The sequence below is a fragment of the Eretmochelys imbricata genome, chromosome 3 (assembly GCF_965152235.1).
Source record: "Eretmochelys imbricata isolate rEreImb1 chromosome 3, rEreImb1.hap1, whole genome shotgun sequence".
Classification (NCBI taxonomy): Eukaryota; Metazoa; Chordata; order Testudines; family Cheloniidae; genus Eretmochelys; species Eretmochelys imbricata.
Window position 1 is genome coordinate 204021775 of NC_135574.1, and position 121896 is coordinate 204143670.

Below are 121896 nucleotides of genomic sequence, written 5' to 3' on the forward strand. Positions count from 1 at the left end.
CACTAAGGGAATGTCCCCAGCGTCCTTGTTCTGTGCTCTGAGGCCAAACCATAAGTCCATCAGCTTTTAAGTCTTATGCTAGCTACTTTCTTTATGAACTTCTGTGCTAGTATTCCACATGTTGCTAATCCTAACCGCTTGAGATCACACATATTTAGGTTAAGATCCAGGCAAGCTCGTTGGAAGTTTGTGATCACAACAAAGATTACACTGTGGTTCTATTTTATGAGACACATAAATGGCACAATATGGAAATTCACATACAAAATCAAATTCCTCCCAGGGAAACTCTTACGCATCTACTGCTGTATATTAAGAGGATTGTTCTCTATTCCATGTGCACGCAACTCCTATTACCTCCTTCCCTCTTGCCAAAGATACCAGGTAGATGCAACACATCACCAATTCAGCTGCATACATCTGATGTGTGCTGACATTCTGCTCTTACCTGCAGAACATGCATTGAAATGGCTGGACTGGAGCATATTGTGAGATCTAGCAATCTGTGTGTGTTCTGATGTGGGGCATTAGACTATTTGGAGACTGTGAGGATGTGTGTAATGTGCCTTTAAAATTAGTTCTGGAAGTGCACATCAGCACAGCTCCACTGAATTCAGTCAAGCCACTCTGATTTATATCAGGACCTGGCCCTTAATGAAATTTCAGTACATTTCTTGTGATGTTTCGCTCTGAGATTCTACTGGGGGGAGGGAGAGCTCAATGGTTTGAGCATTGGCCTGCTAAACCCGGGGTTGTGAGTTCAATCCTTGAGGGGACCATTGAGAGATCTGGGGCAAAAATTGGGGATTGGCCCTGCTTTGAGCAGGGGTTGGACTAGATGACCTCCTGAGGTCCCTTCCAACCCTATGATTCTATGATATCATTTTTGTAGGTGGAGCTAAAGTCTGAGCTTGTTAAGTAATATCAGTGTCACTTTTCTTTTCATAGAAACTCATAAACACGTACCTCCTCTTCCGTCAGAGGCCTCTGGCTGAGATTTCCCTTGTCGCTCCTGATCATGTGACGCTTTTTTAGGTCTTCCCCAGAATTGTACAGTTCTGGAAATTCAGCTGATTTCTTCCTGTAATTCAGAAGCTGGGCGAGTTGATCCATCCTGTCATACTGTCTTTTTATATCAGGTTTGCGGAGCCTTCCGAGATTTCTCTTCTCGCCGTGCCCGTGATTCAGACCATCCAGAAGTTGCTTTTTCTCCCACCAGTCATAGTCATATTCAGGGAAGAAATTCTTCTCATTCAGGCTGGGTCTACTTTCCTGTTCACTCCCCAGAATCTGGTCCCCCATATTATCCTTTTTGTCCAAGTGCCTGCTTTTCCACTGTAGGCGGTCGTAGAAGGGACTGTACCGAATTGCGGCTCTTTTCTCATTCTCTGCAGGGAAGTGACTCTTATACTCCTTCTCCCCATACCTCACTTTCTCCACACTATCCTCATTGTCTTGTTTCTGATCCTCACTGTCATGTCTCTTTTCTATTTCAGCATCCACCTCGTCGTAGCCAGGATAGTGCCTTTTCTCCTTGCTGTCCCTCTCCTCAGTGCTGTAGTGCCCTGTCGACTGTCCTTTGCTCTCTCCGCTGTGCAGCTTGTGTGTCTCCTCATCTTCCCCATCGTGGAGGTGGTGTCTGCCCTCATCATGATGTCTCTTCTCATCCCTGCTGCTGTGACCATGGTACTTATCCAGCTCTTCCTCACTCTCTTCACTGTGGTGTTTCCTCCCCTCATAGTGATGTCTCACTGCCTCATGTGGTTCATCGTGGTGTCTCTTTTTCTCATGTCGTTCTTCCTCGCTTTCCCCACTAAGGTGGTGCCTCTTGTCTTCCTCTTCACTGTTCTCCTTGTTCTGTACTCTCTGCTCTCTGTACTCCTCGCTCTCGCGGCCGGCGTGCCTCTTCTCCTCCACATCTTCAGAGCTGCGTTTCCCATAATAATTCCTCTTCTCCTCACGATGATGTTCTGGCTCTTCATAATGGTGTTTCTGGTAGTGGCTCTTTTTATCCCAGAATCGGTTCTCTTCCTCATTTGATTCCTCAAGCGAGTTCCTTTTCTCACCCTCGTGATCTTGCCTCTCTTTGGAGGAGTCGCCCACTCTGTGCTTTCTGTGATTATGTCTTGCTTGGTAGTGCCGTTTTTCTTCCTCAGCTTCTTCACTCTCCTCAGATTCTTCACGCCCTCTGTACTGGTAGGAACCGTGTTCCTTAGACTCATGCTGATTCCTTTCGCTGCTTTCCTCCTCCTCTTCCTCCTCCTCCTCCTCCTCCCCCCTTTCATGGCTTCTCTTTTCATTGCTGTGCATCTTTTCCTCAGAGTGCCTGTGACTCACAGAGTGTCTATCATCCCCAGGAGAGAATTCCTCCATGCTTTTAGCTACAGAGTGAGACCTTTTGTCTGGAAGCTCTCCTGACTCTTCAGCATGATGCCTCTTTTCTTTGCTTCCTTCTTCACTGTGGTTATTTCTCTTATAGCTATTCTCATCATCCTCTTCTTCCTCACCTCTTATGTCCAGATGGTGCTTTTTTTCTCCGTTATGGATTCTACTCTCATGAGAATGACTATCCCCATTGTGTTTTTCCTCCTCTCCCCTGCTCTCATCTTCCTCATGATGGTGTTTCTCTTCATTTGCTTCCTTCTGACCTCTCTCTTCCTCTACACTTGCATGCTGATGCTTTTCATCCTCCGACCATTCTTTCAAATGCCTCACTTCAAGCTGCTCCTCCTCGTTTTCATTTTTCTTCTCTGCTTTATGCCTGCCACCTACAAAAACAAAAATTATGTTCAAAAATGTTAACCCAACTCTTCTTCATTAACATTCTTCATTCAGAATAAGAGGACTAGTTTTTGATGCCGCTAAATTGGTCGGATTGAATTTTTTATGCAAAAAAATAAATAAATAAAATGTATTTTTAAAGCTGGTCAAACCTTTCTAAAAACTATTAAAAATTGCCATTCATTTTTCTTTTAATTTGCTGGTGTTTTTCAACCAGTTCTAATACTAAGCACTTTTAGCTCACTTTACAGTCAATGGGAGATATAGACCATCTTTCAAAGTCAGTCCTTAATTGTTCCAATTCATGCACCCTAAGACCATTCCAAATTGCCCAGATAAAGTGACTGGTATATAGAATGAACATCATACTCAAAGCAAATAGAAAAATCTTTCAAGGTTTTTGAATGCATAGTACCAAAGTGATACCAAGTTATGATACTGTAGTTATTAGACTTAAATCTCGCACTCTGTGGTGTTTCCAAAATATTAAATAAGAGCCTGATTCTGATATCAGTTGTAATAGTATTATATGTACACATGGTATGGTGTAACTCCATTGAATTCAGTGGAGATATTCCCGATTTACACCTGTGTGAGTGAGATCAGAATCAAAAACTTGAAGATATGCAGATTGTAACATCACAGTTTAATATGTCTTACTTTGTATAGACCGCATCTGTGTTTCTTGGTGCTCTAGAAAGAGGTCTGTCTACATTTATAGCATCCTCTAACATCACAAAAATTGTTCTTCTTTAGCGGAAGACAGCTAATACATATGCCAACAAGAAATTATATAACAGGATGTCAAGAATGGAATGCAAGGTGTCCAAGCTGCTATCAGTTTGGGTCTTAGATACAGTAGTAAGGATAAGCACATTCAGCTTAAAGAGCTATAATCAAGGCCAAGATTTTCAAAAAGGACTAATGATTTTGAATGCCTCAATTTTTGGATTTCCAACTTGAGACCCCTTAAACGGGCTTGAAATTCAGCCCTTTATGAAAATCAGGCAGCGTTAGGGGGCTTCAAATTGGCCACCCAAAAATTGAGACATTCAAAATCACTCCTGATTTTTTAAAATCTCAGCCAAATTTGCGCCAGCTGTGTTTGAAAAGCAATGACAATCACCATGTTCTAATCATTGTGCTAGGCTGCAGATTATCATTCTACTGAGAGAAGTATCAAATGTGGACTTTTATTGCTTTTCTTGATAGGTAAGCTCCAGTCTTTTTATTTTTCTGTAAATTAAACATCAGTTGGAAAGACGAAAAAAGCAAGTCCTGTAGTTTGCCACACTGTTAAGTTTTTAGCCACCGTTCACTATAGCTATTAATAAACTATGCAAGTAGGTTTATGCCTGTCTCTTTGTGCTAAATTCCATGACTGACCCTGAGGAGATTTGCTACTAGCACGAGACCTGAGAGGATAATTTTCAGTTCCTTGGAGCATTCCTCCAGGGCTCTGAATTCTGGACACAGCATTGGCTGCCTAGTAGTTTCGGGATGGATATGAACCCCTGAATAGGCTGGTACCTGCCTACTTGAAACACTGCTTCTTTCCAATGTAACACTGACACAGTTGTCATCAGCAAAAGCACTCAAGCTGGAGGCTTGCTGGTTTAAAGAGCAGCTGCTGGCAAACTCCTTCCATTTTGCAATGCATTCTCTGTTTTGTCAGAAATAGCCCAAATTTGTTCCTCTTCAGGGCTTGCTGAAAAACTCGTCTATTTTCTCATGCTTCACAAGAGATGTTAAGCATAGGAAATCAGTTATTTGTTTCATTGTCTTTTGTCTGGCCAGATGATTGGTTTAGCCTGGGATTCTTAATCCATTGTTAGCCACCAGCTCAAGGCCAGCCTAAATTAACCCAGGCCTCTGTCTATTGAAGGCAATGGTAGTTTTGACATTGAAATCAATAGGAAGAGGAGCGTGCCCTATAATATTCAGGTGTTTGTAATGCTGGGTAGAATGCACTCTGAACATTATTTTGCTAGAGTTATCGACAACAGACTTAATCCTCCACCCTTTACTCTTCTGAGTATTCCTTACTTGCATGTGTAGTCCCACTTCAACGGGATTGCTCACACAAAAAAAGATTACTCAACTTTAAAGATGACTTATCAGTAAGATCAGGGTCTTAACTTATTTTTTCATGGTCAGTAATTCTACTGTTCATGTTGCAAAATTACTTCCTTTCATATCTGCATTTTGGAAAAACAAACAATGGCTTTTCATAACACTTGAAAAATATGGTTTGGATTCAGAGCTCAGAAAAAACAAAAATGATGATATTTTAAGAAGTACTATTAACCTTGAAGACATTTTTCTTAGACATGAAATTAAAATGGCAAATGCATCTGCCCTATAAAATGAGAACACATCGTAAAGTCATTGTGTTTATAAAATTGTCACATCTACCAAATTCTCTTCCTCAGCAATGACACTGATTCAATGAGCATCTCAAATTCATTTAGTATTGCACTTACTCTTCTTAAGGATATCTTTGCACAGAGGATTTATTGGTGGAGCGTTTGGTTTAGACAGAGCGGTAGAGAGAATTTCCACTATACATCGTGTTACCTAGAAGAAGCAGTAGTTGGAGAAAAGCACAGTTCAAGTGTAAAACTTTTTAAAATTCTGCATATGTCCAATCATGCATTATCAGAGAGATGTTTAGCTGTGACTCAAGAAGATCTGGGTTCCCATCTCTACCAGAGACTTCCTGTGTAACCTTGTGCAGGTCACTTCATCTCTCTGCACCTCAGTTCCATGTCGATAGAATGGGGATGATAATGGTTCATTTCTCCCACCTTTTGTTTACTTAGATAACAGACTCTTCAGGGGTGGGCCTTTTGTTATGGATCTGTGCAGTGCCTAGCAAAATGGGGCTCTGATCTCCTCTTCTATGCACTATTAGCGTACAAATAATAAGTAATATCTGCAACGTTTAGGATTTGTACTGGTAAAATGATTTTAAAAAGAGAAGGAATGTGTCCAGTGGCTTGAATAGAGGGCTGGTTTTAATACTTGGCTCTACTTCACAAATCACCTGTGTCTCAGGTGACTCATAATTAATTAATTTTGTAAATCACATTGAGGTCATAACAGGGTAGCTGGCCCATTCAATGAAACTGAGCTCAGCTCTCCTATTCTGGTCCACAGGCTCCCAGCTGGACCAATTAAGAGGGCAAGGCAGCAAGTGGAGGCTATGAAAGGTGAGTCAGGAAGGGTAGGAGAGGAGAGCTGCCAGAGAGAGAAGGTGGTTCTTGGGATAAGGCTGAAAAGTAGCAAGAGGGGTTTGCTGCCTGGCATTGCCCAGCCACAGAGTCGCAGCTGGAGAGCTGAAGGCAGGAGGATTAGCAGAGGGAGATGCCTGCTGGCTCTGAGATAGAGTTAAAGGCCAGAGAAGGCAGAAGGAAGGGGAAGCAGCTTCCTTGCTGATGTCTCCTTGCTGGAGAGCTGGATCCTGAGGAACAATGAGAGGGCTGAGGGGAGTGCAGAATGCTTCCCTGCCAACGATACTCCCAGCAGAGAGTCTGGGGGTTCCCCTTAGGAAGAGTGGGGTTGCACCCTAGCGGGAAGAGCTGGGACCGCTGTCCTGGCAGAGGGACAAAGGAGGACTGACAGAGTCCAGGTGTGACGTAAGGTGCCAGAATGTGGTATGTGTTATGTCAATGATGCAGAGGACATGTGAGTTTGAGAGACTACTTGCACTGATTTCAGAGTAGCAGCCGTGTTAATCTGTATCCGCAAAAAGAAAAGGAGTACTTGTGGCACCTTAGAAACTAACAAATTTATTTGAGCATAAGCTTTTGTGAGCTACAGCTCACTTCATCGGATGCATTCAGTGGAAAATACAGTGGGGAGATTTATATACACAGAGAACATGAAACAATGAGTGTTATCATACACACGTAATGAGAGTGATCAGGTAAGGTGAGCTATTACCAGCAGGAGAGCGGGGGGTGGGGTGGGGGAGACCTTTTGTAGTGATGATCAAGGTGGGTCATTTCCAGCAGTTGACAAGAACGTCTGAGGAACAGTGCGGGGGTGGGGGGGAATAAACATGGGGAAATAGTTTTACTTTGTGTAATGACCCATCCACTCCCAGTCTTTATTCAAGCCTAAGTTAATTGTATCCAGTTTGCAAATTAATTCCAATTCAGCAGTCTCTCAGTGGGGTCTGTTTCTGAAGGTTTTTTTTTGTTGAAGAATTGCCACTTTTAGGTCTGTAATCGAGTGACCAAAGAGATTGAAGTGTTCTCCGACTGGTTTTTGAATGTTATAATTCTTGACGTCTGATTTGTGTCCATTTATTCTTTTACATAGAGGCTGTCCAGTTTGACCAATGTACATGGCAGAGGGGCATTGCTGGCACATGATGGCATATATCACATTGGTAGATGTGCAGGTGAACGAGCCTCTGATAGTGTGGCTGATGTGATTAGGCCCTATGATGGTGTCCCCTGAATAGATATGTGGACACAGTTAGCAACGGGCTTTGTTGCAAGGATAGGTTCCTGGGTTAGTGGTTCTGTTGTGTGGTGTGTGGTTGCTGGTGAGTATTTGCTTCAGGTTGCGGGGCTGTCACTACAAAAGGTGTCCCCTTCCCCCTCCCCCTCCCCCCGCTCTCCTGCTGGTAATAGCTCACCTTACCTGATCACTCTCGTTACAGTGTGTATGGTAACACCCATTGGTTCATGTTCTCTGTGTATATAAAGCTCCCCACTGTATCTTCCACTGAATGCATCTGACGAAGTGAGCTGTAGCTCACGAAAGCTTATGCTCAAATAAATTTGTTAGTCTCTAAGGTGCCACAAGTCCTCCTTTTCTTTTTACTTGCACTGAGGTGATCTGAATTATGCTTTGGGGGGGGTTTCAACTGTTTTATTAATAAACTCTGTATGGACTGGAAGCTAAGCGTCCATAGAGTAACTGGGGACTTAAAAGGGAAACTGAGATGAGGGGCCACTTGCAGGGCTGCACTGGGGCCACGAGGGAATGCCTGGGAGGCGTCCACTCATTTATAGAGTTCCTTACAGTAAATATTCCATAGAAGTGCAAAGTACTGTCATAAACAACACATGGTGTTAAACAGGAGCCTTTAGAAAAATAACTTTAAAAAACCAGAACATAGAAACATCTTTTTCCTGGCTATCACGTTGTAGAGTATGTACAAGGATGTGGTGTGCTGTAAAGGGTTTATTGGCTGAGTTTGGGGTGACCACATGGCTCGGGAGTGCCAGTCAAACCAGATCACACCATTATATATTCTGTATATGCCACATGTTTTATAGCCAGTTATTTCAGAAATGCGATATTGAGTCTCAATAAGTACTTTTTTTCCCAAGTCTGTGCTATATAATGCCTGATTCTTAGTAGCAAGAGTTCAACTGTATAGTCCTCTGAAGGAAAAGAAAATTAACTAATAAAATGTAAAAATAAAAGAAATCTAAATGTTCTAAAATAGCTTTTTCCCTACATAACAATGTAATGTAATTTTAAGGGCTTTCTGGAGCTAATAACAAAACACACAGGGCTTCTGTTTTTTAATAGTTAAAGCTTCTAATTATCTGAAGGGATTTCAACACTGTTGTAGGATCCTCAGTCAGTTAGGCATTGAAAACAAAATTTTCTGAAGGGATTTCAGCTCTTAGGAGCCAAAATCCTATTGACAATGGGATTTAGGCTTCTAAGCACCTAAATCCATTTTGCAAAGGCGATTTAGGCTCCTCAGTCAGTTAGGCATTGCAACACTGAGTGCAGCAGTGCCTAAATATCTTTTTAACACTCTGGGTTTAAGGAGCCTGTTGAAAGCTGATGGGATTTAGGTGCCTATGTAACTTAAGTGCTTTTGAAAATGTTACCCCAAGTGTTAAAAATTGGTGGAGAGTATTTTTGATTGAAACTTTCTACATACAACACTTTATGGGATATGGCTACTCACCATTTCTTCAACATGGTCTTTTTCCATTGACATGGAACTGACACCTAGAAGGGGGAAAATTTACAATATCATGGATTCATACAACACAAAAGCCAACATTAATCTTACTGACCAGAGTCATTGGGCAAATTGACCTCGAATCGGCTGTTTGCAGGTGCAGCCAAGAGTTATTTTATATTATACCTATCTAAAGTACCTGCTGGCCTGGGTTGTGGGCTGGCATTAGAGAACAGGAAACTGGAATCTAGACTCTTGGGTTCTATTCCCTTGTCTGTTCCTGAGTGATTATGTGACTCTGGATAAGCGATTTAGTTTCTGAGAGATGCCCATTTGTAACAGCATAGAATAGCTTTCTCCCCGGGGCATTGTATGGCTTTAATTAATGTTTGAAGCTCAGATTTATATTCTCATAGTTCGGCAACACATTTCAACCCACATGTTATTTCTGTGGCGGCTGTTGACATTTCTAGCATAAGAAGGAAACACAGAAAAGCCATTGCCCTTCTGATCATGTGAGGGCCAATTAAAGAGCTGTATAGTGAGTTATCTCATGTAGATGTGACCACTTTAAGGGCCCATATTCATTCTCAGCTTCTACTCCAACTTCTCGGTAGGGTGCAGAAGGTCTCCTGTGGAGACACTCAGAGCTCTGAGTAGGATTGGAAGCCCAAACTTGGGAATGGAAAGCAGCCATCATGCCCCCTCCAACTGGGACCTCCAGAGGTTGAGTGAAGCTTGAACACTGAGGCATTTGTTGGGGAAAAAGTATAGCCAAGATGTCATGGAGATGGGTTGATCCAGCAAAGTTTCTTCTTTACTCCCCTCCAGGCCATTGCATAGGAGGCTGCTAACTCCCAAGGGAGGGAAGTTGCAGAATTCCCTCCCCTCTCCCGCCAAGGGTATCAAGACTAGGCTAGCACCAGGAAGATATAATTAACACTGCCATGCACAAGTGTTAGTGACTCTGTCCCAAGCTGTTGACATTTGTGAAGGAGCTGCTGAGTGTGAATAGATCATTTTTACTCTGTTTATTTCATTCATTAGTGCTACAATAGGCTCTTTTACTGCTTAACAAGCATTGTTACTGTCCAGTAATAAACCTTGTAGAATCACATGAATGGGACTCTATGGGTTTTTTCAGAGATGGAATTAGATAAGGTGGCCAGCCAGACATAACTATGCAGAAGCAAGGGGCTTTGGAGTGAAGCCTGTCTCTGTTCCTTTGCTTCACCATATTGTGTATAGTAATGCAAATAAAGATCACATTCAACTCAACTGTTGCCTTCTTTTTGACCCTATGACTGGTGGGATTTGGAAGATGGGCACAATAAAGCAGCCTAAGAGAAAATTGAGCCAGTCTGCCCCCTCTCAAAAAGAACCAGCAAATTCTGTGAGGCTGACTTCATCCACTCAACAGAGAGGAGTCTGTGGTTTTGCATTGTCAGTTGGGAGCAAGACCTTCCAACCCCATGGTATATGGGTTTGTAGAGTCAGGAGCCTGTTTCACGCATGACTGAATCTCTGTAGCTCCAATGGCCTACCTTCTACATCCAGCAGTATGGATATAGCAGATGTGCTACCATTGGCTGGTTTTCCCCTATGACTCCAGAGTTGAAGCCCTAGAGGGGACCCAGAAGTAGTTAATGCAGCTCCAAACTGTAATAAGTCCCTACCTAATCATTTCTAACAGAACTCCAGTTGGTGTGCAGGCGAGGGTGCTGTTTAAAGCTAATCACACTCCTTCACCATTAGTATTTGGGGCTGACTGAAGCAGGTTATTTATTTAAGTAACAGGAAGAAATAACATACCAAATAACCACAGTACTGATGGTGTTGGAATCTAACCTACCTTCATCCTCAGGCATACACGCAGTGACCTGTTCCAGAAACTATCTCTGAGAGAGAGAACAGGAAATGTGGCACCGTACAATGTCCTGCAGGGTATGTGGCAGCTTTCCAGTTCCTATTAAAACTTATCCCTGGAGAGCACATCACTTGCCCCCTTCCACACACACTAAGTACAGTAGAGGCTCCTGTGCTTGGGGTCCCCCTGTAGGGTCACCCCCTGGATCCCAGTGTGGGGAGAACAGCGTAATGGAGGTGGTGCTTCCCCTCTCATCATGTGTAAGCTGAGGGGATGATCCAGCTCATAGCCTCTTCTCACCTTTGTGAGTTGGTGTGACTCATTCCATCAGAAAACATAGGAGCACTTGCAAAGTTTGCTGCACAAATGTGAATAAACTGTTGCCTGCGGCTGTTTTGTGTCCTTTCTAATGATCCAGCCACAGAGCACCCCATCTGATTGACACTTGTTTAATTTGGTAAGACACAGAATATAAAATGTCTTCATCCCTTGATCACTTTAAAATATTAACAATCCTAACTCTATGCAGTCTCTTGAGTAGTAAGTGCATGTTAATATAGGAATCAAGACAGCGCTGTGCCATTCAGTCATTCCAAAACTCCAGTTTCTCCAAGAGTCACGGGCAGATAAATGTTCTGCAAGCAGCATTTGTCTGATGATGAAAGATGACATTCCAAGGCCAATAAAAGGTGTGAGGCCATCATAACGATGTTGGGAGAAATAGAGAATATTGGACAACTGTCATATTAGCCCTCCATGGGGGAATAAAATGAATATCAAATTCACATGAGAGCTGAAAAAAAAATATACGAGGCAGATTCTCTGCTGTGGCGCAGATCCACTCAAAGCAGCAGAGGGGAAGCCATCAGGCAGCCAATCTGCTCTGTTCTTCCCTGCTGTAGGTTGCTCTAACCTGTGCCAGCTGGCAAGAGTCCCAATGGACTGGCTGCCAGCTGGGGACAGCTGGAGTACAGCACTCTCTGGCTATATAGTCATCCTGCACTGGGTTGCAGTGGGTGCATGTAGGAGCTTTCTACACAGGTTCTGTAGCTGTTTGGGAGATGGAGATGTTTTCACTGCCTCAGCAGCACAAAGGATTGGAGCAGGGCAGTGAATCTGCCCTATATGTCTTTTCTCTCACATATACAGCTCTAGCTTGATAAAGTGGGAACAAAATCAGGAAGAGTACAGAAAAGCAAACCCTATATTTTAAACACTGTCTCAACTTTATTTTTAGTACCTACCTGGTAGACATCATATGCACATTTCCCCCTCCTGTATCAAATATGTTTAGGCCATGAAAACCAGATGGCCTGATTTTCAAAGGTGTTGAGTGATCACAAATACCACTAAAAGCATGAGAACTGCAGGTGCTCACCACTTTCAAAAAAGTAAGCCATAAATCAGCATTAGTTTTACTCGCATCAATTTATGCTTGTTTTGTTGTAGCCATGTAGATTCTCCGATAGGTCACTGTTTCAAATTTTCATCAGTGCTGATGACTCACGACAGCACAATCCCTGACTGAAATGGAAATTTCAAGCAAAAATTCTTTTTTTAACAAAGATCATATAAGTCCAAGTTTGGTAGGAGTGAAAATAAAATTCAGAAGGCTGCAGGAATTGGTGAGTTTAAAAAAAAAAGACTTGCCAATCCTATAGTTTACCTACCCCTGTGACTTTTGAAAGCTATACAGTCAAAATAAGAAATTGCATTTACATAGTGTTGGCTGTGATGTCACATCCAAATAAAAATATACAAGAAAGGCCTGATCCAAAGCCCAGTGAAGCAATGGACCAACTCTGATGGTCTTCAGTGAGCTTTTTGGATTAGGCCCTATATGTAAGCATTTATCTCTTCCTTTTTCATTTCTGCTTTATTATAGCAACAAGACACTTGAGATAGTTCATTTTGTGAAAGTATTGCACTTCTATAGCTGGGTTTACTCTGCTTTCCATTTGATGCCTCTTTGTGTATCTAAACCTGAAATAATAATATCCCAGAAATGCACTGTTAGCCTTTAAATTTCCCTAATGAAATTAGGTAGTGTGTATAAGAAAATATTCATTTTGGTTTTAGTTATAGAGCTCATGTAAATTGCTTGAGTTAAGTTTAATATAAAAACCTGTGAAATCAAAACATGAACAAAAATCTCTATTCCCTGAAAATACTAGCTTTGCTACTTTAAAATCAGCTCCCTATTATATTTTGCCAGTTGCTTCTAATTAACTTATTTTGCATAAAATTAGACTAAAAACCTTCAGACGTCAATGTAATTGTCATACTGGAGATAAAGTAAACAGATGGTTGTGAGTAGTGTAAGGTGAGTAGAGCTTTTGAGTAGTGTAAGGAAAAGGTGTATTAAAAAAATTGATCCTTAGCACTAATTATACAGTTAACAGGGTAGGAAGATTACCAAGCACTACAGTGAACAGATGCTTACTCTGAATAATACCTTACTCTGTGATGAGTCCCACTGAAATCAATGGGAATAGTGGAGGAATTGGGTACTACACAATGAGAGTAAGGGTAGCAGAATCAGATCCCAAATGAATAGAAGCAGAATACAGAATAAGAATATGGTTTATGAAAGGCTAAATTGGCAAAGCCATTCAAGAAGACACTATGTTTCTGCATCCTTACTTTTAACATATTAAAGATTTCTAAAATCGGGCATATGAATACAATTCATTGGTAAATTTAACAGGAATTCCATGTATGTAATATTACTGCTTAACCATCCATGAAGAGTATATTGATTTTTGTGAATGCTTTCCCTTTAAATTTCTAGAAACACCTTGTATTTAGCCAACACCCATTACATAGAAACCGTTGCCTGCCGAAGCACCTCTCCATAGTCGTACTGTTCATTCTGAGCATCTTGTTAAATCTCCAGGGGTCTTCATGTCCAGCTTTTGCAGAGGACTATGCAAACTCGCAGACCATTTGACAGAAATAAACCACTCAATTAGCAGGTTTTCTCCTCTTCCAGAATTCAGGTCTGTTTGACAGTTGCAGCAAATAAATCTATCCTTTGATTTCAAGTGATCCATTAGTTTCAGTAAGGAGGCAACGTGCCGCCATCCATGCTCAATCTAAATAATTAAAGTGGGGTGGATAGAAATGACGACAAAATCTCAACAGATGGCGTAATCCTCCAGGACAAAACATTTCCCTTCTCAATGCAGGTAAAATTTCCCTCCAACAGCAAGAGGTTTTTTTGGTCAGTTGGTTGGACATTTTTTTGTTCTTTTTTTATTTTTTAAGAGTACGCTGACTAACATAAACTAAAAACCAAACACCACTTTGTCAAAAAATCTACCCGAAGTTTTAATTCACTTACCGTGTTAAACGGAATCCGCATAGTAGATTTTTTCCCAATGACATTTTTTTTTAACATCTCAACCAGTTAATACGATGGGAGTTAGAGAAGAGACAAAGACACCTATTACCTGTTTGTATTCTCCTAAATCCAATATGGGGACCATTTCCTCTCTTTATTTTTGATTACTTTCAACTGTCCTAATTTCTGTCCAGTCTGTCTAGTAAAGTTAAAGCAGTCAGGGTTATTTCTAATCTGAGCCACAAATGACCAAATTTGGGTGTTTGTATTTGCAAGTGCTCACACTATCTATCACACACACACACACACACACACTGATATATACATGATACCAGTGTCTGTGTAGATATAAAAGAAGCATGCAGTCTACAGTCTCTATATACGTACACACAATATACTCTCCCGCCTCAGAGGGGTAGCCGTCTTAGTCTGGATCTGTAAAAGCGGCAAAGAGTCCCGTGGCACCTTGTAGGCTAACAGACCTATTGGAGCATGAGCTTTCCTGGGTGAATGCCCACCTCGTGGGATACATACTCTGTGTACACAGGAGATGTAGCTCCAGCCACTGACGGTGGGCACAATTCAGGGGTGGCTACATGACTAACACCCGCAGAACAGAGGGGCGGGTGGGTGACATTCTCTCTCCAGCTATCGCCCAGACAGACCGGCCGACCCGAGGGGCCGGGTCTTGGGCGCCCCCCCCCCACACACACACACGGGTCTGTAGCCGCGGGAGCGGGGGTCCCTGTGCGGCGGAGCTGTCCGGTGCCCGGTGCTGCAGGCTGCGGGCCGGGGGCAGCCCGCTCTCCAGGGTGCTGAAGGCACTCACCTGCCAGCGCGGCGGCTCCCAGCAGGCTGAGCAGCGCCAAGGGCGGCATGGCGCGGGGCGCGGGCGCGGGCTGCTGCACGGGCTGCTCTGGCCGCGCCGCCGCCCTGCCGCGCTATTTAAAGGGGGAGCGGGGGCGGCGCGACCAGCCTGGCGGCTGGGGGGGGGGCGGGATCCGGCGCGATCCCGCCCGCGGCCTGCGTCACGGAGCCCCCGGCGGGGCCCGAGCCGGAGCCTCCTTCCCGCCCCCCGCCACACACAGACCCGCTTCCCCACCTCCACCCCCCGCCACACACAGACCCCCCCTTCACCTCCCCGCCACACACAGACCCCCCCATTCACTCCCCCACCACACACAGACCCGCTTCCCCACCTCCACCCCCCGCCACACACAGACCCCCCTTCACCCCCCCGCCACACACAGACCCCCCCATTCACTCCCCCACCACACACAGACCCGCTTCGCCACCTCCACCCCCCGCCACACACAGACCCCCCCCTTCATTCCCCTGCTCCACCGCCCACCACACACCGACCCCCCATTCACTCCCCCACCACACAGAGACCCCCCTTCACCCTCCCGCCACACACAGACCCGCTTCCCCACCTCCACCCCCCGCCACACACAGACCCCCCCATTCACTCCCCCACCACACACAGACCCGCTTCGCCACCTCCACCCCCCGCCACACACAGACCCCCCCATTCACTCCCCCACCACACACAGACCCGCTTCCCCACCTCCACCCCCCGCCACACACAGACCCCCCTTCACCCCCCCGCCACACACAGACCCCCCCATTCACTCCCCCACCACACACAGATCCGCTTCCCCACCTCCACCCCCCGCCACACACAGACCCCCCCTTCATTCCCCTGCTCCACCGCCCACCACACACCGACCCCCCATTCACTCCCCCACCACACAGAGACCCCCCTTCACCCTCCCGCCACACACAGACCCGCTTCCCCACCTCCACCCCCCGCCACACACAGACCCCCCCATTCACTCCCCCACCACACACAGACCCGCTTCCCCACCTCCACCCCCCGCCACACACAGACCCCCCCTTCACTCCCCTGCTCCACCGCCCACCACACACCGACCCCCCCATTCACTCCCCCACCACACACAGACCCCCCTTCACTCCCCCGCCACACACAGACCCGCTTCCCCACCTCCACCCCCCCGCTACACACAGACTCCCCCATTCACTCCCCCGCCACACACAGACCTCCCCTTCACTCCCCCGCCACACACAGATCCCCATTTATTCCCCCGCCATACACAGACCCGCTTCCCCACCTCCACCCGCCTGCCACACACAGACCCCCCCTTCACTCCCCTGCCACACACAGACCCGCTTCCCCACTTCCACCCCCCCACCACACACAGACCCGCTTCCCCACCTCCACCACCCCGCCACACACAGACCCCCCTTCACAACCCCGCCACACACAGACCCCCCCTTTACACCCCTGCTCCACCGCCCACCACACACAGACCCCAATTCACTCCCCTGCCACACACAGACCCGCTTCCCCACCTCCACCCTCTGCCACACACAGACCCCCCCTTCACTCCCCTGCCACACACAGACCCCCCCCTTCATTCCCCTGCTCCACTGGCCACTACACACAGACCCCCCTTCACCTCCCTGCCATACATAGACCCCCCATCTACACCCCCCCGCCACACACAGACCCTCCTTGGCTCCCCCACCACACACAGACCCCCCCTTCACTCCCCTGCCACACACAACCTGCTTCCCCACCACCCCCCCGCCACAAACAGACCCCCCCTTCACTCCCCCGCCACACACAGAGCCGCTTCCCCACCTCCACCCCCCACCACACACAGACCCCCCTTCACCCCCCCGCCACACACAGACCCGCTTCCCCACCTCCACCCCTGCGCCACACACAGACCCCCCCTTCACTCCCCTGCTCCACCGCCCACCACACACAGACCCCCCTTCACTCCCCCGCCACACACAGACCCCCCTTCACTCCACCGCCATACACAGACCCGCTACCCCACCTCCACTCACCCGCCACACACAGACCCCCCCTTCACCCCCTGCCACACACAGACCCGCTTCCCCACCTCCACTGCCCACCACACACAGACCCCCCCTTCACTCCCCCGCCACACACAGACCCGCTTCCCCACCTCCACCCTCCCGCCACACACAGACCCCCCCTTCACTCCCTCACCACACAGAGACCCGCTTCCCCACCTCCACCCCCGCGCCACACACAGACCCGCTTCCCCACCTCCACCACCCCGCCACACACAGACCCCCCTTCACAACCCCGCCACACACAGACCCCCCCTTTACACCCCTGCTCCACCGCCCACCACACACAGACCCCACTTCACTCCCCTGCCACACACAGACCCGCTTCCCTACCTCCACCCCCGCCACACACAGACCCCCCCTTCACTCCCCTGCCACAGACTGAGCCCCCCCCCTTCATTCCCCTGCTCCACCGGCCACCACACACAGACCCCCCATCACCTCCCTGCCATACATAGACCCCCCACCTACACCCCCCCGCCACACACAGACCCCCCTTGACTCCCTCGCCACACACAGACCTGCTTTCCCATCACCCCCCCGCCACACACAGACCCCACCTTCACTCCCCTGCCATACACAGACCTGCTTCCCCACCTCCACCCCCTGCCACAAACAGACCCCCCCTTCACTCCCCTGCTCCACCGCCCACCACACACAGACCCCCCCTTCACTCCTCTGCCACACACAGACCCCCACATTCACTCCCCCGCCACACAAACCCCCCCATTCACTCCCGCGCCACACACAGACCAGCTTCCCCACCTCCACCCCCCCGCCACACACAGATCCCCCTTCACTCCCCTGCTCCATCACCCAGCACACACAGAGCCCCCCTTCGCTCTCCCGCCACACACAGACCTGCTTCCCACTTTCACTCCCCCACCACACACAGACCCTCCCTTCACTCCCCCACCACACACAGACCCCCCCTCCCCTCCCCCACCGCCCACCACACACAGACCCCCCTCCCCTCATCCACTCCCCGCCACACACAGACCCCCTCCCCTCACTACCCACCCCCACTCCAACACAGACCCCATCCCCCTGCCACACACAGGTGCCCCCTTCCCTCCCTACCTCCTACTCCAACACACAGGGAGACTTTTTACCCTTCACTTCTTTGCCCTTCCCACAGCCTCTTTCTCTGTCCCCCATTCCCTCCCTATTACTCACCCCACTCCATGGCTCCAGGAGAAAGAACCCCTTGCTTAGCTCATCCCACTTACCCCCTTCCCAGAACTGGGAAGCCAGAGCTCTCTCTCCTTCTCCCTCCTCCCCACAGGCCTACCTCTCCCCTGCCTCCTAGCCCCCTCTCAAGGTAGCAAGAGGTAGAATCTCCTTCCCTTCACTAATCTCTCCCAGGGTGGAAACAGAGCTCCCCTTCCCTTTTTCTCCAGGCTAAAGGATGTGGAATCTTCTTCTTGACTCCCAGGTTCCCATTATCAGGGTAGGCTATATATTTACTTCCATGCATACATGTGGGGAGGGGTGGGTGAAATAGTTTTCAAAGGAACCCTCCCCCCTCCCCACGCACACACACATACATACATTTCTACTTCAGTTCTGATCAAAGGTTTCTGGGATCCTGGCAATAGCACAGCTATTACTGCAACTTCTTAGCCTTTGGAAAAGAACATGCCTTTGGCACAGATCATGCTCCCCTTTTGCGGTGCAGAATGAACTGCTAGTAAACGAGCCCTTTTTGCAACAATCAGGTTTTGACATCTTTCCACATCATGCTACTTATTTCATCTGGTGAGTGAACAGCATAAATGGTTTCTCAAGAGGTGATACTAAACAAATCTTTTATGATCTATCTCCACACCAGCCTCTTATTTACTCTTTTGTTGTTATGATCTAGGGAGACAAAACAAACCCACCGAGAAGAGATTTTAAATAATTTCTTAAACAGACCCACCTTGTCTGATTATTCCTCCATGAAATGTAAAGTATAAAATCTCGTAACAAACTCTCTGCAGAGAGAAATTTGGAATACAGCTAGAAACAGCTGAGCAGAAATATTGTTGACCCAAGTTTGGGGTTTGTTTTTTGTTTGTTTCCCCCCTCTATTATATCTCATAGGGATGGCTCCCATTTCTTTGTATTAGGCATTTATTCTTTTCAAATCATGTTTGCAGGAACCTATGTTTGAGTGCCAATATTCCTGAAAATGAGTCAATGTATTGTCCCCAAACACCAGCTACTCTATACTATCTTATTTATTATTTCTACTACAGTAGTGCTTAGATTGAGAATGAGGTCCCATTGTGCTAGGCACTGTAGAGACCTAGAACAATAGACAGTCCCCTCTTCAAATTGTTACTGATGATGCTAGATTTATATATATATATATATATATATATATATATATATATCGAGATAGATAGATATATTGAATATATATATTCAAAGGGTATAAAGCAGGACACAGGGACACATAACACTGTATGAAATTTCACAGTGAATAGCCATAAAAAAACCCAGGAATTTATGCCCTATTTTAATCTTATGTCAGAAGGTAGCCCTAACTATAGAGTCAAGGTGGAGGGCCTCCATAATGCCTTTTGCAGTTTGTGCGAAGTGACTTCCTTTGGAATCTGAATCTAACCTAATGCAGTTACTTAGCTGTTATTTAGAAGCAAATCTATGGTCATTTTAACACTGCAATCCAGTCTGAGCTTTGGGCAGCATTCTCTCTGTCTTGCAGTTCCTGTATCAGTTAAGCAACAATGCTCCCCTCAGGCAACCCCAATGTCCCTGTTCCCTAATATCGCTCATTGACTGTGGGAAATCTAGGGAAAGAATCTCATTGACTCCAGTGGCCTTTGGCTCAGGCCCTGGCAATGCTGTGAGATGAAAACTTGTGAATTACCATTTTCAACCGTTAATTAGAAAAGGATTTAAATACAATATTTGCTATTGCCATTTGAAAGTGCTCTTTGACCTCCACATTTATTTAGATGGCACTTCTTGGTTGTCTCTGTGTAGTTACTAAATCAATGTGTTTGCACTGCACTATCGAGGGGCATGTCACTTGCCAGTACAAGATATTTTTTTTTAAACTGTTGGGCCACTTTAATATGTGTTTGATATTCATACTGGATGAAATTCACCCCAGAGCACAAGACCCACACAAGGCACCTGCACCACTTTTGACCCATTGATGGGGGATTGCTGGTGGAACAGCCACAGAGGTGGCTTCATGCTGCAGAAGGCGGCACTGGGGTTAGGACAGGCTCACAATATCTAGGTTTATGTCGGTCCAGTGAGCTAATCCCTCTGTTTTAGTGGCTGCTATTCCAGTCCATACGCTGCAGTAGCAGTCAGAGGAAGCAGTGCTGCAGCCTGTATTCAGCCTTAGTAGTGGCTTTATTTATATTTTATTTCTACTTACAGGATTTTGTAACACGCTCCTCCCCGCAGAATCTGAGCACCCCACAGACATTAAAGGATCCATCTTCACAGCACCCTTAGGAGGTAGGGAAGTTTTGTATCTTAAGTTTACAGATGGGGAACTGGAGCCCAAGAAGGATAAATGTTCTCAGTTACATCAATACATGTCAAGAGTAACTCTGAGTTGCTACTGAGATGAGAATCTGGTCCAATGAAATTCACATAGCTTTCCAAAGGACACACAGGAAGTCTATAGCAGAACTAGGAACAGAGTCAAATGGGGTGTATTTCACCCCAGCTTGAATGAACACAGAATATCATCCTGTCTTGGACAAACATGAGGTGAAGTACATTTAGGTTGGTGCTGGAAAACCCGGGCAACAACATATAATCCAAATATTTCTCCATAACGGATTATTCAAGATCATATTTTCCAAAAAATGTCACGTCACCAAAACCTTCACAGGCATGTGTCTGTTGGGTGGCTTTCCATTGAGTTGAGGTTACTATTCCCAAGAGGTTTGATCGCATTAAAGAGTAAGGGTTACAGCAGGCTGTGGTAATTTTTCACACTGCCAGTGAAATGAATGGTGCATCCTACCCATGCTTTCCAGATGCGTCAGAATTTTCATTTTGCTGCGATGCACACCACATAATGCTGTGACAATCTGTCACTTTATGGATAAACAATATTCATTCTATTGGATTATCTCAAATATAAAAGCGCTTTTTTAAATAACCGTTTGGCTCATCCTAAAAAGCTGACATTTCAGAAGATGCTAAATGAAGTTTCATGTCTGCTTCTGAGTAGATTTTGCATTGAGAGATTTCAGCAGGCTGCTCTGTGGCCCATGGGCATTGTTTTCCTTCAATTAGATGTGGAGGCAGGATTATATCTATGCCAGGCTGTCAGTTATTTTTATGGGATGAAAATCCTGAGCCCAATTCATGAATAAAATAATCCCTTGCATTATGGAGGTGCTAAGGAGATGAACCGAAGGTATACCCGTGTTATCTTTAATCTCACAAGTAACCACAGTAGTGTAGATATGGTGGCACAGGCTTCAGCATGGGTTAGCAACTCAAGTACAAGGCTTCCAGGGACACTGGGTACATACTCTGGTTGTTAGCCTGTGCCACCCCATCTACCCTGCTATTGTTACCTGTGCTAGCATGATTAAAACTAACATGGGTACATCTGCCCATGTTACAGTCACACGTTACTGAGCCCTGCCCTGAGCAGGTATACAATGGGGAAGAAGGCTCTACTGCACACACAGTCACATGCATGCACTATAGATCCTTGAACTTCTTTGAATTCAGATACTGCAGGTCAAGGTTTCCGTTGCCAGCGATACACCCTTAGAGGGCATGGGGAAGCATGAGAAGTAGGAAGGACCATGATTAGGGCCCTCCCCCTGCATTGACCAACAGGGTCGACCAAATGCTATACAGCACATACACTGCACCCTCTCAGAGGGTGATACAGTGGCCATGCTTGCCTGGTTATTATTATTACTTATTATTTGTATTACCATGGTGCCTGGGGCACCATTTGGACTAGGGCTGGCCCTGTGCTATGGGAATACAAATATTGTAGTAAATGAAGAAGAAGAAGCAGGTAAACAAAGGAGGAGGGGATACGGCCCCAAACTCAGCTGATTCCCTGAAGTCAGTGTGGATCCCAGTGGATCCACTGGATTGTGCTAATGTCCCACCTCCTGCAGCCTCAGTTCCCTATCAGCTCAATGCCAATGGGTCTCATTTTCAGACCATCTGGTGACACAGGAAGCCTTAACCACATTGCAGTACTTTAAAAAAAGAAATCCCTTTGGGGCCTACTGAAGTGAGAATAATTTTTTTTCCATTTTGTAGTCTCAGCATGTTTGACACTAAAAAATGCTACCTCCCTGACAGCAACTCAGCAGGGTTTGTTTGCTTCAGGCACTAAATGTAACTTATCTCTTGCAATTATACCCGTGCGTTATTCATGGAAAAGAGGACTTGGGCCTGAAACAAAATATAGATTCTCCGTGCCCCCTTCTCCCACACACACATAAGTAAAATTTAATTTGCCTAATAAGGTTATCACACAATTTATTATTTTTAGCATACTACAATGGTGAATTAGATGAGCTGGTTTTTGAAGTCTCTTCCTTGCACCTGGGCTGTCACTTCTTGCATCTGTGTAGATTTTCCTTTCCCAGATGCAGTCTGAAAGTGGTGTATTGGATTTTCAATTTAGAAAGATGATGAAAAGTGGTCAGACTCTGCCATGTCGATTTAATTGATCATTAAGCTAAACAGCTGTAAATATCCCTTGAATAGGTGGAATCACGTGTAAAGCCATAAGCCTCTTCCCAAGTGCCAAGCTGGAATAACTTGCTGGGGAATTCTGTATGGGGGAAGAGTGAGAAATCCCATCAGATCACAGCTCCTGGAATGGGAGAATTCTCTGGCTAATGGCTGGAACCTCTCCTCCAAGGGATAAGGACAGCAGGTCTGCCTTGCCCACTCCACACCACAAATTTTCCCCATGGAGCCTGGAATTGCCCAACACTGAGAAAGTGTGTGCATAGTGCCCCAGGGAGACACAATGGCTTCCAGCATTCTCAGAGAGTGAGAGGGGAGTGAGCGTTAAAGGGGTGAAGTAACTTACACATTTCATTCACCTGTGTATAGTGAGTGTAGAATACTAGTGGTTTGCGCTCCCTTTGCACTAATGATTGCACAAGGGACAGGGCAATGGAGAATCAGGCCCAACTATTTCAGGAGCTTCCACTGGAGCAGGGTGTCTCCTATAGCGGGTTGTGCCTTAAGGGCCAGAATTTCAGGTGTTCACCACCTACAATCAGCGCCACGTTTTGAAAAGAGCTCAGTTCGCAGAAGCACTGATTATAAAACTCATGGCCAGATTTTCAAAAGAGACAGGTTGAGCACTTGTGAAACTCTGGCCTCATGGGGCCATTTTAGTCATATACCCAGAAAACTAAGGCCCAGATATGCCTCAAAGGTATTTAAGCTCCTGAATTCCATTGCTTTCACACACACATACTTTAGTGGAAGTTAGGAGTAGAGTTGCCAACCCTCCAGGATTGTCCAGGAACCTCCAGGAATGAAAGATTAATCTTTAATGAAAGATTATGTCATGTGATAAAACCTCTAGGAATTCATCCATCCAAAATTGGCAATGCTGGTTAGGAGCCTAAATACTTTGAGGAATATCTGGGCCTAAATGTGCAGGGTCACAATTCCACTCGTATGATAATTGGTGGAGAAAACTGATTTTTATATAGAGAAGTCTGTACGAAGAAAGGAAATTCCTTCTGAAAAACAACCTAAGTGCTATTTACCATTAAACAGAACAACTTTACCAACTACATTTATCCTGCTAACCAATCCTCCTTTAGACAATAAAACAGCTCATTTACTGCATCTCACTGTGAACTCAAAGCCTTTTACCCACTAATGTAGATTCTGCTTAATGTTTACAATGACTGGGGCTAGCCTGGCTTACCTAAAAATTGTTTATTTAAATATTTATAGAGTTTCAACTTTCAACAAGGCTTCATTCAATAAGAATAATATTGCTCTGTGGTTGCTAGTGTCCTGGAAGCTTCACAGAGGCTAATTCCAATTCCCTAGGCTAAATATATATATACATTTATGCAACAGACTATAATGATTGGAATTATATATATGTGCAACAGACTATAATGATTCCATTTAGCACCATTTTATTGGGTAAATATACTTTCTAAAATACTGAGATGAATATGTAGTCACATATAATTCTGCACTTTAAGCACAGCTCTGAAAGATCTGTTGCCTTATGTCAGTGCTCACACACTTCAGTGGAACGAATGATTTTCTTCCTATTGCTTTTTTACTGCCATAAAAGTAATGGAGACCCAGCTACAAAAACACTCCGTGAAGGGTCTGGGCTACACCCACAAATTCAAGGAAAGTCTTTGGGGTGCCCTATTTGTGTTAGAAAATCCCCTATGCACATCATGCTTTTTGAGTCTTTGAGGCTTTCTGCGATGGAATGAAGAAATATAAGAGGGGTAGGTTTAAAAGTAGAATTGGGGACTGGAAATACCCAGCCAGATCTGCAACTGGTGTCTACTGGCCTATCTCCATTGACTTCAATGTTACTACCTTGGTTTATACCAGCTGAGGAGTAGGCCCACAACATTTATTCAGGCCCTGTGATAGTTTCTATCTGGCATTACCAACAATGTCTGAGTCCTCAGGCCTTTCCTCCTCTACGGCTAGGAAGATAACTTTCTCTAGACTTATTTGTGATGTAAGGACTCCTTGCTCTGGACTAAAGTGAATTACACCTATAATCACCCTGGAAAATATCACACTGACACCCACTCTAGGTCTGAAAGGGGAATTCACCTTTCCCAGCTTTGTGCACAGGATTCCCGATGCTCAGTCCTATGTTGAATTCACTAGACAACAGGCCTCTCCCATTACAGTAATCCTCTCTCAGCCAGCATGGTAGGTCAAATTCATCCCTGTGGTACCTCCAGCGGCTTCAGTGGGCTTACTCTGTGTGAGAGTAGCTGGCTCTGACAACGCTGTCTGCAGAATGAAAGCATTTGAGATGAGAGCCACATTTCCACCACAGACCTAGGTAACAGCATGGAGTGTGAGATTTCAGCTGTTGTGTGAAAAAATACCCACAGGCATTCTAGGTAGGAGAGCGACTCAGAAACTCACCCAGAAAAACAGTCGTTGCTGTACACATGGCCCCTAAGGAAAGACAGCTGGAAGTGAGAGTCTGATTGAAAAGAGCCCACTCAGTTCACCAGGCCAAACCAGCTTGAAGCTAAGCAGTTTTAATGATCTCCCCTTGTAAAAGGTCAGCTCTAAGTTCATTGTGTGCCTCCTGCTCCTGAAAGGCTAAAGTTTTCAAATCCAAACTTTCTCAACCAAAGGAGAGATAATGATTTCCAGCCAGACTAATCAGAAGCTATGCAGGGGAGAAAAAATAAAAGCAAAACCAAAAACAACTGCAGCTGGAGCGTCAGTGCTGCGAAAATCTGGATTGAATAGAGCTTGCTTCAATTGTCAGCAATGGAGAAGAAAGATGATAGCTAGGGTGACCAGGCAGCAAATGTGAAAAATCGGGACAGGGAGTGGGGGGTAATAGGAGCCTATATAAGAAAAAGACCCAAAAATCGCGACTGTCCCTTTAAAATGGGGACATCTGGTCACCCTAATGATAGCACCAGGAAACACTGCAATGTGCTGAGCTGGGGATAAAATGTCTCCTCATGTGGGTGTTTGGCATGTCATAAAAACTAAAGCCCCTGATCCTGCAGTGAGCTCCAGCCCACATGGAGGAGAGCTCAATTTTCCCTTTAAAGCCCTGGGCCTATTCTGGGATAGGGGGGCATCGTGCTTCTGGAGTCCCTGCTTAAGGGAAGCAGGAGGGGCATGACCACTGCTACAGGGGTGCAGCATGTGCTCCTCTGCAGCTCGCCATCTCCCTTGGCTGGTGTGGAAAGGGGGCAGAGGCACCAGGCACCTTTGTGGGTTATGAGCTACCCTAGCTTGAATCAGCCTTTGTGCTCAGGAGGGAGCAGGAACTGAAACTGTGGCAGAGGAGGAATCCTTGTACCATCCCCAGACTTATACATCCGCACTAGCCCCAAGCCAGCATCACCCATGCTAGAAGAGTGTGGCTCTTTGTCTCCCACTAGTGGCTAGTGCACATAAGAGGTTTATGAGATGGCTACAACTTCAGGCCTGATCAAAGACTAATGAAGTCAGTAGAAAGTCTCATTGATTTGAATGGACTTTAGTTCAGGAGCATGGCCTTTTAGCTCCAGCAGTAAAGGCTCAGGCTGTTAACTCTGTAGGCCCCAGGCTTTCTTTGGACAACTAACAGATTTTTCCAGATCACAGGCCCTGGTTCTCATGGGGGACTTCAATCCCCCTGACATCTGCTGGGAGAGCAATACAGCAGTGCACAGACAATCCAGGCGGTTTTTGGAGAGTGTTGGGGACAACTTCCTGGTGCAAGTGCTGGAGGAACCAACTAGGGGCCGTGCTCCTCTTCACCTGCTGCTCACGAACAGGGAGGAATTGGTAGGGGAAGTAGAAGTGGGTGGCAACCTGGGCAGCAGTGACCATGAGATGGCTGAGTTCAGGATCCTGACAAAAGGAAGAAAGGAAAGCAGCAGAATATGGACCCTGGACTTCAGAAAAGCAGACTTTGACACCCTCAGGAACTGATGGGCAGGATCTCATGGGAGGCTAATATGAGGGGGAAAGGAGTCTAGGAGAGCTGGCTGTATTTTAAAGAAGCCTTATTGAGGGTGCAGGAACAAACCATCTCGATGTGCAGAAAGAATAGAAAATATGGCAGGCAACCAGGTTGGCTTACCAGAGAAATCTTCAGTGAGCTTAAACTCAAAAAGGAGCTTACAAGAAGTGGAAACTTGGACATATGACTAGGGAGGAGTATAAAAATATTGCTCAAGCATGCAGGGGTGTAATCAGGAAGGCAATTAGAGTTGCAGCTAGCAAGGGATGTGAAGGGTGAAGGGTAACAAGAAAGGTTTCTACAGGTATGTTAGCAACAAGAAGGAGGTTAGGGTAAGTGTGGGACCCTTACTGAATGGGGGAGACAACCTAGTGACAGATGGTATGGAAAAAGCTGAAGTACTCAATGCTTTTTTTGCCTCAGTCTTCAAAGACAAGGTCAACTCCCAGACTGCTGCACTGGGCAGCACAGTATGGGGAGGAGGTGAGCAGCCCTCAGTGGTAAAAGAACAGGTTAAGGACTCTTTAGAAAATCTGGACGAGCACAAGTCCATGGGGCTGGATGTGCTGCGTCCGAGGGTGCTGAGGGAGCTAGCTGATGTGATTGCACAGCCATTGGCCATTATCTTTGAAAACTCGTGGTGACCGGGGGAGGTCCCGGACTATTGGAAAAAGGCAAATATAGTGCCCATCTTTAAAAAAGGGAAGAAGGAGAATCCGGGGAACTACAGACTGGTCAGCCTCACCCCTGGAAAAATCATGGAGCAGGTCCTCAAGGAATCCATTTTGAAGCACTTGGAGAAGAGGAAGGTGATCAGGAACAGTCAACATGGATTCACCAATGGCAAATCATTCCTGACCAACCTGATTGCCTTCTATGATGTGATAACTGACTCTGTGGATACGGGGAAAGCGGTGGACGTGATATATCTTGATGTTAGCAAAGCTTTTGATACGGTCTCCCACAGTATTCTTGCCAGCAATTTAAAGAAGTATGAATTGGATGAATGGACTATAAGGTGGATAGAAAGCTGGCTAGATGGTTGGGCTCAACAGGTAGTGATCAACAGCTTAATGTCTAGTTGGCAGCTGGTATCCAGCAGAGTGCTCCAGAGGTCAGTCCTGGGGCCAGTTTTGTTCAACATCTTCATTAATAATCTGGATGATGGGATGGATTGAATCCTCAGCACGTTCACAGATGACACTAAATTGTGGGGAGAGGTAGATATGCTGGAGGGAAGGGATATGGTCCAGAATGACCGAGACAAATTGGAGGATTGGGCCAAAAGAAATCTGATGAGGTTCAACAAGGACAAGTGCAGAGTCCTGCACTTAGGATGGAAGAATCCTATGCACGGGAAAAGGCTGGGGACCGGCTGGCTAAGCAGCAGTTCTGCAGAAAAGGACCTGGGGATTACAGTGGACAAGAAACTGGATATGAGTCAACAGTGTGCCTTTGTTGCCAAGAAGGATAACAGCATATTGAGCTGCATTAGTAGGAGCATTGCCAGCAGATCGAGGGAAGTGATTATTCCCCTCTATTTGGCACTGGTGAGGCCATATCTGGAGTACTGTGTTCCGTTTTGGGCCCCCCACTACAGAAGGGATGTGGACAAATTGGAGAGAGTCCAGCGGAGGGCAACGGAAATGATTAGGGGGCTGGGGCACATGACTTATGAAAAGAGGCTGGGGGACTGTGCTTATTTAGTCTGCAGAAGAGAAGAGTGAGGGGGGATTTGATAGCAGCCTTCAACTACCTGAGGGGGGGTTCCAAGGAGGGCCCAGCTTGACAAAGCCTTGGCTGGGATGATTTAGTTGGGGTTGGCCGTGCTTTGAGCAGGGGGTTGGACTAGATGACCTCCTGAGGTCCCTTCCAACCCGATAGTCTATGATTCTATGAAATGCTGCTACCAGCCCAAGGACGATGCTTGGAGAGTACAGGTTAGTTAGCACATGGCACAAATGCTGATGCTCAGTGTCAGCGTTCCTTCCTCACTCTGAACTCTAGGGTACAGATGTGGGGACCCGCATGAAAGACTCCCTAAAATTATTCTTACCAGCTTAGGTTAAAAACTTCCCAAGGTACAAACTTTGCCTTGTCCTTGAACCGTATGCTGCCACCATCAAGCGTTTTAACCAAAGAACAGGGAAAGAGACCACTTGGAGACGTCTTTCCACAAAATATCCCCCCAAGTCCTACACCCCCTTTCCTGGGGAAGGCTTGATAATAATCCTCACCAATTTGTACAGGTGAACACAGACCCAAACCCTTGGATCTTAAGAACAATGAAAAATCAATCAGGTTCTTAAAAGAAGAATTTTAATTAAAGAAAAGGTAAAAGAATCACCTCTGTAAAATCAGGATGGAAAATAATTTACAGGATATTCAGATTCAAAACACAGAGGATCTCCCTCTGGGCAAAACCTTAAAGTTACAGAAAACAGGAATAAACCTCCCTCTTAACACAGGGAAAATTCACATAAAACAAAAGATAAACTAATCCGCCATGCCTAGCTTACCTATACTGGTTGCAATATTGGAGACTTGGATTAGGATGGGTTGGAGAAAATGGATTTCCGTCTGGCCTCTCTCAGTCCCAAGAGAGAACAAACACGTAAACAAAGAGCACAAACAAAAGCCTTTCCCCGCCCCAAGGTTTGAAAGTATCTTGTTCCCTTATTGGTCCTTTGGGTCAGGTGCCAGCCAGGTTAGCTGAGCTTCTTAACCCTTTACAGGTAACAGGATGTTGCCTCTGGCCAGGAGGGATTTTATAGCACTGTATACAGAAAGGTGGTTACCCTTCCCTTTATATTTATGAGACTCAGTATGACTAGTTAAGGCTGCAAAAATCTGTGGGAAATTCACTCCACTCCTCTACTTTCTGCCATGTGTTTTAACTGTAGTTTTGATTTTTCCTTTTGCCCTTTTCCTTTCTTCCTTTGGCTCTTTGCTTAAGTCTCTCCTGAGGACCAGGATGCTGATTTGTATTCTGGGTCAGCCTGTGCTTCTAGAGAGCCTGCTCTGCTTTTCTCCTGATACACTAGGAAGTGTACATCATTGTGTATGTTTGCTTGTCAAAAAAAAAAAAAAAAAAAATACGGGAGGCCCTGGAATGCATTTGTGCGGGGCAAAGAGTAGGAGGAGAGGGAACAAGAGGACAAAGGTTTTTTAATGCAGAATATTCCCACAAGATGCTAAGTGGCTATGTCCTGCTCTCTGCTGTGCTGCAGCAGCCAAGGGGGAGGAGGATGTAGAGCTGCAGACAGGAGTACTCAGGGGACCGAATCCAACCCTGGCCCATGCACCACAGCCCTGATGGAAAGGCAACAATGTCAGCCTGTCCCCAAGCTGCTGAGTGCATACCCCACCATCTGCCTCATGCCCTAGCTGGGGGCACTTGCTTCTTTTTTCAAAACAACATAACATATGCTCCACTGCACATTCCCCGGGGGCCCTGCCCTGAACAGCCTTGTTTGGGGAGCAGATCATATGATAACAAGCATCCCTGCTCCCCCACTGAATGCTGTATATGCTTTGACTGTATATTTTTTTACTGATGTTTTGGTGTTTGTTTGGCATTTCTGCAAATGTCTGCACTACTTCTGGGCTGTGAAACAGCCACATGAGCTCTTGGTGCTTGGTTTAGCCCACATCTGCCTAAATGCAAAGTTTCTTGCACCTTCCTCTGAAGCACCTGATGGTGGTCGCTGTCAGAGACCGTGTACTGGACGAGACAGACCTCGGCTCTGATCCAGTCTGGCAATCCCTACGAGATGTTTTAAAGACATTGTCAGAAATGTTTTAACCTATTTGGGTAAAATTCATCCCAGAAAGGAGGGCCTATGGGAGGACCTCCAACCAGTTCAAGCCCTGTGGAGGTACTGTGCAAGGGGGATACATGGAGACTTTGGCAACCCAGCACACCACGTGGGGTTTTTCAGGCAATGCCCATGCCATCTTCAGCTTGGGCACATTGCTTGTGTGTTGTACCCCTTTCTGGGTCTGTCTTTCTAGAATGTAAGTGGTTCAGGGCAGGGCCAGCTGTCCCACACTAAAAAAATACAATAAAAGAACATTACTGAGGTTGCAAAGTCAAGCACTCGGAAGTTCGGAAATGCCATGTCTCAGGCTGGCTGGCCCTGTCAAGGGAGATGGGTCTCAGCCCACCTATGACACAAACAACTCTCATCCCAGGGCGGGGAAATGAAGAAGATCATGTGACTCAGTCAGGCCCCTGAGTTAGAGAAGGAGAAGGCCTCACGCGATAGCTGCCTGGAGAGAAAAGGGGAGGAGGTTCTGAGAAGAGCACTATGCAGATAGAGGCCTGTGGAAGACTCCAGGTAGGCAAGCTGGGGCATGGCTGCTCAGGAAAGATCAGGGATTAACCCAGAGGATCCAAGGAGAGGCTGAGAGGAGAGATGTAAATACCCTGGGCAGGGTGAAAGCTGAGCCTAGACGGTGGGCAGAAGAATTAGAGAAGATAGACTCCTTAGGAAGGAGGTGCTGGGCCCAGCTTGAGACAGGAACAAAGACACTGTGTGTTTTGTGTTTGGTTTTTGTGCTAAGGAACCCTGCTACCTTGCAAGGGGTGAACTTTTGTTTTTTACAACTGATTTAGCTAGAGGGCCAAGTGGCTGCAGCAGCTATAGGAGGTGGTGGAGTTTTTGAGGACCTATGAGAAGGGGGAAACTGCAGCAGGGCTGCTGCAGAGCCAGCCCTGCCTGTGAGAAGGTGCTCTGGAAGTATTGTACCCCCAATGTGTGCCAAGATGAAGGTTGCTTGTCCCCCCCGCAAAAAATCCCTTTCACGTGTTTCAAAAATATTTTGCTCGAGGCAAACTCCGGGTATGAAAAACTTCAGCTCAAATAGGTAATGTTTGGCACAGTTATAAGCAACTGACAACACAGTCTTATAATAGGAAATGTTGGGCAGGGTTAATAATAGGAGTGCTAGAGCCATGCCTGTAATAATGGCCATCCCAAACCAGCCTCCAGGCTTGGTCTACATTAGGAAATTAGGTCAGTATAAGTTAGGTCACTGAAGGCTGTGAAAAATCCCCTCCCCCAGCAATGCAATTAAACCGACCTAACCCCTGGGGTAGACAGTGCTACGCTGATGGGAGAATTCTCCCATTGACCTAGCTACCACCTGTCCGGGAGGCGGATTATCTACGCTGCCAGGAGAATCCCGCCCACCGGTGTAGCTAGTGTCTTCACTGAAGTGCTACAGTGATGCAGCTATGCCACTGCAGCATTTTCAGTGTAGATAAACCCCCGACAGATAGCCTAGAGCAGCGGTTCTCAAACTGTGGGTCGGGACCCCAAAGTGGGTTGCGACCAAAGCCCGAGCCCCACTGCCTGGGGCCACAAAGCCTGAGGGTGTCAGCTCTGGGTGGCGAGGCTCAGGGTACAGGCCCCTGCCTGTGGCTGAAGCCTTTGGACTTTGGCCCCCCATCCAAAGGGGGCTCAGGCTTCATTTCTCCCCCCATCCCCTCCGGAGTCATGTAATTACTTTTGTTGTCAGAAGGGGGTCACGGTGCAATGAAGTTTGAGAACCCCTGGTCTAGAGAATCTGCTAGCTGTAGCTGCTCCCAGGAGCCTCCTAAAACAAGGTGACCATAGTTTTATAATTAAGATCTGGGTCACTTCTGTGGTGCCATTTTTAGGGTCGTGAATACCCAGACAAAAGACGCAGGTACACATTTATATTTTTGAATGAGTGTGGGTGTTGCTGCTGCTGTCTTCTGACTCAGTAGTTACATGGCCATATTCCTCAGCCTGGAGGATTTCCCGTAGTAACTCACTCTCTCAGCGAGGTTGTTCTGGAGCACTGAGTGAGGCCCATTAACGCTGGCTCGGGTCAAAATTACAGCTGGAGGAGTGTCCACCCTCCTTTGACTTTTCTCTTCACCCCCAAACACCGTTGCTAGCAGTGACTGCTTGTTCCACTTTGTTCTACTCACTGTAGAAGTACTTCTTGGACAAATCTAAAGAAATCAAATGCTTTGACTGATGAAATGGAAAAGCTGGGACCTTTTGGGTGTCCTGAAAAGTTCTTGGGACATCGAGGCATTGCATGAAAACACTGGACTGTCTCTGTAACACTAGGATATATGACACCTCCTCTTTGGAGGACAGGGAAATGTACTGTAGCCTCTAGCTGAATCCTCTTCTACGGGAATATGCAAATCCTCCATCAATCTGTTGCTCTCCTAGCACCCTTAACTACCCAGAACCATGGAGAGTCCTCACTGGCATCAGCGAAACCTGCCTCTAGTGCAAAGACAGACTCCGTGACTTGCCCAGGGTCACATAGGAAATCTGTGGCATAGCTGTAGGAAGTGTTGCCTAGTGGTCAGAACACTGGACTCGGCCCCTGGAGACCTGAGTTCTATTCCTGGCTGGGAGACCTTGGGCAGTTGCTTTCCTGTGCTGCAGTTTCCCCATTTGTAAAATGGGGATAATGATACTGATGTCCTTTGAGACCCACTGATGAAAAGAGCTAGGTTTGTTTATTTTATTAACCCAGTGCTCTAGTCTCAAGGCCATCCTCCTTCTCTTCTTCCTTCACAGACCCTGGTAAATAAGCAGCCCATGACAAAGTCAATTGTAACATGATTTAACATTTCAGCCATGAGTTTTCTGGCTTTAGTCAGCCCCAGTTACTGTCTTAATCACATTTTGTCCTCTAATCTTCTCCTAATATTGTCTGTTAACTGATCTGGTTCTTGCTTTTAAGGAAAAATGCTGGCATCTGTTGTTAGTTAATAAAAACGTATGGGGGACCAAGTGGGGTGGGAGAAAGCAGTTAGCGAATAGGTACGCAAGGTGGTATTTTTAAAATGAACTTCTGTTGTTGGGAAAACATGTGCCCCTCCCAAAATTGCCTACACTCCATAATGAAATGGAATCATTTACATATGTCATATATTGCGTGTTGTACACTGATTTTAGAAACCATATGTCATGATGTACCCACGCACAACAAAACACTAAAATATATGGGGGTAGATCCTCGCTGGCAGAAACCCACCTGGCCCCTTTCAAGGGAATGGAGCTACATCATTTATGCCAGTGGAGGGTCTGGCCCAGAGACAGTACATTGAAATGTTTCAGCTCTCTCCTGGCAGAGTGCTTCTTTACTGATCAGTGGCAGGCAGGTCTTTGGCATGAATCAGTTCGTCCCACTAGAGAAGGTGTGGGAGGGATAAGTTCTGTCAACCAGAATTTATCTGCCAGCTCGGCCATCGTGACAATATTGAGCTAATCATCTGAAAGTAGCTTAGGAGGAGGAAAGTGGGAATGGCAGGCAAGGAGATGGTGTGATGGGGTATATGAACCCCACCTTGGTCAGGAAAGGGATAACAGGCTGTTATAGGCTGAGTCAGCCTCTGCTTGCTACACCAACAATAGGTGTCAGGCTTAGAGGGAGGGGTTAAAAGAGGATGTGTAATTTATACCTCTTGCTGAGGACTGTGCTTAAGGGAACACATGGTGACTGTAGCCCATCATTTCTCAGTGATCTCATTTCCAAGACCATTTATTTGGGGTTCAGGTAAAACTTTGGTGTTTACAACTAAGGCCTCTTTAAAAAAAACCCAAAACTCCGCTTTCACTAGCTAAAACTGATGAAGCAGGTTGAAGTTTTCAAGCACTACATAAGGGCTTGGTGTTATTAACTGTCTTCTCCTTGAGGTGAATTGGTATTTCCTGCCCAGATATGGCAGTGGACAAAAATACGGAATCAGCTGTGGCAACAAAGGTCTTGCCACAGAAGAGGAGAGATGGGCTGGCTGATATGAAGGCCTCAGCCATCCCTAGAGTCCGAATGCAGAGACTGAGAGGAGTCAAAGTTCAGTGAATTCCAAAAATGAGGCTATAAATCTGAAAAGGTAGGGGAGAGTACAAAATATCCTTCCAGCCAAGTGATGCTCATAAATAGCTCAGGACAACAAGGAGGCCCCAATGCAAAAAATCTACCATAGAGACCGAGGACCTGATTCAAAGGCCACTGAAGTTCATGGAAAAACTCCTATTGATTTCAGTGGGCTTTGGGTCAGGCTTTGAAAGATGATGAGCTATGAACGCTTGGGACATCTAGTAAAACTGTTCCATGTGTGTCAGAGAGAGGAGCAGATCCCCGTCTCTGGCTCACCACCCTTTTAGTCCATTATTTCAATCTTAACAATGGCCACTAGACAGAATGAAATGAGCTTGTGATTGGATGTCTGTAGTTCAAAATGAAATAAGCTTGTGATTGGATGTCTATGGCCTCGAGCAATTGGGGTGGGGGTGGGGGGGAGAATGGGGACAGCCGGGCACTGGGCCTAATTGAAATTTATGAACTAGTTGAATAATAGGAGAAATCAGTCTGTGTAAGTAACAGATGTAAGTAACAGAAAACTCTGTAGTGCATCAGGGATATGTCAGGAGCTTCACTGTTTGGATCCAGATTTCAAGCATGGAATAGGTCTGGAATGTTTGGGAGCTGTAGTCTTGTTTTGGCCAATAAGAGGTAGGGATCAAGCAAAATTCAGATCTGGATTCTGAACTCTCCACCACACCAAAACTTAGGGGTGTTTGGCACTGGGGTTTTGGTTTGTTCATGTCTTTAAATTGCAGTGGAGGGCAATAGACTGTGTAAGGCCTTTCTCTCCAATTGCTACACTACATTAACTAACCTGAACCCATTCATACAACACGTGCAACAGATGGAAACATTCAGGCCTCCTAAATTTTCCCTGCAGTTTGAGTCCCTTCCTAGCAAAGCACAGCATCTTTTGATTTTACTTGTGAAGGCTGCATTTTTTCCCTCTCATCCATTTTGGTTTGAAAGTGGTGGCTCTATTTTTTGAGGGGGAGTAGGGGACAGAAAGGCTCAGAATATTTTTAGCATTTCATATGAACCATGCAAATGTCTCCTATCACATAGACAGCCCAGCTATGGAAGCTATTACGAGTAACCTGGCAGATGCTGCATTATCATCCAGCTAAACAAATGCTGTGCTGTCTGTTGGTTTCCCCTAGGAATCCAAGAAGTGTTTATTTCCACTGTAGATAATTTACTCTTCCACAAAACTTCTCTTCTTAATTACTCTCCATGCAAATCAGTATTTTCTTAAATGTCAGTGCCAGAGCCAATGAGAACACAGCTGACTGGGATTATGACACTTCTGAGCCTGCTAGGTCTTTCAATAGGGGTGGGATCCAGTTTGGGTGTGTTTTTTGATAACACCTCTGAACCCCAATGCCTAGTACACAACTTGGGAGAAAGGATGCCCTTGTTGAAGAGTCAAACAGTCCTCCCTCCATTCAGTTATAGTCAGAGAGTCCAAAATACACACCAGTGTACTTCAAAAGGTCTTCCTGCAAAACCACACTTGGCATTAAGCGAAAGAAACAAGCAACGCCTACTCACCCTCCCTCTCCCTCATGCTTTGAAAAAAGCTTGGTGGGTTTTCATTATACGTCGTTAAACCTGATAACCAGGTCTGCCCCCAACTGAAGAGAGACTCTGAGGGTATCATCAGACCTTCCCTTTCTATGTCTGGATTCAGGGTTGCAAATGACTATTATCCAAGTCATTGACAAAAGTATTGAATAGTAGTGGGCCCAGGTCAGAACCCTGTGGGACCCCACTTAATATGCCCTTTCCAGTTTGACAGTGAACCATTGATATCTTCTCCTTGAATACAGTTTTGCAACCAGTTGGGCATGCGCCTTGTAGTAATTTCATCTAGGCCACATTTCCCCAGTTTGCTTATGAGCATGTCATGTTGGGCAGCGCTTCAGGGCATAAGCAAAATGGGTTAGTTTTGCTCAGAGGGCAGGTTATCCCAGTATGGATCAGATGTATGTCCGATATCTTTCTCCTGCAGGATATAGCTAGATCTATTCCAGGAGGCAATGCTGGCCACCTATTACAATGGTTCAGTACCTAAGGATAAGATGGGTGTGTGTGTGTGTGTGGGGGGGTCCTCCCTAGGAGATGGCATGATACATTTACCCACTATTGTTGCTAATGTCACCTGCTGTTTACTTGTGTGGACTGCTATGGATTGGGAAGCAAATGCTGCTCAGGCAGAATGTGAACCCTGGTGGCATATTTGACTATTATGCTGACAAACCTTTTTGCAACAGACTGCGATAGCTGCACTTCCCCAAAGGACACGTGTATATATTCCTTTGTGCAGCTCCAGCCAGGATGGCAGATCTGAGTCATGTGCTTGGGATCTCAGCTGTCCCCAGTGTGTTTTGGTTAGATGTAAAGTTTAATAACTTCAGACTATCATCTTCTGAGGCTCTACGTGCATGCTCTTTTGGTTCTGCCCTGTCTCTGTTTCCTTGTTCTTAGTTGCGCCTCATTCCCAAAATGCTTGAATGCAGATGGAATCTCTTTACTCTTTCATCCGTTTAGAAATTTGCAGATCAGTGATAGCTGGGTATGTTTAAGAGCACCTGAGATGTATATAGACTGGGAAGGCCAGCCTCTGTCTGCTAAGGTCTCATCTGACAGAGGCAGAGCTAAACATATTTCCAGACATCAGTTTTCAAGTGGAATTAATATATGTGCTTTGTGGGGGTAGTTGTCTGTAAAGGTACAAATATTAGAAATACTGAGCATTCCGTGCAGACAACTTCTACCAGGAAACATCACAAAGGAAGGAGAATCAAGTCATCTACAAGATTCTCATGGACACCGGAACTTCTTCAGCTTTAAGGTGGGGCACCCTCTACTGCAGGGGCTGATAATTCTCGTTCACCTTTGGAAGACGTTAGCGGGATTCAGAAAGGGATCTAACAGCTCAGTGGATAACGAGAACATCCTGAGTTGTAACAGCAAGGGTTAAAAATAACCTAGGGTTCGGATGGTATGTAAATCCTCATGCTTCAGCGCGTATACTAACCTCAAACTGTCCAATTGGGGGGGCAGCTTTTGCAGCGGATTACAGGTTATTGCACAACGGCCTATTGCACGATACCTTGCACCTTCCTCTGAAGCAGCTGGTACTGGTCACTGCCAGAGACGGGATACTGGAGTAGAGGGACCACGGTTCTAAGCCAGTGCGGGAATTCCTTTGCCACTAATATCATCGTGTGTGGGCAGTAAGATCTAATGGTTTGTACGTATGGCTGGGGCTGAAGAACTTCTCCGTTCCAGTTGTGCCTCTGTCAGTTGTTCTCTACCTCAGTTTCCACTATCCACCTACTGGGGTAATAATTCTTACCTACCATGTGGAGGAGTGGGGTGACATAAACATGATTATGTTAATGTTTTTAAAGTGATAAGTACTATGTCACAAAATATAATCTTTTATTATCTCTCTGTCATTTTATGAACTGTGCATGTGTGGAAATTGGCTTAGTATTTACCAGCAATTTCCTGTACAGGGCACAAAATTTACTGAGTTAAATGGCTGTACAAGAGTTATGGCAAGCTAGCGCAATGCAACTTTAACCTTAAAGGAGCACATCAACGGCAGAAGTAAGTTATACGCTCAGCCCCTTGAATAACTTATGGATAATATGCAAGAAATGAGAAAACAGAACATCAGTGTCTGTCAGGATTCAGGTGATAATTCTATGTTACCAAACAGTGACGTTGAATAGATGTGGCCAGTGAATTCTGGGCAGAGGAGGTGGTGGTGGGGTCTGGGTCTGGATTACGGTTAATCTATGGTTTGGATTGGCAGTCAGTTAGGGCTTGGCTTCCAGGTTGTGGAAATCTTCTAGACTTGTCTCAGAAGTTGTAGGCCAATAATGACAGAACTTTCTCAAGAGTGACTGATCTTGACTGATTCCTGCCATTTTTGGACTGTGACTTCACAGCTGTTCTTGGAAGAGCTGGCCATGTACAAATCAGAATGGGGAAACAAGTTCTTGGGCCTTTTGGTTCTAGGACCAATCTGAACCCAGGGCCATATTTGAAAAGATTCAGAACCAAGGTCCTGGTTTTCTCTGATTCTCCTAGATGGAACTTTATTTCTTTCAAAATGAAAATTAAATGGTTTGTTGGGCAACTAACATTTAACTGCCTGAATCAGAGCAAGTGCCAGAGGAAAGCCTTTGTATCGGATTCTTGCTACGTACTGAATGCCCTGTTGTCACAACTGCATCAACACTAGCATTAGTATATCTATCTGTGTGCGGAGAGAGACTACCATTGTGTCATAAGGGATTGAAAGCTATTTAGTCCCATAGAAGTGCTCCTGGATCACATTACCCTGAGGCAGGGGTGTGCACAATGGGGGGGGGGGGGGGACAAGCAGGGGCACGGCTTCCCCAATAATCAGCAAGGGCACAGAACGCCTCCGGCTCTGGGGCCATAGCAGGGAGAGCGAGCTCCTCTGGTCACGGGGCCATGGTAGGGGCATAGAACGTGCCCCTTCAAAAGCAGTGAAATGTTTATTCTTGTGATGCCCCTGCCCTGAGGTTAATAACCTTAAGCCAGATTCTTAGCTGGTGTAAATCGGCATAGCCCAAATGACTTCTGTAGAGCTATGCAAACTTACACCAGCTGAGAATCTGGCCCATTATCCTGACTCATGTTTTAGTAACTCCTCGGTTAGATTATGACAGGCAACAGTGATACACTGTGACTAGAACGGATAAGCAGCCATGCGATGATGGTAGCGATCTGCATTAAGATGGCAACTTTCCTCCTGAAGGATCTCCAGTGTACTTTACAAACCTGTTTGCCAGCTAGAGAACCACTGCACCTGCCATGGAAACCAGGCATATCTGGGGTGACAGGCAGCAGCAGCTGCTCCCATTGAAGTCAATAGCAAAACTCCTACTGACTTCCCCGGGGGCTGCTGCAGAGCAGAGCAATGCCACTGATTAGTTTAATGTAGGAAGGGAGGAATACTGTACCCATGTGAAACTGCAGAGGCCATTTAAAGTGGGCAGAAAGCAATTACCTAGCCTGGAGTCTGCCACGCATAGATCTGAAATAGAGACCAGATCATTCCAGCAAGGCAGCAGCAGGGCACCGACAATTTCAGAAATGGGTTTATACAAAGTGCACCAAAGACCAGATGCTCAGTTGGTGTAGGCAGGGAGCTATGCCCATTTATACCAGCTGGGAATCTGGCCCTACAGCTTTATGGGACTTTGGCCCCCTGAATCATTTTTCTTTTATTAGTGGACTGTGCCCCATCTCTTGCTGCCCACGGTTAGTCAAGGAACAGTAGTGAGGCACTCACAGCCCGAAACTGATTCTCCCAATTTGACTAGAGTCACTGGAGAAATCCACATTTAAGGGATAGCAAACCAATAGGCAATAATGTGGGCCTGTGTGAAGGGTGCTAAGCCATGCCTTCTGGGCAAGGGGAGCAGAGCACAGCACAGGAACCGTTCCACCCACACTATGGGGAGAGAGGTGGTCTGGGAAGGGAAGATCTTACGTGGTGGTGTTTGGGTTTACAGACTGACACGCACCTCCAAGTGCTGCAGCAGAAGATCTGATGCATTTTTCAAGAGCAGGCTTCCCTAGGGATCCAGTTGGAACTGTCACAAAAGCAGTTGCTTGAGAGCCATTTGCAATAAACTGGGGAGGGGGATAAGAAGCTGTTTCCTTTGCATTCTTTAGCCCCATCACAAGCCAGTGTTAGAGACTGACAAAAAGAAGCCTCTGAACCGTCCAAATGGGCATGCTTTGTGACCCTGACCCTGCACAGCTGTAGGGCTGAGGGAACATTGACTATGAGAGCCAGTGAGCTAGTGAGCTAAGCATAGGGCTCGAAGCCATGAAACCTGGGTGGCCAAATTGGGACTGACGTGTAGTGTGAGCTGTGGCAAGCGGGATGAAGGCCAGATCCAGCACACTGATGCTCAACTCCGAGGGGGCAGGCAAGAGCAGGGCAGGATGATCTGCTGTTGCTCAAAGCTTCCTATGACGCACAGGCTCCTTAGCAAAGGGTCCCCTGTTCTTTGCAAACAACTCTTGGCTCAGATCTAACAAACTCACCACACCACACACATGTCTTGCAGGATATATGTCCATAAAGAGTAGCACATGAAGTATATATAGAAAGCTCATAACTTGTCAAAATTCATAATCCATTCAAGATGTATGCATGGGTAATAGTTAAGGAATAATGGAAGTATATTGAAAGTATGCATTATGGTCCTGGAGCAAATCTATTCAGGGAGTTCTAGGATCCAGACAGGCCAGCAGAGACCGTGGTTGAGCCAGCTCTCAAGAGAAGGGATGTGGTCTGCTCTATGCCAGGGGTGCAGGTCTCTAGGATGACGTATCCCAGCGTGGGCTGAGTTTGCGGGGAAGAGCCTGCACCTTTGCAGAGCCTAACCAACATAGCCATTGATTCTGGTAAAAGGGCAGAAGTCTTCTTCCAGGCTCAACCATGCCCCTCTACTACTCACCACCTCTCCACAAGGGTGGCTTTGCAGTTGAGCTCCCCAAACTCCCCCAGAGGCTGCATTCCCCTCAGTATCTTCCTGCCTCCCCAGCTCCTCCCCACACACTTCTGGCACCACAGGCTGCTTGTTCTGGGGAAGGGGAAAGGTTGGTGTGCACCCGACGACTGGCTGAGCTGGGCCATGGGGCCAGACTCAGGCAGACATGCCAGGAATTGGTGCTGCCGGAGGGGCCATTCCACTGAGGCTACTTCTGCCCAGTGGCCTTTCTGCAGCTCTGCTGAGGAGTAGGAGGTGACACAGTTCTCAGGGTACCCAGGACTATGTCACCTTATTACCTCTAGCATGAGGGAGCTTTGCCCATGCCTCACTGGGTGTCAGCTGCCTAACACCACCAGCCTTTTAGCCACCCACACACTCTCTCCTCTGGGCTATGCCTGCCCTGTCTTTGACTTGCAGTTAAGAACAGGTGCACCCAAGTTCCTGGGTCCCTTTGAAGCTGTTCCTGTGATATCCAGCCCTGACACGGGCTAATCAGGGAAATCCCAGATCTTCTGCCCTCAAAGGTGTAGTGTACTCCAGTAAACCACCTTCTCCTGTATACCATAGCACTTGTAATAAAACAAAAGAAAGCTTAGGAAAGGATAAAAGATACTACTAGAAAAAAGAGAGTGATGGAAACAAATGGTTACAATACAAAACAAACTGATAAAATGTGAACCTGGATCTCCACTGTATGAAGTTACCTTTCCTAGCTAATAAAGTTGGTTCCCCTGCCCCAAAGTCCAGTCTGTTGCAGAGCTAGCTGGTTTCACAGGAACCAGGATCAATTTTTCATTAGAAGACGCCCACTCCTCAAGATTCAGAGTGGTAGCAGTGTCAGTCTGTATCAGGAAAAACAATGAGGATCCCTGGTGGCACCTTAGAGACTAACACATTTATTTGGGCATAAGCTTTCGTGGGCTAGAACACACTTCATCAGATGCATGGAGTGGAAAATACGGTAGCAGGTATAAATACACAGCACATGAAAAGATGGGAGTTGCCTTACCAAGTGGGACTGACCTCCCACTTGGTAAGGCAACTCCCATCTTTTCATGTGCTGGAGCGGGATAAAGGGGCCTTAGGACTAAAGAACTAGCCCTGTTGAGTAGTTATTTTACTGAGTCCCATATCAATGGGACTATTGGAGTCCAGGTGTCAGAATTCAGCCCTACGTAAAACTCCCCACTATTTTTTTTCATCAAGTGTTTTTATTTCAAAAACAACAACAAACCCAGAACATTTTAATTTGGTAAATATGAAAACTGCTTAGTTCATTCCATGTAACTCATCCTATATTTGCAAATTAGTTTGTAAAAATTCAGATGCTGACCTCAATTAGACCAGATGTGCTGTTGCTTGCAAGTGATATTTATTATTGCAATATCTCTCTAGCACCATAAAATGCCAGATAGTGCTTAATTTGTAATTAAAGAGGTTCTGGGGGTCAAGCAATTTTTTACATTCACAACTGATGGAGCAAGCCCAGAGATGCCGGGGCTATGAACTGCTTAGCCTAGAGGTGCTGGGGCTCAGCCCTGGCATAAATTAAGCACTGATTCCATTTCCTTAAAGTGTTGAAAGCAGTCATTTTTTTGCTTAAACCCCTTGACAAAGGGGAGGGATATACTTGTTTCCCAATTTCTTGAATAAGAAACAGCAGATAGATGTTTATCAGGAAATGAGTAATGCAAACGATCTGGCTTTTTAGCAGAGGTGGAAGCATATACAGTAGGTTCCAGAATAGGTTTGTAAAAAATTAATTGGCAGTGAGTGGAGAAAGAATGATGTAGCGTTTGTTCACTGTGGAGATCTTTTTTCATTTAATAAAAATGACTGAATTAGAGAGAACTGATGTAAACACCTCTTAACAGCAAGTGTCTCTGCAGATACTGAACACTGCACCTTAAAGTGGGGACAGGCAGATATTTAAGGCTGAAAGGGCCAGATTTTCAACAGTGGAATTTTCAAAAGCACCTAAACAACTGAGGCGTCTACTTCCCATTGATTTCAACGGGACCTAAGTGCCTAACCTGCTTAAGCACCTTTGAACATCCCAGTAGGTGTCTAAAGACTTCTGAAAATCTGATCCAAAGTTGTTAGGGGGCGTGTGTGTGGTGGTGGTGGTGCTCTTTTTAGAATTTACAAATGCTAACACTAGAGATCTTTTCATGAAGTAAAAAGAGAAGAAAAAACAGCAAAAACTGTTTTCACCCCACTTCCCCAAAAATTTCTCCTGCCGGGTTTGCAATCCAAATATTCCAGCATTTTGCCAGAGCTTCAGATCAGACATTGAAAACTGCTGAGAAACAGAAGTGAAATGGACTCGTTGAATTGCTGAATGAATGTGTATAGAGCAAGCAAACAGCATAAATTGTGAAAACAGAGGCCTTTTCTACACTTAAAACACTGCAGCGGTGCAGCTACGCCACCGTAGCACTTCCGTGAAGAAGCTACCTATGCAGGCAGGCAGGTTTCAGAGTGGTAGCCGTGTTAGTCTGTCTGATGAAGTGGGTTCTAGCCCACGAAAGCTTATGCCCAAATTTGTTAGTCTCTAAGGTGCCACAAGGACTCCTTGTTGTTTTTACGGACAGGAGGGGTTCTCCCATGGGCATAGGACTTAACCTTCCGGAGATGCAGGAGCTAGGTCGACAGGAGAATTCTCCCATCAACTAGCGCTGTCTACAAGTGGGGTTAGGTTGGTTTAACTGTATTGTTCAGGGGTGTAGATTTTTCACACTCCTCAGAAACATGGTTACACTGACCTAATTTCCTGGCGTAGAGGAGGCCTAAGGCTATATCTACCCTGCATCAGGGGTGTGACTGCAGCATGTGTAGACATACCGGAGCTAGCTTTGATCTCTGTATCTCAAGTAACAATAGCAGCGAAGCTCAGGCTAGTTGATCCTGGGTGGGCGTGTACCGTCTGTGCTGTGTTGCTGTGGTTTCACTGCTGTTGTTAGTCAAGATACTTAAGCGAGCTTTGATCTAGCTATGTCTACACATGCTGCAGTCTCACCTCTGATTGCAGTGCAGACCTACCCTAGGTCAAACCTGTGGTGTTAATGAGCTAGGTAAGGAGATAGTTTTTCACCTGCGTGTCCCCTTAAAATAATTAAAAACATAATGTTTAAAAAATTAAGACTACAGTGACTGAATAAAAGAAACCTAAATGACTGAGCTAGGAAAGGAAGCGCTGTTTGATCCTGGCTAAACATCATTTCACAGGGCACAGCTCGTACCAGAGCTGCTTCAGTCTGACTGACAGCTGCATCGGAGACAGAGATCAAACTAAAGCTATTTGCTATCTCAGCATGTTTCCAACAAAGGTTTAGGTGGAGGGCCTGATCCTGCATTCCTTGTGCACCTTGGGCCTTATTCTTCTCAATCACTTCAATGTAACTGCATAGATTGCCTATGGAGTTACTCCTGCTTTTCACCAGTGCCAGGGAGAAGACAACTGGTCTCTTAGAACTCCCACTGACATCAGGATCAGGCCCAGTGTGTTATAAAAACTGCATGTGGAAGGCTGCAACCAGTGATATGAAATAGGGTTGTCCCTCCCTCCCCCTCCTCCCCGTGATTGCTTTCAATCACCTTCCAGTGTAACTAGACAAACAATCAACAATGAAAAAGTAATAATGGGCCAAATCCTGAAGTCCGTAACTTAGTCACAGCTCTCAGTGAAGCCAACAGGCATTTTGCCTAAGTAAAACCGTAGTAGTAAAGGGATCAGGACAGACAGAATAACAGCCCACAGAGAAATAGATGAACTGCTGTAACCAGCTGTCAACTGCTTATCAGCTGTTAATACAGTAACAAAAACCACACCAAAACAGAAGTATATAGAAAAAATATTCTAAAGTACAATTCCCTCCTATCGGTCAACATACCAGGAAAGTAATCTCTAGGCATTCTTTATAGGAGTGACAAAGAATAACATCAACGAATGGGCTGTATGTGAGATATAAATATTAACTCACTCAAATCCTAAGATGGCGTAAAGGGACACAGCCTCTTTGATGTTAATGGACAGATCAAGCTGTGGAGAAATCAGTGCAGGTCGATGGAGCCACGGTGAATTGTACCAGCTCTTTTGTTTAAAATGGCTGAAATCCTTGAGCTTGGTCGTCTGCTTCCCACAGCAATTTAACAGCAAAGCAGCAGACATATGCTTTGCACAGGAGCCTTCACTATGAAGAACACATCCCTGGAGTCCCATTTCCTGAGTATCTCAGACATACTAATACCTCTCAACCCTTAAATATTTTTCAGGTTGTCTCTCTACAGTCCATACGGAGGGCGGGGTGGGAGGTTGGGGATTTCCTGTCTGGTGATAGCTCCCTTGAGCTATAAGCATCAGCATGAGGTTGCTAATGCTACAAGCCATCCAGAGGTAGCATTTCTAGCTCTCACTTTTTCCAAGTGGTGTATCCAGGTCTCCATCACATTTTTAACACATAGTTTAAGCCAGTGCATTTACAGACACCTTCTTGAAATGCTCTTGGGGAAATAACTGGTATGAAGCCAATTAATTTTCAATTAGCATCTCTAAGACACAGACAGATTCTCAAGAGTAAATCCATACTCTCAGGAGTAAATCCAACTATGCCAATGGCGTTAAACTGGTGTGAGATCACAACCAGGTTTTTTCTCTCGTGGACACACAGTGGACACAGTTGTCAGTCTGTTCAGGGAAGGAGGTTGCATAATGGTTTTATATAAATATTCTTTTGTTTCTGCAGAATATCAGACTAGGTACAGTATGATGTTTCTATGACAGGCTATTTTTAATGACTTTGATGGACAATATCTGTCTTTAAGCATTTTTTCAATGTTTATCCATTTAAATTTGTACTGAATGCATTTAAATTTGTACTGATGAAATGAGCTGTAGCTCACGAAAGCTTATGCTCAAATAAATTTATTCGTCTCTAAGGTGCCACAAGTCCTCCTTTTCTTTTTGTTAAATTTGTACAGTTGCAGGAAATTATGGTCTGGGGATCAGACAATAATTGACAGACATTGAGATTAAAAAAAAGTAAAAATGTAAAAAACGTAATCACCAAAACTCAAATGGTCAGCATCACATGTCAAAATATACACAGTAAATATCCTCAGAACAAACTAAGTTCTCAGGCAAAGAAAAATGCTGCTTATCTGTAAATGTCAATGATTGATGAAAATATTTTTTGCATGGTGAAACTGACATCTGCCAATACAAATCTAAATATTCCAAGTCTACACACCCTGTAAAGATATCTGCCTAGGCTTGTGCACTCCATATCCTGTTTGTTGCAGTAAATGGGACTTACAAACATTGGAACAAGTATAAAAGGGATAGGTCTCAGTGCGGGGGGTTCAGGCAGGTTAAGCAGCCCTGGTTGCTGGAAATCTTAGATGATACAGAGATAAGGGCTTGATATCCAAATGGTGGTGGTAGAGAGCCTTGTCATTATGGGCCACACTGACACACTAACTCTCACTGAATAGCATCGCATTCTGTGAATAGCCCTATGGAAATAAATGGGAGCTACTTGACGAGTAAGATTCGCTGAGTATGAAGGTAGCAGGATCTAGCTCTGTATAAGCACCCCCTAGCATCGGAGTATGGAGAGACCTTTGGGCAGTTTCAGAGAAGGGCATGTCTTCTAGCCCATGATCACAGGGTGAGCTTTAGGATAATCACAACAGTTGGAACTGGAGAACAAGTCCACTAAGCACCAGAGTCACCGCTCAGATGCTGGGAAACAAGTTCAATACATATGTGAAATTCACGCTGGAGTCTGGGGGCAGGAGAGAAGATGTAACGGGTGATTTTGCAGTTTAAGTGGCATGTTCCTCCAACTCTGGGAGGCTCAAGGAAGGATTGACCTTTCCTGAGGCAGAGCTGTCCCTATTCAGAGCAGGAGCTAAATACCACAAGGTGCCCTCTCCTAAAAGAGGCATCAAAACCAAATAAACAGCTTGCTCACCCGTCCCTGAGCCCCATACATCAGGCCCTATGATTTCATCACATTCTGTTTTAAGAGAAATTGGAGGACATCATCTGACAGTCCCGGTGTTCGCTGTCCTCCTTCCAATGCAACTTCTCCATTAGCTGGTGCTGAGAAACAAGCACTGCTGGCATGGTTTGGAAAGACCTTACACCCATCTCTGTTCAAGACCATCTGGGCCATGTGGAGACTGCACAAGGAATATTTTCTTCCTTCCTTGTTTGCCAGGTCCTGAATTTTGAGAGAGAGCCATTCTGAAGCTGAATTGTATGTGGGATCCCCTCTGCCGAGCTGCAGCTGACAATATGTTTCATAGAAGCTATCTAGAGACTTTCTAATGCTGATGTCTTCTGTGCCCTCTTGCTCATATGTCCAAGAGGATGGAATCCCACTAGGTTCAGCAGGTTGAAAGGGCTCTGCAGGCAGGCGGTGTCTAGGATTTGCTTCCTCACCGTGTCTATGACAAATGCTCATGCTAGCTGCCTGCTGAGCTTCTTCAGGATCTGGGCGAATAGCACCTGCAAGCAGAGAAACATTGAAATGCGTTAGACGTTCAGGAAACAGAGAAACTAGCCACAGGTTGCAACTGATTAATAGAATTGTCCTTGTGGCCTCAGGGTTCACAGCCTCTCTGATTCACTGCTGTCGAGCTAGCGATCTCAGAGCAAGGGCTCCCTGAGGCATGGCCTTACAGATCCTAAAATGGAATAGGTGCATTCATCCCTGGGGGGAGGAAAGCTTTAAACACAGACCAGGCCTCCACAACAGGCTGACTGAACAGGTTCCTCAGGAGAGGTCCTGGCCTCACCCCCTCTCCAGCTGGCCCAGTCCACTTTATGTTCTTCCCTGGCTGGATCTTGTCCCCTAATGCTCCTAGAAAGGTGAGGAGGTGGTAGGTAACTTGAGAACTTTCTGCTGCCAATGGCCATAGCCAGGACTGCCTCACTGGAAAGTGAGGGGATCTCAGGATTGCTGCCCTAGGCACAGAGGTGCCGACTTTCTGATTTCCCGGGGAGTGCTCGACCCCCACTCCACCTCTTCCCCCAAGTCCCCACCCTGCCTCTTCCCACCCCCAGTCTACCCCCTTCCCCAAGTGCCCTGCCCTTGCTCCGCCTCTTCCTGCCCTATTCTACCCCTCCCCCCCAGCGCCTCCTGCCTGCCGCTGAACAGCTGATCCTCGGCGGGTAGCCAGCACTGGTGGGGGGAGAGGGAGAAGCTCATCGGCGGGGCCCACCATTTTATTCCCCATGGTTGCTCCAGCCCCAGAGCGCCCACTGAGTCGGCACCTATGCCTAGGCATCTTCATGGCCTAATCTTCTCCACAGCTCACTTTGTTTTTACTTTCTGTTGTTAGCTTTAGAACCGTGTTCCTCATCTTACCCCTCCTGCTTTGTGTAGTCTGCCTCCCCTGCCTTCTACCAGCACCTTAGCAGAGTGTCTTACTATGGGATTAGGCTTTGTATAGGATTACCAAGCTCCTCCATCCCGAGCCCCATTCTTCCTGCTCACTCAAACTAAATTCTCCCACCCTGCCTTCATGTGGGACTTTTAATTTGCTTAAGCTCTTGGTTCAGTCTAGTCTACCTCTTGTCCCACTTCCTTACTGATCAACTTTCCTGATGTCATTCAGTTACACGGATCCACTCCTCCTCCCACTGAAATCAACAGGAGTGATCTACAACCAGGCACCTATTATTAATACAGTGTTGACAGCGTTACAGGCACTCTGCAGTTTGTGTGTGAAAACAGGAGAGTTTACAACTGGGCAAATACATCTCACAACCTAAAGAGCCTTCACAGATAGATGGAGACAAAAGGCTCCTCTACTGACACCTCTAACTGCATTCTCCCCTCCATCCCTCCCTTTAAGTTAACTGGCAGAACACCTAAGGCACTGAAAGAAATGAATTTCTAAGGGCTGGCCCAGCTCAGCTGATTTGGGCTCACAGGGCTTGGCCACCGGGGCTGAAGAATTGCTGTGTCAATGTTTCGGCTGAGGCTGGAGCCTGAGCTCTAGGAACCTGCGAGCCTGAATGTCTACACAGCAATTTTTCATCCCTGCGAGCCCAAGCCCCACTATTGTGGGCCGGTCGCGGGTCTTTTATCCCTGTGTAGACATTAGCCTAAGGGCTCCTTTCTGTTCTTCACTCAGAGGTGGTGCCAGTGACTTCAGATCACGTGGGCAGTCTGCAGAAAGTCAGCAAATAGCTGGGTCTTTTATAACTCATTGGCATGTGAAGCGGTGCACAACCCTTCATTTAAATTAGTGAGCTTGTTCAAAGGGAACTCAGCTCTATATGGGGACACAAAGCATTGTATCCCCAGTCTGTGCTCAGAGAGGCATTAAAATTAAGGTGGCAGAGTAGCTATACTGTATATTGCTTCAAGAGCGCTTCCTCCCCTTACTTTCCATCTTTTGATCTTTCCTTTCAAATTGACTTCACCCTCAATTCTGAGATGAAATAACTTAGCCTTGTCCTGCACAAAGGCATTTCTAATACAGTACAAAGAGAAGCTTATGTGGTTTCCTTTTTACATCAATATATGCCATCACAGTAGCAAATCAAAGCTAATCAAAGACAGCAGGTCCATTTTCCCCTAATAATCCATCAGCCCGGGTATGTGGGTTAGTCTGCATTGAAGAATCCAGCATCTCCAGTAACTCAGTCAGATGTCACTTGAACTCAGACTCCTGTGGCAGCCTGCAACTCCCCATGCTGCCGTCCCCTGGCTACCTATGACCTGTAGCTTGCCGTTAAACTGTGTGAAAAAGCAGCAGTTGCCACTATCTGCAAATACAGAAACCCTGCATGATCCTGTCGGTAAGAGCAAAGTCCCCTTAGCATTGCGTGATCAGAAAGACTTCTGCTGTTATTCCTGTCTCCTGTTTCTAAACAAGCATGATCGTATTTGCTGCCTCTTCTTCTTACTTACAACCCAGCGGAGAGGTGACCAGCAAATATTTAAGAGATTTTGTTGTTGTTGTTCTTGACTGAGACAGAAAATACTCATGTAGAGTTACAGGGAGTAACTATACTCTCAGTAGGTGGCCTCTGTCCTCACAACAGTAGTCACGATTGGCCTGATCCAAAGCTCCCTACAGTCAGTGGGAATCACTTAATTGGCTTAAGTGGGAATCTTTCCATTGATTTCAATAGGCTTTGGATCTGACCTTATGAGACCCCAGCTCAGCACTGGAGCTGCTGCTGACCATGAAGGTACAGAATTGCCAACCATGACGCTAGCACAGAGCTGATGGTCACTAGCATGACTGTACCTACCAGGCATATGTGACATTACCAATTAAGTATGGAAGTGACCTCTAAATAATTGGGATGGCCTCATTCAAGTCTCTGCTCCAGCCTTTAGCTTCTTTTTGCACAAACAACTGAAACCTCTACTCTTACGTAAGTCCCATCAAAATAACCTTTAGCATCTTCCCCCTTCTCTGGGCTGTTTCACTGCAGGGAGGTGATCACGCTTGGAGACAGAACTCCAAGGGCCAGACCCAAACCTCAGTGAAGCTAACAAGAGATTTTTCCAAATGAAGAGGCATAGTTGCTCACTGTATCAGTACCTTCCACATTATCCTCTTAACTCTCTCTAGCAAGTCCCACCTCAAATTACAGCATAAATAATTCCCATCCCTTAATGCACCAAACCATCCTGAGTGCTATTACTTTTTAGAATTCACACTGGGCAAGCATCTGTCTGAGCTCCTGCGATGACTCCCAAATACTCTCCCCGCAGAGCCACAGCTTAGATGGTCTTTAACAATATGCCTGGGCCTTGCACATCTCCAAAACTAAATTCAATCTGCCATAATGCCACACAACCCCCTCTGTGGGTTTAAATCCAGCTGGGCAAATGTTGCCCCCTTCCCTCCTGGAAAGCTCTAGTAAACTGGCTTCCTACAGGTGACTTGCTTCGGAGATGAGGGAAGGAGCCTCTCGGGTGAAAGGCACATGTGGTCATTCTGCCATGGCTCACGAGCTGTATCAATGGCTGGGGCTCCTGTGCCATCTCTCTCCTCGGGGGAGGGAGGGTATGAGGCCCGTGGAACTGAGCCAGCATAAATCCACCCTCTGCCTGCCCCAATAAATCACCCTCTCAGTGAGGCTCCAGAGAGAAGAGAGTGCAGGGGTACCGAGTCCCTGACAGCACGGCTGTACCACAGTGGCTCTGTGGTGCCTAGGCCTCCCCGGGCTGCTCTTGGGGGCAGGGTTTCAACCATCTGGAATTTCTCAGGTCTTCCACGGAGAGGGTCAATGACCATATGGATGTTACAAGGCTTCAAGGCAGTGGTGGGCAACCTGCGGCCTGTCAGGGTAATCCGCTGGCAGGCTGCCAGACAGTTTGTTTACATCTGGATGGCCACCCGCAGCTGCCAGTGGCTGCGGTTCGCAGGAAGCGGCGCAAGGACGTGCTGGCTACCGCTTCCCGCAGCTCCCATTGGCCAGGAATGGTGAACCGTGGCCACTGGGAGCTGCGGGCAACCATGCAGATATAAACAAACTGGCGGCCCGCCAGCGGATTACTCTGACGAGCCGCAGGTTGCCCACCATTGCTTCATGGGGTCTGACCCAAAGCCCACCGAAATCAATGGACAGGTCAGTTAGGTTTCAGCAGATATAGGAGGCTTGGTTCTCAGATGGTGTAAATCCCTGTACCTCCATTTGTCTTCAGCTGAGCTGCACAGACTTGCACCGCCTGAGGATCTTGCCCAAATTGTCTTTAAATATCTTCACACGTCTATTTATAACGCAGACTGCATGTGAAAACCCATTGCATGACTCATTGTGCTTTCACCTTCATGACAGATAATCATCAGTAAGAAAGTATATTACTTGATCCGCCTCCACAGTAACTGGAGATGGGCCTTTGTAACTTATTTGCACAAGATGTGGGGGCTGACAACAGGATATTCTGTAAGTTTATAAATCCTACGAATAATTTTAAGCCTCCATATTTTACAACTGAGTGTCTGCATGTGAAAAACTGCTTTGGACTTGCGACTCCTTTCAGTGATACAGAAGTGCTGCAGCTTTATTATTTTCACCTCCCCAAATCAGCTTGTGCCACCGTTTGGGAGTTTATAGCCAGGCTAATGGCTCTGCTGAGTAAATACAGCTGGGGCGTAAAATTAGATATTCATCACCAGGGAACAGCAGAGGGAGAGAGCTTGCTGCTCTGCTGACTTGCTAGAGAGAGAGCCTTCTCTGTTCGGGTTGCCTGTGCTTCTCGCAGTTGCTGCTAAAATATCAGGGACGCTGTGGAGTCCATTGCTGTGTGTCCACGTCCTGTCGGTGCAGGGGTTTGGCTGGTGGATCTGTGTAGCTGCTGATGCGACCATGCCTCTTCTGCAGCTGAACCTCTCCCATTACTCTCCTTAATGCTAGTGCAGGTGGAACCCCCAGAGAACGCAGCATGGTGTGTAGTTCCCCTGCAAGGGTCTTCCATGTTCTGTCGCCTTCCCTGTGTGACAGAAACGTGCCAGTCCTACTGATGCAGGGCTTTCCATAGCCTGGAAGATGTGTCCCTTTTGTTCTGAATGTATCCAAAGTTAAATACTATAGCAAGGTTTTTGTAAAGAACTGAGTAATATTGTTACGCATTCTATGATAAGAATAACTAAATCTCATGCTTCAGAATATAAACTCTGAGCCCAGTGGCAATTAGAGAAATTGCAAGTGCAGTGGGGGAGGTTTAGGTTGGATATTAGGAAAAACTTTTTCACTAGGAGGGTGGTGAAACACTGGAATGCGTTACCTAGGGAGGTGGTAGAATCTCCTTCCTTAGAAGTTTTTAAGGTCAGGCTTGACAAAGCCCTGGCTGGGATGATTTAATTGGGGATGGGTCCTGCTTTTGAGCAGGGGGTTGGACTAGATGACCTCCTGAGGTCCCTTCCAACCCTGATATTCTATGATTCTATGAAATCTGCATAGGAACAGCAGTGCAAAAATGGCCAGGTGCATTATGGGCCTGTTCCAAAGTCCTTTGAAGTCAGTGGGGATCTTTTCACCGACACCTATGATTGAGCCCAGCTGGAGGTTTTTGAGGCTTGTGTAGTGTCAGCTATTAGCGACGAGTGGAGGAAGGATTCAGGACGTGATGGAGCAGTGGTCCTGGATAATAGAACAAATCTTGTGTTTCCAAACTAGATAACGCAGGGAACTGCAACACTACATGTGAATTCCAGGGCTAAATTTGGGTATAGCATCACTCAGCTCCATCTATGTATGTTCCCTTTTTGAGGGAAAGGGAGAAAGGGGCAGGCTAGATCCATCAGCACAAGCCCAGGGCTAGCAAAGTGAACCCCCATTACACACGCTATGGCAGGACTGCCCAGGAGGGACAGCTTTAAAATCCAGCTCGGAACTCCACTGGCTGAATCAAGGTGCTGAATCAAGGTGGCCTCATCCCCACCTCTGTTTGGGGTAGGATTGACTGGATCCAAGTGCCCTGACTCTGGGTTGAAGTGGGACTGTGGGCAGCTCGGTGACTTTTCCCCTAGGACTCCTGGTAGATATTACTATTGCCAAGTGCCACCTATAGTTAAAACCTGGTGCAGAGGTCATCATTTGCAGTGCACAACTAGTTTTACTGGTCCTGCAAAACCCAGGAATTACGCTATAGTTTCTGAAGTGCCATCTACCAGCACCTTGTCTATGAACTGTTTACATTATCTATATAGAGAGAGACAGACAAACAGGAATACTTTGGTCCTGTTTCTTCATAAATGTGTAAAAGCAGAGTGGAATGTACCCGCAAAGGATGATTTTCAAAGGCAGTGGGAGTTAGGTGCCCATGAAAATCTCCTCCTTGGTTATTCCCCTTACCCCAGCCTCTGTCTGTCTGTCTGCCTGCCCTTCGGTAGTCGGCTCTTCAGAGCAGGGACTGTCGCTGATGGAGTGTTTGCAAAATGCACTGCGCATAATGTGTAAATAAGCATTATGGGATTAAGATGCGCTCAGAAAGACTGAAGTGCAAGACTATTGAGGCTAGGCCATCCACTGAGGCAAGGTTTAACAGAAGGACTATGCTCAGTAATGCACATGGTTGTATTTCACAAGTGATCCTTGCACTTTTCTCAGTATAAACAGAGGACTGCGACGGTCACGGTAGGCTCTTCTTCTGACCATCTTCCAGCAATTTTCCAAATAATTAGCCCTCCGCCCAGTAAGTCTAGTCAAAACATTTTCAAAAAAGACTCTGCACTTCTGCATCAAAGGGGAAATGGAAATTTATCTCTGAATGTAGCAAATCTTTCTTCTTGTTATCTGCTCTTGGTGTTTTGCTGCATTCCATTAGCCGTTAATTTCAAAGCTGGAGCTACAGAAAACTGCAAATAGTCAATCTTTAGCACAGGGAGAAGTAAAGTCTTCCTGCTGCTGACCCATTGTCCATGAGTGTTGATCAGCATGGCAGGCGAGTGCAACAATGTTCCAGCTGTCAAAGCATCTGAATCGGGAAGGTATGCTGAAGATGTTCTCCAGACTTATAGTTAAGATAGGGGCTAGGCTAGTTTCTTTGTACCATTCTAGATGTCGCTGCCCCATTGTTCCTATACAGCATATAGAAAATGGTATCTGCTATCTCTGATTAGTGTCTTTAACTATACTGGAGACAGATCCAGCATCCAAAGAACAGGTATGAAATTTTGGAGGCTTTAAGGCACTTATTTGCAAACCTTGTGCCCCCAAAACTCTATTGTTTTAAAAGGGGGGCCTTAAATTAAAAACAAGGAAAGAAAACTGCTGGAGAAACTGAGTCCTCTAGTTAAAGATTTTTTTTAATGTAATGAATCTGGAACCACAAAAGCTGCCTCACCTTCAGTACGGTGATGCAAGGTAACTAGATGGCACAAGGGCACACTCGCATGTTGCTTTGCTGATTGTGGCTTTTGGATCATAAACTTCTTGATAGTTACTGTGCTGGAGTAAACGACCATTTAGCCATACAGCGAAGCTGTGGCTTGGTCCCAATGACGGTACTTAACATGGGGCTGTTTCAATTAGAAGCCTGCCTGTTTCGCACTACAAGCAGCTTGCCTAGTCTTCAGAGAGATTTAGACCAGAACAGACCTTTACGATCATCTAGTCTGACTGCTGGCCTAACACATGACATAGCGGCTCAACTATTAAGTCAGGTTCTATGTAACCATACGTTCCCCACCTGAAGTGAATGCTTACACTGATGGATGAGGCTGCCAAGACTTTATTGCCCTTTAACGCTTACGGCCTGCTCAGCTGTTTCATGGCACTGGGGCGCGGGCACTGCTCTGCCTTTTGTCAAGGGTGAGAGGAGTAACGGAGACATGCAATATGGTGGAATGAAGAAGCACAGGGAAAGGAAGGGAAGCTACTGCTGGAGAATAGTGGTGCTAGGAGGTGGGAATTTAGATGGGGGAGAGGGCGGGCCCTAACTGGCCACTGTTGCCTCCTGGGTCTGAGTTCAGTATGCGGCCATATTCCCTATGATCTGAGACGTTGCTATGATGCTATGCTAAATTTAAAAGCCCAAGGGACGGCAAACAGCGGGAGGGCGACGGATGTGTAGGGGCCATCAGACCACTGCAGTACAATGCAGCAGCCCTTCCAAACTCCATCTGAGGTGAGAAAAGACCATCTATCACTGCCCAGCTCCTAACAGCTGTGGTGGTGGACAGTGACAGCAGGAGCCCCAAGGCACTCTGGAAGGTGGTTCTCTCTGGTTCTTGCCTCCCCAGTCTTAAACTGCTCCCCCTTTCCAGGCTTCCCTCTCTCCACTGAGCCCCCCTCAAACTGTGGGTATTTTTGTTAGTTATAGCTTCACTAAACTAAAAATCCTGCCTGCACGAATTTCTGAGAACCCGTTCACCACTAGTGATCAAAAGGAACAAACGGGGTAGAAGTTACTGGTCCCGAATAGGATTCTCGGTTTCCCCATAAAGAATGATCAGACCTCCATTAGCTCCTCTGCCCACATACAGAAATATATACCTCCCTCTCCCATCTCACTTTCACACACACGCAAACCCACCCCAGGGCCAGGCAATCTGGCATAGCTTCAAGTTGACAATGGAGTTGTGCCAAATTTCAGCAGCCGAGGATCTTGCTCTACTTCCACTAACACAAGAGGTAAGAACAGATCCCATAACCTACTGCAATTCCCAAGACAACTGCACAATTTAGTGTTACACATGTCAAACGCTTAAGACAAAGCTGCTTTTAATTCAGTTCAATAAGTTGTTTTGACTTGCAGATTTCCAGTGGGAAAAAATGTGGCAATGTGGTGAGGTGGTTGTTGATATTATTATGTTATTAGTTTGGCACTGCTCTGAGAAAATACAGCAAACTCAGTGCCAGAATTTAGCGCGACAGGGCTAGAGGAAGATACCCCTACTTATATTAAGCAGCACCTTGCTGTGCGAGTTGTCTCACGGGCAAAGTGCTCACCAACGTGTGTAAGGGCTGCATAACTGGGCTGTTAGGGCCAGATTTTTACTCACTGTGGCTGATACTTTACTCCAAAGGGACCTCTATTGATTTTTAAACAGCTGAAAGTGTGTGTGATGTGAGTGTCCCTTTAAATAAAGCAAAGGCAGTGGTTCTAAACTTTTTTTTTGGAGGGGGGGCAACCCCTTTTACACAGCAAGCCTCTGAGTGTGACCCCCCCTTAATAAATTAAAAATGTTTTTTAATGTGATTTTAATTCAATTTAACGAGTGCTCAGGACTGTCAACTAAAAAGGAATGGTAGCTTAGGTACAAGTAATTATGACTTGATTACATTTGGTATGTGCAAAATAATAGAGCCTAGACCAGTAATGTATATTCTTGGGGTGGGATCCACAAAGAGACTTAGGTGTTGCAATGCTGTGTGTCACAATACCTAATACCCAAGGGTCGGTCCTGGGGCCGGTTTTGTTCAATATCTTCATAAATGATCTGGAGGATGGTGTGGATTGCACTCTCAGCAAATTTGCGGATGATACTAAACTGGGAGGAGTGGTAGATACGCTGGAGGGGAGGGATAGGATACAGAAGGACCTAGACAAATTGGAGGATTGGGCCAAAAGAAATCTGATGAGGTTCAATAAGGATAAGTGCAGGGTCCTGCACTTAGGACGGAAGAATCCAATGCACCGCTACAGACTAGGGACTGAATGGCTAGGCAGCAGTTCTGCGGAAAAGGACCTAGGGGTGACAGTGGACGAGAAGCTGGATATGAGTCAGCAGTGTGCCCTTGTTGCCAAGAAGGCCAATGGCATTTTGGGATGTATAAGTAGGGGCATAGCGAGCAGATCGAGGGACGTGATCGTTCCCCTCTATTCGACATTGGTGAGGCCTCATCTGGAGTACTGTGTCCAGTTTTGGGCCCCACACTACAAGAAGGATGTGGATAAATTGGAGAGAGTCCAGCGAAGGGCAACAAAAATGATAAGGGGTCTAGAACACATGACTTATGAGGAGAGGCTGAGGGAACTGGGATTGTTTAGCCTGCAGAAGAGAAGAATGAGGGGGGATTTGATAGCTGCTTTCAACTACCTGAAAGGGGGTTCCAAAGAGAATGGCTCTAGACTGTTCTCAATGGTAGCAGATGACAGAACGAGGAGTAATGGTCTCAAGTTGCAGTGGGGGAGGTTTAGATTGGATATTAGGAAAAACTTTTTCACTAAGAGGGTGGTGAAACACTGGAATGCGTTACCTAGGGAGGTGGTAGAATCTCCTTCCTTAGAGGTTTTTAAGGTCAGGCTTGACAAAGCCCTGGCTGGGATGATTTAACTGGGAATTGGTCCTGCTTCGAGCAGGGGGTTGGACTAGATGACCTTCAGGGGTCCCTTCCAACCCTGATATTCTATGATTCTATGAATTCTTAGGTATTTAGAAAATAATGGGAACAACTCTACAATCCACAAAGCCTGAGTTAGGTGCCTAGGCTCCCTGTACAATGAATGGGGAGAGAGAGGAACCTGAGACTCTGATACACAGAGTCAGCACGCTAGCCCCTGGGAGATGCCAACCAGAGTGGTGTGTGCTAACCCTCGCCCCCTCTCAGAGTTAGGCACTGAAATCTGGGATGACTGGGGAAACACATCTCTGCGATCCATGAACCAGGGGAAGATAGGAACTCAGCCACCTAAGTCATATGTGGGGTCAAAATAAAACACCTTGGAGCCAGTAGGAGTGGGGAGGACCTTTATAAACCTTTAGCCTAGTGGTTAGGGTTCTTACCCAGTATGCGGGAGACCTTTGGTTTAAGTTCCTCCTCTGCTTGACCTAGGCACAGGGCACCTCGATTGAGGCAGCAGTGTGCATGCCTCGAGGCAAAAACTTAAGCACCAAGTGATTTTAGGCTCCCATAGAGTTAGGCGGCAGTTGAGTGGCAGCTTTACGGATCACGAGGATGCACCATGGATCGCACCCTTAGTGCTTTCAAAGGGCCAGTTTCACAAAGCTGAAAATAATGATGAGCCCATTCAGTTGGGAGACAAAAGTGGGACCCGCCTAAGAACATTTTACTAGATGTCCAAAAAGCCATAATTGAGAGAAGGCCACGCTGGCCAAAAACTGAACCTAGCTTACAGGGGAAGTGAAAAGAGCTATTTTTAAAAAATCATATCGAACAGATGGAAGGAAGGGGCAGCTGATAGCAAGGAATACAAATCAGAAGTTAGATGTTGCAGAAAAATGATCATCATAGAACTGGAAGGGACCTCGAGAGGTCATCTAGTCCAGTCTCCTACACTTGTGGCAGGACTAATTATCTAGACCATTCCTGACAGGTGTTTATCTAACCTGCTCTTAAAAATCCCCAATGATGGAGATTCCACAACCTCTCTAGGCAATTTATTCCAGTGCTTAACAACCCTGACAGTTACAAAGTTTTTCCTAATGTCCAACCTAAACCTTCCTTGCTGCAATTTAAGCTCATTGCTTCTTGTCCTATTCTCAGAGGTTAAGAAAAACATTTTTTCCTCCTCCTCCTCGTAACAACTTTTACATACTTGAAAACTGTTATGTCTCCTCTCTCTTCTCTTTTCCAGACTAAACAAACCCTATTTTTTTCAATCTTCTCTCATAGGCCATGTTTTCTAGATCTTTAATCATTTTTGTTGCTCTTCTCTGGACTCTCTCCAATTTGTCCACATCCTTCCTGAAATGTAGCGCCCAGAACTGGACACAATACTCCAGCTGAGGCCTAATCAGAGTGGAGAAGAGCAGAAGAATTACTTCTTGTGTCTTGCTTACAACACTCCGGCTAATACATCCCAGAATGATGTTTGCTTTTTTTGCAACAGCGTTACGCCGTTCACTCATATTTAGCTTGTGGTCCACTATGACCCCCAGATCCCTTTCCGCAATACTCCTTCCTGGGCAGTCATTTCCCATTTTATATGTGTGCAACTGATTGTTCCTTCCTAAAGGGAGTACTTTGCATTTGTCCTTATTGAATGTCATCATTTCTCCAGTTTGTCAGATCATTCTGAATTTTAATTCTATCCTCCAAAGCACTTGCAACCCCTCCCAGCTTGGTATCATCCACAAACTTTATAAGTATACTCTCTATGCCATTACCTAAATCATTGATGAAGATATTGAATAGAACCAGACCCAGAACTGATCCCTGCGGGACCCCACTCATTATACCCTTCCAGCATGCCTCTGAACCTCTGATAACTACTCTCTAGGAATGGTTTTCCAACCAGTTTTGCACCCACCTTATAGTAGCTCCATCTAGGTTGCATTTCCCTAGTTTATTTATGAGAAGGTCATGCGGGACAGTATGAAAATGGAAACAAAGTGACACAAGGAGAAATCTGTGGCCAGCAGAGTTAGAGAATAAGAAGTTTTTTAAGTAGAGAAGGAACAGAAAGAAGGATTGCTCCATTACTAGATGCAAATGGTAGAATTGTCAGTGCAGAAGTGTTCAGTAAATATTTCTGTTGTGCATTTTGGGAAAAAGTCAGATGAGTTAGTCATAGGATGTGACGGATAGACTCTCTCTTCAAATGGTAACTGAGGATGTTACATATCAGCTAACAAAGGTGAACACTTCAAAATCAGCAGGCCCGGATAACTTGAATCCACAAGTTTAAAAAAGCTGCCGAAGAGCTCTCTGGACCATTAAAGCTGCTTTTCAGAAATTCCTGAAGAGTGAAAGAGCTTATTTTGGGCCAATATTTAAAAAAGGGAAGCAGGATGACCTGGGTAATTATAAGCCTGTTAGCTTGATCCTGATGCTGGGCAAAATGGAATGGCTGACACAGGACTCTATTAATAAAGAATTAAAGGAGGATAATATAATTTAATGCCAGTCAGCATGGGTTTATGGAAAACCGATTTTGCCAAACTATCTTTTTTTAATGATATTGCAAGCTTGAGAAAGGTAACTACATATATGTAATATACTAGGACTTCTAGAAGGCAATTAACTTGGTAACCCGAATATGACATTTTGATTGAGAAACTAGAAAGATACAAAATCAGCATGGTACCCATTAAATTTACTAAGATGGGCCAGCTGATCTCCAAATGTAATTGCAAAGGGGGAATTACCAAGTGGTTGTGTTTCTAGTGGGGTCCCAGAGGGACTGATTCTTGGCCCTATGCTATTTAACACTTATCAAAAACCTGGAAGAAAACGCGATCATTACTTAAAATTTACCAAGGATATGCAGATTGGGGGAGTGGTAAATAATGAAGAGGACAGGTCACTGATAGAGTGATCAGGATCATACGATAAGCTGGGCACAAGCAAACATGAATGAATTTTAATATGGCCAAATGTAAAGTCCTATATTTAGGAACAGAGAATGTAGGGGAGCTGTATCCTGGGAAGTAGTGACTCTGAAAAAGATCTTGGGGATGGAGGAGGTCATAGTGGATAATCAATTGAACATGATAGATAGATGAACAGGTTGGATATTAGGAAACACTATTTCACTAGGAGGGTGGTGAAGCACTGGAATGGGTTACCTAGGGAGGTGGTGGAATCTCCATCCTTAGAGGTTTTTAAGGTCTGGCTTGACAAAGCCCTGGCTGGGATGATTTAGTAGGTGTTGGTCCTGCTTTGAGCAAGGGGTTGGACTAGATGACCTCCCGAGGTCTCTTCTAACCCTAATCTTCTACAATTCTGTGAGCTCCCAGTGAGATGCTGTGGGCAAGAGGGCTAATACAATCCTTGGATGTATAAATGGGAAGATACTGAGTAGAAAGATGAGTACTTCCATATTTGGCACTGGTGTGACCACCTCTGGAATATTTCAAGAAGGATGTTGCTAAATTGGAGAGGGTTCAGAGGAGAGCCATAAGAATGATTAAAGGATTAGACAACCTGCCTTACAGTGATAAGCAGATTGAGCTCCTGGAGTCTAACTTAAAGAGAAGGCTGAAGGATGTCTTGTAAGTTCCCACATGGGGAACAGAAATCTGATGATAAAAGACTCTTTAAAAAGAGACAAGGCATAATATGATCCAATGGCTGGAAGTTAACAATGGCAAAGAAAGTTAAAGCTAGACAAATTTAGCCTACCAATAAGACACACATTTTTAACTTGGGTAATTAACATTTGGGAAGGTCTTCTCATAAATCAGAAACTGGTTAAAATTTAGGAAACAAAGAATAGGGGGGAAAATGGGCAGTGCCCATAGTAGAGAGAGGCGAATAGCAGGGTCTCCCAAAGGATCTGTACAGTTCAAAGTATTCATAAATGATCTGGAAAAGGGGGTAAACAGTGAGATGGCAAAATTGACAGACGATACAAAATTACTCAAGATAGCTAAGTTCAAAGCTGACTATGAAGAGTTACAAAAGGATCTCTCAAAAGTGGGTGACTGGGCAACAGAATGGCAGATGAAATTCAATGTTGCTAAATGTGAAGTAGCGCCCATGGGGTCTAAATTAGCTGTTTTCACTCAGGAAAGATCTTAGAGTCATGGCGGATACTTCTTTGAAACATCTGCTGGAATGTTTAGTGGCAGTCAAAAAAGCTAACAGAATGTTAGGAACCATTAGGAAAGGGATAGATACGACAGAAAATATCATAATGGCATTATGTCAGTGGTGGGCAACCTGCAGGCTGCACGCGGCCCATCAGGGTAGTCTGCCAGCGGGCCACCAGACAGTTCGTTTACATTTGCATGGCTGCCCGCAGATTCCAGTGGCCACGGTTCACTGTTCCCAGCCAATGGGAACTGCAGGAAGCGGTGCAGGCCGCAGGGACATGCTGGCTGCCGCTTCCCGCTGCTCCCATGGGCTGGGAATGGTGAACCATGGCCACGGGGAGCTGCAGGAGGCCATACAAATGTAAACAAACTGTCTGGTGGTCTGCCAGCAGATTACCCTGATGGGCTGCAGGTTGCCCACCACTGCACTGTGTAAATCTGTGGCACATCCACATCTTGAATACATGTGCAGTTCTGATCACCCCCATCTCATCAAAGATGCATTAGAATTGGAAAAAGAGAAGGGCAATGAAAATTAATAGGGGTATGGAACAGCTTCCATAGGAGGAAAAATTACAAAGACTGGGACTGTTCAGGTTAAAAAAGAGACGACTAAGGGAGGATATGATAGAGGTCTATAAAATCATGAATGGTGTGGAAAAAGTGTTATTTACCCCATTAACATAACACAAGAACAAGGAGTCACCCACTGAAATTAATACACAGCAGGTTTAAAACAAACAGAAAGAAGTACTTCTTCATACAGTCAACTTGTGGAACCCAGTGCCAGGGGATGTTGTGAAGGCCAAAAGTATTACTGGGTTCAAAAAAGAATTAAATAAATTGATAGAGGATAGGTCCGCCAGTGGCTATTGACCAAGATGGTCTGGGATGCAATCCAATCCTCCGGGTGTCCCTAAAACTCCAACTGTCAGAAGCTAGGACTGGTTGACAGAGATAGATCACTCGAAATTGGCATGTTCTGTTAATTCCCTCTGAAGCATCTGTCACTGGCCAGTGTCAGAAAGGATAGTAGGCTAGAGGAACCGTTGGTCTGACCCAGTATGGCCATTCTTATGTGTTAGATGTTACTGACAGCAAAAGAAGGCAGCTAGAATGCAAACTGTTGCAAATTAAGATCCCTCATGGTTTTCTGAACTCCAGCACATTTATACCCATTTGGTCTCAAGAATCTGTCTCTAAAGCATGTAACCATCCTGGTATGTGATGATGGAGACACGTTGGAGTGGTGGCAATTAAGGTTTAAATGACAGTCTTTTTCCAATTATTTCCAAAATTAAAAACCTGGAATTGGCATGTACCCAACCACATACTACAGTGACAGGCATGGTATAAGAACTAATTAAAATAGCTGCTTTAAATACAGAGGAAACTTAAAAGTGAGTTTTCCCAGTGATATTTCAAGAGATATGGAGTAATTTCCTGGTTTATTTTTAGTTGTATTGATCCTGTACATTATAGTCACAGCTTGAAGGAAGTTGTTTGTATTTTAATTTTGATATTTTAAAACATTTTAAAAGATTCAAAATGGTGCACTATACAGTATTTTTATTGGCGTCAATGCATAAAAAATTATGAAAGCTTCTTTTAATCACATTCTTAAACCAGTAATTATTAAAAGCTACCATGTATCAGACAGGGATTCTATTATCAAACATAGGCTTTGTCTGAAACAAAAATAATAAAATGCAAATTGCCTGCTTCAAGCATTCACTGTAGATTAAAGTTATTGTGGCCTGGTATCTTATTAGCCAGCAGATGAGGTAATTTAAAAAGCTCCTATTAAAACTGTCTATATCTATTTCTTTCATATTTAGATATATAGTGTCAATAACTGTGAGCTCCAATCACTTCCATCTACAAAATGCTGATGAAAGTAATAACTGTCCCAATAATTTAATCCTGATAAGACTGCTTCAGCTAATTATCTGGAGTCTGAGTGAAAACTGATGCTGTTATTAAGAGGTCAGAGAAATGTTCTCAGTGAGAACCAGGGGTAGTGTCACAAAAAATATGTGCTCGGCAAAGTTTTCTATAAGACCAAACTCTTATTAGCCACAACTATATATCCTGATGCACTTTCATTCATGAACAGCCATAATCCAGGAAGAATTTCACAACGCTAACCTTACATTTACTATTAGATCATTTTATTGATTTAGGTGACAGTTTATTCAATTTTTTTTAAATTGCCATTTCCTAAAATTCCATTTAATACACCCATCCCATACAGATGGAAACATTCACGCTTACGTTTATGAAGGGCCTTTCATCTGCAAGGATTACAGAGCACTTCATGAACTATTGGCTGAATCTTATTTTGCATCGAAGTCGATGGCAAAACTCCCACTAACTTCCATGGAACCAGAATTTGCCCAGATATATGCAGGAATAATTTCAAACACTGAAGAACCACCATCAAAACCAATTGAAATTGCAGGTGGGAATGTAGCTAGAAAGTAAGCTGCCAACCCTGGAAACCAGGGACGAAATTCCATCAGGTCTTAGAGCCAGTGGGATTGCCTGGGGGGTACGAGAAGGCAGAATCTTACCCCAGAACTAACCCCTGTTACAAAAAGTTCCATGGCTCTTTAATGAACAGAACTGGACAATATGTCAGTTCTACATCTCATCTGAAAATACAACTCCACCTCAACAGTAACACAGAGTCCCTTAGCATCATGCTATGTCACTGATTCAGAGGGAAGACTACCTGTGAATCACCAACAACATTCTCACTGTCACCAGCATGATTCAATGGCTAGACAGGGATTTAGGAGAACTGGATTCTGTTCTCAGCTCTGCCACTGATCTGGTGAGAGATACTGGACCAGTCATTTACCTCTGAGTCTCTCCTTCTCCTCCCACCCATTGCCTGTCTTGTCTACTTAGACTGCAAGCTCTTCAGGGTAGCTGTCTTTCACAGTGCCTGGCACAATGCCCTCTGTTCCATTTAGGTCTTTATCTGACCCTTGTCACCGTAATATGAATGCCTTCTAGTAGTACATTAAGCAATGCAGTAACACCTGTCACAGGTGGTTCATTCGCTCATATCCTCTCCTTAGGCAGAAAATTGTGTGGAACTGTGGGCATTTTGTTTTTGTTTTAAAATGTATGTGGTGTTCTATGTCTATACTGGAGAAGGCAGGTTGAAGAAGTGCACCTGGTATTTGGAGCAGAAGGTGCTGAGGTGTGTGACTGGCCACAGCCTAGGATCGGCCCCAAAGAAAGCTGTGTTTCCTGAACAGATGAGCTTTAGACTTATGTTCTGAGGAGCAGAGTTGCCGACCGTGGTTTTCATCCTAGAGATTTAAAAGGCTCTCCTCTGCCAACTAACATACCCCCAGTCTTGCTCTAGTTCTCATCCATCCAGCTGATCTCGTCCAAGCACTGGGTCATATTGGTGGTGGTGGTGGTTTGTGGTGAAGGACCAATAGAGTTGTGTGTCATCTGCATATTGCTGGCAGTTGAGTCCATATTGTCTGACCGTTCACCTACTGGGCTGTGTGTAGATATTGAATAGGGCCAGAGAGATAATTGACCCTGGTGGGACTTCACAAGTGAGGGGCCTAGTGGTGGAAGTGCACTGATTTCTTCCTGGGAGGATGCACCCAAACCATGTTAGTGCATTACCCTTAATCCCAGCCACTTCTCTCTGGTGAGAGAGCAGTATCTCATCGTCAGTAGTGTCAAACGCTGAGGAAGGGTCCAACAGGGTGAGAATGGATGTCTGTCCTCTACTGCGTTGAGCGGAAGAGAACATCCATCAGTACCACTAAGGCAGTTTCAGTTCTGTGGCTTGGTGTGAGTTCAGACTGCGCCAAGTCTAGGATATTGGCCTCAATTAGCTGGGCTTGTAGCTGGCTTCACTCAGAGCTTGCTCTGGAATAGGAGGCTTGACACGGGCAGTAATTGGCTAAAACCAGCATAATCAGGCTGGAACCAATGTATCCAAGGTGTGTTCCTTCACTGTCAGTCACACTGCTTGATGGAGAAAGTGAAGATTCCTTCCCTGATAAGTCATTAGTTATCTTGATCATAGTGGCAACAGTTACTCGCGACTGTCTTTCACCATCCAGGAAAGCCATGGGGCGGAGTCGGAGGTTGTTGGACAGTGTCTACTAAGGAATGTGCGGAATTCTGGGAACGCAGGTGGGCTGTTTGTTGGATGCCATGGGGGAGTGGACTGATGCAGTTTGGGATGCCTTCCCAAATGTACATGAACTTTTCAGCAAAGTAGGGTGTAGCTCTTCACAACCCTTCAGTCTAGGTTGAGGCATTTTGCTGCTACTGTGATACAAACAACAAGAACCTCTGGATATTTCACTGAGGAACACACACATCTCAGTACTGACCAAGTTTGATCCTTTTCCTCTTGTACACTTTCTTTTAAAAAAATTTTAAGTTTTAACCTTTGGAATTTTTTTTATCATTTTTGGTAAATAGCTTAATCTCATTTTCCCAGCATCTCTACAGGCAGTTGGTGAACTAGCAGGTTTTGACATAAAAGAAACCTTGCCCATGAACCCCAATTAATTGAAAGGAAAAGGAATTTTTATTCTGATTCTTTAAAAACTCTGAATTTGGTTAATACCTATTTAACTTAAGCAGTTGGGATCAAAAATAAAGATTCCGCCTGCCCACCCCTTCAGCTAAGAGGTGAGACAGTTCGCAGGGACATCTCCAAGTCATCTATGGTGTCCTCTGGCCTATGGACAGCAAGAATATCCAGTGTGATAGTAGTTAATAACAGTTGTGAAAGGGATATGAAACCTCACGCTTCAGAGTTTAAGCCAATCTCTAACTAGTAGATCAGGATGAATCCCAACGTGGGGGTCAGATTATCCCACATCTACCTGATGAGGGTTCTTGCACCTTCCTCGGCAGCATCTGAGGCTGGCCACTGTCAGAGACAGAACGCTGGACAAGATGGTCCTTGCATCTGATCCTATCTGGTACTTCCTCTGTACTCAAAGATACTGAAAAAATAAAGCAGCCACCAATACATTTTACTAGGCATCTCAGATTCCCAGACATGCACCAAAATTTTCCCACTTTCCAATATTCCAATAGAAGCTGACAGTTCTTCCTGGAGGCATCTATTGAATGTGATAAGTAGCCACACCACGTGCCAGCGATCAGTTACTCAGGTTTGTATTCTTGTTCCGTGTACTTCCGTATCACTCTCAGACTACAAAAGCTGCAGATTGCTGCACAAATGAGATTTCTGTGACATTTGGTCCAGAAGAACGAGGCGTGTCCTGTTGTTCAGAAGTCAGAATTGTCACAAGACAGGAACCGAGTGCCTAGAGATTTTTTCCAATGAAACATGAGAAGTCAAAGAGGGAAAAATTCACACTGAAGTATCAAAATAATGCATAAAATTCAGCAAGGGATTCTTAATACCAGCCAGCTGTGTGACCTTGGGGAGGTCGCTCAGCCGTGACCTGTAAAGGAGACACATGGATTTGTGACCTCTTTTGCTTGCTTGATGATGTGTGAAGAGCTCATTCGTCTCAATGCTGACCCCCACATTTCTGTGCCAGTGAGCGATGAGGTGCGTACCCCACACAGGCAACGAAAGGAGCTACTTATGCACCTGGCTGTACCTGGAGGGCACATCAGGCTTAATTAAAGGTGAAGCCCAGCTGGGGAAGGAACTGGGTGATGACTACAAGGAAAGGAAGCCCAGATTAGAAGGAGGCCACAGTAGAGGAACACTGCAGTGCCTCTCCTCAGTAAAGAGCAGGGGAGCTCCATCAGGAAGATTATGATTTGGGACTGGCCTCGATGGGAGAGAGCAGCAGGGATGAAAGAATGGGCCTGAGAAGGCCAACCCACAGGCAGATACCCTTGGGGGTAGATCAAAGCTGAGGATCCAGTCTCTCTCCAGAAGGGGGGAGACTTCAAAGTGAGCTGGCCGGAGGGCTGAGTAACAAGCAGAGGAAGCTATTGGTAGGCTATTGGCAGGGGGCACTAGAGAAGGAGAGCTTGCTGCACCATTACCAGCCCCAAGGGGGTGTGCCAGAGGTGAGTCTACCCTTCCAAACTGTAGATGCATAGAAGTTACATGTCTAATGCTGCCCAATTGAGCGTCCACGTCTGCATGCACATCAGTCAGTGGCCACAAATTGCAGCTGCAGGCAGAGAAGCCTGAAAACACTTCCCTAAGAATGTAGGCTGATCGAGAGGGGAATATCCGGACAGTTTTTTGGGTTGCCGCTACAGTTTAGGGTTCCCTAGCATAGGACATCTCAACGTCAACCAGAGCTGGTACAAAACATTTTCCCTGCTCTTAATAACTGGTTAGTGCACTGGGGATGGACATATGGATCTGCTCCCTTCCTACCCCCCATTGTTTTGGAGACAGGACACAGTAGTAGGCACACAGTGTCTGCTTATTCTTTTGTGCTCAGACCCAAGGTTCAGTAAGACCCTACTGGGGTGCACGTGAGAGTCTGGGGATTCCCTCTCCCTTATATACCTGTGTGGGCATGTAGGCAAGTTGGTGATCCAGCTTTATATCATCTTTTATATCTGCACACAGTGGTGCTAGATGATGTCCCAGGAGCAGAACAAAATCAGCAAGAGGCACTCTCTTGTGTGCAAACAAAACTCTACCAGCTATTAAGAAGAGGAAGGATGGCCCAGTGGTTGGGGCTGAGACTCAGGATTCCTAGATTAAATTCCCTCTTCCACCAGACTTCCTGCATGATCTTGAGCAAGTCACTTAGTCTGTGTGCCTGCCTCAGTTCCCTACCTGTAAAATGGGGATAGCTGCACTTCAGTGCCTTACAGGGGTGTTGAGAGGATAAAAACATGAGATTCTGAGGGATTCAGACACAGTGATAACAGGGGCTTTAGAAAGATTAAACTTTCAAATGCTTTAAACATTTAATGGGCGACTTGTCATCTTTTAATCTTTTTTAAACTCTCCAAAGTCATGGGAGGGTAGGAATCACTTTTTTGGCTTACTTTTTTAATCTGTGTGCCAAGAAAAAAATCGTGTCCTTCTTTCCTCTCACATCACGGCGGTTGATCAAGGATGAGATACCAACCATACACAAGAACTGGAGGCCTTCTGTATACAATGGAGATCACTATCTGCCTTTGTTCCAGCCAATGAAGGGAACACCTTCTTACTGAGGAAAGTGAAGGCTCAAATATTATTAAACAGTTGTCAAGGAAACTTCAGAAAAACCGAGAGAGAAAATGCATCTTCCATATAGGACAATGAAAAGCCAGCTAGATATAAAAGTTTACTATCTTGGGGATGTTTGTCATTTTGTAAACTCCTTGTCATTTTTGGTTGGCTTACTTCAATGCATTTTTAACAAGCATTTGGTTCCCATAAGCTCTGGTGCAGTATTACATTAAGGTAATTAATGAGTAGAAAAATTATTGGAGCAGAGTGATGGACAAATTTACAGATCACGCTCAGACCCTGGAGGCTTAGGAAGAGCTACAGTTTGTTTTTCTTATTTTTACTCGCATTTAGGACTGACTGAACATTTTCCACAGATACTTTTTAAATGTAAAATTGTAAATTTTCCACAGATACTTTTTAAATGTAAATGTAAAAATCATCCACTTAAATGAAATGAAATATTTCATGAAAACTGTCTGCTTTCTGCAGAAAATTCTGACTTTTCATTGAAAAAGCAAATACCCCCAAACCAACTATGTTTTACTTGGAAATACATCCACAGTGCCTCACGGGAGTTGTAGTCTGGGGTCTTCAGCCTCCTGTTCTCCTATATGGGCCCATTTCCTGAGCTACACTACATCTCCCATGATGCACTTTGGCCATGGGACTCCATAATACACTACGGTGTCTCAGCAAGAGGGGAAAACATGGGGAATCCTAAAAGTGGTTCTGACATGGGCAGCAGCAATGCCTCACCCTTGACCTGAAGGGACCACTTCTTGTGTAAGAGATGAGTTTAGTCTCCTTGCTCATTCAATCCTTGATCTCTCAGCTACGTGCCAATACATGACAGCTGTCGGTGTGGTTTGTCTGATGTAGACACTTGTGCAGTATGAACTGAACGAAGATCCAACTTATTTCACCAAGCGCAAACAGTAACAGCTTTTGGTCCCTACCAATCTGGCATGCTAGGTGTTACAGATTGCATCTTGTTACTGATGTCCTTAGCCCTGCATTTTTAAACAGAATCAGCCATGAGGAGAGTCAGATGCACAAATCATAGCAAACAACTTACAGAAAGAATTCTCTGTTTGACTATCCACGATGATGACTTTGGGTGAAATTCTGATCCCACTGAAGTAAACGGGACTTTTGTCAGTGACTTCAGTGGAGCCAGGATTTCACCTTTTGAATTAATATTTTTTTTAACAAATCTGATTTATTCAGAAATTGTTTAGTGAACATTTTGGACCAGAGGTGTTAGAGCAGTGGTTTTAAACTTTTTTTAATTTGCAGACCCCTAAAAAATTTCGTATGCAAGTGTGGACCCCTTTGGAAATTCAATTGGTGGTCCGTGGACATCTTAGACTGAAAATTGACTGAACAGAATTCAAATATAAATGTTACACATGCTCAGCATGCTTTTGGCGCACCGTGAGAGAGCGCTAAACTGTGGGCTTCTATGGTAACGACAACACTTCCCCATTTTGACCAGTAGATGGGGGTAATTCACATACTTTTGATTGATTAGAAAAACAGAATGCCTTTTCTGGGATCTGAAACTTTATTTTCATAGTTACCTTTGGTGGATCCCTTAGACATGGTCTATGGACCCTCAGGTTGAAAACCACTGTGCTATACCAACTTACTCCAGCTGAGGATTTGACCCTTTATATGACTCTATTAACCTATGAGCTAATTGGACAATTCAATTCAATTACCTCTGACATTCACTATTTGAGGTTTGTGATTGGTTACCTAAGCCAGATGGTAGTATATCTACTTCCTGATTGGATGACTTAAGCTTTTGTAATCATGAAAAAGGAAATTGGACATTTCAAGATGGTTGCATTAACACACTTGGTGTGTACCCACAAGTATTCTTAAGACTTCTCTAAATATTCTTGTGAACAAAAACTTATTCATACAAGAGTTCACAAAAAGCAACTGAGGGTTGCAAATAATATCTGGGCAAATGTGTGGTTTTTATGTTCATGTAAGAATTTATTACATCATTCAACCAGCTCTGGCGATGAGAATTTGGACTTGCATCATTGAAAATAGCAACTGTAATTCTAAAATATCACATCTGTAATAATAAGAGGGGAAAATAAATTGTGTTTTCAATGTCCATGAGACAGTTAATTTGATAATTTACCAAGTGCCCTGAAGACTTCAGTGTATGGATTCAGGGATACAAATACAGTATCTGATATTATTCCCAACATCTATTTGATATTTGCAGGACAGCTAAGCACTAGCAGCATTTATGAATAGTAAACACTAAGGCCTAATCATTTTTCAAGTGGATGTAGGGGTATTTGCAGGACTTAACACAGCAGTGAGATGAATTATAATTTGTTTAGGACTGCTTGCTGATTAAGGACTATTGGGGACTATAATCAGTAGATAGCCATGGAGTAAAGTGTGAGGAAAGCCTATAAGTTTGTCTATCACAGGTCAGATTTTCAGAAGTGTGCTCAGCTCTTATTTAAGCGTCTAAATAAAAGGGGTAGCTCTTGCTCAGCATCCAGCAACTCCCATTGTTCTCACTTGGTAACTAAATGGGAACGTGGCTCTTCTGAAATTTTGGCCCCCCCTTACCCGAGAAATATAAGAAGAGAACTAAGGCTTTGTCTACACTACCACTTTTGTCGGTAAAACTTTTTTCACACCACTGAGCAACAAAATACCCCCTTCCCGACTGACATAAATTTCACTGGCAAAAGCGCTGGCGTGGACAACGTTATGTCAGCTGGAGAGTCTCTCCTGCTGACATAGTTAACACTACTTTTTGGGGGTGGTTTAATTATGCTGTAGTGGTACAGCTGTGCTGCTGTAAGGTCCATAGTGTAGACATACCTTAAGGAATGAAAGTCACAGTGCAGACAAAAAATAGAGAAAATATAACAAAGCTAAATGAACATCTAGCACCCATTTACAGAGGGAAACTTCTAGTCAAATAGGTGCTGTGCCTAGGAGAGTAGCCCCCTATTTAGGACAGATTAGTGGCCACAACATAAATCCAAATGCATCAAAAAGAAGTTTCTACAATCTTTCATTGAGTTGGAGGAATTCTGTTCTCTGCCAGCAACAGGCTGAGCTGATGTCTCTGGCCTGGCCAACCAAAGAACCGAGCCTTTCTGCAGGAGGCATCCTGGATTGGCTGGGCCAGTTAAAGAGCCTTTGAAAAACTGAAGGAAGCCACCACTAGGTTTTTTTAAGGGGCAGCAAGTTCATTTTAATAGAGTGGTACAGCTTACAGTTCCTTTCCTCTGCATTTGTAACCCATCAGATCAACTCCAGTATCTTGCTACTTGAATGCATTCTTTTATGGACTAATTTGTTGAAGGGGAAGATGGGGAAGCATTGCTCTGCTTACTTCAGATGATGTGCTGGTGGAAGTAATTAATGACCTGTGAAGAGATTTTTTTTCAGAATTGCTGTAAAATTGAAATGGGAATGAAAAGCTCATTTAAATTAAACTATCAAGATGAAATTCAGTTACTTTTAGCACTCTGGGAGCCAATTAAGTAGACAAGACGAAAGGCAAAAGCTATTATAATGTGGAATGTCTGTCTCCCAGATATGGAGTTTCTGAACACTGCTTCATTATTCACTGAAACGTGGGGCCTTATGGTTACATAAGGCTAGGAACTTGATTTAATTAACAAAATTGCTTCAAAACATGACACTCACCATTCCTAGGTAAGCAAAGCCAAGGCTGGTCTTAAGATGGGTGCACATGACTTTGAGTGCGGGGTGGGGGGTGCCTGCATAGCCAACTGCCCAGCTTCACCGTGTGTATTTATAGGCAGAGGTGATGGGCCAGATCCTCAGCAGGTCTAAATCTAGAGAGCTAGGAGGGTTTTCACCAGTTCAGGATCTGGCCTGATATGTTTGTGGTTTTCTATGGTGATTGCTACCTGCAGTACACAGGAAATTATGTGTGGCTGTAACTAGTGGGCCTGTGCACTGTGCAGAATGCTGGTCCTGGTCCTGCTCCAATATAAATGGCAGAAAGGCTTGTTAAACTGCAGGTTGGGTGGCGGCTGCCGCTGTTTCCTGCTGCTCCAGATCCCATTTCACGCCCTCCCCGGCTTTGTGAAAAGGGTTGTCGATCCTATTGGGACACCATGTTAGCAGGCGGTGCACTGACCCGCTCCTAACACAGCGTGCACACATGGATTTTCCCATTCCTGGCGTTTCCTTCACCGTGGCTCCGTGGGAGACTTCTCTGCAGAGGCTGCACGAACATCAATGCAACCCCCGTCCTGTTCCAGGCCAGCACCACTCACTCACTCGGCCCACAACCTCTCCTCGCCGCCAGCGGCCCGCGCCTGGGTTTCCAATGGCCGACTCTCAGGCTGATACCTAGCTCCCTTAGGTGCCTTTGAAAATCCCACCTCTACCTATAAAGTGCCCAATCCCTGCATGCACGAAGATGCTTGTCTTTTACCCTATTCGACACAGAAAAATCCCAATTTACATCTGCCCCAGTTGACTACAACATATACATGTGGACATATTTCATACCCGTTTTGAAGCTTCATGACCGAATTTGCTCCAATCTATTGCATTTACTTCCCCAATTATTTTTATAATAGACAGCAAAGCACTCGAGAATGTGTTTAAGTCCTTCCCTATTCAACAAAACACTGAAGTCGACAGGATTTGAACCCATGCTTAGTTTTCAGCATGTGTTTTAGTGGATTGCTGAATCAGGGCCAATGGCAATTCTTTGTTTGTTTTAAAATCACTTACCCAAAGTTGTTTGTTTTTTAAAAAGAGAGGAAAAAGCTATTGTACTCTTCAACAAAAACAGCCCAAGGAACTGAAAGAAGGTGATTGAAAAGAAAATTACATTCTAGATACAGATAAATTATATTAGAGAGAGCATGTTGTCTAACAAGAACACTTTGGACTATGATACACATCAAACTAAATTAAATTACCCTCAAAAGCAGAACACCTGTAAATTTATCAAAAAAATAAAAACAGGAGTGTTGAGCTTTTAATTGTTTTTACTGCAGACACAAACCAAAAACACTGATTAACTTAATGGGCAGAAGAGAGGTAATTAGTCTGCAGCAGATGTACCCGTAAAAGCAATGCTGTGACAGTGCTCCAGATTTAATCTGTCTTCGTTTTATGAAGACCACTGGCGCATTAATTTTTTTCCCCTCTAGGGTTTAGGACTTGAGAACTGCCCAGGACGCTCAACCTAATTACCCCCTGATATCAGTATTGTTTGCTGCCTGCTGTATAGCATATGCCACTAAGCCTAATCAAAGCTCCCTATCTGAAAACAGAGTTTAATTTCCTTTTTAAAAAGTTTTGTGAAAATATTAAAGATCAGGAAAATTGAGATGAACAGATTACTGAGCAATATGAAGGGAATCATACCAAAGAGGAGTTTACATGGAGGGGAGCTAGCATGTATTTGCATAAAATAATCTTTCACAGTTTTTGTGGTGTTTTAGTCATTTTCTCTAGGAAATTACCTACTGAGTTTCAGATATGGGTAGAATATTGCTAGAAGATTGTGACTCCACAGGCTTTATAAAATGCTTAACAGGATAAAGCAACAGCCACACACCAACTTTCCAAAGATAAGAGAGAGACAGCGGTTTCTTATTGTCATTTACTGTAGTGCCTAGATGTCCCCACTGAGACTGGGGCCCCATTGTGCTAGGATGGGGCACACATAGTCAGAGACAGTCCCAGCTCCAAAGAGCTCACAGTCTAAATCATGGGTGGGCAAACCATGGCTTGCGAACTGCATGCAGCTCTTTTATGCTTGCTGAGCCTCCCATGACCCCACCCCCACATTCTCTACTTACCAGATGGTGGTGGGGGGGAAGCTCAGGACCTCTGCCTTGGAGCAGGGTTGTGGGGTAGGGGCTTCTGCCTAGCGGGGAGAGGGGTCTTGGGCTTCAGCCCCACAGGGTGCACCTGCTGGGGCTCGGACTTCAGAAGCTCTGAGCCCTGGCAGGCACACCCCAGCTCTCAAACTTCTGAATATTGTCGTATATAGCTTGGAGAGTCAGTAAGTTTGGCCACCCTGATCTAAATGGAAGAGGAAGAAGGGTAATAGAGAGGAAGTGAGTTGTCAAAGATCACCCAGCAGGTCGGTGTCAGAACAGGAGCAGAACCCAGCTCTCCTAAGCCCCAGTCCATGTCCTTGCCTCTGCACCATGCTTAAAATGAGCTTTATTTTTTTTACTTATTTATTTTGTTCTGATGTACACTGCTGCACCTCTGCTGGCAGTCGCGACGATGGCTCGGACAGCGTCAACTGCCCACATGAGTCTGTACTGCAACCACTGCGCTGGCTAGAGCGGCTTGGGTGCTGAGCAGACGAGAGTGGCTAAAACGGCTGAGTCGCCAGTGGCACTCCTGTACGAAGAGGGGCTGGGCTGGTATCAGTGCAACACAGGACATTTGAAGAAAACCACCAGGCTTACTTGGGAGACTAGCAGCAACCTCAAAAGGAAGTGGGAGAACTCATTATTGGGGTAGTGATTTGAAAAAGTAAAGCACTGAACGTTTTCTGCCCCCAACTGAACATGCTGATGTTCATTCTCAACCCAACGATGAATGATACAGTAACAGTTATTCATAGAATCACAGCCTTAAAGCCACAAGGGACCATCAGATCATCTAGTCTGAACTTCTCTTGATCACAAGCCACAGAGTTCCATCTGCTTACTCTTGTATTGAACCCGATAACCCATTGATACGGTCAATATAGCTGCCATCCAGCCATTAGTATAAAACTCTCTGAATATGACGTGCATTAATCCCTGGAGATGTTCTAAGGGCCAGATACCTGCAGATTATGTGCTGAGAGTTGGGCCTGCAAGATCTACATTATGTCCAAAGTAGAGGTAGGAAAAGGATTAATTACCTTCCAACAACACTGCATAAAATATGGAGTCCAAGTCAAACCTTTTTGCAGCGACACTCTGAGTAATACCTTACATTGTGAATAAATCCACTGATTTTAATGGGACTATTCACAACCAAGGCACTGCTTACCCTGAGTAAGGATGGCAAAATCTGACCCTAAGTGATCAAAGATTGCTTCCACCCTCTACTTTGACTGCACGTGCTCTGCAGATTAAAAGCCACCTACTGTATTTCTTATATTTCCCCAAAATGCTTTTGTTACAAGGATAATGCCATTGTACTAAGGATGGTTTATTGTACTGCTCGCTTCTCTTGTTTAATTTTTTGCCTGTAACCAAGAGCGCTGAGGCACATTTGTGTCACTGACATTTTTCAAAGGCTGCATTGAGCTTTTGGGAATATTCACACTGAACATTAAACAGAGCACTGATGTTCCTGCAGCCACTGCCCAAAGCCAGCAAAGCCCTTCTACAGAAATGTCCCATGGGACTCATCTACAAACAACTGCATTGCCAGGTTCTGTTTACAGGAACAAAAAGGAGAGGAGAACACCATTACAAATATACATTTCTGAAGGAATATTTGTTTGTTGCTCAGGGGAAAAGTAAGTAGCTTTCCCTATGTAGGACCAAATCTTTTACTGAGAACTCAGGGCCAGATCCTTAGCTGGTATCGCTCCATCGACAGCAATGGAGTGATGCAGTTTGACACCAGCCCATGAACTTCCCTGTGCTCAAATATCCCAGCTTTATAGTTGAAACTGCTGGAGTTGAAGAGCAGATTGTGGCCAATTTAAATTTTCCCTGATATTCCCTTCCACTCTGTTGTAACATAGGAGTGAAATCCATTAGCACGAGCTCACAGGCAGCAAAGTTCCCCCACTGAATTGAACTTTGTTTCTGGAACGCTGCCACTGATTCTATGCATGACTCACACACATTATTAAACAAGCAGCAATACCAAATATTCTCTGACAAAGCACTGGTGCAGTACGAAATGGATTCACTCGCACTGTTTATGCTTCACGTCTCAAGCTATCTTTATTATCTTTAATTAACACTGCATCAGGAGAAAAATTTAATGACAGATAACTCCAATTGGCAGGCCACAGAGGAAGCAAAGCAGTCATTTATTTTTGTGGGTTTAGTTTTGTATTAATATTCATAGAGAGAAATAACCTACAAAAAGGTAAACAACATAGAGTTTGTATATGTCACCAAATACTCCACATTTCACATGATAGCCAATGCAATTATGCACCATATTTTTTATATATATATATATATGTATATATATAAAATCGGAACATTACACAAACATCACATGTTAGGGTGAGGGTAACAACAAAAAAAGAGGGTGGAGAGAGACAGAGGATGACATTAGGCAAAAAAGGGAAGGAAAGGACTGGAAAGGTGGAGAGTTCGGGTTAATGGAAGACGAGCGTTATTTGAGCTATCTCAGGCCAGGACTACACTAAAAAGTTAGGTTAACCCAGCTATGTCACCCAAAGGTGTCAAAAATCCACCTGACGTTAAGCCAGCATAGCCCCCAGCATAGACAGAGTTATGACAACGGAAGAATTCTTCCGCCTCTCAGGGAGGTGGTAATGCATACATAGCTGACGGGGGTCTGGGGAGTTTATGAAGCATTTTCAAGGTTTCCAGTAGCTCTCGGGCCTCTGGCAGTCTTACGGCATCTGCACCAAATGGATAGATTGTTTTAGTTGTAAGTATTGTCACTCCGCTGAGGGACATAACTCTCATCCTCGACTAAGTGGAAAATCCATATGATGCCCTTGCTCAGCTAGTTCTTTCAAATTATAGTTCCCCCCACCCCCAGATAGGAACTTTTTCCATGACAGCAAGGATGAAATTGGTATCTCTTTGCTAGGCTACCCCAAACCCTTTGCAGAGAAGCATTGTAATATTGATTTCAACAGGGATTGCAGATTTGATAATCAGGTTTTGTTCCAATTTAGCACTTTAAAAGAAGGGAGTTTGAGGCTTCAAATTTTGCTAAATTGCAAGGTAGCAGTGAACAAATCCCATTTGTTTCAAACCTTAAAAAACTAGAAAAAATATTTTAAATAAACCAGTTATATGCTCTAAAGGCTAAATGAAAAATTTCATCAGCAGTTTTCTAGAAATTGCTATAAAATTGTTTCAAATACAGGTAGGTCTTGTGGTTAAGCACTGGATTAGGACTCAGAAGATCTGGGTTCAATGCTTAGGTCTGTCACAAGTCACATAATTTCTCTGTTCCTTAGTTTCTCATCTGTAAAATGGGAATAATACTGCTTCCTTTTGGCACAGAAAACATAGGAATTGTCAGACTTCATCAGATCTGAGGTCCATGATCTAGTCCAGTGTTTTTTCTCTGACAGTGGCCAGAACCAGATACTTCAGAGAAAGCATAAGAATCCCACAGTAGGTGGATGTCATAATACATCTTGATCTCTAATAGTCAGAGACTGGCTTAAACCATGAAGCTTAATATTCCTTCCAAACTTTTTGTTACTGTTAGCACTCTGGATATTTTTAGCCATTTGTCCAAGCCTTTTTTAAATTTTGCTAAATTGTAAGCCTCAATGACTTCTCGTGGCATGGAGTTCCACAGTCTAATTATATATTCTTTGAAAAAGTGTTTCCCGTTATTAGTTTTCAATTTGCCACCTTTTAATTTGGATTGTTGTCCCCATGTTCTTATGTTATGAGACAGGGAGAACAGAAGCTCCTGATATACCTTCTTTAGGCCATTCACCATTTTTTACACTTTTATCATGGCCCTTTTTCTTGATCTCCTTTCTAAAGGTAAACAATCCCACCCATTTCAACCTCTTTTCATATGAGAGTATTTCCCGACCTCCAATCATGTTTATCCCCCTTCTTGGGCCCCCCTCTAGTTCTGCAATAGTCTTTTTGAGATCGGGTACTAGTACTACACAGATTATTTCAAACGAAGCCAATGATTTATAGAAAGGCATTATAATATTTTCTGCCTTATTCTCCATCCCACACTTCCACTCTTTGCCTGTCTTGTCTATTTAGACTGTAAGCTCTTCTGGACAGGGACAACATGTATGGACAGTGTAGCCCACTGGGGCCCTGATTTCAGCTGGGGTCTCTAGGTGGTAAAATAATACATAAAATAATAGCACTGAACCCCCTCCCGCACCGAGATTTCTGGGAGTGAAACTGTCAGGGGTTTGTCTTCAGGTGTACCGCAGAGATTATCGGCACAGTAAGAAGCACTGTTTCATGGATGACAGGTTTCAGTGGTAGCCGTGTTAGTCTGTATCAGTAAAAAAAACGAGGAGTCCTGTGGCACCTTAAAGACTAACAGATTTATTTGGGCATAAGCTTTCGTGGGCTAGAACCCACTTCATCAGATGCGTGAAGTGAAAGATACAGGAGCAGGTATGTATATATGAAAGGATGTGGGTTGCTTTACCAAGTGTTAGGTCAGTCTAACAAGATAAATCAATTAACAGCAGGATACCAAGGGAGGAGAAATAACTTTTGAAGTGGTAAGAGAGTGGCCCATTACAGAACGCAACACACATCCTTTCATGTATTTATACCTGCTCCTGTATCTTTTACTTCATACATCTGATGAAGTGGGTTTTAGCCCACGAAAGCTTATGCCCAGATAAATTTGTTTGTCTCATGGATGTTATTTTTAAAAGAGACAATTGGTTCACGTATTGCCCGCATGGGTACAAAAAGTCAAAGTCCACTGTGCAAAACCAAAATGACCAACCCCACTCAGCGAACATAAATAACGAAACCCAGCGAGAAATCCCTCAATGTGCTGAAAAGAACAGCGCAGAGCAGAAAACAGTCATTTGCTTGGCAGTGCTTATTACAGCAATAAATAACCAGCTGCCAGCTATCGTTAGTGGGTAACCGTAGAGCGAAGGCTCAGTGTCAACACAGAAGCACTGCTCAGCCTGGCAGCATTCCATCCATCTCCAGATATTTTTTTTTTTTTTTTTTAGGTAACCAAGGGGCTCAGCTAGCACAAAATCTAGAACCCATTTTACAAAGAAAAAAGATATTAACCCTTTCTGATCTGTGCACCTCATGCCACATCCGCAGCCCTCAGACCTAGCCCAAGAACTTGGCTTCCCCCTGTGAGCAGCTTCCCCACTCAGCCCGGCAAGCACATGGACTGGCTATGTAACTGCTCCACAGAAGCTACTTCAAGCATTAAAGAGAAGCATCCGTGCAGTGGCAGATTCCACGGTGCTAATGCACTGTCATGCTAAGAGCCCCATGAAATTCTTTCCTTAATGGATAATTTGGGGCTCAACTGTAACTGTGCTATTACTCGTTTTATGGTTGCATCTAGAGGCTTTTACTGACATTGGGGCAAACAAAGGAAGTGTTACCCATTTCCATGGGGAGAACGGAGACACAGAGAGATTAAGCGATTTGCACATAGGAAGTCTGTAGCAGAGCCAAGCACTGAGCCCAAATTTTCCACAGCCCATTCTACTGCTTTAACCACAAGGCCACCCTTCCTTTCAAATGAGACTAGTTCTGCAATGATTACCAACACAAGTAAGGCTTTCACAACTGGGCTACTGAGATATATGATCACGACACTCCTCATGAGAAGACCTCTCCATCATAAGAAAAAGCTTTTATTGCTTGCTGTTTTATATGTTTCACGAAAATACCAGACATCTCAAGTGCTTCCGAAGTTCCCATCTAGCCAAGATGCAGTTAGAACGTTCGCACTTCAGGTGAACCAAGCCAGATTTAAGTGGCAAGTGTGAAAGAAACTGGATCAATTGTACCAAACAGAGTGACGCTCTAACAAAAGTATTGACAGACGGACATGACTAATACCACAGTTGCTTTAGGACTTATGTGCAAGTGCATATTTTTTACTCTGATTTTTCAGGGGTGTGTGCATGAAATACCTCAATCTTTTAGAACCAGATATTTTATTTATTGTAATATTTACACACACATTTTCTGCGACTCATCATCTTTTAGGACCAGATTATTTTTATATATACACACTAACAAAATCTGGTCCTAATAGATTGTTAGCTGCTGAAAATGTCTATTTGTCTCTTCACTTCCCCATCTTAATAAACTGTCAGTTGCGTTCACACATCACTAAACTCTACTAAAATAAAGAGAGGGAGGCTGGAACCTATGCCCTGGATCAAAGCAGCCCCTGAAATTTTGGTGGAATTAAATGCAGCTCCAGATCCCAATTCATACCTGGCTTTTACCTTTAAAAATTGGATATTTATTTCAGCCTAACTCCCAATCTTTGGGAATGTTCAATCTGGACCTGAACTTTGTGGTTCTGGCCAATCTCAAAAGTAAACTGAAGAGACATTTAGACCTATATTCAAACACAAAACATTATGTGGTTGAGACTGATCAAGGCTCTTCTATACAGAGGAAGCAGGCAGTATCGTCAGCTGTCTCAGAATGCAGTCCAGTTGCTGTGTTCCCTTAGTAGCGACGGTATTTGCACCACAGACTAAGAAGGAAGATTATCCTGTTGAGAAAAGTCCTAAACCTATTTAACAGGGGCCCATACTTTGGAGATTTTGTAATTCAATTGACTCAAAGGGCAAAGAACTCTCAAGCAAGGTCTGGCTGAGCAGTGAAGCCGATCGCCCATCTGCAGCTACAATTTCTTGTTAAGGTTGTTCATGCAGGGAAAGAGGGGAGTGCAGACTTGAGGATATGAGTAGTATCTTTAAATTGATAGCAGGAAGTCAGCCAAAGAGGCTGGGAAGGTTCAAGGCAGTGGCTCTAGAGAGAGAGAATAATATTGCTTTCCTTATTCTTACAGTTCTTTGTTCAATGTTAGGAGAAAGCAACCCTTTCTGTGATTTTTTCCTTCAGCCTGACACAGGGCCCATATGGCTACATGCTATGTCACTTACCAGACTTTTTCACCACCACACACCTTCCCTGCAGCTGTAAGTTTATGATTTGTATTTCATTTCTCTGCTGACCCCTTTGAATTCCTTTTCAGTTCTCTGTGATTTTAATGCTACTTGTGGGGTTGGAGAGAGGAAGGGGTTGGCCACAGAGACCAGTCGTTAGAGACCAAATACAGTTCAAAGTGGGGGGGAATGGTAAAGGGAGAAGATTTGTGCAAGTCTGAGGCATTGCAGAAGCTATGATCTCCATTGCCAAACAATGGTGCAATAAAGCAGGACTGGCCAGGGTTCATTCACACCAGGACTCACTGCCCTTGTCAGAGTAGAGGGCAATCAAAGGGAGTGAGAAAAGATGGTGCCCAGGTAAATGTAGCATCTAGTGGACATGTTTAAGTAACAGAGACTGCCAGTCGAGCAACTAACCGAGGGAGAAAAGGCATGAAATAATTGCAGTGGCTCTTGTGGACAATACAACAAAATTCGATACCATTCCAGCCCAGAGAGAGCTCCCCGAGAAAGAACATTTTAGCAACTTTAACAACAAAATGAACCAAAAGTGAAAGTTGCTAGAGCACTAGTCTTATGCTTGGAATGCAAGAACTACAGGCCGGACTTCCCTCACGGCATGCTGGCAGGTCGGACAGATGTCCCGGGCAAAGGCTTGTTTGGGACAGTTACAAGAATTAAGAGAAAAGCTCTAGCTGAAAACTTTGAATCCAGAGTCACCCTCAACATCAGAGCTTTTGGTTTGAGTCAGTTCCCCTCTGTGCTGCTGGATAGTCCCCACATCTACCTGAAGCCACACAGAAAATGTATAGTGGCCTGCAAGTACAGGGAGGCAGTATGGTCTAGGGGGTAGGACACTATACTGGGACTTAAGAGACCTGGGTTCTAGTCCCTGCCTGCCAGGTGACTGCTCTGTGACTCAGTTTTCTCATCTGTAAAATGGGAATAACAATGCTGACCTCTTTGTAAAGCACACTGAGATCTACTAATGAAAAGTGCTATGTAAAAGCTAGGTATTATTAATATCCATTAACTCAGTGAGAGGTATGCTGATTCCACATGCACTCAGGACTGCAGAGGCCTCCTGGGAGCTGGCCACAGCTACCCCTATTACTTTCCCACTCAAGTTACATACACACACCCATACAATGTCTGATCAGGCATAAGCTTTTCTCCTGTACAGGAATGAGTGGCTTCCCCCTACAACCTCATTTCAACCACTGACTAACAGAGTGCAACTTGGCTGCAGCTAACGAGTTACTCTTGCAGTGGTGTTGGACCCAGTGCTGTTACTCAGTTGGGCCTGAAGGAGTCCTCCCCATCCATTAAACGGAATCTAAGAATATCTGCCTATTAGAAGTTCAGCTCGGAGGAGCTCTGTAAAGAAGCTTAATGAGAATCACTGCTTCTCACTCCACTAGCGTCAGGTTCCCTCTACCAGCGTCAGGTTCACTCCACCCCCAATGGCGGATTCATTTTCCAGTGCCACCACGAAGCAACTCCAAGGAAACCCTGCAGTCAAGCAATGTGTCAGAAGAAGACCTGAGGCCAGGGGAGGATCTGAACAGAGGCTTCTCCTTTCTCTTGCTACTTTCCCCTTTGCTGAAAATATGTAATATGATGGCTGCTTCCTAATGCATTCCTTCCTTATGTTACAGCTTTGTCTCATAGCACACAGACACCTTACCTGAAGTAACTCACAGAGAAAGGGCTGGAATTACAGAATGGTCTGGGCTGCAGTGAAACACTTCCTTTAAGGAGGCTAAATGGCATGTTTCAGCACCCGAGACCCAGAACAGAGTGAATCTTACACAGAGTTGTGCCTTTGAAAATCAACCCCTAAGTGACTTGGGTAAGAGCCAAGAATAGAACACACAAGACCCATCTCCCAGTCCATTGCCATAATTATTAAGCAGCATTCCCTGGCTCTTAAACAGCAGACTTCTACCAAGCACCACATGCACATACTCAGAAAAGCGAATGCAATATTTGAAAGACATCACATCATAGCTTAGGATATGAGGTTATTTTGAAATACCAGGTTTATGCAGTTCTTGGTCCTAACAACACTCAGATATACACAAGACATCTCAGGACTGTATGCCCCGACTTATGCTAGTTACATAAGACATGCCCATAAATCTGTAATACAGAACGTCTGAGTTACATGAATAAGTAATCAGAATGACACTATCTGCCACATCAGCAGTAACTATACAGAATTACATAAGAGAACACGAAATAGAGTGGGAGGGAGAGACATGTATATACCCACGCTCCAATGGGATGGTGTTGATCAACATAAAATAATCTGTTCCTTGGATTACTCTAGAGGACAAAACTCTTTGGTGTGGGTCTGCTGGTTAGATTTCACACAGCACATGATGCAAGATGGAGGATAAGGGATGGGCACATAGCAGTGATGGGAAGAATAACTCTGAGACAATCAGAGAGGAAAGCTATTTATGTGTGAGGCAAATATGGACAGAAGGTAGATTGTGGAAACAACAGCAGAGCCATATTTGCAGTTTTTAAAAGACTCAAGGACCCAGGTTTTCAATCTAGGCATTTCTGCTGTGCTCATCACTAGAGTATCAGATCCCTGCAGATGGAGGTCCATGTGTACATTTCTTCCTAAACTGCAAGCATATTTGCCATGACTGTATTTGCATCTAGGTGGTAAATCCATGTACATCTGTTTACTTGCATGGACAGGTACTTCAATTGCATACACAATTACAGTAAAAGCATGCTTTACAAAATAAAATATGCTCATAGACTTTAAGGCCAGAAGGGACTATCATAATCATCTAGTCTGATCTCCTGCGCATCGCAGGCCACAGAACCTTATCCACCCACTCCTGTAATAGACCCCTAACCTCTGGCCGAGTTACTAAGTTGCAAAGAGAAAAGGAGTACTTGTGGCACCTTAGAGACTAACCAATTTATATGAGCATAAGCTTTCGTGAGCCACAGCTCACTTCATCGGATGCAAGGTTCCTTCCCCACTCTGAACTCTAGGGTACGGATGTGGGGACCTGCATGAAAACCTCCTAAGCTTACTTTCACCAGCTTAAGTTAAAACTTCCCCAAGGTACAAATTAACTTTATCCTTTGCCCCTGGATCCACTGCCACCACCAAACTTTAACTGGGTTTACTGGGAAACGTAGTTTGGACACGTCTTTCCCCCCAAAATCCTCCCAACCCTTGCACCCCACTTCCTGGGGAAGGTTTGGTAAAAATCCTCACCAATTTGCATAGGTGCATCCAATGAAGTGAGCTGTAGCTCAGAAAGCTTATGCTCAAATAAATTGGTTAGTCTCTAAGGTGCCACAAGTACTCCTTTTCTTTTTGCGAATACAGACTAACACGGCTGTTACTCTGAAACCTGTTAAGTTGCAAAGAATACGCCAGTGGCCTGTGCCCCACTGCAAAGGAAGGTGAAAACCCCCCAAGGTCTCTACCAATCTGACGTGCTGGAAATTCCTTTCCAACCCCAAATATGGCAATCAATTAGACCCTGAGCATGTGGGTGAGGCCTACCAGGCAGACACTTGGGAAAGAATTCTCTGTAGTAACTCAGAGCCCTCCCCGTGTAGTGTCTCATCCCTGGCCATTGGAGATTTTTGCTAATAGCCATATGCCATTGTAAGCAATCGCATCAACCTCATCATACTATCCCCACTGTAAACTTATCTAGCTCCGTCTTGAAACAAGGGAGGTTTTTTTTTTACCCTCTTCCCCCATTACTCCCCTTGGAAGGCTGTTCCAGAACTTCACTCTTCTGATGGTTAGAAATCTTTATCTAATTTCAAACCTAAGTTTACTGATGACCAGTTTATATCCATTTGTTCTTTTGTCCCCATTAGCCCTTAACTTACATAACTTCTCTCCCTTCCTGGAGTTTACCCCTCTGATGCATTTGTAGAAAGCAATCATATCTCCCCTCAGTCTTCATTCTGTTAGGCTAAACAAGCCTTAAGTCTCCTCTCATAAAATAGGTTTTCCATTCCTCTGATCAGCCTGGTAGCCCTTCTCTGCATCTGTTCCAGTTTGTATTCATCTTTCTTAAACATGGGAGACCAGAATTGCACACAGCATTCCAGATAAAGTCTCACCAGTGCCTTATATAATGGTACTAACACTTCTATTTCTCTACTGGAAACATTTCAGCAGATCATGGAAGATTAGAGTTGGAAGAGACCTCAGGAGGTCATCTAGTCCAACCCCCTGCTCAAAGCAGGACCAACCCCAACATTCTAGGATTGCATTAGCCCTTTTCATGGCCGCATCACAATGGAGGCTCATAGTCGTCTGTGATCGACTCGTAAACCCAGGTCTTTCTCCTCGAGTCAGTTCCAACTGATACATCCACAGTTTACAGCAAATCTACTTCTTGTTAATTCCTAAATGCATGACCTTGCACTATTAATTTCAGGGTCATCCAAATCTTCTTGTGTGGTATTCTGGGCCTCCTACATATGGGCAATACCTCCCCAACTTGGTATCATCCGCAAATTTTATTAGCACATTCCCATTTTTTGTGCCACAGTTGTTAATGAAAAAGTTAAATAAAAGTAGTCCCAAGATTGATCCTTGAGAAACTTCACTAGCAACATCCCTCTAGCCGGCCAGCTCACTTTTCAGCACGTAGCCTCCCCTTTAACCACTTCTTTACCCCTCTTTCAATTCGCATATTAATACCCATCTTCTCCAATGCAACTAATAATTTCCCATGTGAACTGAAATCCAGGTAGGTTAGATCTACTGCCTTTGCTTTGTGTAGGAAATCGGTTTTCTTCTCAAAGAAAGAGACCAGGTTGGGCTGGCACACTCTACCTTTTGTAAAACCATGTTGTATTTTATCCCAGTTAATTACCATTTACCTCTATGTCCTTAACTACGCTCTCTTGCACAGTCTGTTCTAAGACTTTGCATACAATGGAGATCAAGCTAATGGGCCTATAGGCCCCGGATCCCTTCCCGCCCCCCTTTCTTAAGTATCAGTACTATATTTGCAATTCCCCAGTCGTAGGGTACAAACCCCGAGTTTACGGATTCATTAAAAATCCTTCCTATTGGAGTTGAAATTTCATGTGCCAGTTCCTTTAATATTCTTGGATGGAGATTAGCTGGGCCCCACAATTTAGTCCCATTAAACTGTTTGACTACTCAATGTAACCACCTGTGTACTGTAATATTCTGCAACTAATCTTGCACTTACGCACTTTTTCCACAGGGGAAAACCAATTAAATACACACAAACAGCACTTAGGTTCAGATTAAAAAGGTCCTTCCATTTGACAACTCCGCATAGCGGAGTTGTACAGCACAGTTCAACTTCCCTTGAGATGTCTGGTTGCAGTTACATATTTGGGACCAGGAATTTGACAGAGATCTGATCCGGTACCCCTTGCTACGTGAGTAGTCTTGCTGAATTCAATAGCGTTCTTTGTGCAAATAAGAACTATTTGTAATAGTAATCACTACAGGATGGGACCCAAAACATGCAAACAGCGCTTCCTGGGTCTGAGCCAATCCCCATTGACTCCAATTGGCACTGAATATCACCCTATGTCAGGTTACATCCATATGCCCTTATTCAGGAGTTCTCCACCTGAAAGGGTCACAAACAGGTGTCGGGGCTTCCCCCTCCCATACCAGTAAATGGGAGTGGGGTCCTGACCGGCAGGAACAGTGGGGGTCCTGGTATGGAAAGGAAGGGTCTTCAAACATGGACATGGTTGAGACCCACTGCCCTTTTTCACTGAGCCCCCACTGCAGCCATTCCTCTCCTTCACAATATTGTGGCTTAAAAATTAGTTCTATTTCTAATAGGACTTTACAAGCCACTTTTCAATGACCCAGCCGACACTCTGAAATATTAATGCTAGTTTAAAAGCTGCAGGAAAAGGTAGCATTCATTTTATCCAGCAAGGTTATCTTGGCAATTTTATGTTTTATAACTTGCTGGCTGCTCAGCATGGATAACACCCAGTTTGGGTCATTTCTGTAGAATCTGCACTGTCACAAGGCCGAGAGAAAAACATAATGCAAAGCTACAGGGAGCAGCTTTATTGTACAAAAAGACACGTTGGCAACCCCAGACAATGCCATCTAACACACTAATGAGAGAATCCACCAACACCATGCCAGGAATGAATGTCAATGTAATGTGAACATACATACTCCGACGATGTTTCCCCTTCGGTTACTTGAATAACTCAGGGATTCAGGGCATGCATTTATTTTTTTCTTTTTAGAACAAAAAAAGCAAAAGAAAACTAGGATACTGGACTAGATGGGCCTTGGGTCTGATCTGGCAATTCCTGCAATTATCGTCTAGGGCCATAAAATCCCTGTGGTCTACCAGGAAAAAGAAAATACAAGGGGATAGAGCAGAGTATAGTTCATCTGACAGCCTAAATTGCCCCATTTGTAAAGTGGCGATTATATTTACCTGCCTCACCAGAGTGATTTGAGGGTATGGTCAGATGTGTGGAACATGCTGAAGAAGTGGTTCATTTAACGAAGCATTCTATAACTAGCACAAAAGTCTAGCTTAGACCAACCCGAATGAATGGTCAAAAATTTCCCATCAAAACTGTTTTTCAATGGAAAATGGGGTTCTGAGGAAACTTGTTCTGTGAAGAGTTGATTTATTTTGGCAGGGGGCTCAAAAACCCAAATGGCTAAACACACACAGCTATTCCAGTTTGGATATATGCTCCTGCAGCACCACTGGAGAGGTCTAGTTTAGCTGCCTCATGTCCCCATTCTCCTCTATTGCCAGGTTCCCCAGCCAGCCTACATCTCCCATGATACACCAAGGCCAGGGAGTCCTAGGATACACTGACTCTGTGATGGGGTGTAAACCCTACACTGGCACTGAAAGGGGAGCTGGAGAGTTCAATTAGGGGACCTGGTTGGGGTGGGCCAGGTCCAAGTGAAGAGGATTCCCAGCTGGGGGAGGAGCTGAGGGGTTAGCATAAAGGGAAGAAGCCCAGATAAGAAGGAGGCTGCAGGAAGAGAGGGAAAGAACTCTGCAGGTGTAACCCACACATCTCCTAGATGGGTGTTCTGTCCCATCTGGTGGCACTGAGACCACTTAGAGAGAGAGATAAAATGAGTCTTCTCTACAGTCTTAGCTAAGAGCCAGCAGGCTTTTAGCTCATGCACTAAACTCTAGAGGTCGGAGGTTTGATCCCACCCACTGATGACCAGGGTCTGTTGGCGTTACACAGGAACTCTCTGGTGTGAGAGAGTGGAGGAAGAGCCTAGAGGGATGCAGATGCACAGTAAGCCCAGGACAGGGCTGTGGGAGAGGCCTGCGGACAGGCTGAGGAAGGAAAAAGCCCAGGGAGGTAGCAGTGGGGTGGGAGACTGGACAAACAGACCTTATATGCTCACCACAGGTTCCCTCTGCTAGAACCCACAGGAGTGGGAGGGCCTGTGTTCCCCTATCTGTTCCACTGGAAGAGGTGGTGAGGAAACACCCTGACGGGGAGAAGGACTATTGACTTTGGAGCTAGGCCGCCAGGGAGGCGTTGCTCTGCATCAGACTGGGAAGACAACTCTGCAGAGCCTGGGAAGGGGCCGGGGGAAGAGTCTAGAGAAGAGTAAACCAGGGTGAGGAGTTACGTTGATGTGACTTTAGTTTATTAGATCCTTTGTCTCCCCCAGGCAGGATGAGACTAAATATGGAGGGAGGAGTCATGAGAAGAAGCAGACCACAGCAGGGATGGAGCAGCTGTCAGCATGGGGTGCTGAAGAAGGAGAGCCTGCTACACTATACCAGCCAGAAGGGGTGCACCAGTGGTGAATCCATTCTGACAGCCTCCCTCCATCAGTTTTTAGCAGAAGTCTTTCTGGTTTTAAATTTTTGCATAAAAATCATTAATGAAAAATTTAGACACAAATTTTCAATGTGGGGAGGGGAAGTGTAAGGGACATTTTCTGGCTCGCTGTACCTCCAATGGTCATACACATGTGTCTAAAGCAAGTTCTTAAGCATCTGAATCACTTAATGGGTCAAATGCTGCTCTCATTTCCGCTAGTGTAAAGCCAGAGTAACTCCACTGATTGGCATGGCTGAGAGCAGAATCTGGTCCATCGTATTTTCTTTAGAACAGTTATCTTCTTCCATAGCCCCTGTTGATATAGGATTTACTGTAATGTGTACTGAGTGAGGTCACTTGTGCAAAGAAGAATTTGGCAGATTTGGAGGGCTGACATTTTAAAGCGATCGAGGGATTTAGACACATCTGCCATTGGAATTAACGGAAAATGCTTCTAAATCCCCTACATGGCTTCGAAAATCTCAGAGAACTTTTAGGGTAAGAGAAAAATTCCTGAAGGCTCTTTGAACAAAGAGCTACAAAGACAGAGCATAGACGAGAACAGGAGAAAATAAGCCAGGCTCCCTTAGAATGAGAGCTAAAACTATCTGCTTTGACTACATTTTCCAAAGGGCCTTCTTCATTGGGTGAGAATACTTGAGATGCAAGATCAAAGCAGGCTCCTCTGTCTCAGCTGAACTTAATGAAGGACTGTCCCTTCCAAACTGCCAAAGGCAGCAGTCAGCCTTGGATCTGCCTGAGATGGAAATGCTGCAGTTCCAAGGGAAAAAACCCTTGCCATCTTAGCTGTAACTTGTATGCTCACTCAGCCTTATTTCCTTCCTTAAATCTTCAGGCATTCATTCAAAAGCTGCTTGTAATGAAGTGTTTTTAGTTTCAATCAGTGCTGTTACTAACATATGCATTTAAACCGTCTGGGCTGTAGCCGTGTAACATGAAAATCCAGCCCAGTTTATACTGGGACATCAGAAGGGGCTGTTATGGCAAGAATGTAGGGAGGTGACTCTTGCTGACTTTCCTGCCAGATCTCTGCTTAGTAGGGAAGGGAAATGGATGAGGGGGAAAGCCACTTCTGTGGCATCATTTACCCCCCCGTTTTTCTAATCTCACGGGCTTGGTGGGATGCTCCTTACAGCATCATCCCCCTTCTGGTCCCACAGGAAATCTGGCGGGGGGGAACCACAATGCTGACCCCATCAGCGTGAACTTACTCTGGTTCCCTTCTGCGCTGCAGAATGCCCCCAGCCCCTTGAAGTAGACTTCTAGCTCCAGCAGCCAGAACTGTAGCTCCAAGCAGCACAGAACAGAAGCTCTGTTCATCCCTGTACCTCTGCAAGCCTTGGGGATCCCCAAACAACACAATGCCCTTGGGTGGGTCATCAGCCACAGGGATTGAATCCTGGACTCTCTGGACCTAAAACCAGGAGCCTGTACAGCCTGAGATAAAAGACCCAGATCTATGAGCTCAAAGGCTATAGCAGAATCATAAACCTCCTTGTGGTCCTGCCATGAGAGGGGGACAGGGCAAACCTGCACTACACCTGGGTGTCGGGACCAAATTTTCTGATACCTCTGAACACCTTGCTGGCAGAAGGGTACAATGGAAATTCCACAGGCCCTGTCCCCTAGCTGGGAGTTGTGTGCACAGAGGACACTATGGCCCTATGTTTGTAAAGAATGTTTTAGATGCCTGGATGGAAGATGCATGAAATATATTTACTAACAGTCAGACATCAGTGTTGGAAAGCAATTATGTACAAAGTTACGTAGGAAATCAGCACCTAAAATGTAACGTAGCTGTAGAGGAGAGGATATATTTCAGCTAAAGCAACCTATATCCTGCCTAAGGTGCTTAATCGAGATGGAACTTCTATCCATGTTCAGTGTACATGGAAAATATTTCCTATATCATTGTCTTTATTAATAACCAGAAAAAAAACCCTGAAATCCTGAAAGAAGTAGACAGCATCTAAATAACATTGGCAATTGTTCCTTAAGTTACTTGGTTTTGTAAATAATATCTAATTAGTTTTGATTCATTTTATTATTGAGGTTTTTTAGCTGCTACAGTAGGACATTGTACTAGAGATTTTAATTTCCTGTTTCCCTTCCCTGAATTTTATGTTTCCATCCCATCTAGCTCCTTTTTATTGATGCTTGAACTCCTTACCTCAAGCGACAATATTGCTGAAGGATAAGGAGCCATGTTACCAATCGGATTTTTTAGTGAAATCTCCCTGCAGGAACATCCTGTTCTTTAGATTATAATCACATGAAGTAAATGGCTTTCTTGGTTTCCACTCATCAGTACTTGGATGAGGAGCTGCTCGCTAAAGCTGTATCCAGGCGAGATTGAGGTGACGTTGCTAGGGAGGACAAAACACTTGAAAGGATTTGCCTCTTTTATAAAATCCACCACAATTTGGGAGCATCTGCCCCAGGATTGTTCACTTGGTCGTCAGCCTCAGGGTCCTTTAGGCCTCCTCGTTGTTATCAGGTGCCAAATTAGTTCTGGCAGCAAAAAAATACACTTGTTTCCTCCTGCGACCAGCCACAATATGGCCCCTTATCTTACCAGATACACCAGGCTATGAGGATCCACGCACTCAGGGCTTCCAGGCCTGGTTGATTGTGACTCATATCTAGGGAGAAAGCCACACATCCTGAAAGTGTCTCCAAATGGTTCAAAACACCAGTACCAATCTGGACTGCCTTTGGATAAAACTTATTAGGGTGACGCTCTAGAAGAAACATATAATGAACTATATTTACTAATCCAAATCATTGCCTTAAGTTATTATTTATTCACGTATCAACCAACTAGGGACATAGGCCTTGCCCTGAGGAGTTTATAATCCAATTAAAATGATTTAAAAACAAAAACAACTTGCAGACAAGGGTCCTGATGCTGCAAAGGGGATCAGTGTGGGTGGGCCCTTCCATATGTAGAGAGTTCAGTTGATTCTCTGCTCCTTTTGTCAGAGGGAAGTTCCCTTCTGGGATCTACCATACTCCAAAGGCCAGCCAGGCCCAATCAGAAGAGGAAATTTGGAACCCTTTACTTCAGATTATTAGAATCACAGGATGTTCAGCATAGACAAAAAAGGACATGTGCAGCACGGAAATGCAGTGCAAAGGGAAAAGGAAAAAACATTTAAAATAGAGCCTAAAAAGCAGAACTACAGTAGAAACTTCCTACTCTAAACATGAAATAAGAATTCTATTTACAAAATGGTGTAACCCAGAAAACAGTTTCTAATGCTAATCCAGGGCAGGGACTGCCTGTTTGGCCATGTCTTGACTGAGTTTGGGGAGGAGGTGTTGCACCAGAAGAGCTACAGTGATGCAGTCCCCCTGCATTTTATGGTCATTAATTATTTGTGTTGCAAAAGCAGCTAGGAGTCCTTGTCATGGACCAGTACTCTGTTGTGCGAGGAACTGAACAAACACAGAACAAAAGGGTGTTCATTCAGGCACTGCACTGGTATAAGACCAAACTCTTGGGAGACGCATACTAAATTCTTGAGGCCTTCTTATGTTCTCCTTTGCCTTCTGTAATATCTAACAACAGTGGACCAAGGAGACATGACCGAACTGATCTGAGGACTTTAGGTATGTATACTGCAAACTCACACATCACTCTTCTGTAAACAAACATCTTTAACTGCTTTAATGTTCCTGCCCTATTATTTTTCATCTCCAAGCCATCTGCACTAGTGCTTTGGAGGTGGGAGAGCAGCCCATAAAGAATTGAACAAAGTCATGTTCTCCATCATTTATTTACAGTATTGTGATAGGGTCAGGCCAGATGGCTATAGGAGAGTAATAGAAGGCAGATATATTAGCCCCAGGCTAAGTAGGTCCCTTTTCCCTGGGTAAAGTAACAGGGAAGGTTCCAGAACAAACAGGAACCTTCCGGAGATAATTAAGACAGACAGGCTGATTGGCTGCAGGTGTTCTAATCAAGAAGCTGCTAGAATCAATTAAGACAGGCTAATCAGGGCACCTGGGTTTTAAAAAGGAGCTCACTTCAGTTTGTGGTGTGTGTGTGAGGAGCTGGGAGCAAGAGGCGCTATGAGTTGAGAGTGAGAACGTGGACTGTTGGAGGACTGAGGTGTACAAGCATTATCAGACACCAGGAGGAAGGTCCTATGGTGAGGATAAAGAAGGTGTTGGGAGGAGGCCATGGGGAAGTAGCCCAGGAAGTTGTAGCTGTCGCACAGCTGTTCCAGGAGGCACTCTAGACAGCTGCATTCCACAGGGCCCTGGGCTGGAACCTGGAGTAAAGGGCGGGCCCGGGTTCCCTCCCCAACTCCTGGTCAGACACAGGAGGAGTCGACCTGGACTGTGGGTTCAGAAAAATGGCCAAGCTGAGGGCTGCCGTGAAGCTCCAAGGCGAGCAAATCCGCCAATAAGCGCAAGACCCACCAAGGCAGAGCAAGAACTTTGTCACAGTATTTATTCCTCCTTACACAGACAGCCAGTGCTCACTCACCGGTCTGGAGAGAGAGACTAATGTTGGCTGGCATATACTTGTACAAAATCGCCTCACAGCCACATTAAAAGCCATCACCATAATAGCATCATGGCAGTCTAAATTACATTAGGGTGCTGCAATTGTACAATGTGGGACAAACACAGATAGGTTATAATGGGAGGTGCTGAAGTGACAGGTCAAATAAATATAAAGAAGAAATGGCCTAAAGGGTCTGTTGCACCCGTACCATGATGCAAAATAAGATTAAATGATCCAAAACATGCCCAATGGCAGACACAGTGTTGTATACCTATTACAGGGTAGAAAAAATGGCAGTATATATACACATATCTACTGTACCGCAGCTCCTGGCATTACGTGCAGGTGTCCTCTGTGTTGTTAACCTCAAGCATTCAAAGAAATCATGAGTCAGATCCACTTAAAAAAAAAAAAACAGGAGATTTGGGTTTTTTAAATATAATAATTTGGAGGTCTTTGTATTTGCCTTCTGTTTTTTGAGCCTTTAAGGGTCACATTTTTCAGCTTTTCTTTGCAACCCTGAGGGCTAGAAGTATATATAAAATAAATTAAAGCTAAAATTCTCACAATCACATAACTCCTGGAGCTGGGCTTTAAGAAAAAAAACAAACCCACAAACGTGCATCTCACAACAAAATCACGAGATTTGGCCACACCGCATCCTAAAAGCTTCTTAGGAGCATTTGCACAGGGTTTACTTTCTTTTACAATGAACTCTAAATGCAGTTTTACATCTTGACACTTTATGGAGACAATTAATTTCCACTATGGGACATTTACTAATCCTTTTGCTCCCCACTAATCACGATCTCATAGATTTTCTTCTTTTTCCGCCTCGCTTTTATGGTCTTTTGATCTTTTTCCCCAGCATCAAAGGATTTTCTTCACATAATAACTCTACCATTTCAGAATTCATAGCCTCTAGCTAAATAGTAATAACCCAGAGCTACCTGCAATAGATCCACTTTTGAAAAATATGACAAACAGCATATACCAAAGGCTAGAATTGAACTGAATACCAGTCGCAAACTCAGATAAGACACAAGCCATGCTTTGTTGAAAATGCCTTATTCACTGCAGCAGGTCTTTAAAAGCAAAGACAAATGCATCCGATGAAGTGAGCTGTAGCTCACGAAAGCTTATGCTCAAATAAATTGGTTAGTCTATAAGGTGCCACAAGTCCTCCTTTTCTTTTTGCGGCTACAGACTAACACGGCTGCTACTCTGAAACTGTGGTGTTTCCTTGAACAAAAATTAATAATAGTTGATAACTTAGGAATCAGCTCATAGATGCAGCACAAATACAAAATAGTACAGTGCCGGAGACAAATTACATCTAGGATTTCCAGTGTATATTTTTTGGCAAACTATGTAAACAGATACATGCTGTTTTGATAGCCCTCTAGTGGAAGATCCCACATTACCCAGAAGCCATAACAGGAAGGTTGATGTGTTTCGAAAAATCAATGAAGTGTGAACAAAAGGATAGAGTTGGAGACAAGACAGTGAAAACTGCAAGGAAAGGAAAGGGATAACAGCAAAAATGACCCCCACAGGCAGAGTTCTAGAACAGGAAAACGGCAAAGACTTGGAATCCTATCTGCAGTGGTTGGCATACTAAAGGACTGTTCCCCCTCTCAGCTACATCACTAGAAACCAACGGTGTTCCTATTAGTAAGAAATCTCCAAGCGTATGGGTTTCTAAAGACCTTAGAAATGCCTAATCCAAAGCCCAGCAAAGTCAATGGAAGCACTTCCTCTGTCTTCCATCATGGACCAAAAGAGAAAATCAAATGTTGAGCTCATTGGGATGTTCACGAGCTACTTTGACCCAAATCATAGATTCTGCTCAGTGTTTCCAATTTTGGCATCGAAATCAGAAAGAATATCAAGCTCCTTCATAGTCCATGGTGTATGAATTACAACTGGTGTAAACCTGCATTGCTCCATTGAAATCAATTAAGTGTACAAGAACCTATTAATCAATGGAGCTATGCTGACTCACGCTAACTGAGGATTTGGCTCACTAGTTGCAAATTACGAATGTGGAATGTTTATCAGTGAAGCTCCCAGAAACAGAAGCGTGTGTGGATTGATAAGCAAAATTAGTCCAAAAACCGTTATCTAGAATAGAAGACTAGACTTACCAGTCTACCCAATGAAAATTCTTTGGAGCCGGTAGAGAAAAGTCACCATGCAACCTGGTGTGGATATGATACAGTGAAACCAAAAACTTTTGCTAAAAATCCCTTAGCAATGGAGGCCCAAAATATGCTCTTATGATAAGTGAGACCTAAATGATGCAATGAGGCCCCTGGTTTCTAGGACCTACTGGAAATTGTGTCACCTTCATTTAAATTTTAAAGTCCTGTTTTACTGAATTCATTATTGACATGAATATTACATCTAATACCGAACCTTTGCCTCGTGTTATTTATTCTGGTGATAAATTCCATTTATTTCATGCTGTCCCCACCTTTTCAGCTGCCCATGTGTTGCAGAGTTCTGAACTGACAATGCATGACCCGCTATTCATTGATTCTAGATACAACCAGAATCTGAACCAGGGCCTTGTCACGTCCTTAATAACTAGTGTGAACATTACATTGTACTAGCCTAGACCATGAGAGTTATGTTAGAGTATTTACTACTCCTATTCCCAACCCCACATCCCAGCAGCTTTCCCCTGGCCATGGAGGGCTTGATAAAGAGCCAACAAAGTGCTTTAAGAAGTTGGCCAACGAGTTCATCAGAGAGAAGTGCAAGGTGCTGATATTTGTATTCCAGTAGCACTCAGAGATCCCATTCTGCTCGATGCTGTTCAGCCAAACAGAGACTGTAAGCTCTCTGTGGCAGGGACTAACTGCACAAAGCATGGGGAGGGGAAAGAGACACCCTATTAGCTAGCCCATGGCCCACGCTCCACCTCAAGAGTCTCCTTTCTATTGGGCTCTCCTCACCCAGCCCCCTTTCACCTTAGGAGAAGGGAAATCAAGCTAGTGGCCCACACAGGGAGATCAATTTACATTAGCATGATGTGCTGCTAGGGGTCATTCAACCTTCTTTTAAATCACCGACCATCCATTTAGCAGCCCCCAAAAAGTATCCTCAGGAAGGGGATGCTTGTGATAGACACACCATCAAAGACGTACGTGGCCCAATTCTCCATTCTGGGTCACCCATTCTGTCGTAGCGCAATTGAAATCAGTGGAGCAGCACCCACATAACATCAGTGTCACTGGGTGAAGAATCAGGCCCAGGAAACCACTGAAGCATCTGTCCCCGCTGGGACACCATCTTTCTGAACCCGACCATCCTGTAATGCTTTTTCGTAGGGCGGAGAAGCAGGAGGAAGAGACAGAAGGTCTCTCTGTGAAAGCGGCCGGCAGACATCTTCCTCCTGTTGGATGTTCAGCACAATTCCTGTAGCACAGCACAACTGCAGGTCCATAAACGTCATTAATCCCTGCTGTAGCTCAGTGAAAAACATGGCACCTTCCAAAACCATTGCCAGGGGCATGCATAGAGGATGGAAAGATACAAAGCTAAGTTACAGGCGTGGAAGGTTACTGCAAGTTCATCTTCACACTAGGCTGTGAGCCTTGCCCTTGGGCTCTGAGGCAGAGCACAGGAAGATTTCACCTTTTGATTGTTCAGCAGCTGGGCTAAGGTTGGAGCTGGTCAGGAGCCACAATTTCTGTTCCATGGAAATTCCAACGTTGCACAGTTTGCACTGGGGACTGCAATGACTCGGTTTTTATATCCTCAGTGCTACAATCTAACTATAAACACACACAAAACATGTTCTTCTAGAGTACGAATTCTCTGCCACACCTCTTTTCACAGCCAAAGGAAACGATGAATGCAAAATCAAGAGCTTTCGGTGTATTGGCTACGATATCATCTTTGGGAATAACATGACTATTGTGACTCAGAGTAACAGTCTGGTTCCTGGCTCTCCCTTACTCCAGAATGGGAGGGGAATAGTCTGAGCCAGCTATGCGGCTAGCATGGATTACCTCCCTTAGCACAGCAGCACAACTGCACTGGCTGCTGCGACAGGATGGCAGAGCAAAGGCTCCCCCCACTTCTCACCCATGTGTGGAAAGAGTTGATGCCCTGTGGAGGCTGCTCTACTTTCCCTTCCCTCATTGCTACCCACAATGCAGGCAATCCGTGCCAAGGAACAAAGGGGATTCTTATACCTATTAACTCCCATGCATGGGAGCAGAATGCAGGTGACAGTCTGGCCTGACTGGAGCAGACCACTGGCCGAAAAATATGCATTTGAAAATCAGAGCCATGAAAGGCCAAATGACGCATTCTGCAGGAGGCCCAGGGGCTGATCCCACAGTCCTGTTGCATCCAAAACTCTTCCTGCCTTCAGTGGTAGTTCGGAGTGTGCAAGGAATTAATTATGCAGATATATCTAGCCACAGTCTTCTTGTGCCATTAGAATATAAAGTCTGTGTTTAGTACTTGGAAACAGATTCATTTTCCTGGAGTGGGAACACAGGTGGTTTGAATGCAGTGTGTAGTAAGGGCCCAGTCCTGGGAGGAGCTGAGCACCCACAACCCCCAGTGAAATTAAATGGGAACGGTGGGTGCTCAGCAACCTTACTGGATTGGGATCCATGGACTTGATCCAATGTCAAGAGTAAGTATAGTCAAGGAAAAATCTTTGGAACATGCTCTTTCTAAATCTCATTCTCATTTTTAAAAACAATCCATGGTTACTTTTCTTCCTTAGAATGCATATAGAATAAGATATCTGCTTCTCTTTCTCTGGGTTTATTTTTAGTTGAATGTTCTGTAGAACACATTCTTGAAAAAGTAATTACAGACGGCTACGGGGACACGCAGCCGCTCATCTAGCCGGCGATCTGAGGTTTTCTATGTCACATGGCTTAATCTACTTGTATTAATTTTCTATAAACCATAATTTAGCTTTGCTACTTCATTTAATATTTCATGCAATTGCACCACTTTGTTAACAGACACTACAAAACACAACTGGCCAGAGCTTCCACTGCTGTGAACCCATGTGGCCTCATTAATCTCATAGCAATGCTAATTTACTCCAGTTGAGGATCTGGCCCATTGTACCAAGGTGTATATGTGCAGCATTAAAATTTGAAATATTTCAGAGCCACGCCAACTAGCTTTGAAGAGGGAGATTTTTTTTTAATTGTACTTGAGGGGTGTTTTGGTCGAAGATCAAGTGAGTGCACTGGGAATAAAGATAATAATGATTAATCGGAAGCACAATTTCACATCAAGCCTACAACCTGGAAAATCAACACTCTCATCTTAAAACAAAACAAAAACAAACCCCAGCTGTGTGAATATTTTCTTTTTCCTGGAAAACGACTAAAACCACCACCTCAGCAAGGGATCAAACGAACATCGATGTAAGGAATAGCCAGAAATCTAATTAATTCTAAAAATTCTGGAAGGAATTTTGACTCTCATGCTACCAGAGATCAGGCTGAGACCTAATGTGGGCGGCAGATTATCCCACATGTGCCTACTGGAGAGGGAGAACAAAAACAAAAAACAGTGACACCCAAAATCATGGCTTTTTCAAAACCCAGAATTTTTCAGACGGGGGAGAAGAAAAAAAAAAACAACCCAGCAAATCCCAGTCATGAAGGACCTTACAACAGCGCTAATCACCAGACATTCTTCATATTAAAAGTCTTGGCCCAGTTCAGGCGTAGGTACAGTCATGTCTATGCTCAAACAACATAACCCAGCTCTACAGCAGTGGTTTTCAACCTTTTTTCATTTGGGGACCCCTACAAATTTTTGAATGAAGGTGGGGACTCCTTTGGAAATCTTAGGGATAGTCTGCAGAACCCCAGGGGCCCATGGGCCACAGGTTGAACCCACGGTTCTAAAGCATTGTCGTTCTCACTGGATCCCCTGACACAGCTGTAATGTAAACACAGGCTAAGAAACTCTATTCCAAAAACCACAAAAATACTTCACCAGCATTTGACGGGAACAACAGTATGTAAAAAAACTACACACTATAAGCTAAGCAGTGAACAATCAAGTCTCTTTTGGCAACATTTCCAGATCAGGATCTTCAGCTGGAGTAAACTGATGTAGCTCCACTGAAATCAGTTGAGCTCCACTGATTTGCAACAGCTTAAGATCTGGGCCTTCTGGCAGAAATGTATAGATGCTAATTTTCCTCCACTACCTGAAGTTTAATTGTACCTCCATTTGATACATTTCTAATGTATCAGAAGTCGGTACTATTGATCACTAGAGGGCAGCAGAAATCAAAGTACCATTCCTTAACTTAGTATTCTAAACGCGAACATCGGATACTGGGTTATTTCAGTGGCACTCTTAGGGGTTCTCTTATGAAAAAAAGAATACAAAGTGTACGTATATAAATCCCTCCCAATCAAGCCAAATATCAGAACATATGTGGCAGGCAGATATTTTGATTATTATTTTTTGTTTATTAATTTTTGCATGCACAAGTGCGCATATACCTTTGCACACAGTAACAATGATTGTACCTATGCATGGGCATTTGGGCATCTAAGTTCCCACATCCAACCTCTGCATGGAACTGTGGTAATCGTGCATGCAAGTGGGCCTCCTATTTTAGCCAAAATTTGGCTCTGCATGGATAACATGACTGAAGAAAACCTGTTTTGGACCTACAGGGTATGTACAGATGCTTCTAATGAGCTTTTCTATAAAGCCTGTGTGTGGTCTTTGGCATTACACTTCCTCCTCAATGAATGCAGCGAGTTCAAATCTGTCCGAGAAGTTCATTTCTCCTGGTCGTTAGGTAACCAAGCTGGGTTTTTCTTTAATGTACAGGATAACGAATGAATACACTGAATTTTATACTGCCATGAACTTCTGAGTGGCCTCTCAAGTGCTAATGGCTTGACAATATTAGCAGTACGCCCCGTTCCTTTAATTTTCCACATTCCACCACAGCACGCACGCACAACCCAAGAACAGGGACAAACTACAGCTTGTAAAACCGTTTCTTCTCGTCACATACATGACGTGGCTCTACCGGAAAAGATGGAAGAGGCTCTTGAAAAGCAAAGAGAGCAGTAAACATAGAACAGTTAAGGACTAGTCAGAATAAATGTGCATCGATACAGACAGGTCTCATTTCAGATACGAATTAAAAAAAAAAAATCATAACCAGTGCATAAGAGAGTGGGGAGAGGCAGGTAACTGAAGAGTGCTGTCTACACAGCTCTTTTTAGCGTGGTAGCCGAGTCCCATGAACCCGAGTCTGTGGACCTGGTCTTGGAGACTCACTGCTGCAGGCTGTGTAGACATACCCTGGGTGGGCAGGGAAGGAAGCTTCTGGGGTAGCCTGTGAAGGGTCCTGTTCCCAGGAACAGCTTTCAGATTCTCAGCTTCCTTACATCACAGGGTGCATCTGTGCATGGGGCCAGAGCCTCAGCAGGTTTCCAACTACACTGCTCCTTTGAAGCCAAACGTAAACCAGATGATGATCCAGCCCTTAGACTCTTTTGGACTCTGACCTCTGCTCCGGTCGCATCACCAACATCCCCCTTCTTCCTCACCTTCCTAATTCCCTCCTCTGTCCTCTCCTACTCCTTTGTTCCTCTCACATCATCTCTTCCCTACAAGATCTCCTTTCCTTTCCACCTTTTCCCCACCTACCCACCCCACCCCAGTCATCACTTTTAACAATTTTCATAACCCCTCCACAGAATGAATTAGAGATGAGTAAGGCTACAGTTTTGTCACCGAGGTCATGGAAGTCACGGAATCCGTGACTTCCAAAGACCTCCGTGACTTCAGCCCTGGTGGCTGGGAGTAGCAGGGTCCTGCCGCCTTCCGCAGCAGGGAACTGCAAGGTACCCCTGTCGCTTGAGACAGCGGGCCCCCAAGCTCTCAGCCGCCATGGGCAGCAGAGTACCCAGCAACTCCCAGCCACTGCAGGCAGGAGGGGTACCCCGCAGCGCCTCAGCTGCCACCGTGGGATAGGGGGACACTGGCAGCTCCCGCCACCACCACGGGGCTGGTTGACCCCGGCAGCTTCCTGCCGCTGCTGCGGGGCTGGTTGACCCCTGCCACTCCCCACTGCAGCAGGGGGACCCCTGCTGCTGCTCCCCACTGCCGCGGGGGAGCAGAGGAACCCCTGCAGTTGCTGGCCGCTGCAGGGAGCGGAGGGAGCCCTGCAGCTCCCCACTGTGGTGGTGGCAGGGGGATTCACACATCTCCCTGCCGCTAAGAAGGGGGCAGAGGGACCCTGCAGCTCCTCTCTGCCGCTGGGGGCAGAGGGATTCTGGAGCTCTGCGCCCCCAAGGAGGGTAGTGGGGGCTCCAGAGCTCCCAGCCACCCTGCAGCTGCCTGGTCCTTTCCCATTTTATCATAGATATTTTTAGTAGAAGTTCGGGACAGGTCACAGGCTTCCGTGAATTTTTCTTTACTGCCCGTGACCTGTCCCTGACTTTTACTAAAAATAACCATGACAGAATCTTAGCCTTAGAGATGAGCCAACTTTCCCCATGATCCTTGGCTTGGATGCTGTATCCCCTTCCTCACACCCTTTATTTAAGACTGCTTGGCTCTTAAGGGCAAGATCCATGTCTTCCTCTGTGTCTGGACAGCACCTAACACATAATGCAGACAACAGCTACCATAATGCAGACAACAGCAGCAAATAAAGGAAGAGAATATAGGTTTCGCTGAAAAAAACCTCAGCAAAATCGAAATACGAATTTAAATATTTTAAGACCTTTTTGAAAACTTGAAATAATAAAACAATTTGCCTGGATTTAAAACAGTCCCCAACAGAGCCAGTATCCTAAACCCTGCAATGTTGTGCTAGGATGTGAGTAATGCAGATCAGAAATGTTTTAAAGACAGTCATTTAGTTTTATTTTCTGAGCCGAGTAGAAACATTAAAAAAAAAAAAAACAAAAAAGATGCAAAGTACAATTTTCATCAGCTTTAATATTCTAAGGTCCATTGCTGTATAAACAAGGAAATTTTGACTCTGTGCATGTGTGTGTTTTTTAAATATGCCCTTTTTGACGTACCAATGTCCCTTTAACTTCATTACAAAATTCAGTTTACTGCTGGTTATGCTGTATCTTTGTTACAGCAGGAGAATGCTCACTCACTAATGAATCATAAATCACTCATTCGTGCGTACATTTGGTCTTTATCAGCATTTCCATGTGACTGCAAGCACTGTTTTGCTGATTCAACGGTCTAACGGAGTTACCCAACTACTATGATGCAACATTTCCCTTCCAACAAAATGATATAACCTCCCTGTTATACACACTTTTAATTGTTCCTAAGTTACACTAAGGACACATAAATATTTATGTGGGATGCCTGAAGGCTGAATGACATGCCTTCTGGTCAATATCAATCCAGTACAGGAGGAATGCCAGAAAAATGTTACTTTGCCTCCATCTACATCTCCACTAAGAAGGTTGCTATGTTCTGAGAGACAGTGACAGTGAATCCTGCTGGCTGTACTTTTGTGTGCTGAAAAATTAACATTGGAGCAAGCGATACCACTGTCCTTGTCAAACTACAAATGGCATTTAAAACAGAGTTCGAAGAATTACCTATCATTCCCACACCTAAACCATAGGAGCCAGACCCCAAGTCAAAATGCTTTATAGTACAGGTTAGAGCAAATTGCTGCTCGTAACTTAAATCTTACAAGCTGCATGCTGCCACCACTGATCATGCTAACCCATATGCTCTCACTGTTTCCTTCTGCTCTCCCATTTCTCTGTCTGTGTCCATCTGTTGTCTCGTCTCAGACTTAGACTGTAAGATCACTAGGGCAGGGACCATCCTTTTGTTCTGTGTTTGTACAGCACCTAACACACTGGGGTCATGGTCCATGACTGGAGCCCCTAGATGCCTTTGCAATACAAATGAATAATAATAAGAGACACTGGAACACTTTTCACTATTTCATGAGAGGAGGAAACAAGAGCTAGGACTGTAACTCCAAGATGCTTTGGTATGATTTAATTCTCTAAGAAAGTTCCCCTGTGATGTAGGGTTTGGTTTTCACTGCAGTTATGTTTTCTGCAGCCAAGATGATTGATGGTATGACTACATTGCAAAAAAACAACACACAAACCCCAATTCGGGGCTGAAAACAGCAGTTTAGACATTCCTGCTTGGACTGGACCCCAGACTATGAAACCCAGCAAGGGGGGTTGGTCTCAGATCCTGGGCTCCAGGCTGAGTGGGAACAGCTATACTGCTATGTTTAGCCCTATTGTAGTGCAAACCTATAGAGCCCAAGTCAGTTGACTTGGGCTCTGAGACTTGCTGCTGTGGGTTGGTTTTTTTTTGCTGACTTACAAAGGACTTACGTAAGCTTAAACAACCTAGATTAGAAAGCAGACGTCTCCTGTTAAAATAAAAGACGTTCACGATTTTATACATGTACTTAGGCGAACGTGCATGTAAAACGATGTTGTTCCATACAAGCAGGCACTCAGATATTTGGAGCAGCATTGTTTTATATAGACACAGTTGTATAGAAAACTACACTCAAATAAGTATTTGTTTAGACTGCAAGTTCTTTGAGCCAGGGCTGTCTTATTATGTGCAGTCAGTGTCCATCACAGTTTGGCTCTAGTCAGGGCTTCTAGGTGCAATTGTAATGTGAATAAAAGAAGAAGAATTTGGGGCCTGATCTTTCATTCTCTGCGAAACCCAAAGCGCCCACTGAAGTCAGTGGGTGTTGTACATGAACAAACATGCAGGATCTGACCTCTACTGGTCTAAAACACAATATGAAGTTTCATGTTTGAGCAGTTTGTCTTTGTTTTTCACGTGTCATGGCTGGCTGATTAGCTGTAAACTCCACGCGCCGCAAACCAGTCTTGGGACTGCAGAGTAATCACACGTTCCTCCTACACCCCAACATTAATCACCAAAACAATTAACTCAAATAGCACCAACCCTTGCTGGAGAAGAACAGGGTCTGAGCAAGCAGCTCACAATAAACACACCCATCACAGGGATTGCCTACAAATCCCTGCACTTGTGGATACACCTTTACAGAAAACCTGTGACACACAGTCTGTCTAAAACAAACAAACCTCAGCCTATCACATTGTCAGACGAATTTCTCTACCAAAGCAGAGAGAAACATTCATTTGGCATATTTTCACTAGCAACAAGGAACTACATCCCGACACTATGACTCACAAGTGGACACTTTACCACTACCAAGATCTGAAATTAATCAAGGCTCAAATTAGAACAGGAATATTGATTGGCCAAATCTACTATAACGACTAGGTCACGTAGCCTCCTCCAGTGCTCCTACTCTTGACAGACAAAACACAGCAATGGCTGGAATCCCTATCACAGATGAATGCTATTTTACTTGAGACACAATCCTGGAACTGTTATACGAGAAACTGAAGGAAACTGCCCAGGCCTCATAAGCTAGTAACACCACAGCTAAGCTAGGCTCATTGGGTGCTTAGCCTCTGTACGTGCAATATAGTGAGTGACCAGTAGGGGTACTGATGTTACCATCCCTGATGGTTGGCTCAGCCCTTAAGCAAATAAGTATCTTGTGACAGCTGACCCGAGGAAGAGGAGTTAAACACCTCCTTTTAACTATTTAAATCTCCAAAGTGAACAGAAATTTTGCGAGCTTTGCCTACAAACAGAAGAAATAATTTTTTTCTTTTTAAAAAATATTTGCAAACCCCTTTGCAAATGACTTCCCAACCTCACCTCATTTTATTTTAATCCAGACTATTTAATGTAACTGACACAAACCTTCTTAACCCTCAGTGCATCAGGACTGAATAGATGATGAAAGTGGTGGGTTCAATGCAGTTTGGATTTAACATTCTGGAAAGGAGCGAAGGCTAAATACAACCATTTCCAGCTTTGCCCCACGTCCAGTGCACTGTCTATGCAGTCACTCCTGCTGATGACGACAGCAGCAGCAAAAGCATGCACAAAGGAATACTATGCTAGTGGGTCTCAGATCAAAAGCAAGACACAACAGAATTATTTTACCTGGAAATATTTAAAAGTAGCAAACAACATAGTAGACCCACTTAGTTCACATGTAAAGTGATTCCCCCATCACAAACTTCCCCTCACAAACTTTTAAGTCGGGGGGGGGGAAGGGGAGAGGAGAAGGGAGAACCTGGATCACATGAATCAATAACGTCAGGCTGGATCACATGATGTAACCTATTACTGCCCATTCTTCTGACACCAGCATCCTGTTCTAACATCAGTGCTCCCCCTCCGCCACACTATGGCAACTGACAAGGGCTGGCAATTGGCTTCAGAGTGGTGGAGAAATCAGTGAGGCAAATCTGGGGATATTCTGTGCTCGTCAAAAAATGGGTTGGTTGGGTGTTTTCCTCTGTGGAAAATTCCAACTTTTCAGCAAGAAAACTGACAACCAAAAATTCTCAGCCAAATAATAAAGAGAAAACCAAAAATTTTGATTCAGAAATGCTGCCACGGTGCCTCAGGGGAGTTGTAATTCAGGTACCTCATAACACCATTCTTCTCTATGGGCTGGGCTCCCTAGCTGGACTACATCTCCCATGATGCACCACATTCTCCCTTCTTGTTGATATTCCACAGTGCATCATGAGACATTAGTCCCCTGGGGAGCCTGGCACATAGATGGGAATGGGACATTACACACCCAAAAAGTACAACCAACTCCCATTAAGGCACAGCGGCTATATTTCAAAATAAACATTTTCAGCCAAAAATCAAAACTTTTTGGATATTTGGGGTTTTTTATGAAAAAGTCTAAATTTTCTGTGGAAAGCAAACACTTTTTGTAGAAAATTTAATTTAGGCCAAAACCCAATTTCCCATTGAAAAACAGCTTTGACAGAAAATTTTCCAACCAGGCCTAATTCTAAATGTAACTTATTTTGTTCACACATATGCCCCAGACCTGTAATAGAGACAGTCACACAACATGCAGGACAATCCCTCTTTCCAAGAATCTCAGGCCAGCACCAATAGCTGATTCTCAAGGAGCAACTCTGCTTCAAGAGCTGAAGGTAATCAGAGCCCCAGGCAGAGAGCAAATTCTCCTGCTGCTCACATAGCTCCAATCCCATGATCTTGTATAACCAAAACCAACACCACCACATAGCCTGTCTTCTCATGACTGAACATTTGCTCCCATGTTGAGAAAAAGAACTTGGAAGACTGTGTAACAGGGCCACCTAGTGACACCTACGATAAACTATATTAATATTGTATTTTAATACACCCTCTCAAAGGCACTCTGACCACTGTAGAATAATTAATCCGTAAAAACACACGAAGGTAGTGGAAACTGGCCAGAGTCGCTCTCAGAAAGTACAAGCAGAACAACACCTGTATACATATCACATCCATAATAGCTACATTAAATGAACTCTCAGATTGTAAAGTCACATGCTGAAAAATTAGAAAACACCAGAATTAAAGTTGTTCATGCAACCTCAGTTCAGCTCCCTTGTGGATAAATACAAAGTGGGAACTGGCCCAAAGCTTAGTTTCTTGACCATTTCTGCAGAAATCCCCCCCTCTAAGAAACAAAACAAGGCAAGACAGTTAACCATTGTCTCCCAGTTGTGGAGCATAATCCGATCCTACAGCAAGCTTATTACTAATCCATAAGGAATGCAGCACAACCAGCCATTCAGTTGCCTGTTTCTATAACCTTTTATAAACAGAACACTTGTCCTGCACTGGTTTAATGAGGACACAGGCTATGGATGGGAGAAAGGTAGGTAGAAGGATTTGCAGAGCAGATGTTTCCTTACTGGTTGTAATTGTACAAAGCAATGTTTTCCCTGATGCCTAGGAGAACGTTAGGATTCTTTCTGTCAGTTGGCCTCAGGCAACTCCCTCCTCCATGAGCACAGTGACACCAAAAAGCAGCAACCCTCTCGACGGCTCTCACAGGTATCAGCAATCCACAGCGCACTTTGTATTTACTCGGAAGCACAGAACCATATTGCAGTTCCAATAAGCCACACTTTGCACGAAGGCAGATGAACTTGCATCGAACTTCAGCACGCTGTTTGCTGTTCATTCAAACAACACTCTGCCTGAAGCAACAAATATTGACCCAACATGTCTCTATGTCCAAAGGGAGGGAGTGAGGGAGTGTGAGAGAGAGAACGGGAATATTTACATTCATTGTTAGTTTAGTCTTTACCTAAGCATGCTGATGAGGCAAAAGTATCCACAGAACTACAAGGCTCCTCACTGGTCCCAGTGCCGTGCTCTGGCAGGAAGCTGTCTGTTATGTCGTATGCAGAGGGAAGGTCCAGTATGCTGCTGTCCTCTGAGGGGTGGCTCGATGCTGTTTCATCTCCCTCCATGGCCCCACTGCAGTGGAGACACTACTGTTACTGAGATCCAAATGCTGTTTTGTAGCATGAAAACCCAAAGGAAAGCAAACTCTGAAAAGCTCATCTGGTCATGCTCTTTATCATCACACAACAGAATTTTGGTTTCAGCATTTAGTCATTGATTAAACTAAGGGAGAGTGGGTCTAAGAAGAGGAAGGCGGCACGAAAGAAATAGATTTTGCTGTTCTTGGGCAGAGGGGACAACTTGGAAGTCTAAGCATCAAGTCTGACAAACCTGGACTCGCTGGAAACACATGGAGTCCAGGAAAATACTGAGGCATGTGCTAAACACTGAGCATATGACCCAAGTTAGACTGCTCATGTAGTTAAAAGTAAGGACATGCTTGGAGTCCTTTTTCCGATTGAGGCCTCTAGCAGCAGCTGGGTCAGCTCATCCCTTCATTCTCCTTATGTAGATAAACTGAAGACATTGCAGCTCACCAGGAGGGTAGACACGAGGGTGTCTGAAAAAAAACTAACATCCTCTCTGCTCGGCATGGACATTAATACTCCAACACTACATGTCAAAACACTGGAACTATGCCGAGGAATCCCTGGCCAAAATTCCATTTCTGCACCATGTGCCATACACCACACTTCAGCTATCCTCCACCCTAGTCATATTAGTTACAAGTAGAGCTTCCAACAGTCGAGTTGCTGTACATAAAAGAATGCATGCGCTTATGCTCTTCAAAACATAGCAAAAAGAGGGAGAGGAGGGGATAGCAAAGGGGAAAAACACACAAGCTAGGTGGCGATTGGCCACATACTTATAATGCCATAATGGATTTCTAGAAGCCATACAGCCAGTCTCCGGTTAACTTACTCCAAGGCCTTTAGTGGAGAGGCTGATGTCAGAGGAAAAGTGATGGTGTGACTGAACCTGTGAGTTCTCAGATGCGCAAGAGGGGGACACATCATTTCATATGCACTATACCTATGAATGGATCACTGACGATTGAGCAATCCTTTGGGCAGTGTCCAGAAGTAAACAGGTTGCCAGTGTTTGTGATCAGCTGTCATGCAGCTTTCCCTTCTAGGAAGTCTGTCAGCTGCAACCTTCTGGAATGAAAAACAGGTCAATTAGATTCCTTACATCAGCTGATCATACTGCCAAAATGGTATGACCTTCAAAAAGTGTGTGTCACTTGGAAGTCAACACATTCCCCACTGTTTGTCAAGACTGACACAGGAGTGGATGTTCCTTGGGAAATAAACATAGCAAAGTTATGACATAATTTCCTTCAATCTTTTTACAGTGATGCTGGCCTCACTGAGAAGTTAACACCCTCCATACTTGTATTGGTAGGTCAATGCCACGTGAGCTCTCATTTATTCAAAAACTTTGAAGCAGGGAACTAAAATTCAAACAGCCTCCTTGCTTAGCCTATGCCCACATATGAATGAATGGCTGTTTCCCTGGCACAGCTACCCACTATGCTCTGTGGCTGCCATTCTGAAACCAGCAGAGTATTATAGCACTGTCCGTGCAGTACCAAGGCTTCCAGGAAGTATATTCTAGGAAGAGGATATGATCTAGCGTTCGGAGCTGGCACCAGGCTCAGGAGACCTGGGTTCTATTTTCCACTCAGCCAGTAAACTCACCGTGTGATTTTAGGCAAGTCGCTGACAACCATATTTTCAAGGATTGGCCACTTCCTGGCAGCTTCTCAATTTGAGACGACTTAGTCCTGAGCCTCTGCAGCTCCCATGGACTTCAGTTGGAGATCTGGGTGCTCAGAACTTCTGAAAAATCAAGGCCAAGATGTTTCAAGTCAGGACAAAAACTGAAACATGCGAACACAGTACTGAAAAGTGCGGCCTTCGTGCCGCTGAAGCTCGGTTTCCCCATCTGTGAAAGAGATGATAATGCACGCCTGCCTTAGTAACACACTCCCAGGTCCTATGAACCAAGGTGCTATATTAACCCCAAATATCATTATTCCTATTTTTACCTGGAAGACAGACCAAGTTGGAGATCAGACTTTTTGAACCCAAACACAAGCTGGCAATGATGAACTGGTTAGAACAAGTCCTCAGTGTATGATAGAAAAATAATGATTAGTAAACAAACCAAAAACTGGACTAGCCACCTCACAAAACATAGGCCAAGATTTTCAAAGGGAGCTGATGGTTTTAGGTGTCCAACTGGAGACCCCTTAAAGGGACCTGTTTGCTGAGGATCTCCTCTCTCACAATCAAGCTCCTTTAAGGTATCTCAGGTTGGACACCTAAAATAACAAGTCACTATGAAAATGTGGGCCATCACACCAGCCCCAATGACTGTATAAATCTAAAGCCAACGTACCACAAACAAGAGGAGAGGAAAGAAAAGACAAGGGCGACAATAATAAGATGAGTCAGTATGTCATGGACCCTTCTGGACTTTGAGGAGGGATCTGAATGAGAGGGAGGTGACTTGGGAAGGGCAATCCAGACATAAAGGGTACCATGGCAGAAGGCACAGATATGTTTATGCTAGGCAATAAAGCAGGTATAGATGGGGGGAAATGCTAAAATAAACTGAGTGAAAGGAGCAGGGGCTGTGTTATGCAGAACCAGGGCTGGGGCATTCAAGTTGGACTGGAGGGGGCTGAAGTTGGTATCAAAAAGATCTGATGAGTGGGAGAGTGGAGCAGTGAAGTAGGATGATTAGAGACGAGTGATTTCACCCCGGTGAAGAGGTGTTTGAAATGTTATGGAGTAAAAAGCTCCAGGATTTGGAGACAACCTGGGTGGGAGAGGAGGAGGAGTGGAAGATGGCCTCCAGGTTATAGGTCTGGTGAAGTTAGAAGCCATGATGCAGAACAGAGATAGAGGAGAGAGTTAGGAAGAGATTAGGAGCTTGGTGATGAGGGTGAGCCAGCCAAAATGAAACCATGAGAGACACAAGGTGAACTACTCTCAGCTGATTTTAAAAAACTGTATTGTGTTGGATATTAAGATAAGTACGCCAATAATGACAAGAGTTAAAAATCTGTATTCCTATCTTTTAAGTGTGGATTATCATATATGTGTAGGAACAGGGATATGAGATGCGGTGTTGTTATATCTCAGTATATTATTATTTATATTATTGCAGGGCCTATGAGTCTTAGCCGGGGACCAGGACCCTGCTACACGAGGCAATGTAAGTACAGAACAAAAAGGCAGTCCCTGCCCTAAAAAGCAATATTCACAGGCATGTGGTACAGCATTGTAACATACACTTCTATTCAAATGTATTTGGTGCAATGTTTTTACACAGTGCAAAGTCCACAAGCAGCTGGTATAGATTGATTTAAAACTCATTGGCCTTCCAGAGTCTGTTTCCCCATTTAGTTATTCTACTTAACCTTGTATAATTCCCCTGATCTCAATGGAGATGCACTGCTGTTAACAGAACGGAGAATCTGTTCTCAGCCTCTAATCAGGGGGGTCAAATGTTACACCGATGGGCTGGATCTAGCCTGCTGAACAGTTTCATCCAGACTGTGGACTTCCCATGAATATTCAGGTTTGTCTTCACAACTCCTGAGTCCACACTACCAGGGTATGATTTGTAGAGCACACCAGTGTGTTGTGCTCTAACACCCCTGCGTAGACCCTGCTAGCGTACATTGATGAAGTCCTGCTAAAAACAGGATGACATCAACGCACACTAAGGAACATTTAGCATGCGCCAGCAGGGTCCACATGGGGGAGTTAATCCACAATCCAGACTCTGGTGCAGCAATCCAGCAAAACCTTGGGTACAGGTGCTGAACCACTTGGAAGCGTTTAAGAGGCTCTGGAGAAGCGTAAAATAAATGTATGTCATTACCAACATGGTTTATCTTTGGCTATTTCTATTTTAATAACTTTTGCTGAGTGTGGTCTACACAAGCAGCAGATCAGGCCCACTATCTCAGGTGAGTTTGACACTCCCATCCTCAGAGGTCTGACTGTCCCTGAAGTGCTTACACTCACCTCCACTACCCCCGCCCTTCCTACACTCACGCACACTCTGATTCAGAGTGTTTCCCTGCTCCCCACGAGGGCGGTCTTCTTGTAACACTGAAACAATCAAGCCAAATTAAAGACCCATTCACCCCTTTAAGCATTAACATAATTTACGGCTAGTCCAGTGGTAGGTGAGCTGGAAGGGAACCCCTTGTGAATATTGTGATGGGATCAGTCTCTGTGCTTAGTATTTATTAGAGCCAGTAAAACAACAACATTTTTCACTAAAATTTATGGGTCTGTTTTTTGGTGGGGGAAAAAAAAAAGCTTGAAATGTTTGGCCCAGCTCTGTTATTTATCAGTCCTCCAGCGCTGCGTGTGAAAGCAGCGGCCGTATTTTAACAGATGGTTTCCCCAGCTTTGTTTTTTAATGTAAATTTTCAGTTTAAGGGCTCGTCTGCTTTCAATAAAAGCAAACCAGAGAAGAGCTCCTGGGGAAAGGCAACAAGGGACACCAAAAGTGAGCAAAAAGGCCTTCAGATCAAACCGTTGGTTCTGAGCAGGGATGCGCTGCACCCACTGATGGTACAAAGCCCTGTAGTGCTCCACTGTGGGGCCAGTTGTGATTACATGGTTATTTACAAAGCCTGGCTGCCCAGCACAGCCAGGGTGGAAGAGGGATAAGAACAGCCATACGGGATCAGACCAAAGGTCCATCTAGCCCAGTATCCTGTCTTCTGACAGTGGCCAATGCCAGGCGCCCCAGAGGGAATGAACAGAACTGGTAATCATCAAGTGATCCATCCTGTTGCCCATTCCCAGCTTCTGGCAAACAGAGGCTCTAGGGACACTTGAGAGCATGGTTATGCCTGGGATAAGTTGCCACGGCCCCAATCCTGAAAGTGGGTAGCAGGGACCCCGCACTCGCACTGGTCTATGCATGCAGACAGGCTCACAGGATCGGGGCCCCTGGCACTACTTGGAGACATCTGTCTGCCTCCCGGCCGCAGGAAGAAGACAGTTTGGGGGCAGCAGGGCTGATGGGTTGTCAGAGGGCAGGTGAACAGCAGCCAGACCCCACTAACTGCCAGTCGCTCCCACATGCTCCCCAAGGGCAGGGGGATCCCTCCCCCTTTAGCCACCCGTTCCTTCTGTGTGCCCCAGTGCCGCTCTGCCAGCCCCCTCCCCAACCATACACGGACGTCCCCCAGCCTCCAGCTAACACCGTGCTGCAGCCGCTGATCACTCACTCGCACCCTCAGATACCCCAACTCCTTGCCCCCCCAGACAGGGCAAAGCCGAGTGGGGAGGTGTTCAGGGGCCACTCTCCTTTGCATGGCCCCTTACAATACCGACCTGCTCCACCTCGCACTGAGCTGGGAGGCCAGGATGGAGTCCCTTTCCCAGGCCTGAAAAGACCTCCGTCTTTGTAAGCTCACAAGCTTGTCTCTCTCACCAACAGAAGTCGGTCCAATAAAATATATTACCTCCCCCACCTTGCTTCCCAAACCTTCACACAAGCCCTGCACCCCAAATCCACTGGCACTCCTATGCAGCACCCCCCTACAACCCTCCCACTCCAGCTGACACGGTTCAAGCAGCCGGTCATCCTCAGACACCATCCCATGGAGACAGCCTGCAAGGGGACAGGGAGCAGACCCGCATTCGCTCGCCCTTGTGATACTCACACAGCTGAAGCAGGAAACACTTGGGACCTGCAGCTCCCGAACTGGAAGTGCATGAGCCACCTTCCTCGAGGGCATGACAGCCAAACAGGAAGTAGTTGGGGCTGGGGTGGGGGGGGGAAGGGGGAAGAGAGGCTCCTGCTGGCTACTGATAAATGTGTCCCCAGCCGATGGCTGGAAACCATTTTTGTTGTGGGTAAAAGGAAACGATTCTTAGAGTTTCAGAGTAACAGCCGTGTTAGTCTGTATTCGCAAAAAGAAAAGAAGTGAGCTGTAGCTCACGAAAGCTCACGCTCAAATAAATTGGTTAGTCTCTAAGGTGCCACAAGTCCTCCTTTTCTTTTTGGTTCTGAGAGTGCAGAACCCTGAGAAACCAATCAAAAGACGCAGAGTTAAACAACACCTGTCCCTCGATGAGAACAGGAAGGGAGGGGGGAAGTTAAACAAAAAGAAACTTTTAAAAAAAATCCCAGTCTACAGAAAATACAAATCCTAAAATCAAAAGCATGGGACCTGCAAATGCTGTTCTTGCCAGCATCTTACATCCAGGAGACTACCGCACACAAACCTTGTGTGAACATTTAGTTCCGACTAGCAGGGAGACATCGTTTATAAATAAAGCACTGACTGCATGGATCCTGTTCGCTCCCAGAATATTTTGGAAAACCTGGAGCAGTGTCCTGCATGTAGAAGATTAGTGCATTTCAAAACAAAATCTTCAGACATAAAGACAAAAAAAAAATTATTTCACGGGCATGCTGGAAGTCTAATTCTCTAGCATCATGTGCTGTAAAGTTTCTAGAAAACACGTTTTTAACTCACTATGATGCCTGCTGTACTCTTCCTTCTCATGGCTCTTTCTTCCTTCCCATCTTTACTCCATTTATTTTCCTTGCATTTCTTTGTTTTCTAAGACCCCAAACCCGCATGGACAACTGCATGGGGGAACTCTGTGCCTTCATAGACCCTGCTATTGCTCCAGAAATAAATCCCCAGCCTTCCAGGGAAATGTATTTATGTTTTGTGTGTCTAAAACATGTCTGCAGGGGATGCAGGCACCGACTGTTTCAATTATTTTCTGATGTCAGTGAGGCTGAAAGTGGGCAAAGGGGCACACCTGTGCAGGTCAATAGGCAGGATTAGGCCCTAATCCCTCTCCCCCCAATTTCTTGCACCATATACTTCTTCCTAACCCCATATTTCTTATATCTCTCCCTTCTCTTCAAAAACACCCTTCTTTTCTGTCTCTGCCTCTTTACTCTCAGCTGATGCTTTTAAAAAGCGAGTATAGTTTTCCCCTGTGGATATTTACAGTTAAGTTCACAGATGATGACACATGTTAAATACAAAGACAGGTATGCAGTTTTGAAGTGTGGATTATTATATATGTGTGGGAACACTGATATTTAGTGCAGTGTTGCTATACTCAAGAAAATTCACAGGTACTTGGTGCAGCATGGTGATACGCATGTATATACAAAGTATTTGGTGCAATGTTTTCATTCAGAGGTAGGTCTGCTAGCAGTTGGTGTAGACTTTTTATGCATGAGTAGGTACACGGGTGCTTTGTGCAGAATTGATGTAGGCAGGTGTTATATATTTAGAGTGAAATTCCCCCCTCCCTCCTACCTTAGCCAGGCACAAAGCTAAAATGATCGAGCTTTGCGTGGATATCTTCATGGGCTCAGAGGGTTGGAAATCAGTCCTACAGCCCATGGGTATGCCCCAGGTCTGTAATGTAACCTCTCCGTGGACTGGCTACTACCTCTCCACAGAAATTCTTGGCCACAGGATTCATGTTAATTAAGGATTCTATTACCCAGTCTTCAGGTCCCCATTACAGGATGGCTTATTCAGGGCTGGCAAGAGACCATGCCACACCCCTTAGCAACACACAGGTGGAGAGATCCCCCTTTGTTACACAAATGCTCCATTTGCTGCCCCTGTGCACATCCGCACACTTAAACAATGAATAGAGCCTACCTCAGGTGAATATATACATTATTTCATTGATAAACTACACCCCATGTGCAATATGAACACACAAACAAAACTTAGAGGCCAGATACTACAGTGGTGATGGCATTATAAGAATATAGATAGGATCAGATAGTACATAGAATTTACAGCATAATCCAATGTCAATATCAATTTTAAAAATCTCTTGCACACCCATCCAACCCCCTAGAACTAATCACTTCCACCTCCTGAGTTGCCTCTGCCCACCTTGATCCATTCCCACGTCAAAAGCCTAGGAGCACAAACACCCAGCATTGTGTAATACCAAGAGGGCACATGAACTCCACAGTCATGGGATCCCTCACTGAAATTGCCTAACCAGCCTCCCTCACCCACTTACACTGGATAGGAGGCAACTCAGCAAGAGTCCCATGAGGAGGGAGGTAGTCTCTAAGGGAGACCAGATGATCTACACCATTTAAGGCATTATAAGTCTAATGCAAGCCTTGAGTTGCACTGGGAGACAAAAATGGAAGTCAGAGCAGATCATAGCGCAGGCACGTAATGTGTTACACGAGAGAAGCTCCACAAGACAAGTAGAGAGCTGCATTTTCCAGTAGCTGAAGTACTCTGAAATGGCAGCCCCACACAGGAGTATTCACCCTAATGCACAAGTGCTCACATACGTAAAGCTGCTCACGTGCATAAGTGTTTGCAGGATCAGGCCCACATTGTGCACCAATCCACTCCTGTGGTGACAATCAGAGAAAAAAGTTTGCTACTTTCTCTCCAATCACAAGTGCAGGGGAAAAAAACCCACTCTGCACTACTCTGTTACCTTAATATCCAGAAGCAGCAGGGCTCTGACTAACACCCCAAACTGTGAAAGGAAAGAAGATAGGAAGGTGGCCTTAAAGTACATTATCAAATATCAAACTAATTTCTGTTTTATTTTATTGTCAGATTGAAAGTACTGTTATCAATTATGCTAATTAAAAAGACATTCAGAGCAAGGCATGACATGGAAATACAAAGATCCTCTGTATATTTGCTTAGGGGTTTTCCCCTGTGCACATTAATATAAAAACTCTGCTTGCTCAGAAGTTAGAACTCAGTCCACAGCTACTCCTGGAACAGGAGGTAGAGCCAGATCCGTGACTTCCTTACGAGAAGTGGATTTGGGGCTTAGTTAGGGAATCAGGACTAGATCCTCAGCTAGTATAAATCAAGAGCAGTGGTAACTTGCACCAGTTGTGGATTATTATTAACCATTATTTAACACTTACATTGTAGTAGCACTTAGAAACCAACAAGGTCCAGGCCCCATTTGTGCTAAGTGCTATACAAATATAAAAAGCCATAGTCCTTGCCCCAAAGACTGTAAACGCTCAAAAACATGTGGATAGGATTCATGTATGGAGGGTGGGCTGTAACAGGCTGTATGCAATTCTTAGCCAATTGATTGTTGTGATTACAACTGGATCTGCCCCTGAATCTGCCCCAAGCCTCTTAGCACAGAAATCAGAGGGAATGGTGAATAGGGAATTGGGTTCACTGAGAAACATGGGGAGGAATGTCCCTGGAAGTGTAAGGAGTCTGTGCAATCATACAGGTCACACGGGCTTAAGGGTGGTATTGCTTGTTAAACAAGGTCTTCTCAGGCCCCAGTTACTACCAGTCATTGTAGCCACATGAGGTGAAAGACCAAATGAGGTTCTCATATTTCTCTTCATTTTCTGCTGAAAGTGAAACACACTCCTCTTGCGGTCTCAGTTAAGTAGCACTTTTCTTATACCCTGCCTTGTCAGCGTGAACTATGATCCTGTTACCTTTGCTTGTTGACAACTGCACTGAAAATTATCAGCACAAGAGGAAAAAAGTTACATAGGACAATTAGGTCAAGTGCTGCAATCTGTACGTTCTTATTGTGCCTCTTTGTCTTAATTATGTGCTAAAAATAACACACTGATAAAATGGCCCCACAAGTTATATTCAAACTGGGCTAGAGGGTGATACATACTTAAGACAAGAAATGCAAAATTCAGACACATTTAATAAAGGCCACTATGGAGAAAGCCTGATACTGTGAATCAAGAGTGGGGATTATGAAATAACTTTGTTTTTTGGTTATTGCTGGATTGTGTCATACTGTTCTTCAGAATGTTGAAATTATGGAGCCAGAACCTCTGCTAGTGTAAATCAGTTTAGCTTCACTGAGTTTAACTAGAGGAGCAACAACCCCTAAACTAGAACAGGAGGACTTGTGGCACCTTAGAGACTAACCAATTTATTTGAGCATAAGCTTTCGTGAGCTACAGCTCACTTCATCGGATGCATTCTAAACTAGTAATCCAATAGGGCTGGTAAACTTCTATTCAAGGATCCTCTAAGATGCACTTGCAATTGTAAAAATCAGCAAAGGAATGGCAGATATCGTGATCAGCAATTGCCTTCTCTCATCATGATTTCCTTACGATGACAAGGTATCAAGGAAAAACAAACAGTTGTTTCAAACAGGCCCACTTCCAGTTTTGAAAACCTGAGCACGTCCTCTGTCCAAACCACTGGCCCTCAGAAAATGTGCTACGTTAGAGCTGGAGATTTCTTTTTGATTGCCTGGTAACTTCTGGTTCTTCAAAAAAGAACTAGATAAGTTCATGGAGGATAGGTCCATCAACGGCTATTAGCCAGGATAGGCAGGGATGGTGTCCCTAGCCTCTGTTTGCTAGAAGCTGGGAATGGGCGACAGGGGATGGATCACTTGATGATGACCGGTTCTGTTCATTCCCTCTGGGGCACCTGGCATTGGCCACTGTTGGAAGACAGGATACTGGGCTAGATGGACCTTTGGTCTGCCCCAGTGTGACCGTTCTTATGTAACTTCTGAATCTCTGCCCTGTAAGTTCACCCTCTTCTTGGAACCTTTCCCATCATGGTAGCTCTATTTAGCCCCTTTAAATTTTGGAGACAAGCAGCTGTGGCTATTCTGCATCTGGCTACCCTTTCCTAGATCAAAGGGAAGGAGAATAACATTAGTCACTAGAATCCCAAGCAGCACTAAGGGTTGGGAGAGAGTTGACTGGAAAACTGATATGGGCACTGCAGTTTCAGTGCTTCATGTTCCCCTTCTCTCATATGAACTAGGCTCCCCAGTTGGACTACGTCTTCCATGATGCACCATGGCCTGCCCTCCCGGTGAGGGGAGGTGGTTGCACCATTTCAGCCCCTGGCCATGTTCATAGGCAATGTAGTCCAGCTACAGCAGTGGTTCTCAAACTTTTGTACTGGTGACCCCTTTCACATAGCAAGTCTCTGGGTGCAACCCCTCCTTATAAATTAAAAACACATTTTTATATATTTAACACCATTATAAATGCTGGAGGCAAAGCAGGGTTTGGGGTACAGGCTGACAGCTCACGATCCCCCTCCCCCATGTAATAACCTTGCAACCCCCTGAGGGGTCCTGACGCCCAGTTTGAGAACCCCTGAGCAAGGGATTACCTTCCCATAGAGGAGAATGGGTATATGAGGGTGTGGAACTACAACTCCCATGAGGCACCATGGTAGGCTATTCAAATCAAAAATTTTCAGTTCTTGGGCATTTGGGTTTTGGATTGAAAAATCAAGAATTTTGGCTATAAACTGACCCTTTTTGAGACATTTTGTTTTGCTGAAAACCCACTTCTCTGGATCACGTATAAAAATGTGATCATTTTACAAAGCGTCTACCAAGTGTAAATATTTGAAACAGTTTTCTTTCTAAAGCGCTTATTCTCTTTGTAGAACTAAAATATTCCTGGTTGTCATACTCTCTGTTTTCCACCAGAGCATTAAATAGGTGGCTAGTGCAGTTCAGTCTGGTTCTCTTTGAAATAAAACCTGACTGGAGCTTGCTTGGTGTGATTACTGATGACTCAGACTCTTGGCTAATATTCTGAGGTCAATGTTTAATAATATTCAGCTCTATCTGAGGAGGTCTTTATTAGGTTAGCTAACACTTCAGATGCTGCCACTAATTGTACCTTTGTTCAGTGTATAAGAGAGTACTTCCTGTTAGTAAGCATAATTATACATTGCAAAAAGTGGGACAGCCAGCTGCTGGGAAAACTCATAGCCACTGAAAGCCACTCTGAGCTGGATTTATTTTCCCCAGCTGTAAAATACTTCTGTTCTTTCTGCTTTAAATGACTAGATGTTTAAGCTTGGCAGGTATTTTCATATGAAAGTGTCTTTTTTCATTTGAACAAACCAAAACATTATTTAATTTCCATTGGGTCTTTTGGTGATGCTAGTTTATTAAAGGCTGGATTTTATTTCTGCAGTATCAGGTGTCACAGAGACATCAGGGTACCAGTAGCAGGAATGAAGGGGAGATCCAGTATGTTTATATTGCCATAGTGGCTAGAGACCCTAGCTGAGATCAAGATCCCCTTGTGGGAGGTGCTGTATGTACACATAGTGTGAGACAGTATTGCCAGGTCTCATGATTTTATCGGAAGGCTTTTGATATCTGGTGTGTTTTCTCAGTGCCCCCCCCCGCCGCCCCCCCCAGTTCTGGAATCGTGTTTCAAGTCCTCGTGGTTGTGAGGAAAAGCTTGAGGATGTGAGCACTAAAGGTTCTGACACCAGAAGGCAAATAAAAATAACCCCGCACCTGTTTTTTAAATCTCATGACTTTGAGGGGCCTGACTTACGTTTTTTGAACACTTGGGAGCAATATTAGAGAGTCCCTGCCCTGGAGAGCTCACTATCTAAATAGGAAAGACAGATAACTCTGCTTCTCCCACTTAACTGAATTCCATGTCCTCTAACCCAGCCACCTTTGATTCACTCCTCCAGCTATTGCCCCGTCTCCCTTTTGTGGGACATGCTATTTACAATCATTGGAGTTCCTCTCCTCCAATTTCATCCTACAGCCTCTCCAGTCTGGCTTGCACTTCACTGAAACAGCTCTCAACAAAGTCTCTAAAGATTTCTTCCTAAACAAAGCTCAGATGCAGTACTCCACTCTCCTCCTCCTCCTTGACCTGTCAGCAGTCTTTGACACAGTCAGCTACGTTCTTCTTGTCCTCCCTTGGCTTCCATGACTCTGTCCACTCCTGGTTCTCACCCTATCTCTCTCATGGCTCCTTCAGCTTGCTCGTCAGAGGATCCTCCTCATCCCACTCCCCTCCAGCTTTCTGTGGGGGTTCCCCCGGGTTCTGTCTTTGGGCCCCTTCTCTTCTCTCTCTACACCTTATCTCTGGGTAACCTCATCTGCAAACAAAAATTCAACAACCATCTCTATGCTGACTCACAGTTCTACCTCGCTACTACAGACCTGCCTCCCTCTATCCATACTAAAATCTCTGCCTGTCTCTGACATCTTCTTGTCTATGTCTAGCCATCCTATCAAGCTCAACGTGACTAAAACATAGTTCTTAATTTTCCTCCCCCACAACCCAACCCAAGCCTTCCCCCGACCTCCTTTCTCCATCACTGGAGACAACACTGCCATCTTGCCTGTCATCTGTGCCCAGGTTACACGATTCACCTTTGACTCAGACCTCAGCCTGGATGTGAAGACCTAGCCAACGTCTAAGCCTTGAGGATTCTTTCTGCATAACATCTGTAAGATACAGCCTTTCCTATCCATCCACTCAGCTAAAACTCTCATCCAGACTCTCATGTTCTTG

At 44.8% G+C, this 121896-nt stretch overlaps 2 protein-coding genes across 6 annotated transcripts in view; both read right to left on the reverse strand.

Moving 5' to 3' along the window:
* The window catches only part of CHGB (chromogranin B), a 16570-nt gene extending 1760 nt beyond the window's left edge, over positions 1-14810 (reverse strand). Inside the window, exons 1-4 of the mRNA XM_077812061.1 lie at positions 14762-14810; positions 8726-8769; positions 5265-5358; positions 967-2768 (exon numbers count right to left, since the gene is read on the reverse strand). Of these exons, the coding sequence (XP_077668187.1) occupies positions 967-2768; positions 5265-5358; positions 8726-8769; positions 14762-14810 (1989 nt within the window). The remainder of the gene's footprint in view (positions 1-966; positions 2769-5264; positions 5359-8725; positions 8770-14761) is intronic.
* A 30818-nt stretch (positions 14811-45628) lies between these two features.
* On the reverse strand, positions 45629-114363 carry SHLD1 (shieldin complex subunit 1). 5 transcript variants are annotated; one of them, XM_077814109.1, is made up of 5 exons: positions 114266-114363; positions 110262-110402; positions 109594-109718; positions 108461-108633; positions 45629-47452 (listed from the first exon to the last, which is right to left on the reverse strand). In XM_077814109.1, exons 4-5 carry the CDS (start codon positions 108624-108626, stop codon positions 46941-46943), a joined length of 678 nt encoding a protein of 225 aa, XP_077670235.1. In that variant the 5' UTR covers positions 108627-108633; positions 109594-109718; positions 110262-110402; positions 114266-114363; the 3' UTR covers positions 45629-46940. The 5 variants fall into 5 exon arrangements, with proteins under 5 accessions (XP_077670235.1, XP_077670236.1, XP_077670238.1 ...); XM_077814110.1 differs by having other exon boundaries at positions 110262-110399; positions 114266-114345; XM_077814112.1 differs by lacking the exon at positions 110262-110402 and having other exon boundaries at positions 114266-114341.
* Between the last annotated feature and the right edge of the window lie 7533 nt (positions 114364-121896).

Coding starts and splice junctions, on each gene's coding strand:
- SHLD1 (XM_077814107.1), bottom strand. CDS start 109,577: ATGATGTGTCCCCCTCTTGCGCATCTGAGAACTCACAGGTTCAGTCAC. Junction 108,634..109,482: donor TCTCCACTAAAGGCCTTGGA/GTAAGTTAACCG, acceptor TCTCCACTGCAG/TGGGGCCATGGAGGGAGATG. Junction 47,453..108,460: donor TGCCTCATCAGCATGCTTAG/GTAAAGACTAAA, acceptor CTCTGCTTGCAG/GTGCTATTCGCCCAGATCCT.